This window comes from Arachis ipaensis, chromosome B1 (genome assembly GCF_059453495.1).
Source record: "Arachis ipaensis isolate K30076 ecotype BB chromosome B1, ASM5945349v1, whole genome shotgun sequence".
Taxonomy (NCBI): Eukaryota; Viridiplantae; Streptophyta; class Magnoliopsida; order Fabales; family Fabaceae; genus Arachis; species Arachis ipaensis.
In genome coordinates this window covers 10,735,811-10,879,989 of record NC_142436.1, presented here as the reverse complement: position 1 = coordinate 10,879,989, position 144,179 = coordinate 10,735,811, and the positions used below count along the sequence as shown (strand labels likewise).

The 144,179-nt window shown below is 35.5% G+C and overlaps 11 protein-coding genes and 1 non-coding gene across 12 annotated transcripts; 5 read left to right on the top strand and 7 right to left on the bottom strand.

Moving 5' to 3' along the window:
* The first annotated feature begins 13,298 nt into the window (after positions 1 to 13,298).
* Positions 13,299 to 19,851, top strand: LOC107624771 (aspartyl protease family protein At5g10770). Its single transcript, XM_016327229.2, has 3 exons — positions 13,299 to 13,671; positions 17,616 to 18,068; positions 18,642 to 19,851. Exons 1-3 carry the CDS (start codon positions 13,491 to 13,493, stop codon positions 19,466 to 19,468), a joined length of 1,461 nt encoding a protein of 486 aa, XP_016182715.1. The 5' UTR covers positions 13,299 to 13,490; the 3' UTR covers positions 19,469 to 19,851.
* Positions 19,852 to 37,357: 17,506 nt separating this feature from the next.
* Positions 37,358 to 37,465, bottom strand: LOC148575698 (small nucleolar RNA R71). Its single transcript, XR_015903568.1, has one exon. It is a non-coding gene; the product is annotated as a small nucleolar RNA R71 (small nucleolar RNA).
* Positions 37,466 to 54,248: 16,783 nt separating this feature from the next.
* LOC107645857 (uncharacterized) lies at positions 54,249 to 55,221 on the top strand. Its single transcript, XM_016349988.1, has 3 exons — positions 54,249 to 54,590; positions 54,709 to 54,780; positions 54,955 to 55,221. The coding sequence occupies exons 1-3, from the start codon at positions 54,249 to 54,251 to the stop codon at positions 55,219 to 55,221; spliced, it is 681 nt and encodes a 226-aa protein (XP_016205474.1).
* A 1,534-nt stretch (positions 55,222 to 56,755) lies between these two features.
* Positions 56,756 to 64,123, top strand: LOC107616459 (uncharacterized). The gene is made up of 4 exons (XM_016318418.3): positions 56,756 to 57,338; positions 58,870 to 59,313; positions 61,136 to 61,460; positions 63,644 to 64,123. The coding sequence occupies exons 1-4, from the start codon at positions 56,898 to 56,900 to the stop codon at positions 63,775 to 63,777; spliced, it is 1,344 nt and encodes a 447-aa protein (XP_016173904.1). The 5' UTR covers positions 56,756 to 56,897; the 3' UTR covers positions 63,778 to 64,123.
* A 2,554-nt stretch (positions 64,124 to 66,677) lies between these two features.
* LOC110265153 (uncharacterized) lies at positions 66,678 to 69,088 on the bottom strand. Its single transcript, XM_021107982.2, has 2 exons — positions 67,287 to 69,088; positions 66,678 to 66,990 (listed from the first exon to the last, which is right to left on the bottom strand). Exons 1-2 carry the CDS (start codon positions 69,086 to 69,088, stop codon positions 66,678 to 66,680), a joined length of 2,115 nt encoding a protein of 704 aa, XP_020963641.2.
* Positions 69,089 to 69,712: 624 nt separating this feature from the next.
* Positions 69,713 to 72,840, bottom strand: LOC148575697 (uncharacterized). Its single transcript, XM_088502503.1, has 3 exons — positions 72,796 to 72,840; positions 71,394 to 72,204; positions 69,713 to 71,262 (listed from the first exon to the last, which is right to left on the bottom strand). Exons 1-3 carry the CDS (start codon positions 72,838 to 72,840, stop codon positions 69,713 to 69,715), a joined length of 2,406 nt encoding a protein of 801 aa, XP_088358629.1.
* Positions 72,841 to 76,365: 3,525 nt separating this feature from the next.
* Positions 76,366 to 78,437, bottom strand: LOC107621122 (protein transport protein SEC13 homolog B). The gene is made up of 2 exons (XM_016323182.3): positions 78,169 to 78,437; positions 76,366 to 77,491 (listed from the first exon to the last, which is right to left on the bottom strand). The coding sequence occupies exon 2, from the start codon at positions 77,485 to 77,487 to the stop codon at positions 76,582 to 76,584; it is 906 nt and encodes a 301-aa protein (XP_016178668.1). The 5' UTR covers positions 77,488 to 77,491; positions 78,169 to 78,437; the 3' UTR covers positions 76,366 to 76,581.
* A 1,857-nt stretch (positions 78,438 to 80,294) lies between these two features.
* LOC148575696 (uncharacterized) lies at positions 80,295 to 80,642 on the bottom strand. Its single transcript, XM_088502502.1, has one exon. The coding sequence runs from the start codon at positions 80,640 to 80,642 to the stop codon at positions 80,295 to 80,297; it is 348 nt and encodes a 115-aa protein (XP_088358628.1).
* Positions 80,643 to 83,507: 2,865 nt separating this feature from the next.
* On the bottom strand, positions 83,508 to 86,865 carry LOC107645884 (uncharacterized). Its single transcript, XM_016350019.2, has 2 exons — positions 85,233 to 86,865; positions 83,508 to 84,604 (listed from the first exon to the last, which is right to left on the bottom strand). The coding sequence occupies exons 1-2, from the start codon at positions 86,197 to 86,199 to the stop codon at positions 83,679 to 83,681; spliced, it is 1,893 nt and encodes a 630-aa protein (XP_016205505.2). The 5' UTR covers positions 86,200 to 86,865; the 3' UTR covers positions 83,508 to 83,678.
* A 3,906-nt stretch (positions 86,866 to 90,771) lies between these two features.
* On the top strand, positions 90,772 to 97,153 carry LOC107621212 (EH domain-containing protein 1-like). The gene is made up of 16 exons (XM_088501000.1): positions 90,772 to 90,907; positions 91,084 to 91,163; positions 91,381 to 91,449; positions 92,017 to 92,074; positions 92,232 to 92,290; positions 92,384 to 92,426; positions 92,511 to 92,572; positions 93,324 to 93,437; positions 94,326 to 94,428; positions 94,578 to 94,627; positions 94,815 to 94,943; positions 95,040 to 95,291; positions 95,473 to 95,552; positions 95,640 to 95,766; positions 96,720 to 96,863; positions 96,968 to 97,153. Exons 1-16 carry the CDS (start codon positions 90,823 to 90,825, stop codon positions 97,151 to 97,153), a joined length of 1,641 nt encoding a protein of 546 aa, XP_088357126.1. The 5' UTR covers positions 90,772 to 90,822.
* A 10,886-nt stretch (positions 97,154 to 108,039) lies between these two features.
* On the top strand, positions 108,040 to 111,310 carry LOC107621305 (grpE protein homolog 2, mitochondrial). Its single transcript, XM_016323363.3, has 6 exons — positions 108,040 to 108,413; positions 108,975 to 109,158; positions 109,238 to 109,431; positions 109,507 to 109,674; positions 110,184 to 110,312; positions 111,032 to 111,310. The coding sequence occupies exons 1-6, from the start codon at positions 108,270 to 108,272 to the stop codon at positions 111,101 to 111,103; spliced, it is 891 nt and encodes a 296-aa protein (XP_016178849.1). The 5' UTR covers positions 108,040 to 108,269; the 3' UTR covers positions 111,104 to 111,310.
* Positions 111,311 to 112,183: 873 nt separating this feature from the next.
* LOC107621393 (uncharacterized) lies at positions 112,184 to 114,369 on the bottom strand. The gene is made up of 3 exons (XM_016323442.3): positions 113,859 to 114,369; positions 113,125 to 113,277; positions 112,184 to 112,574 (listed from the first exon to the last, which is right to left on the bottom strand). The coding sequence occupies exons 1-3, from the start codon at positions 114,174 to 114,176 to the stop codon at positions 112,509 to 112,511; spliced, it is 537 nt and encodes a 178-aa protein (XP_016178928.1). The 5' UTR covers positions 114,177 to 114,369; the 3' UTR covers positions 112,184 to 112,508.
* Between the last annotated feature and the right edge of the window lie 29,810 nt (positions 114,370 to 144,179).

The window sequence follows — 144,179 nt, the reverse complement described above, 5'->3', positions numbered from 1 at the left end:
GTAAAGTATCTGCCACAAAAACACATGAGCAAATTAGCACTACCATTCAAGCAAATCTAGGTATAACAAGTGATATGGCTTAACTTACCAAAAGAGCAAACATGCATCCATCAATAGTCCTTATGCCATCTTCCTTATATTTTCTTAAGCCTTCTTTAACACAGTCATAGATGTGTCTACCCCAAAAAAATCTCATTGGATTACGCACATCTATCACGCCCGGGATGAATGAAGTGGTAATATACTTGTTACTTGAAGCAAACAGAAAGGCCTTCATGACAAACATTATGAGGTAGCGTCAGAACTCCTCCTTTCTACTTCTGTTGTAACCGAGCATCTAATAACATGAGTCTTAACCTCTTTTTGGGTTCTGCCTTCAAAGGCCTCTATGAGGTGACGATGCTTCTTCGGATCTAATTTCGGGAAGCTATCACCTGTAACACGGAAACCACAGGGTTGAGAGAAGTATTACTACATCCAAAAAACACTTACTAGCAATAGTCTTACTAGGCATCGTAAAAAGAGAACATATATGCACTTTACATTAAATATATATTTTATGTATTACCATTTGCAAGGAGTCTCAATGCTTGACTTATCACTCGTGCATTCACCGGTATGTATCCGGTCTCAACTTCCAAATGCATTCACTCCTTGTTATATGACCGTGCTAGGGCGACAATCAAATCTTGGTTCATCGACCACTTAGGGATGTGCCTCAGGCATCCAAAATCCATTTTCTCAACTTCTTGGTATTTGATCGGATATTTATCTTTTAACTGCTCCATCATATCTGCAATTGCAGTTGGAGAGCAACGGGTATCAAGTGTTTTCTAAAAAATTGAGCCACTAGTTAGTATATGTTAAATTGTGTACCTCACTTGCAAACTTCGAAAACTTCTAAAGTGAGAAACAAACTACCTTTTTAGGACCCTCTGGTTTCTTCGGCCTTCCAACTTTCTTTTTGACATTGTTAACATTAGATTCATCAAGTCTGCCATCGAAAGCCTTACTAGCTGCTGATTTTCCTTTCTTTGTACTAGATGAAGTACATTTTTTAACTGGCATTATGATTCTACACTGCACATTGTTCATATCATAAGGTTAAACATAAAGTTTTCACCAAAAATACTTGTAGAATTGAGGTAACAACATAAACACATCCTGAATTGTAATAATCCACGCTAATTACTTGTAGAAGTTCTTATCTTTATTCTCACCCCCAACAAATAGATATATTTCTTTTAATTGCAGTGTAACCAGCTCATGCATCCCACTCAGCAAGCTAATTGACTATGAAAGCCATGTAACAAAAATAACACCTTTCGACCATTAACACACTACAAATATAACTTAATCATAATTTTCTTGCACCCGTCAGAGTTAATCCATTCTAAAAAGTAAAAAACTCAAAATTAAGAAAATTATTTACTATTGGGGGAAGAAAAGAAAGCTTTCATGTAATGTTGTAACACTTTAACACACAAATAAGAATATTAGTGCTCAAGTCTAATAATCGTTCAAGCCTACGCTAATTTCTGACCCAAATTGCCCAGTAATAGCTACATTGATGTAATCTAAAGCAGCAAGTATGAACTTACCCACAAATAGTGATTACTGCAAGCTAACCAACATGAAAAGCTCGGTTCAAAGATGTAAACACTTCTAAAATACAGAAATTGCACATGCAAAAATAAATTCACATTACAATATATATGTAAATCTTCTCAAGCCATTTTATTCGGATTTTAATTTAAAAAAAAATAAAAAAATCAGAATTTTATACAGAATAATACAAAAATTAGTGGTGTCAGAATAATCCAAACCTCAGCTAAGTCGTCGGCGTGGTTGACGTGGACAAACGGCGGCGAGGAAGATGAGCTTGGAAGGAGAGGAATGCAGCGTTGTGGATGATCGCCGTGATGGAGGAAGGGGTGGCACGGACGAATGGCGGCAGGGAATGACTTCTCGGGTTGTCAACGTGCGCCGCTGAGTTGCTGTTGTGAGTCTCTGGGTTTTGGATGTGGGGCGTCGACGATGAAGGCTGAAGAGGACTGTGGTGCAGACGAACGGCGGCAGGGGATGAATTCTCTGTGTCTTCAGAGTGCCGCTGAATTGCCGTTCTGAGTTTTTGAGTTTTGGATGTAGGGTTTTGTGACTTCTCTGCTTCTATTTTGAATGTGTTTAGTAAATAATTAAATGATTTAAAATTTTAAACAGAATTTTAAAAGTGATGTGTATTTAAATTATAATATATTAATATATTAAATATATTAAATTTGAAACAGAAATTTAAGATTTAAAATTTAAATTTTAGTTTGATTTAATTTGTATTTTAAATATGGATTTAATTTTTAAGACACTAAATCTATTTATAATTTTTAGATGTGTTTGTTTTATTATTTTTTTGAATTATTGTAAGAAAAGGCTGAATGTTGTACTATTTTTAAAGGATACCTAGTTGAATTGTACCACAAAATCATATCCATATAAATATAATGGGAGTGTGTAAGAAAATATATAATGGGTTTGTTTGTTGTTAAAAGGTACATGTTTATACAAGATTATTATTGAAATTTTTATAAAATAACTTCAATTAGTTATAAAACATTTTAAAAGATCAACTAATATTGTGGCGCAGAATGTTTTCTTCTCTTTTCATATATGTGTTGCTTTTCCTCTTCTTGGCATGTCAGGTAAATGCAATTCTCTCTCTCTTTATCCGTCTTACTGTTTTATCTTAGAGAATACCAGTATTGTTAGTTACAAAAAAATGAAGTGTGTAATTATATATAGACTATCACAAGTTAAATAAGATTATCATTAAGAATAAGTACCCTCTTTCAAGAATTGATTATTTTATAGAACAATAAAGAGAGATTAAGATATTTTTTAAAATTGATCTTACATCAGAGTACCGTTAGATCAGGATAAGGGATGAATATATATTTAAGATTACTATTAGAGATATTATGAGTACACTGTACTCTTTTTTAATAATTAAACCGTAAGATTACTGTTTCAAATTGTATCGATTTGAACAATCCGCAATTGAGATATTACCCGCGGAGAGTATCTCAACTTTAGATCAAGTTTAGAATGTTCTACTAAGCTAATTCAGTCAACAAAAGCTAGTAATAAAGGTTTCATAGATGAATTTAATTTGACGGTCAAATTCGTCGTTATCAGTACAATTTTTAGCTTAGGACACGCTCTTACCTCTCACGGTATATCTATTCTTTTCACTTATCTAGTCTAAATCCGTCTTATTATTTTATGATGAGGTGATTCTAAGATATTTATCGAATTTTTCATCACAGGATTTCCGAAAATAATTTTGTGGAGAATCGGGGTGTTACAGTTTTGCCCACATAACCATGCCTTAACCAAGCTAACAAAAAAGAACACACCCTTTGTTTGGATAGTAGAATGTAAAAAGAGTTTTCAAACTCTAAAGGAAAAGCTAACCACAACCCTAATGTTGACCCTTCCTGACCCTCATAGTTTCTTTGAGGTATACTATGATGCCTCTTTAAATAGTTTAGAATGTGTGTTAATGCAAAATAATAGAGCAGTTACCTATGTCTCCTATCAACTTAAACCACATGAGAAGAACTATTCTACCCATGATTTAGTATTAGTTGTTATTTTTGCTCTTAAAAATTAGAGGCATCACTTGTAAAGAGCACAATTTGAAATTTTCTCTGATCACAAAAGCCTTAAATATTTGTTTGACCAAAAAGATTTAAACATAAGACAGAGACGTTAGATAGAATTTTTGAAAAATTATGATTTTAACTTGAACTACTATCCAAGTAAGGCTAATGTGGTGGCAGATGTTTTAAGTTAAAATACCTTAAGTATCGCTCACATGATTATTAAAGAAGATCAATTACTTGAACAATCTCGTATTATGAACCAGGACTTTCAAACACCACCAGGAGAAATAATTTTAGGTGAAATTAGAATTACAAAAAATTTTAAATCCATTATAGCAAAGGCATAGCAAGAGATTATAAATTCTTGGACCTTATAAAAATTGTACAAGAAAAAAGGTTAATAGATTTTTCTCTAAACATCAAAGGATTATAAACTTTTTAGAATAGAGTTGTCTGCCTAACCATCACAATTTGTGAAAACAGATTTTGACTGAGGCATACAAAAAAAAATGTGACAGTCTACTCCGAAATATCCAAGTTAATCCAAGATCTAAAGTCTATATTTTAGTGGCTAGGGATGAAGAAGCATATAGTTAAGTTTGTATCCCAATGTCTCACCTGTCAAAACGTGAAGATTGAACATAAAAAATTTGTAGGAAGTCTACAACCTTTAAAAATATCCAAGTGGAAGTAGGAGAATATATCTATGGATTTTGTGATAGGATTATCCAAAATCTTGGAAAGTTTCGATTCCATGTGGGTAATTGTAGATAGATTAACCAAGTCAATCCATTTCTTACCGATTAAAATAAACTATACCTTGGATAAGTTAGCTCAACTATATATCTAAGAGATAATAAGGTTGTATGGTATTTCATCTACTATAATATTCGACCGAGTTTTTATATTCACTTTGAGATAGGTATTTTTTTAACAAGCTTTTGAAACCCGATTAAATCTAAGCATAGCTTACCATCCTCAAATAGATGGACAAACCAAGACAACCACACAAATCCTAGAGGATATATTACGAGCACGTGTCTTAGATAATAAGGGCGATTGAGTTAAGTATCTACTTCTGATTGAGTTTGCTTACAACAACAGTTAACAAGTCAGTATAGAGATGACTCCATATGAAGCTCTTTATGGGCGAAAATGTCAGTCACCCTTATGTTGGTTTGGTTCAGGAGAAACAAGTTTGATAGTTCTGGAGATAGTTCTTGAGACTACATAGCAAACAAAGAGAATTCAAGAAAGGATTCGAATTGCTCAAAGCCGGCAAAAGAGCCATGTTGACACCCGTAAAAAATCTTTGGAGTTTCAGGAAGGTGAACATCTGTTCCTTAAGGTCATCCCTACTACAAGTATAGGTAAGTCTATCAAAATAAAAAAATTGAGTTTTAGGTACATTAATCCTTTTCAAATTTTTAAAAAAGTTGGTCGAATAACCTATCAAATAAACCTTCTACCTCATTTGTCAAACCTCCACGATGTCTTTCATATGTCACAACTCAAAAATTACTATCCAAATCCAAATCATATTATAGAAATAGGACTTATACAGTTAAAGGAAGACTTTATTCTACTATTACAACTAACTTGAATCATTTGATAGAAGTATCAAAGAATTATGAGAAAAATCTATATCCTTGGTAAATGTGGTCGGGGAAAAGAAAATGCTGAAGAGTATACATGAGAGTTAGAATTAAAGACGCGGTGAGAATATCTCGATCTTTTTGTAAATACATAAAAATTTTGAGGACAAAATTTTTTTAAAGATCAATCCTCATAGAGAGAGGAGACAAGAAAATCATGCCGCAGTAACTTTTTATGCTTTGCACCTTACTATTTGATCACAAGAATGTCCTGAAACTTCTATCATTTCTTTCAGTACTTCATGTATGAACGCCTCACCTTGATAGTTGAATTACCCCTTAATTCTTGCTCAAACAACGTCACCTTCAACCTAAAGTTCTAAGCTAAACTTTGTGCTATGAACCTCTCGCATGTCAATTTCTAGCCTCTCCCTATAAATAGGCCTCTAAGTTCAACTTTCTGTGTACACAAACCTTCTCTACTAGTATACTTCACTCTCTAGTCTCATTTTATCCATCTTTTAGATCAAAAGCTCTCTTTAGAAACCTTAGAAAACCACCACCAAACCAACTTCATACACACTTAGCCATTTGGCAATCCTTCTCTACACTTCAACCTTCCACTTCTCATCACAACAACCACGAATATGGCATTCCCTCACTTTATACAACACCTTAGTTATTCATACAACTATTTTCTTGAGCACCAATAACCAACCATTTACATCCCACACCTCCATTGTTGATTTTGGGGCACACTTCAAATGACTCAAGCAACCACCACCACCTTCACTTTCTTCCATCTTCTTACCCCTATTGCTTTTTTTGTATTGTATCTTTTCTAGTTTGAGAATATATAAATAGTGACTCTAGTGGTATTCATTGAGTTGCCCAAAGCCAAAGTGTTTGAGACCATTGGCTCTGTCCTTGGTTACACTGATGAAGGGCCGCGGGTTTATATGACTGACAAATGGGATGCGCACGTTGGGGTCGCATACAAGCAAGTTCTTTATCAAATTTGTGAAAATTTGTCCGGACTAGACGGCATCGTTCCTACTCACAAGGCTCTTGGACCAACCAACTCACTACTGCACCGCATCATAACTCACATTCTTACCCCCACAGAGTGGCTCTCATAACAGGGTAACCGTATCTGATTGTCTCATAATATTTGCTCTCGTTACTTCATCTTCTATTTCATTTAGTTATCTCATGATTAGACATATGTGGGAGTTTGTAAAGAGTACAAAAAAGGCTAATTTACCTTATGAAATGTTTCTCACATGCATCTTTGAGTACTTTAAGGTAGATTTAACAAATGAGGATGTAGAAAATAAAGTCTCTATGATCAAAGGAGGCGGCGCTGTTAAAAAGGGAAAGAAATCTATGGCTTCGGATGATGATTTTGAAAGCCGGCCAGAATCCTCAAAGGCGACCGATTTCCTCAGAGACATTCTCACAGAATTCTCAAACATGTCCGATCTCATGGTTCAATTTCATAAGTCTGCACGCAAACTTGCATATGAAAATGAGTCGGCCTGGAAGAAATGCCAAGAAAGGGTCGGTCTAATGCTAGAAAGCCTGGATGATGAAGTGGGTAGTGAAGCAGGGGCCGAGGGATCTGACTTTAATCTCTCTGATGATAAAACTTATGTTTACTGTTTGATATTGGCACACTTAGGCTCAATTTGGTACTTTGTTTTGGCTTGTTTCTGTTGGAACAATAACTCTGTGATACTTTGTAGACATTTTTGGGTTATATTTTGCATATTATGTTTCCATGTTAAAATCTTCTTGCAAGTGCCCCTTTGATGACAAAAGGGAGAGAAAGTGCTGAAAATTAAAATGAAAAACAGGGGATGAACAGGGATTTGAAATGAAAAACAGGGGATGAACAGGGATGAAATTTTCCTTTGAAAATTCATGATCACCCTTGTTAAAAGAATACATGATTGATAATATTTGATGCATGTTGATAATATTTGATTTGTTTCACTGTGATTACTGCTGCTGGAAATGCATTTGGTTTATGATGTTTAGAAATGCATTTGTGTTGATGAATGCCTAGTTGTTGAGTTATCTTGATAAATATGCATGCCTCTATTGAAATAAGAATTTTCTGATTCATCTTGGTAAACATGCTGACTTGATAACTTATTCATCTTTTTGACAGTTCCTTTAAACTATGTAAAATATAACAGCTGCCATGTTTGATGTGATCATGTGTGTTTCAAAAATATTTTCCTTACCACAATAATATTGCTCTGATATCTTGACTGAAAAATATTTAAAAATCTTTTGAACATCATTTTTTTGTACTCAATTGATGTGTGTAAAGTTTGAGCAGAAAATCAATTTATGATAACAAATAAGTTTTGATTATCAATTCAAATCTGCTCATAAATCAAGCATTTAGCATCATGTAATGAATATGCTAAATAACATTGTTACTTGAAGCTTGATTAAAACTGTTACAGGTTAGTGCTTCCCTTGATTAGAATGGCATATATTAAGGGGGAGTCTTGTGACAATTTGAAAGGGGGAGAAAAACAAATCTTCAAAGGAAGTACTCTATACTCTAATTTTTAAATTTCTTTCCATTTCAATTTAAATAATGTTTGTCATCAAGGGGGAGATTGATGAGTTTGAAAAACTCTGTTTCTAATTTAGTGATGATCAAACATTATTAATGTGATTAATTGCAAGATTATTATTTTGATTTTGATTTTTATATGTTGATTTAAATATTTTTGCAATGCAGATTTTAGTGTTGGGCCGAAAAACATTAGCTAGCCCAATTCATATACTCAGCCTTGGAATTGAATTTATATGGCTGAATTAATGGTTATGTTAGTTGGGCCAGTATTGATGAATTAAGCCCAATTGATCTTATCATTAGCTTTGATATAAATAATCAAAGAAGTGTGGCTGAAATATTTTGAATGGGCCAGATTCAATTCACACTATCATTAGCCCAACTCAAAATCTTGGTTGGATACTCCAATGCTTGATCCGAAAATATTTCATCAGAAAAGCAAATGTTGATATTTGCCTATGCCTTCCAACGAATCTCAACTCTAACCATGTGATGTATTTTAAATTCATTCAATTATCATTTATTGCATAGGAACTATGAGAGAGAAATTGACAAATTAATTTGATGGTGATTAGCAATGCTACACACTACTCCACCTAAGGGAAGTAAAAGCAACTCACATTAATTATTTTACTCAAACTCACTTGATTGCTTTTCTTCATACCTCTTTCTCTCTCATCTCTTTCCTTCTCTTCGGTCCTTACACAGCAAACCATGGAGACTTTGAGCTATCAAAAAGAAGGAAAGGCAAGCTACAAGACCATCTCAATGATGGCAAGAAAACATAAAATTTGTAGTGGCTGAGATTCTTATCACTTGTAGTAAGATTCTGTGATAAGATCTTGGCTTCTTCATACCAAAAATAGTTGAAGGAAGATCTCGGCCATCAGAGGAGAAGATCTTGGAGGAGATGGCTTGTCACTACTTTTGAGTTCACTCATCACAGAAGGTAGCTAGGGTGGCTACGTGAGGAAGGAAGCAAAAGTGGAGCAGAAGAAGTCATCATCATCATGAAGTATCAAGGGCCAGAAATCCATCTTGGAGAGCAAGCCAAGGATGGAGCGCTCAGATTAATGAAGAGTGATGACCAAGGAAGGACTAGAGGTAATTGCATGGATTATCTCTTCTCTCTCTCTGGCCGAACCGGTTTTGTTACTTGGAGAAGAAGAAGTTGGCTAGGTTTTTGGTTTCAACCTTGGAGGCTTCTCCCTATAAGTAAGGGTGAACAGTCAGGGTTTGATTCAAGGAAAAAATGTGAGAGTGCAAGGCACAGAGTTCTCAGAGCTACCTGAGCTAACAGATTTCTCTTCTCCTTCAATGTATTATGTTTTGTAATTTTCTGTTTAATTTTGTCATGTCTTGAGTCTCATGGAAAAAGGCAAATAGTGAGGTTTGTATGAAAAAGCCATAGAGCAGAAAAAGACAAAGAGTGCAAAATTAAAAGAAAAAAAAGCCATAGATGTCCTTAGAGTTCCTTTGTTCATCTATGTTGTGTTTCATGATTCTGTGGGAATCTCCTTGTAAGTTGGGTTAGCACTTTACAGATTGTAATCAGGAAGATTATAGTGAAATTCCATCATTTTTGTGATGGAGACTGGATGTAGGCTGCACTGCACTTAACAACTGAACCAGGATATATCTGGGTGTAATTTTCTCTCTTCTCTACTCCATTTCTATTTCTACTGCACAAGAGCAAAAATAAAAAATATCTCGTATCAGGAGACGAGACAAAAAGAAAAGTCTCGTGGCTAGGGACGAGACAAAAGAAAAAGTCTCGTGGATAGTCACGAGATAAAAAGACAAGAATTTTCCAAAATTGGTTTCAAAGGTCAGCAAGTATTATCAAGCAAAAAGGGGGCTAAGATTCAACCCCCCTTCCCTTAGCCACTGATAACCATCAAGTTAAGTTTGTATCCCAATGTCTCACCTGTCAAAACGTGAAGATAGAATATAAAAATTTTGTAGGAAGTCTACAACCTTTAAAAATATCCAAGTGGAAGTAGGAGAATATATCTATGGATTTTGTGATAGGATTACCCAAAACCTTGGAAAGTTTCAATTCCATGTGGGTAATTGTAGATAGATTAACCAAGTCAATCCATTTCTTACCGATTAAAATAAACTATACCTTGGATAAGTTAGCTCAACTATATATCTAAGAGATAGTAAGGTTGCATGGTATTCCATCTGCTATAATATTCGGCCGAGTTTCTATATTTACTTCGAGATAGGTATCTTTTCAACAAGCTTTTGAAACCCAATTAAATCTAAGCACAGCTTACCATCCTCAAATAAATGGACAAACCAAGACAACCATACAAATTCTAGAGGATATATTACAAGCACGTGTCTTAGATAATAAGGGCGATTGGGTTAAGTATCTACTTCTGATTGAATTTGCTTACAACAACAGTTAACAAGCCAGTATAGAGATGACTCCATATAAAGTTTTTTATGGGCAAAAATGTCAGTCACCCTTATGTTGGTTTGGTTCAAGAGAAACAAGTTTGATAGTTCTGGAGATAGTTCTTGAGACTACATAGCAAACAAAGAGAATTCAAGAAAGGATTTGAATTACTCAAAGCCGGCAAAAGAGCCATGTTGACACCCGTAAGAAACCTTTGGAGAGTTTCAGGAAGGTGAACATGTGTTCCTTAAGGTCATCCCTACTACAAGCATAGGTAAGTCTATCAAAATAAAAAATAAAAAGAGTTTTAGGTACTTTAATCCTTTTCAAATTTTTAAAAGAGTTGGTCCAATAGCCTATCAAATAAACCTTCTACCTCATTTGTCAAACCTCCACGATCTTTCATATGTCACAACTAAAAAAATACTATCCAAATCCAAATCATATTATAGAAATAGGACTTGTACAGTTAAAGGAAGATTTTATTCTACTATTACAACTAACTCGAATCATTTTATAGAAGTGCCAAAGAATTACGAGAAAAATCTGTATCCTTAGTTAATATGGTCGGGGAAAAGAAAATGCAGAAGAGTATACATGAGAGTTAGAATCAAAGATGCGGTGAGAATATCTCAATCTTTTTGCAAATACATAAAAATTTCGAGGACAAATTTTTTTTAAGGATCAATCCTCATAGAGAGAGGAGACAAGAAAATTATGCTGCAGTAACTTTTTATGCTTTGCACCCTACTATTCGATCACAAGAATGTCCTGAAACTTCTACCATTTCTTTCAGTACTTCATGTATGAACGCCTCATCTTGATAGTTGAATTACCCCTCACTTCTTGCTCAAACAATGTCACCTTCAACTTAAAGTTCTAAGCTAAACTTTGTGCTATCAACCTCTCTTGCATGTCAATTTCTAGCCTCTCCCTATAAATAGGCCTCTAAGTTCAACTTTTTGTGTACACAAACCTTCTCTACTTCACTCGCTAGTCTCATTTTATCCATCTTTTAGATCAAAAGCTCTCTTTAGGAACCTTAGAAAATCACCACAAAACCAACTTCATACATACTTAGCCACTTGGCAATCCTTCTCTACACTTCAACCTTTCACTTCTCATCACAACAACCACGAATAGCATGCCCTCACTTTATACAACACCTTAGTTATCCATACAACTATTTTTTTTTAAGCATCAATGACCAACCATTTACATCCCACACCTCCATTGTTGATTTTAGGGCACACTTCAAATGACCCAAGCAACCACCACCACCTTCACTTTCTTCCATCTTCTTACCCTTATTGCTTGTTTTTGTATTGTATCTTTTCTAGCTTGAGATTATATAAATAGTGACTCTAGTGGTATTTATTGAGTTGCCCAAAGTCAAAGTGTTTGCAGTAGATCTCGCCACCGGAAACATGTACATAGCAGGAATACCTCACATTCGTTTTTACTATATGTCACTCCAATCCTTCCAAGAATCTTTGTTGAGTCCTCTTTTTAATCCCAATGCACCATATGACTTTCTTCTTACTAATCTACATACAAATTCACCTCCTCTCACCAACACCCACATCACATTATTCTTTCTTGACTCATGACTCATCTCACCAACTCTCCACACCAACTCACATATCATCCTTTGGATCAAACTCATACCTAGGACCACTTGGAGAGGCTCTTGTTCCATTTGTTCAAGGAGCTTTTCCAACAAGTTCTGGAGAGGACGCTTCAGAAGCCTCATTCGTACCACCCATTAGCACCAACCAAAAGCCTTCTTAAGATTTTTATGAATTCACTCTGGTTGTTTAAGTATTTTAAGTATTTTTAACTTTTGTTGTAATGTTTGCACCTAAGATCATTATTTTATGTATGTATGCTTTTATGAATTACAAGTTCACCTCTTTTTCTTATGTATTTTTCTTACGACGGACTTAATTATAAGGAGGTCAATATGATACCATTAACTGAGCTTAACATCCTACTTGGCTTAGAATTTTAAGTGCTTTGCAATCAGGGGCGTTACATAATTGGAACTCTAATTTCCTTCTTATCCCTAATTCTAAAGATTTCTATCATATTCCTTCTTATTTCTATCTAATTCTCTCTATCTTTTGATACAATATCATATGGTGCTTTCGTTGAATACCATGCCGGACCGGGTGATGGTTCATATTCAAGCCACATTCCTTGGCATGATGATCTTCCAATGTTCGATGATGAGAACAGCTATTGGTGGATCCTTTGTGCTTGGAAGCTGTAGAATGCTAGAAGAACCTCGAAGGCTCAATATTTTCGGGAGGTCTCCGGGGGATTGATTGGTCGCGATCTGACGTGGTTCCGGCTCTGACAACAACATAATTCGATGGCAAATTATCCAACCTTCGAGATAACATTCCTGCATCGTTGCCAACCAAATTTTCAACTAGTGTCACCAGAAATTGCTCAAACAACATTTTATATTTGAAAATTAATTTAAAAGAAACAATATCAGAATTCATATATCAACCACACAATAATTTAATAATAGTAAGGCATAAATTTAAAGCTTTAATTTGACATATTTTAACCACAATAGATTCAATACTTCCGGAAACAAATGATTATAATTAAGTTTCAATAATTACGAGATGATAAAATTACAAACAAATATAGTGATAGAAATACTGTACAAAGTACAAACTGAAAGAAATTGGCAATGGTTTAAATTTGTGATGACGAACAGAAAAGATCTAAAAATATATCACAATAAATGATAGAAAGAAAAATTACGAATTTCACTATCAGTATCACTGAACTCATGAACGACCGTCAGAAATAATACAATATTGTATCTTATTTGTTATTGACTTATTAATTATATTCTTAATAATGAATAATTCAGTTAAAAATATTCAACTAATAAGTACTCTCTTCCTTCATTAACTTTTTTTTGGTTGAATATCTTTCTTCATTATTAATTTAATGTTAGTTATACATAACAATCCAAAAAAAAAAGCTTCAATAATATTATACTATTGTTAGTTACATATAATGATGACGTGTAAGAATCGATAATGAATTGGATCCCCACCTATGGAAATGAATAGCCTATAAAAGCCAACGAACCAGACACATTATCGAAGTGTGCATTTTAGCTTGCTTCCTTAGAACACCAAAATTGGCACGCAGGCTTATTAGCTTACTATTATTATCCTTTCAGGAAAAAAAAAAAGGAAAAGGAAATGTCTTATTTATCCTTAGCTACTTCTTCTCTTCTATGTGTTCTCTTATTTTTCTTGTGCTCCTTGGAAAAGGGTTTCGCTCTCCAAAGAAGTAACAAGGACATTGATGATGATCATAGTCACCATGTTCGTCTCAGCTCTCTTTTGCCATCACCTACTTGCAGCTCCTCTTCTGTCAAAGGTCAACCCCAATAATTAATATTCTTCCATGTTTAATTATTATAAGCATATTGATTATCATCATATCATTATTGGAGTATTCCACTTTAACATACTTGCTGATATACATTCTTGCATACTTATGTATGTTTATATATCTATCTAGATAAAAATAACAGAAATGTTAGTTTTTTTTTTTACTTTTAATTTTTAGTTAATTTTTTAAAGAATTTATTATTATTTAATTAATTTAAATACCCACTTTTATGTATTAGTTATTCATAAAATAAATTAAAAAAATTATTTGTTTTTTATTTTTTTTTTCTTCTGTGAACGTGAAGACCGAATAAAAAATAATTTTTAAAAGATATCTAATTATACTATAACAATAATTCTGTGACGTGTTCTTTTTTCTTTTTTTAAAAAAAAAAAGGAAAAAGAAAAAAAAAAAGCTAGCCTCCCTCTAAACTCAGCATCACTTAATAAGGATGAGATACATGATGCAGAAATAAATAAATTAATGAGCCTAAAATAAATAGGTATTTTTTTTTATAGCAAAACAAAGAACATTATATATGTCACTTTATATATATTATTTTTAGTATTAAATAATTAAAAAGAAGTATAAGAAAATAAAAAATTATCTTTTATACTATAAAAAAACATACACTTAATAGTTGTTTTTAGCTTTAGTATTTGGGAACCCTTTTTTGTTAGATAAAAGGCCAGAAAAAGATGGGGGTTAGAGAAACGGGGTTCATATATATATAAGACACACTTTTTTCATAAAATAAAATACAATATTAATAATAAATTTTAAACTCTAAATTCTAGATATCACAAAATATTGCATGTCTATATTCAACTATTGAATTAATAATTTATACAAATATGTAAAATTATTGGAAATTTTTTAATTGTCTAAATAATTATTAACAAAACCGTTTGCCACAACAGAGAATCCTTTATGAAAATGGTTATCCGGAAATTCGGAAAAGATAGAGAGACGAAGGAGCAAATAAATCAATCAAGTTATTGTAGTGCTCTCTTTTATTTTATGGGTTCCCATCATCATTATCCCAATGAATATTCATATGGAGCCCACGATCACATGTGAAAAAAGGAAACAATCACTCATATATATTTCCTAATTTAATCACTTATTTATAATTTGTTTAAAAAATGGTATAAAATATTAAAATATAAGATCAATTAAGTATCCGAATTGCATTTTTTTTTTCCTCACCGAATAAATTAAACAAGTTGCATATATTTGCATATATCCTGCAACTAAACAAGATTAGAAAAAGAGGGGGAAAAGTCGTTTCTTAATAATTCACCACAATTATGATTCAATGATAATTTACACACTAAAAAGATTCACGTGTTATTATTTAACAATAATATTTAAAAAATAATAAAAATTAGTCCAAACAGTTCAAAAATATTTTATTTAATATTTATTAATTATTTTTAAAATAATTATATAATTTTAAATGTAATATATATATATATATATATATATATATACACACAATTATAAATGTTATTTAATTATGTTTTATCATATCATTTATAAAATGTTGACGGTATAATTGGTCTCACAAATTCTAAACATTATAATTAATGTATATAACTAATTCCTAACGTTATTAATGAGAATTAGACTTCATCATTATCTATTGCACGTAAATTGGATTAAATATTTTTTCTTTCCTTATAAATTTTTTAATTTAATTTATTAACATGGGTCAGCGACGACGGCTAGTATTTGGACTTATGACTGTGAGACTCTATTAACCTTTTGTTTTTTTTTATTTTATTTATTTTATTTTTTACCAATAATCAAAGAGCTTTGAAAATCATGACTGCATGTTCAACTAGTTGACGCGTTTTATTTTTGTATTTTTACGAAAAAATAATCTTCGAAGAAAACATTATTCATTCACGTTTGGCGTTTCGCCTAACCAATCCAAAATAAGCTAAAAAACAATTTTAAAAAAAAAGGTTAAAAAACAAGTGGCAAATATAGTATGATATTTCGAAGAGGACACTTTCGTACCCAAGCCAATCATTTCTTGTATGAAACTTTTTCTACATATATAAAGTCGAAGATAGACATACTCGTTCATACTTTCATTAGAAAAAAATATATATAGGACAAATTTTAGAGGAAAAGATCTTGAAATGAAAGGTGGAATATTATCAAGACAAGTTTGTCCAACATCAAAGAAAGAAGAAAACTAAAATGTTTGGTCACTATTTTTTTAGTATTTTTTATGAGCAACGTGTCGATTAAAACGTTGTTGGATATATATGTTCAACAAAAATGTCGTGTACACTACAAAATAAACACAACGCAATCTCATTGTTATTTTGTACATGTCTTGATAAGGATTTTTTTTTTTTATCATTTAAAGAAAATTAGGTGAAACTTTGCTATCTTAAATTATCATTCTATTTTTTTATTTATTTTACAATATATATTCCATTTATAATATCTATTTAGTATTATTATTATTTTTAATTTCTTCTAAATTTATCTGTGATAATAATGACATAATAATGTAATTTTAAGAAAAAGATAAATATAATATTAGTTATATTATTATTACTTGAAATTTGTTTTTTTGTACGAGGATAATTTTGTCTATTTACAAAAATATTTTTACTATTATCAATATTTTTTTTTCTTAATTCATATATATTTTAAATTTTGAGACGGATCTTACGGAGTATGAAATAGATGGAGTAAATAAATAAAAAATTAAATTTTTTTTAGTGTATTCATTAATCATTGAAATTGAAAGACCTCACTTCCCTACTATATGTGGGAGGCTGTGAGTGTGGTTTTATCAAAAAAATAATAATAATAAATTGAATATCCAGATAGCAAGTGACTGAAGTGAGGTTTATCCAAACGTCACATTATTATTGGGTAACATTAAATATAAAGAGAACTATGATTGGCTAATAAAGAGTTGTTTGGAAAGAAAGGGTTTATGCTACGATTAAAATCATGAGCAAGAATAAAACTAATATTAAATATCAAATACTTCTACTTTATTGAAATAATAAATCATGCAAAAAATTAAAAGAAATTACTATCATTAAACATTTGAATTATGAATTTCAATATACAAGTGATTCTCATTAAAAATAAAAAATATTACATGCACTACTTTTGTGTCTATGTCTCTACTTGTGTTTTTTTTTTTTTTTTTGACATTAAAAATAATTGATAAAAAATAAAAAAGATATTTATTTTATATATACTATTAAAAAAGTGTATACAATAAATCTTGCAATATTATTTCTTTGCCTAAGCAAGAATTATTATTATTATTATTATTATTATTATTATTATTATTATTATTATTATTATTATTATTATTATTATTATTATATGTTAGATAATTCCATCTAAATTATGAGTTAACCTTTTGTATGCCATTCTCAAATTAAAGAGGAAGAAAATATATACGACATTACAATGAAGTTCGTTTTATTATTCGTCTTAAAATAAATATTTAACCATAGATGATTGGAGTTAATTATGATATATTAATAACATAAAAAATTCTATACTGTTCTCTAATCCGATTTTTATATTTGCACAACTATTTAAATAATACTACTTGTTTAAGTATATAATCCCTTCTTTTCAAAATAAATGTCTCTTTTTAGTTTTATTTAATTTTTATCAAATTAACTATCATTGTCATATTTCAATAACTCATTAATTAATTTATACTTATTATAGGATTTAAGTATTTATTGAAAGAAAAATATTAATAGAGATCATAATTATTGAGAGAGAAAATATGTTGTAATTAATAAATTATGTTCTCCATTTTTCTTCAAATTTTTAGATTTTCAAATAAAAATTAATAATTTTCTTAATAACTATGTATAACTAATATTTTAGGTCTGATTTTGACAAAATTAATTGAATAAATAATCCAGGTTCTAACAAAATGAAGACAACATTGGATGTGGTACACAAACATGGGCCATGCTCCAAACTAAACAAAGCAAATAAGGGCCCAACATCACACAGTGACATTCTGAATGTAGACCAAGAAAGGGTCAAATACATTAACTCCAAGATATCCAAGAACATGTTGGGCAATGATGATGAACTTGGATTGAAGCAATTAGATTCTGCCACTTTACCTGCCAAATCTGGAAGCCTTATTGGGTCAGGAAACTACTTTGTTGTAGTGGGTCTTGGGACACCAAAAAAGGAATTGTCTCTTATATTTGACACTGGAAGTGATCTCACTTGGACTCAGTGTCAGCCTTGTGCTAAATCATGCTACAAGCAACAAGATGACATTTTTGATCCATCAAAGTCTTCAACATATTCCAATATTACATGCACTTCTTCACTTTGTACTCAGCTTTCTACAGCCACAGGTAAAAAATATTTTTACATTTTCTTTTTCTTAATCTTAACATAAATCATGCATGTTGTGGCTAAAATTTTTACGTATAGGGTAATTTTAGCATGAAACACGGGAATATTTGATCATTTTAGTATTTTACACTATTACGACAGTAATACAAAATGTCAATATTTTATAATAAAAATATTATTTTAATTATAAAAAGATAAAATGATAATGAGATTTTGTAAAAATTCACAACAAAGTATAATACATAGAGGAAGTATAAAGAATTAATGGAATATCTGTATAATATGTACAAATGAGGTTTAGAGATGTCCAATTCAGTATTAGAGATATAACCATTAGTGTTACTTTTTTTCTATCAGCTTAAGCTTTTGGGATGAGTAGTTTCATGATATGAAATGTTTATTATTCCTAGTATCCAGATGGTTATACTGGATAGTATGAGAAATGTTTATTTTTTAACTCATAGCCCATTATACACATTATACAAATATTCCATTCACTTCCTAATGAGATTCTAATACATATTTTAGGTCATCTTTTATTTTTAACATAATTTTGGTTTACTATAAATTAGGAAATGACCCAGGATGTGCTTCAACATCAAAGGCTTGTGTATATGGCATCCAGTACGGTGACTCATCCTTCTCTGTTGGCTTTTTCAGCCATGAGCGGCTGACGGTGACCGGCACCGACTACGTGGACGGCTTCCTTTTTGGTTGTGGCCAAAACAACCAAGGCCTCTTCGGCGGCTCGGCCGGCTTATTAGGCCTCGGCCGCCACCCTATTTCCTTTGTCCAACAAACCGCCGCAAAATATCACAAAATATTCTCCTATTGTCTTCCTTCCACCGCAAGCAATGTAGGTTACCTTGCCTTTGGTGCTTCTACAACTTCTAGTTATGTCAAATACACTCCCTTTTCGACCAACCCGGCCGGCGCTTCCTTTTACGGCCTAGACATCACCGGCATAAGTGTTGGGGGCACCAAGCTCCCTGTTTCCTCCTCCACATTCTCCACCGGCGGCACGATTATAGACTCCGGAACGGTGATCACCCGGCTTCCACCAACGGCCTATACCGCCTTAAGGTCAGCATTCCGACAAGGTATGGCGAGGTACCCCATGGCGAGCAGTCTGTCCATATTGGACACATGCTATGACTTGAGTGCGTATAAAACGGTAATTTTCCCAAAGATAATATTTGAATTCGCCGGTGGTGCCACGGTGGATCTCGCGGCGGGGACATTTTATGTTGCTAGTGTGAAACAAGTGTGCTTGGGTTTTGCACCCAATGGGGATGATAGTGATGTTACAATATTTGGAAATGTGCAACAAAAGACACTACAAGTAGTGTATGATGTTAATGGTGGCAAGGTAGGGTTTGGTGCTGGTGGATGCAAGTGATTTTACATCATATAGTTTAGCTACGGGCATTTAAGGGAGAAAGGAAAGGAATCCCAATTGCTCAAGGCATTTTTTATGATTGCTATTATTATAACAATTACGATAGGTAGAAATGAAAGGGGAAATAAAAAACAAAATAGGTAAAGTTTCAAGGTTTGGGGAAAAAATAATGAAAACATGTGTAGTGGTTGAAAAATATTAATGGGCAAATTAAAGTGTAACTGTAACATATGAATTGAAGTGGTTATCATGGCTCATGAATCATGATATATATATATGATTGTTTGCAACTGTAAGATAATTGAGTAAGCAAATGTGAAGCAAAATGTAAATTTCAGTAATGGATTGTTGAATAAATCGAATGCATATGAACTTCTAGCTTACTTTGATTTATCTAGTTTATTGTTCTAGTTTGAAGATCATATGTGTGCCTCTCCCAAAGGAAAAACATAATAACTTGTTAGATTAATAAAAAAGTACAAATAACAAAAAAAATTGAATGAAAATAATATTAATTCTAATATATTTTGATATGAAGATCAATAATAGCTAGCAAGTGGACGAATAAAATAATTTTTTAATCTTATTTTTAATTTCAAGAAAAATAGTTATCTCATAAAATAATACAACATTAAATATAATAAGTATATAGATTTTAAAAAGTACAATTAGCAAATAAAACATGTATGATTCTACTGAAGACCAGCCTACTCTGTTTTGGATTTGTTAACTTGTTCGCATGGTATCTAAAACACAGGGTATTGGCATCCATGGCTGCCACTGAATCCAAGAGCAGCCTTTCTTCAACTCCCAATTGAAACCCTTTTTCATAGCCATCCCTGATAAGACCAAACTACCAATAAACAATCCAAGTTCTTTGAAGCCACGATTGAGGCAGTAAAGGTGCTAATGGAGAAGAGAAATTAGATGTTAGATAAAGACAGTGAGAGAGATATATGTCGAATTTGAAGTGGGTGATAAGATGTTCTTAAAAATCTAGCCATACCAATTGAAATTCTTGGCTAAGTGAAGCAACTAGAAGCTTAGTGCTATATATTGGCAAGGTAGTTTATAAATTACTACTAACTGGAAGGGTCACAGGTACACCCTATCTTTCATGTTTCACTGATGGAGAAAAGTTTCAAATCAACCACAACATCCCAACCATTACCAACAAATTTGAGTATGGAGCATGAAAGCATCAAAGAAGTGAGGATGAATAATTCTCGACAAATTGAAGTTCTGGTGCAGTGGAAGGATCTCTCAAAATTTGAAGTCTTATGGGAAGCATCAGCTCAGATTCAGGAAGTGTTTCCCTCTTTAAGTATACATCAGCTACTAAGATGAGTTATTAATATAAAAATATTAAAATATAAATACACATTGAAAATCAGGTAAATAACGTATATATATATTTATACATAAATATATAATGACTAATTTTGATAACTGATTTTAATGTATAAATAACATTTTTATTATTACATATATTAAAACCATAGAAGCTTCTAATTTAGACCCTAAGAGAAAAAGAATTCTCAAACTACCTATTATTAGGTAAAGAAATAGAGTTAATGATAAAAAGAGAAGTGATAATGAAAATATTTTTTTAACTATCTACCTGACACAGGGGTTGAGGAGCCTGAATAGAGGAGATAGGATAAAAGTGTTCATAGATCAGATCATACTCATAAATTTGCGTTATTTATAGATCTGATCATACTCATAATTATTTATCTGTATCTGATTCATAATTTGTAGATATAATCTAATTCATAAGATGATCAGATCTGATCAGCAATAATCAAATCGAATTGTTAATATCATATCTATATTTACGAATCCAATTAAATAATAAACAAATAAATAATATATATTGTATTTATATTTTATTTTAATTAATAATTATTATTTATATATGTTGTATTATTTTAATTTTTTTATTTAACAAAAATTTTAATAATATTTTAAGAATAAACATATTTAAAAAAATAAAAAAAAATTTGTTAGACTAAAAAATAAAGTTTTGTTGACTTTTTTTATAGCAATAAGTTTTATTAATGTAATTTTTATTTTCCAAATATATACGATACCCAATGTATAACTCAAATCAGATGCAAGCATAAAAATTATAGATATTTAATCCAATATGATTCAATAAGTTTAATGCGGATATATAAAGCAAGATATGAAAAAAAAAAGGGTAAAAAACACAAATAAACCATGGGAGGAAAGTTGTTACATGAACAAGCCAAATTGAAGATTGATTCACGAATGAGCCAAAGCATACTTATATGTAATTCGAACCTATTTGGTTCGAACTACAAACACATAATTCGAACCTAATTGGTTCGAATTACTCATGATTAAGTGCCACCACAAATTCGAACCTAATTGGTTCGAATTACGAACAATTAGGTTATATAAGGAGTTCAAATCAAGCAAATTCGAACCACTTCTCATTTTTCATACCCCACCAAATCCCAGAGAAAACGACCCAGATTTGATCCGAGAAATAGTAGAACCGAAGACTCAGCTGATGGGGGACGATCCTGCAAGGCTGTACCGGTTGGACGGGGTTGCTCATATAGCCGGGGTCATCAACGACGAGGTTAGTACATAGAAAATTTTATGCACACAGTTTATTTGAGTTAGTGGTTTTGCATGTGGTTTTAGTGGCAGTTTATGTTAGTGGTATTGCAAATGGTTTATATTAGAGGTTTTGCATGCAGTTTAGTTGGTGATTTTTGGTAAGTGGTTTTTTGTAAGTGGTTTTATATGCGCTTCTGTTAATGGTTTATGTAAGTGGTTTATGTCAGGTGGTATTGTTAGTGGTTTATTGTAGTGGTATTGCAAATGGTTTATTTTAGTAGTTTTGCATGCGGTTTAGTTGGTGGTTTAGGGTAAGTGATTTTTTGTACGTGGTTTTATATGCGGTTGTGTTGATGGTTTATGTAAGTGGTTTATGTTAGTGGTTTTATATGCGGTTGTGTTGATGGTTTATGTAAGTGGTTTATGTAAGTGGTTTATTGTGTTAGTTTTTTTTTTTTGGTTACCAGTATTGTATGTGGTTCTAATAATGCGGTCCATTTAATGCGCAGCCACAGCGATGCATCAGGAGCATGCGGCGGCAACAAGGCATGCCACTCGATGAGCGTTATGTTCCCTACTTGCAGATGGCCGGGTTATACCATCTGGCTAGGCTGAACGATAGATGGTTCCGGTTAGATAAGCCCTTTGTCAGCGCCTTCGTCGAGCGGTGGCGTCCTGATGACGCACACCTTCCATATGCCCTTCGGAGAGTGCACGATCACGCTTCAGGACATGGCGTATCAGTTGGGGTTGGCAGTGGACGGGCGTTATGTCAGCGGTTACCTTACAGAGTTCCATTTGTATATCGAGGGTGGACGTCCAGCTTGGGTGTGGTTCGAGGAGTTGCTTGGAGTGATTCCTCCTCCGAGCCAGGTTTAGAAGTTCACAGTAAACTGCACCTGGTTCCAGGAGACTTTCGGAGAGTGCCCCGAGGGAGCCGATGAGGAGACTGTGCAGCGCTTTGCTCGTGCCTATATCATGATGTTGTTGGGCACTCAGCTGTTTGCCGACAAGTCCGGCAACCACATTCACATCAGATGGCTTCCTTACGTAGCTAGGCTTGAGGAGATGGGTTCCTACAGTTGGGGGTCTGCAGTATTGGCATGGTTGTACCGGTGCATGTGCCGAGTGGCAAACAGACATGTGGTGAAGTTAGCGGGCCCACTTCAGCTACTTCAGTCCTGGATCTTCTGGCGCTTTCTCAGGTTTAGGCCTGCTGGGTATGATACGTGCAGCTGGCCTTTGGCATCGAGGTACGCTACTCAGGCTTTTCTATTTCAAGTTAAAATAGCTGATGTTCATGTACGCTTGTATTGTATTACAAATCTGTCATACTTCTGATTAAACATAACACCCATGTGCGCTGCAGGTGGTCAGGTTACAGCCCTTCCTACAGCGAGAAGGGTCCTAGAGTGCAGAACACGAGACTGAAGATAGACATGTTACAGCCCAGGAATGTGAGTTTTGTTCCGGTTACTTTTATTTGAATAACTAGACATCAGATGTTTCTGTAGAGGGAGTTGGCATGACAACATAGCTATTTCTTTGTGCAGTTTATCTGGATGCCGTATAGCTCCCCCGAGGTACTTCAGGTTGTGTGATGAGCGGATATTTTATACGCTTTTTGGGGATAATTTCATATAGTTTTGAGTATGTTTTAGTTAGTTTTTAGTCTATTTCTATTAGTTTTTAGGAAAAATTCATATTTCTGGACTTTACTATGAGTTGTGTGTTTTTCTGTAATTTCAGGTATTTTTCTGGCTGAAATTGAAGGAGCTGAGCAAAAATCTGATTCAGGCTGAAAAAGGACTGCTGATGCTGTTGGATTCTGACCTCCCTGCACTCAAAGTGGATTTTCTGGAGCTACAGAACTCGAAATGGCATGCTTCTAATTGCGTTGGAAAGTAGACATCCAGGGCTTTCCAGTAATATATAATAGTCCATACTTTGCACAAGAATAGACGACGTAAACTGGCGTTCAACGCCAGTCCTCTGCCCAATTCTGGCGTCCAGCACCAGAAAAGGATCAAAAGCTGGAGTTGAACGCCCAAACTGGCATAAAAACTGGCGTTCAACTCCACAAATGGCCTCTGCACGTGAATTGCTTAAGTCTCAGCCCCAGCACACACCAAGTGGGCCCCAACACACACCAAGTGGGCCCCAGAAGTGGATCTTTGCATCATCCATCATAGTTTATCCAATTTTTGTAAACTTAGGCTACTAGTTTAGTATTTAAACAACTTTTAGAGACTTATTTTGTATCTCATGACATTTCAGATAAAAACTTTGTATTCTCTGACGGCATGAGTCTCTAAACCCCATTGTTGGGGGTGAGGAGCTCTGCTGTGTCTCGATGAATTAATGCAAGTATCTCTGTTTTCCATTCAAACACGCTTGTTCCTATCTAAGATGTTTATTCGCGCTTAACTGTGATGAAGGTGATGATCTGTGACATTCATCACCTTCCTCAAACCACGAACGTGTGATTGACAACCACCTCCGTTCTATATCCGATTGAATGAGCATCTCTTAGATTCTTTAATCAGAATCTCCGTGGTATAAGCTAGAACTGACGGCGGCATTCATGAGAATCCGGAAGGTCTAAACCTTGTCTGTGGTATTCCGAGTAGGATTCTAGGATTGAATGACTGTGACGAGCTTCAAACTCCTGAAGGCTGGGCGTTAGTGACAGACGCAAAAGGATAGTAAATCCTATTCCAACCGGATCGAGAACCAACCGGTGATTAGCCGTGCTGTGACAGAGCGCGTGAGCGTAGTTTTCACTGGAAGGATGGAAGGTAGCCATTGACAACGGTGATCCACCAGCACACAGCTTGCCATATGAGGACGTGCGTGCGTGAATCAGAAGACAGAGGAAAGCAGAGATTCAGAAGACAAAGCATCTCCAAAACTCCAACATATTCTCCATTACTGCACAACAAGTAACCTTTAATTTATGATCTCTTGGTTATTCGCAATTCAACTGATAAACAAAATTGACTTCCTGACTAAGATTTACAAGATAACCATAGATTGCTTCAAACCAACAATCTCCGTGGGATTCGACCCTTACTCACGTGAGGTATTACTTGGACGACCCAGTGCACTTGCTGGTTAGTGGTACGCGTTGTAAAAAGTGTGACTCACAATTCGTGCACCAAGTTTTTGGCGCCGTTGCCGGGGATTGTTCGTGTTTGGACAACTAACGGCTTATTTTGTTGCTTAGATTAGGAAAAATTTTCTCTTTTTGGTTTAGAGTCTTTTACTATTTATCCCTTGTTAAAACACTTTAAATTTATAGCTCAGTTAATTAGAACGTGGTGTTTATGTTCATGGTAATTGGCTATCATATTTTTTTAAAAACCTTTTTCAAAAATAATTTTTCTGTTAAATCCTGTGCCAAACTTTAAGTTTGGTATTTTCAAAAATAATCTTTCTTAAAATTTTCGAAAATTTTCATAACTCATTTGGCTAGAGCGTTAATCTGTGTTCTTGGTAATTGGGTTAGAGTCTTTTATATTCTTTTCAAAACCTTCTTTTTCATAAATAATATTTTTTCTATTAAATCTTGTGCCAAAATTTAAGTTTGGTGTTTTCTTGTTGATTTCTCTTTGGTTTTCGAAAATTTTGGTTTGGTTTTCTAAAAATTTTAAGTTGGTGTTCTTTCTTAATGTTCTTGTGTTCTTGTGAGTCTTCAAAGTGTTCTTGAGTTTTCCTTGTGTCTTGATCTTAAAATTTTTAAGTTTGGTGTTCCTTGGTGTTTTCCCTCCAAAATTTTCAAAAACAAGGAGCATTAGATCTAAAAATTTTAAATCTTGTACTATCTTATTGTTTTTCTCTCTCCTCACTAAATTCAAAAATATCTTTTCAAAATATCTCTTCTAACTTCCTAACTTCTTATCTTTTCAAAATTTGTTTCAACTAACCAACTAACTTTTTGTTTGGTTCTTAACTTTTTCAAAACTACCTAACTAACTCTCTCTCTCTAATTTTCGAAAATATCTTCCCTCTTTTTCAAAAATTTCTTTTTTTTTAACTAATTAATTTTTATTTCCTTTTACGAAAAAAAAAATTTTAATTTCAAAATTCAAATTCTTTTTAGTTATTTTATTTTATTTAAGTATTTACTTCTTATAAAATAAAATAAATAAAAAGATAAATCAGTCCAAGTTATATCCATATATCCATCATGGACATAAGTGGAAATGAACAGTCCAGGAGGACTCTGGGGTCATATTCTAACGCCTCTACTGCTTCATATGGGAGTAGCATATGCATACCCTCCATTGGAGTTAGTAGCTTTGAGTTGAATCCTCAGCTCATTATCATGGTGCAGCAAAGTTGCCAGTATTCCGGTCTTCCACAGGAAGAACCTACAGAGTTTCTGGCACAATTTTTACAAATTGCTGACACAGTACATGATAAGGAAATAGATCAGGATGTCTACATACTATTACTATTTCCATTTGCTGTAAAATATCAAGCTAAGAGGTGGTTAAATAACCAACCTAAGGCCAGCATAAGAACATGGAAACAGCTGACAGAAAAATTCCTGAATCAGTATTTTCCTCCAAAAAGGATGACACAGCTAAGGCTGGACATCCAAGGCTTTAAACAAGGAGATAATGAATCTCTTTATGATGCCTGGGAGAGATACAGAGAGATGCTACGAAAATGCCCCTCTGAAATGTTTTCAGAGTGGGTTCAGTTAGACATCTTCTACTATGGGCTTGCAGAAGGAGCTCAGATGTCTCTAGATTACTCAGCTGGTGGATCTATCCATATGAGAAAGACAATTGAAGAGGCTCAAGAGCTCATTGATACAGTTGCCAGGAATCAACATCTGTATCTAAGCAGCAACCCTTCCATGAATGAAGAGGTTAAAACAGTAACTGCTGAATTCAGTACTGTAAAACAAGCTGCTGAATTCAATCAGCAATTGGATTTTCTAACAAAGCAGCTAGGTGAATTCAAGGACAGGCTACAGGAGACAAGGATAGCTAATATACATATGGACGAACAGTTTAAGCAAACAAAGCAGCAGCTATCAAGGCAAATAGCAGAAGAATGCCAAGCAGTTCAATTAAGAAGTGGGAAAACATTAAATACCCCACCTCAAGGCATCAAAAATTCAAGAAATGAGCAACCCACCAAAGATTCACCTGAGGACAGTAAGAGCCCAGGGAAAAATAATTCTGGCACCAAAACGCCAGAAAATGGGTGGAAGGCTGGCGCTGAACGCCCAGACCATGCCCAAAACTGGCGTTCAGCGCCAGAAACAAGGCAGGATTGGCGTTCAACGCCAGAAATGGGCAAGAATCTGGCGTTGAACGCCCAAATGGGGCAGAATCCAGCGTTGAACGCCCAAAATGGGCACATTCCTGGCGTTCAGGCGCCAGGAACAGACAGTGAGCTGACGTTTAACGTCACTCCAGCTGCTGACTCTGGCACTCAATTGCCAGTGAGGGATCAGACACACACAAGTGCTGATAACAACCCCTCTAAAAAGGCTTCTTTAACCACTAAGGTTGAGGAATATAAAGCCAAGATACCTTATCCTCAAAAACTCCGGAAAGAGGAGCAGGATAAGCAATTTGCTCGCTTTGCAGATTATCTAAGGACTCTTGAAATAAAGATTCCATTTGCAGAGGCACTTGAGCAAATACCTTCTTATGCCAAGTTCATGAAAGAGATCTTGAGTCATAAAAAGGAGTGGAGAGAAACAGAAAGAGTTCTCCTCACTGAAGAATGCAGTGCAGTCATTCTGAAAAGCTTTCCTGAAAAGCTTAAAGACCCTGGGAGTTTTCTGATACCATGCATATTAGAAGGTGATTGCACCAAGACAGCTTTATGCGATCTTGGGGCAAGCATCAACCTGATACCTGCATCCACTATCAGGAAGCTTGGCTTAACTGAAGAAGTTAAACCAACCCGGATATGTCTCCAACTTGCTGATGGTTCCACTAAATACCCATCAGGCGTGATTGAGGACATGATTGTCAGAGTTGGGCCATTCGCCTTTCCCACTGACTTTGTTGTGCTGGAAATGGAGTAGCACAAGAGTGCTACTCTCATTCTAGGAAGACCCTTCCTAGCAACTGGACGATCCCTCATTGATGTCCAACAGGGGGAAATAACCCTGAGAGTCAATGATGATGAGTTTAAGTTGAACGCTGTCAAAGCCATGCAGCATCCAGACACATCAACAGACTGCATGAAAGTTGATCTCATTGACTCTTTGGTAGAAGAGATCAACATGGCTGAGAGTCTCGAATCAGAGTTGGAAGACATCTTTAAAGATGTTCAGCCTGATTTGGAGGATTCAGAGGACATGAAAGAGCCTCTGAACTTTCTTCTGAAAGAGGAAAAACCTCCTAAACCCGAGCTCAAGCCACTACCACCATCCTTGAAATACGCATTTCTGGGAGAAGGTGACACTTTTCCAGTGATCATAAGCTCTGCTTTAAATTCACAGGAAGAGGAAGCACTTATTCAAGTGCTAAGGACACACAAGACAGCTCTTGGGTGGTCCATAGGTGACCTTAAGGGCATAAGCCCAGCTAGATGCATGCACAAAATCCTATTGGAGGATAATGCCAAACCAGTGGTTCAACCACAGAGGCGGCTAAATCCAGCCATGAAGAAAGTAGTGCAGAAAGAGGTCACCAAATTACTAGAGGCTGGGATTATTTATCCCATTTCTGATAGCCCCTGGGTGAGCCCTGTTCAAGTCGTCCCAAAAAAGGGAGGCATGACAGTGATTCATAATGAAAAGAATGAACTGGTTCCTACAAGAACAGTTACAGGGTGGCGCATGTGTATTGACTACAGAAGGCTCAATACAGCCACCAGAAAGGATCATTTTCCTTTACCATTCATAGACCAGATGCTAGAGAGACTAGCAGGTCATGATTATTACTGCTTTTTGGATGGCTATTCAGGCTATAACCAGATTGCAGTAGATCCCCAGGATCAAGAGAAAACAGCATTCACATGTCCATCTGGAGTGTTTGCTTATAGAAGGATGCCATTTGGGCTATGTAATGCGCCTGCAACCTTCCAGAGATGCATGCTCTCTATTTTCTCTGACATGGTGGAAAAATTTCTGGAAGTCTTCATGGATGACTTCTCAGTATATGGAGACTCATTCAGCTCCTGTCTTGATCACCTGAAACTTGTTCTGAAAAGATGCCAAGAAACCAACCTAGTTTTAAACTGGGAAAAGTGTCACTTCATGGTGACTGAAGGAATTGTTCTTGGGCATAAAATCTCAAACAAGGGAATAGAGGTGGATCAAGCAAAAATAGAGGTAATTGAAAAATTACCACCACCTGTCAATGTTAAGGCAATCAGAAGCTTTCTGGGGCATGCAGGATTCTATAGGAGGTTTATAAAGGATTTTTCAAAAATCGCAAAACCTCTAAGAAATCTGCTAGCTGCTGACACGCCATTTGTGTTTGACACAGCATGCCTGCAGGCGTTTGAAACGCTGAAAGCTAAGCTGGTCACAGCACCAGTCATTTCTGCACCAGACTGGACATTGCCATTTGAGTTAATGTGTGATGCCAGTGATCATGCCATTGGTGCAGTATTGGGACAGAGGCATGACAAGCTTCTGCATGTCATTTATTATGCCAGTCGCGTTCTAAATGATGCCCAGAAAAATTACACAACCACAGAAAAAGAACTACTTGCAGTGGTTTACGCCATTGACAAGTTTAGATCATACTTAGTAGGATCAAAAGTGATTGTGTATACTGATCATGCTGCTCTTAAATATCTACTCACAAAGCAGGATTCAAAACCCAGGCTCATCAGATGGGTATTGCTTCTGCAAGAGTTTGATATAGAAATAAGAGACAGAAAAGGGACAGAGAACCAAGTGGCTGATCATCTGTCCCGGATAGAGCCAGTGGAAGGGACGTCCCTCCCCTTTCTTGAGATCTCTGAGACGTTCCCTGATGAGCATCTATTTGCCATTCAGGAAGCACCATGGTTTGCCGATATTGCAAACTATAAAGCTGCACGGTTCATACCCAAGGAGTACAATAGAATACAAAAGAAGAAATTAGTCACTGATGCAAAGTACTACTTGTGGGATGAACCCTATCTCTTTAAGAGATGTGCAGACGGAATTATCCGTAGGTGTGTCCCCAGAGAGGAAGCACAGAGAATCCTATGGCATTGCCACGGATCTCAATATGGAGGCCATTTCGGAGGTGAGCGAACAGCCACCAAGGTCCTCCAATGTGGCTTCTATTGGCCCACACTCTATAAAGATTCCTGAGAGTTTGTACGTAATTGTGACAGTTGCCAAAGAGCTGGTAATCTGCCTCATGGTTACGCCATGCCTCAACAAGGAATCTTGGAAATTGAGTTGTTTGACGTATGGGGAATTGACTTCATGGGACCTTTTCCACCATCATATTCAAACACTTATATTCTGGTGGCAGTTGACTATGTATCAAAATGGGTTGAGGCTATTGCCACACCCACCAATGATACTAAAACAGTGCTGAAGTTCCTCCAGAAACATATCTTTAGCAGGTTTGGTGTCCCTAGAGTGTTAATCAGTGATGGGGGCACTCACTTCTGCAATAAACAGCTTTACTCTGCCATGGTTCGGTATGGAATTCGCCACAAGGTGGCCACTCCATATCATCCACAAACCAATGGGCAAGCTGAAGTCTCTAACAGAGAATTAAAGAGAATCCTGGAACGGACAGTAAATACCCGTAGAAAGGATTGGGCACGAAGCTTGGATGATGCTCTGTGGGCTTACAGAACAGCATTCAAGACCCCTATAGGGACCTCTCCATACCAACTCGTGTATGGTAAGGCATGTCACCTGCCCGTGGAACTGGAACACAAGGCCTACTGGGCAACCAGATTCCTAAACTTTGATGCCAAACTAGCAGGAGAAAAACGATTGCTCCAGCTAAATGAGCTAGAGGAATTCAGATTCACAGCTTTCGAAAATGCCAAGCTTTATAAAGAAAAATAAAAAAAATGGCATGACAGAAAGCTGTCATCTAGAATCTTTGAACCAGGACAGAAGGTTCTGTTGTTTAACTCTAGACTCAGGCTATTCCCCGGGAAACTGAAATCCCGGTGGAGGGGACCATACGTGATTACAAGTGTATCACCATATGGTTATGTGGAGCTTCAAGATATTGATTCTGATAAGAAGTTCATTGTCAATGGACAGAGAATCAAGCATTATCTTGAGGGCAACATTGAGCAAGAATGCTCAAGGCTGAAGCTAGATTAAAAGCTCAGCAAGGTCCAGCTAAAGACAATAAAGAAGCGCTTGTTGGGAGGCAACCCAGCCATGGGGCAACAATCCTCTAAGCATTTTTGCCCTATTTTTATTTTTATTTGTTTATATAAAGTTCACTGACACTAAGGTAAAGAATCATTTGCATAAGTTTACAGGGTTACAGAAGGAATCTACACACAAAACAGAGATAGGGAGCTTACTGGCAAGAAAACGCCAGTGAAGGCCATTTTGGGCGTTCAGCGCCCAAAATGGGCATCCAGTGGGCGCTGAACGCCAGTAAGGATAGCTATCTGGCGTTCAACGCCAGAAAAGGGCAACAACTGGGCGTTGAACGCCCAGGAGAGCAGCATTTGGGCGTTGAACGCCCAAAACAGGCAGTGTTTGGGCGTTCAAACGCCAGGATGGTGGGGAGGAGCTCTCCTTCTACCCATCTCCTTCTTTTTCTTTTGCTTGAGGACAAGCAAAGCTCTAAGTTTGGTGTGCTTATCCGTGATCACTAAGATCATGGCCCCTAAAGGAAAACAACCCACTCCAAGAGGAGCAAGGGCGTGATTTAAAGGAACTGAAGCGCCAGAAATTCTCTCTTGAAGGACCAAGCACCTCACAGACTAGAGGAACATCCACTTCCCAAACCTCAAGGTTGTTGAGTTCTAATCTTAGCCTTAACTCTGTGATAACTGTTCTTATTTTAATTTTACCTTAGGAGTCATATAGTAGTAATTAGTATCTATTTTGATTTTATCTCTAATTAAGCTATAGTTTATTTTTCTCATCATCAGCAAACATGAATAAAGTAGTAGATCTTTTGAATAAGAAGCAATAAAATTTCGAGTTTTAATAAGAGAAATTCTAATTAGTTAAATGTGGTGGCAATGCTTTCTGTCTTCTGAATGAATGCTTGAACAGTGCATATATCTTTTGAATTTGTTGTTTAAGACTGTTAAATATGTTGGCTCTTGAAAGAATGATGAACATGAGACATGTTATTGAGAATCTGAAAATCATAAAAATGATTCTTGAAGCAAGAAAAAGCAGCAAAGAACAAAGCTTGCAGAAAAAAAAAAAGCAAGCAGAAAAAGCCAAAAGCTCTTAAAACCAAAAGGCAAGGGCAAATAAAAAGGATCCCAAGACTTTGAGCATCAGTGGATAGGAGGGCCTAAAGGACTAAAATCCTGGTCTAAGCGGCTAAACCAAGCTGTCCCTAACCATGTGCTTGTGGCGTGCAGGTGTCAAGTGAAAACTTGAGACTGAGCGGTTAAAGTCAAGGTCCAAAGCAAAAAGAAGAGTGTGCTTAAGAACTCTGGACACCTCTAATTGGGGACTTTAGCAAAGCTGAGTCACAATCTGAAAAGGTTCACCCAGTTATGTGTCTGTGGCATTCATGTATCCGGTAGTAATACTGGAAAACAAAGTGCTTAGGGCCACGGCCAAGACTCATAAAGAAGCTGTGTTCAAGAATCATCACACTAAACTAAGAGAATCAATAACACTATCTGAATTCTGAGTTCCTATAGATGCCAATCACTCTGAGCTTCAATGGATAAAGTGAGATGCCAAAACTGTTCAGAAGCAAAAAGCTACTAGTCCCGCTCATCTAATTAGGATATGAGCTTCAATCAAAAACTCTGAGATATTATTGCTTCTCAACCTATTAGTCTTCTATTTTATTTGTCTAGTTGCTTGAGGACAAGCAACAGTTTAAGTTTGGTGTTGTGATGAGCGGATATTTTATACGCTTTTTGGGGATAATTTCATATAGTTTTGAGTATGTTTTAGTTAGTTTTTAGTCTATTTCTATTAGTTTTTAGGAAAAATTCATATTTCTGGACTTTACTATGAGTTGTGTGTTTTTCTGTAATTTCAGGTATTTTTCTGGCTGAAATTGAAGGAGCTGAGCAAAAATCTGATTCAAGCTGAAAAAGGACTGCTGATGCTGTTGGATTCTGACCTCCCTGCACTCAAAGTGGATTTTCTGGAGCTACAGAACTCGTAATGGCATGCTTCCAATTGCGTTGGAAAGTAGACATCCAGGGCTTTCCAGCAATATATAATAGTCCATACTTTGCACAAGAATAAACGACGTAAACTGGCGTTCAACGCCAGTCCTCTGCCCAATTCTGGCGTCCAGCGCCAGAAAAGGATCAAAAGCTGGAGTTGAACGCCCAAACTGGCATAAAAACTGGCGTTCAACTCCACAAATGGCCTCTGCACGTGAATTGCTTAAGTCTCAGCCCCAGCACACACCAAGTGGGCCCCAGCACACACCAAGTGGGCCCCAGAAGTGGATCTCTGCATCATCCATCATAGTTTATCCAATTTTTGTAAACTTAGGCTACTAGTTTAGTATTTAAACAACTTTTAGAGACTTATTTTGTATCTCATGACATTTCAGATAAAAACTTTTTATTCTCTGACGGCATGAGTCTCTAAACCCCATTGTTGGGGGGTGAGGAGCTCTGCTGTGTCTCGATGAATTAATGCAAGTATCTCTGTTTTCCATTCAAACACGCTTGTTCCTATCTAAGATGTTTATTCGCGCTTAACTATGATGAAGGTGATGATCTGTGACATTCATCACCTTCCTCAAACCACGAACGTGTGATTGACAACCACCTCCGTTCTATATCCGATTGAATGAGCATCTCTTAGATTCTTTAATCAGAATCTCCATGGTATTCCGAGTAGGATTCTAGGATTGAATGACTGTGACGAGCTTCAAACTCCTGAAGGCTGGGCGTTAGTGACAGACGCAAAAGGATAGTAAATCCTATTCCAACCGGATCGAGAACCAACCGGTGATTAGCCGTGCTGTGACAGAGCGCATGAGCGTAGTTTTCACTGGAAGGATGGAAGGTAGCCATTGACAACGATGATCCACCAACACACAGCTTGCCATAGGAGGACGTGCGTGCGTGAATCAGAAGACAGAGGAAAGCAGAGATTCAGAAGACAAAGCATCTCCAAAACTCCAACATATTCTCCATTACTGCACAACAAGTAACCTTTAATTTATGATCTCTTGGTTATTCGCAATTCAACTGATAAACAAAATTGACTTCCTGACTAAGATTTACAAGATAACCATAGATTGCTTCAAACCAACAATCTCCGTGGGATTCGACCCTTACTCACGTGAGGTATTACTTGGACGACCCAGTGCACTTGCTGGTTAGTGGTACGCGTTGTGAAAAGTGTGACTCACAATTCGTGCACCAAGTTTTTGGCATCTTTTCAGAACAAGTGGCGTAAGCTAGAATGATGGCGGCATTCAAGAGAATCCGGAAAGTCTAAACCTTGTCTATGGTATTCCGAGTAGGATTCAATGATTGAATGACTGTGACGAGCTTCAAACTCGCGATTGCTGGGCGTTAGTGATAGACGCAAAAGGATAGTAAATCCTATTCCAGCATGATCGAGAACCGACAGATGAATAGCCGTGCCGTGACAGGGTGCGTGAGCATATTATTCACTGAGAGGATAAGATGAAGCCATTGGCAAGGGTGATGCCTCCAGACGATTAGCCGTGCCGTGACAGGGCATTGGATCATTTTCCCGTGAGATGACCGAAAGTAGCCGTTGACAGTGGTGATGTATCACATAAAGCCAGCCATGGAAAGGAGTAAGACTGATTGGATGAAGATAGCAGGAAAGCAGAGGTTCAGAGGAACGAAAAGCATCTCCATTCGCTTATCTGAAATTCCTACCAATGTTTACATAAGTATCTCTATCCCTATTTTATTATATAATATTCGAAAACACCATTATCACTTTATATCTGCCTGACTGAGATTTACAAGGTGACCATAGCTTGCTTCATACCAACAATCTCCGTGGGATTCGACCCTTACTCACGTAAGGTATTACTTGGACGACCCAGTGCACTTGCTGGTTAGTTGTATCGAAGTTGTGACAATCATGAATTAAGATCAGAGCACCAAGCTTTGGAGCCATTACCAGGATTTGTTCGAGCCTGGAGATCACAATTTCGTGCACCAAGTTTTTGGCGCCGTTGCCGGGGATTGTTCGAGTATGGACAACTGACGGTTCATCTTGTTGCTCAGATTAGGTAATTTTCTTTTTATTTTATTTTCAAAAATTTTTCAAAAATATTTCTAAAATTTTCTCATCTGTTTTCGAAAAAAAATAATAACAATATTTTCAAAAAAAAAAATATGTTTTCAAAAATAAATTATTCTATGGTTTCAGAATTTTTAAGAATGAATTCTAGCGTTTCATGAAGCATGTTGAAGCCTGGCTGGCTGTAAAGCCATGTCTCAATCCTTATACCCAAGAGAAGAGCTTCTTTATCTTTCTTAGCCAATTGGCTGTTGAATGTAAGGAATGTCAGGCGTGTCATGTCTGAGTTACATACTAAAGCTTGGCTGGCTATTGAGCCATGCCTGACCCTTTGATTGGAGCTTTAGAGCATAAGATTCCTGGAATTCATATTGAAAATTTTGGAATCCTTATTTTTCTTTTCCAAAATAGTTTTTCGAAAATATAAAATAAAAATCCAAAAAAAAATTAGAAAATCATAAAAATCAAAAATATTTTTGTGTTTCCTGTTTGAGTCTTGAGTCATGTTATAAGTTTGGTGTCAATTGCATATGCATCTTGCATTTTTTCGAAAATATCATGCATTAATAGTGTTCTTCATGATCTTCAAGTTGTTCTTGGTAAGTCTTCTTGTTTGATCTTGATGATTTTTTGTTTTGTGTCTTTTATTGTTTTTCATATGCATTCTTGAATTCTTAGTGTCTAAGCATTAAAGAATTCTAAGTTTGGTGTCTTGCATGTTTTCTTTGCATTAAAAATTTTTCAAAATTGTGTCTATGATGTTCATCTTGACATTCAAAGTGTTCTTGGTGTTCATCTTGACATTCATAGCATTCTTGCATGCATCACATGTTTTGATCTAAAAATTTCATGCATTGCATAATTTTCACGTTTTCATAAAAATTCAAAAAAAAATCAAAAAAATATCTTCTTATCTTATCTTTTTCAAAATTTGATTTCAAAATATCTTCTCTAACTTCCCAACTTCTTATCTTTTCAAATTTGTTTCAACTAACTAACTAACTTTTTGTTTGTTTCTTAACTTTTTCAAAACTACCTAACTAACTCTCTCTCTCTAATTTTCGAAAATATCTTCCCTCTTTTTCAAAAATTTCTTTTTTATTAACTAAATTATTTTTTATTTAAAAAAAATTTCGAAAAAAAATACTAACCTTTTTCAAAAACTATTTTCGAAAATCACTAACTCTTTTTCAAAAAAAAAAATTGTTTTCGAAAATTCACCTCCCCCTCTCATCTTCTTCTATTTGTTTATTGATATACTAACATCTTTCCTTCAACTCTCCAAAAATCCGAACCCCCTCTCTCTGAGTTCAGATTTTCTTCTTCTTTTCTTCTACTAATAATAAGGATCCTCTTTACTGTGACATAGAGGATTCCTCTTCTTTTCTTTTTCTCTCCTCTTTCTTATGATCAGTGACAGAGAAAAAGGCATTCTTGTTGAAGCTTATCCAGAACCTGAAAGGACTCTGAAGAGAAAATTAAGAGAAGCTAAATTACAACAATCCAGAGACAACTTGATTGAAAATTTCGAACAAATAAAGGAAATGGCAGCCGAACCCAACAACAATGCAAGGAGAATGCTTGGTGACTTTACTGCACCTAATTCCAATTTACATGGAAGAAGCATCTCCATTCCTGCCATTGGAGCAAACAACTTTGAGCTGAAACCTCAATTAGTTTCTCTGATGCAGCAGAACTGCAAGTTTCATGGACTTCCATCTGAAGATCCTTTTCAGTTCTTAACTGAATTCTTGCAGATATGTGATACTGTTAAGACTAATGGAGTAGATCCTGAAGTCTACAGGCTCATGCTTTTCCCTTTTGCTGTAAGAGACAGAGCTAGATTATGGTTGGATTCTCAACCCAAAGACAGCCTGAACTCTTGGGATAAGCTGGTCACGGCTTTCTTAGCCAAGTACTTTTCTCCTCAAAAGCTGAGCAAGCTTAGAGCTAATGTTCAAACCTTCAGACAGAAAGAAGGTGAATCCCTCTATGAAGCTTGGGAAAGATACAAACAGTTGACCAAAAAGTGTCCTTCTGACATGCTTTCAGAATGGACCATCCTGGATATATTCTATGATGGTTTATCTGAGCTATCAAAGATGTCACTGGACACTTCTGCAGGTGGATCCATTCACCTAAAGAAACCACCTGCAGAAGCTCAAGAACTCATTGACATGGTTGCTAATAACCAGTTCATGTACACTTCTGAAAGGAATCCTGTGAGTAATGGGACGCCTATGAAGAAGGGAGCTCTTGAAGTTGATACTCTGAATGCCATATTGGCTCAGAACAAAATATTGACTCAGCAAGTCAATATGATCTCTCAGAGTCTGCATGGAATGCAAGCTGCATCCAACAGTACTCAAGAGGCTTCTCCTGAAGAAGAAGCTTATGATCCTGAGAACCCTGCAATAGCAGAGGTGAACTACTTAGGTGAACCTTATGGAAACACCTATAACTCATCATGGAGAAATCATCCAAATTTCTCATGGAAGGATCAAAAGCCTCAACAAGGCTTTAATAATGGTGGAAGAAACAGGTTTAACAATAATAAACCTTTTCCATCATCCACTCAGCAACAGACAGAGAACTCTGAACAAAATACTTCTAATTTAGCAAATCTAGTCTCTGATCTATCCAAGGCCACTGTGAGTTTCATGAATGAAACAAGGTCTTCCATTAGAAATCTGGAAGCACAAGTGGGCCAGCTGAGTAAAAGGATCACTGAAATCCCTCCTAGTACTCTCCCAAGCAATACAGAAGAGAATCCAAAAGGAGAGTGCAAGGCCATTGACATAAGCGCCATGACCGAACCTGTGAGGAGAGGAGAGGACATGAATCCGAAGGAGGAAGACCCCCTGGGACGTCCAGTGGTCAATAAGGAGCTTCCCTCTGAGGAACCAAAGGAATCTGAGACTCATCTAGAGACCATAGAGATTCCATTGAACCTCCTTATGCCCTTCATGAGCTCTGATGAGTATTCCTCTTCTGAAGAGAATGAGGATGTTACTGAAGAGCAAACTGCCAAGTTTCTTGGTGCAATCATGAAGCTGAATGCCAAATTATTTGGCATTGATGCTTGGGAAGTTGAACCTCCCTTGTTCATCAATGAACTAAGTGATCTGGATCAACTGACATTGCCTCAGAAGAGACAGGATCCTGGAAAGTTCATAATACCTTGTACCATAGGCACCATGATCTTTAAGGCTCTGTGTGACCTTGGTTCAGGAATAAACCTCATGCCCCTCTCTGTAATAGAGAAACTAGGAATCTATGGGGTGCAAGCTGCTAAAATCTCACTAGAGATGGCAGACAGCTCAAGAAAACAGGCTTATGGACAAGTAGAAGATGTATTAGTAAAGGTTGAGGGCCTTTACATACCTACTGATTTCATAGTCCTGGATACTGGAAAGGAAGAGGATGAATCCATCATCCTAGGGAGACCTTTCCTGGCCACTGCAAGAGCTGTGATTGATGTTGACAGAGGTGAAATAGTCCTTCAATGGAATGAGGACTCCCTTGTGTTTAAAACTCAAGGATCTCCCTCTGCAACCATGAAGAGGAAGCATGAAAAGCTTCTCTCAAAGCAGAGTCAACCAGAGCCCCCACAGTCAAACTCTAAGTTTGGTGTTGGGAGGCCACAACCAAACTCTAAGTTTGGTGTTGAACTCCCATATCCAAACTCTAAGTTTGGTGTTGGAGAGTCTCAACAAAGCTCTGCACATCTGTGAGGCTCCATGAGAGCCCACTGTCAAGCTATTGACATTAAAGAAGCGCTTGTTGGGAGGCAACCCAATGTTTATCTAATTCTTATTTTTATTGTTTTTCATGTTTTCTTAGGTTCATGATCATGTGGAGTCACAAAATAAATATAAAAATTGAAAACGGAATCAAAAACAGCAGAAGAAAAATCACACCCTGGAGGAGTATCTGTCTGGCGTTCAAACGCCAGAACAGAGCATAGTTCTGGCGCTGAACGCCCAGAATGGGAGCATCCTGGCGCTGAACGCCCAGAACAAGCATGGTTCTGGCGTTCAACGCCAGAAATGGCAGCAAAGGGGCGTTGAACGCCCAAAATGGGCACCAACCTGGCGCTGAACGCCCAGAGTTGTGTGCAAGGGCATTTTACATGCCTAAATTGGTGCAGGGATGTAAATGCCTTGACACCTCAGGATCTGTGGACCCCACAGGATCATCTCAGGATCTGTGGACCCCACAGGATCCCCACCTACCTCATCATCTCTCTTTCCATTCATGATCATCCCTTCTTTTTTTCCATTTACCACTCACATCCATACAACCACTACCTTCAAAATTCAACATCTCTCTCTCCCACCCAATCCCACCCATATGGCCGAATACACACCTCCATCCATCTCCTCCATATCCTCTTCTTCTTCTTCTATTCTTTCTTCTTTTGCTCGAGGGCGAGCAACATTCTAAGTTTGGTGTGGTAAAAGCATAGCTTTTTTGTTTTTTCCATAACCATTGATGGCACCTAAGGCCAGAGAAACCTCTAGAAAGAGGAAAGGGAAGACAAAAGCTTCCATCAAGGGTCTATAGCTCAGTGGTAGAACATTTGACTGCAAATCAAGAGATCCCTGAGATACCTCAGGGGATACATTTTCTTCCACACAATTATTGGAAGCAACTAAGGGTGGAACATCAAGAGCACTCCATCATCCTTCATGAAATCAGAGAAGATCTAAAAGCAATGAAGGAGGAGCAGCCAAGGCAAGGAAGAGACATAGAAGAGCTCAAGGACATCACTAAGGTGGACTCATTCCTTGTTCTTACTTTCTCTGTTTTTCATTTTCTATGTTATGTGCTTATCTATGTTTGTGTCTTCATTACATGATCATTAGTAGTTAGTAACTCTGTCTTAAAGTTATGAATGTCCTATGAATCCATCACCTCTCTTAAAATAAAAACTGTTTTAATTCAAAAGAACAAGAAGTACATGAGTTTTGAATTTATCCTTGAACTTAGTTTAATTATATTGATGTGGTGATAATGCTTCTTGTTTTCTGAATGTATGCTTGAACAGTGCATATGTGTTTTGAAGTTGTTGTTTAAGAATGTTAAATATGTTGTCTCTTGAAAGAATGATGACTAGGAGACATGTTATTTGATAATCTGAAAAATCATAAAAATGATTCTTGAAGCAAGAAAAAGCAGCAAAGAGCAAAGCTTGCAGAAAAAAAAAAATAGGCGAAAAAAAAATAGAAAGAAAAAGCAAGCAGAAAAAGCCAAAAGCTCTTAAAACCAAGAGGCAAAAGCAAAAAGCCAATAACCCTTAAAACCAAAAGGCAAGGGCAAATAAAAAGGATCCCAAGGCTTTGAGCATCAGTGGATAGGAGGGCCTAAAGGAATAAAATCCTGGTCTAAGCGGCTAAACCAAGCTGTCCCTAACCATGTGCTTGTGGCGTGTAAGTGTCAAGTGAAAACTTGAGACTGAGCGGTTAAAGTCAAGGTCCAAATTCACATTACTGAGCAGTCCTTTTTCAACCTCTGAATCTGATTTCTGCTCAAGTCCCTCAATTTCAGCCAGAAAATACCTGAAATCACAGAAAAACACACAAACTCATAGTAAAGTCCAGAAATATGAATTTAACACAAAATCTATTAAAAACATCCCTAAAAGTAACTAGATCCTACTAAAAACATACTAAAAACAATGTCAAAAAGTGTCTTATTTTAATTTTACCTTAGGAGTCATATAGTAGTAATTAGTATCTATTTTGATTTTATCTCCAATTAAGCTATAGTTTATTTTTCTCATCATCAGCAAACATGAATAAAGTAGTAGATCTTTTGAATAAGAAGCAATAAAATTTCGAGTTTTAATAAGAGAAATTCTAATTAGTTAAATGTGGTGGCAATGCTTTCTGTCTTCTGAATGAATGCTTGAACAGTGCATATATCTTTTGAATTTGTTGTTTAAGACTGTTAAATATGTTGGCTCTTGAAAGAATGATGAACATGAGACATGTTATTGAGAATCTGAAAATCATAAAAATGATTCTTGAAGCAAGAAAAAGCAACAAAGAACAAAGCTTGCAGAAAAAAAAAAAAAGCAAGCAGAAAAAGCCAAAAGCTCTTAAAACCAAAAGGCAAGGGCAAATAAAAAGGATCCCAAGGCTTTGAGCATCAGTGGATAGGAGGGCCTAAAGGACTAAAATCCTGGTCTAAGCGGCTAAACCAAGCTGTCCCTAACCATGTGCTTGTGGCGTGCAGGTGTCAAGTGAAAACTTGAGACTGAGCGGTTAAAGTCAAGGTCCAAAGCAAAAAGAAGAGTGTGCTTAAGAACTCTGGACACCTCTAATTGGGGACTTTAGCAAAGCTGAGTCACAATCTGAAAAGGTTCACCCAGTTATGTGTCTGTGGCATTCATGTATCCGGTAGTAATACTGGAAAACAAAGTGCTTAGGGCCACGGCCAAGACTCATAAAGAAGCTGTGTTCAAGAATCATCACACTAAACTAAGAGAATCAATAACACTATCTGAATTCTGAGTTCCTATAGATGCCAATCACTCTGAGCTTCAATGGATAAAGTGAGATGCCAAAACTGTTCAGAAGCAAAAAGCTACTAGTCCCGCTCATCTAATTAGGATATGAGCTTCAATCAAAAACTCTGAGATATTATTGCTTCTCAACCTATTAGTCTTCTATTTTATTTGTCTAGTTGCTTGAGGACAAGCAACAGTTTAAGTTTGGTGTTGTGATGAGCGGATATTTTATACGCTTTTTGGGGATAATTTCATATAGTTTTGAGTATGTTTTAGTTAGTTTTTAGTCTATTTCTATTAGTTTTTAGGAAAAATTCATATTTCTGGACTTTACTATGAGTTGTGTGTTTTTCTGTAATTTCAGGTATTTTTCTGGCTGAAATTGAAGGAGCTGAGCAAAAATCTGATTCAGGCTGAAAAAGGACTGCTGATGCTGTTGGATTCTGACCTCCCTGCACTCAAAGTGGATTTTCTGGAGCTACAGAACTTGAAATGGCATGCTTCCAATTGCGTTGGAAAGTAGACATCCAGGGCTTTCCAGCAATATATAATAGTCCATACTTTGCACAAGAATAGACGACGTAAACTGGCGTTCAACGCCAGTCCTCTGCCCAATTCTGGCGTCCAGCGCCAGAAAAGGATCAAAAGCTGGAGTTGAACGCCCAAACTGGCATAAAAACTGGTGTTCAACTCCACAAATGGCCTCTGCACGTGAATTGCTTAAGTCTCAGCCCCAGCACACACCAAGTGGGCCCCAGAAGTGGATCTCTGCATCATCCATCATAGTTTATCCAATTTTTGTAAACTTAGGCTACTAGTTTAGTATTTAAACAACTTTTAGAGACTTATTTTGTATCTCATGACATTTCAGATAAAAACTTTGTATTCTCTGACGGCATGAGTCTCTAAACCCCATTATTGGGGGTGAGGAGCTCTGCTGTGTCTCGATGAATTAATGCAAGTATCTCTGTTTTCCATTCAAACACGCTTGTTCCTATCTAAGATGTTTATTCGCGCTTAACTATGATGAAGGTGATGATCTGTGACATTCATCACCTTCCTCAAACCACGAACGTGTGATTGACAACCACCTCCGTTCTATATCCGATTGAATGAGCATCTCTTAGATTCTTTAATCAGAATCTCCGTGGTATAAGCTAGAACTGACGGCGGCATTCATGAGAATCCGGAAGGTCTAAACCTTGTCTGTGGTATTCCGAGTAGGATTCTAGGATTGAATGACTGTGACGAGCTTCAAACTCCTGAAGGCTGGGCGTTAGTGACAGACGCAAAAGGATAGTAAATCCTATTCCAACCGGATCGAGAACCAACCGGTGATTAGCCGTGCTGTGACAGAGCGCGTGAGCGTAGTTTTCACTGGAAGGATGGAAGGTAGCCATTGACAACGGTGATCCACCAACACACAGCTTGCCATAGGAGGACGTGCGTGCGTGAATCAGAAGACAGAGGAAAGCAGAGATTCAGAAGACAGAGCATCTCCAAAACTCCAACATATTCTCCATTACTGCACAACAAGTAACCTTTAATTTATGATCTCTTGGTTATTCGCAATTCAACTGATAAACAAAATTGACTTCCTGACTAAGATTTACAAGATAACCATAGATTGCTTCAAACCAACAATCTCCGTGGGATTCGACCCTTACTCACGTGAGGTATTACTTGGACGACCCAGTGCACTTGCTGGTTAGTGGTACGCGTTGTGAAAAGTGTGACTCACAATTCGTGCACCATTGTGCATCTGGATGCGTTGGAGCCTCGACACATGGCGGTGTGGCGGTCTGTCACGTCGCTGATATACTTTGCCATGGTAGAGTGGCATCAGGTAGATAGGGTTCTACCGCAGTTCGGTGGTGTGCAGCCCCTCTCGCGTCCCGCCCTTAACATCGACTTTCTGATGTCGAAGGACGGGAGAGGCGGTGATCGTTGGTTCCCGTCCGCTTTACAGCATTGTCATATTCTTTGGGAGACCCGTGCAAACCATGTCCTCCGGTTCGATGTTGTTGCCGACCCTGGACCTTCGCACGCCTACCTAGACTGGTGGAGTCAGCATGAAAAGAGGTTCTTGTCACCCGAGTTTTATTTGGGGGATCCGAGGGGCGTTCCTATTCCTGTCGAGGCGTCACAGAGGGGTCCTGGGCGAGTTCCTGACATGGATCGAGTCGACGACGTCCCTGATAGGCGTCGGGTTGAGAGGAGAGCTCGTGTCAGGACACGACGGAGCCAGCGTGAGTGGAGGTGGCTAGAGCAGGCTATCGGGGAAGCTGATGAGGCAGGTAGGGGTGGTGGTCGAGGACGAGGGCGTGGAGGCAGACGGAGGGCACCCATTGCGGGCCACAATGATGGTGATCTTCGTGACGTGGACGGTGGGGGAAGGGGTGCAGTCGGGGTTGTTAGTCCCCATCATGGCAGCCTTGGTGGAGAGGGGTACGCCACTGGAGATCCCACTGCCCATGGTGAGGCTGGATTTGGGGAGGGGCCACTCGGAGATTACTTCGTTGGAGTTCCCCCTCACGACCACACACTTCAGGAGAGTATGCCATGGGTGAGTCCGAGCAGCACGTTTTCAGACTTCCTTGCTGGTGTTGGGTTTGTTGGGGATTTTGGTGGATCCCCCTTCTTAGATGAGATCAGTGCCATCATGCATGATGATGAGGCTGCCCGTGGGTGGAGTCAGACGACGGGGACACAGGCACCGTTACATGTCGATCTGAATGAGCCGCCCTCCGTGCCTCCTCCTGAGTATTTCGCTTTAGGTGGTACCCCAGCTTCGGCACATACTGCTAGGTCACATTCAGTTGTCGGGCCGTCCTCATCCCAACCGGTACATGTCCAGCCTAGGACGCCTGCACAGCCAGCCCCGCAGGACGAGGACGAGGACGACGAGATCGAGGATGAGGAGCCGCTTATCTGGAGAGGTCAGAGGACACGGGTTCCACGTCGTTGCTTCACGGGGTCGCACCTGTTTAGATTATTTCTGTGCCGAGTTGTATGTTACCTATCTTCGTCTATGTATTTTGTTATCAGTGTTACTTCGTATCCACCTTTAGATGTATGTGTGTGTTACTCTGAAAATATCTGTACTTTGCGTTTTGATGTTATTTAATTTCCGCATCAAGTCTTAATTAATTTAATTTGTAGACTAATTTATTCCCATGTGTGTTCAACAGACATTTCGTTTAAAACTCCTTAAACGAAACATATTCATCAATTACGATCCCATGCACATAACATATTCAGGTCTGTTCCTTAGTAATTCGAACCATCTTGGTTCGATTTACAATTAGTGGAATTCGAACCAATTAGGTTCGAATTATGTGTTTGTAGTTCGAACCAAATAGGTTCGATTTATATGCAAATGTAGTTCGAACCAAATAGGTTCGAATTACATATAAGTATGCTTTGCCTCATTCGTGAATCAATCTTCAATTTGGCTTATTCATGTAACAACTATCCTCCCATGGTTTATTTGTGTTTTTTACCCAAAAAAATAGATGAATTAGAATTGTAGAAGGAACCACTCTTCCCTTCCTTCGACTCCTGAAAATGAATTTCACATTTTGCTTAGCTCACTCTTCTCTAACCTTTCTCTCACCTCTCCTATTACGTTTTATTCTATGAAACCTAACTAACTGCCATGACACTCATTCATGCCTAAAATTAATTCGTTTGCACGTGTCCCTAAAAAGGAGTATTCATGATGAATTCGGGAGTAGGTTTTTGACCATGTCCAACTTAAATTATTCGTAATGCTACACAACAATCGAACTCTAGAGTGTAAATTAAGGAGTATCAGAATAAAATTACAGAATTGAAGATAGTAGCAACAGAATTAAAGGCAGAAGCAGCAAAAGAAAAGGCAAAGAGATAGACCATAGAAAATCTGTTGAGATACATAATCTAATAGTATGAGATTACAAAATTGAAGACAGTAGCAGCAGAACTAAAGACGAAGGCAGTAGAAAAAAAAAGGCAAGGAGACAGACCATGAAGAATCTATTGAGATACATAATCCAACAACAGAAAAATACTTTGCCACTTAATATTACTACAAAATTGAAATCTTTAGAAAACGCACCGAAATAGATAGAGATTTTTTAACAATTTAATGTTTTTTTTTTTTTGCTTTATAAGTAGTGCACTTCGAAGACAAATTGCTATTAACCATTTATATTTTTGCAATTATATATATAATTTGGATGATTCTAGCATTGTTTTTTACTTGAATTATGTTTTTATTAGGAAGTAAATCGGTTAAATTAATATCTAACTTCTCGAATAAAAAGATAAAAAAATGGTGATAGTAACTTGAAATAAAAATTTATATAAATGGGAGAAATAAAAAATGAAAAATAAGAAATTTAGTGGTGGTTATTATTAACCGCTGCAAAAATAATTAGCTTTACGAACGATATAGCAGCGGCGGTTAGTTAACAGTCGCGACATGGGCATCAATCGGGTTCCGAAGCTAGCAACGGCCATTAACTGCCGCAAAATACTGTTTAACGGTAATTATACCAGCGGTTGCACAAAACCACCACTAAGGATTTAGCCGCGCTCTATCTTAAAGCATTCTATCAACTGTTGCTATACGTTTGGTGGCGATCAGAAAGCCACCGCTATTTGAAAAATCAACTGCCGCTATATGCCAGATTTGTTGTAGTGTATCTTGGGGTCGCCAATTCCCTCGTATGGTTTTAGTATTGTTGGCAATGTGAAATTCTTCGTGAAGGTTGTGGTAGGCTTAGAGAATGGGGTTGAATCTATGCCTTCCTTTTAAGTTGCTGTTATTACCCTTTTAAAATGAACTTTCAATTCAGGTTCTGTTTGAACTCAGCAGCGGAAATTTATGAGACAATTTATTTTTGTCTCATGAATATCAGAAAACAGAACTCAGCAGAGAAGAGAAAAGCTAACACCAGCATGTATCATGGTTCGGTTGCCTTGTGCTATGCAACCTACATCCAGTCTCCTCCACAACTATGGAAGAATTTCACTATAGTTAACTGTATTACATACACCAATTTCACAGGATTGACCCAATCCTTTCACACTCAAGTTCTAACCTAACTTGACATTGGCTATGCTAATACCTAACTATTCACTCTTAGTGCTAACCCAACTAAGAAAGGGATACCTCACAGGTACAAGATACAAGACACAGACATACCTAAAGAAATCTGAAATAACTCTAGGCTTTTCTCTCAAGTGTATCACTCAGCCTTTTTCCACTCATGGCTTTTTCTTAAGCTTTCTCACAATGCCTTTTCTCACAAGAAATTACAGAAAGATAAACATAGAAAAGTACATCACAATCTGTAAAACATGAAGAAGATTGACTTCATCAGCAGCCTCTTTGCTATGTGCAAAACCAGATTCGCAAACCTCAGCTTGAGTTCTTCAGTATTGGCCGAATACTTCTTTGAAAGAAAGCATTATCCAAGTAGAAGAACTTCTTTTCAGAACACAGCTCACACAACTCTGGTTTTCTCTCCTTACCTTCTGAATGAACATCAAGCTTCTTTTATCTCCTTGCATGTTGCTTGGTTCTTCTTTCAAGGTCAACACCTTGAGCCTTGAGCTTCACCAACCCACATATTCACTTTTTCACATTAAACCTTAGAGTAGAAACTTTGCTTCTGACTCCTTCATCTTGGCCGAAAGCCACAAAGCAGTAACCATAGAAATCTTCTCATGGTCAACTTGATCTTAGCCATTGAGAAACTACTTGGTCCCCAAGTATCACTTGTGACCGTAGATGTGAAGCAGAATAGGGCAGAGACCAACTTTCCCTTGAATGCCATTTTCGGATAGAGCAGAGAGTTGGGAAGGAGAGAAGAAGATCTGATGCATGCAAGATGAGATGGATTACCTTTAACTTAAGCTTGATTTGGTTTGGATTTTCTGTTTTAGCTTCTGTGTTTCAAGCTTAAACTTTCTCTTTCTTGCTTCTTTGGTTACTAGCTTAGGGAAGAAGCTTTTTCTCTCTTTCTCTTTCTTACTTTTCTGAAGTTTTGATTTGACTTGATTAGAGAGGAGAGGAACGTTGCTTCTGGTAAGGCAAGATGGAGGGAATTGAAAAACAATTCGGGCTTGGATCGAGTTCTTCTCAAGTTCAGCCCGTTGGTGCCTTGTCTTGTTTCTTGGAAGACTTTTTGCTTGAGATGGATGACTTGGGCTTGTCTTTATTTTCACTTACCATTCAGCCCATTGGCATATATCTTTTGTTTGATGTTGGGCTGCTGCAACACTTGTTTTTAGCCTGCATCACTTATCAAAAATAATCAAAACTAATTGGGTGATTAGCCCACTAATCAAATGTTTGTCATCATCAATTTTATTAATTAATTTCTTAACTCAACACTTCGACATTTGAAAACTCATTATCTCTGCCGAGAAAGGGTCCGTCCTTTTTTTTGTAGACTTTGGTGGGATGATCTCCAGGGCCGTGTTTGTCTCAGAATGGTGTTTGCTTTCAGGACTCTCCTTGTCGGCTTTCTTTTTCTCTCCATCTTCTTTACTCCCACTTACATTGCTGGCTAAAAGGTCAGTTATCTTTTTCACTTCCGCTTGGCGGTGTTCATAGCCACCAACCCAGCATGAGTCGGAGTTGGAGGAGGTGGTGGCACGACATCTTCTTCAGCCATGATTGTCTTCCTACAAAAGAAAGATAAGTGGTAATCGTGGGGTTATAAGTAGTATTTGGCCCCAAGGTTGGCGTCAAATGTTCGATTCAGGAATCCTGCTCTCCGAAGTATAACTTGTTGGCACCGAAAAGTGCTTCCTTATTCTTCCACCTGGGAGATGCTGTGGATTACTTAGAAGTCTAATCTGCGTGTAGAACTTGCAAAAAGAACTCCGATGCTCAAATCAATATCAATTTTCAGAATATCTTAATTAAAGCTATTTAATTTTGGTAGTCTGTGTAATTCTCATTTGTCTTCGATAGCTCTGATCATCTCCTATTTATTATTGCCAAGTGTTAACCGACCTGTAGATACTTTGGCCGAGATTCGCACAGGAACTATTGAGGTGTCAGACAGTTACTTCATGAGATTAGGTTTAAATATTTCGTAAATCGATTTTGAGGTATAACGTATATCCGAGTTATTAAGGTACGGATCAGATTTTAACTTAAATTTTCTAATTTTTAGGCTTATTGTATTTGTAATTTAAATGCAGTATAAGAATGTAGAAACATTAAATCTGAGGATGTGTTTGTTTCAATTATTTAGCTGAATTTTAATAAAAAAAAAAAAATACTGAATAAAAACTTGTTTCATTCATTACGTAATTGTATTGATAAAAAAAAAATAAAATTGAAATATAGTTACATAACATTATATCCTTCCTTTCATAATCTACCAACATGACGCAAAAACAAAACTATACATGTGGTCTAACTCGAGGTGAGTTATCAAGTCCCAACATAAAATTTAATGCATTATTATTAGTAGTATAAAAATATTTTATATAAATATTTAATTATATATTATCATATATTAGCACAATATTTTTATTTTTTACATTTACCTTTTAAAATCACGATAAAAAAAATACTTTCATTAGCTAGATGATAAACAATGTATTAAAATTATGAGTGATGCCCCTAAACAAATTGGTCTAATAAAATAAATTAATAAATTAGTGTCTGATCTTTTAGAATTTTAAATAAATTAATTTTTAATAAAATAAAATGACAAATGAATCTCTAACATTTTTTGAAAAATGACAAACTAATCTTTAATAATTTAATATTTTTTCTAAAAAAATAATATAATTAAGGGATTAGATTAAATTGGTTGAAAATTTAAAAGATAAAAGACTAATTTATTTATCCATTTATTTTATTGAACACTAATTTATCTAATATTTTAAAAGATTAAGAACTATTAAGATATTGAACTAATTTAAAGTATCACTCTAAAAGTAAGTTCATCTAATATTTATATAATTAGCTTTGTTGGAGTAGTAGATTATTGTCAAGATGAATTGAACTTCTACGTACCTATTTCCTAAGTAAGAATTATAAGTTAATTAAAGACAGGATTGAATCTAAAGCATATGATATCATGATGTAGTAATAATAAATCCTGCTAGCAGACAATAATAATCTGTGTTTTTGGTCAGCACAACCACTTTGGAACCAGCTGTGTTGACCACCGCAAAACGATTCTTACGTGGCACCATTGCTACTTAATCATTTGTATTAATAAATAATAATCATTGAAGGAATGGCTCCAAAAGAAGCAAATCTTGCAAATGAGGTTAAGCCAAGTTTCGGTTCACTGGATTTTATTTTTATTTATTGCTTTGTGACTTCATGGTTTCCATAAACAAACAAGGAGAAAGGAATCAATCTGCAAACGCCAGGGGATTTCTGTGTTGTCATTATTATTCTTATTAGGTTTGAATCAACCTTAAAATATTTGGTTCTAAAAATTGAAAAGTTTCGGTTTTAACTACCAAAAAAACTAAAAAACAGAAATATATATATATTATAATACTAAAACCAATAAAAAATATAAAATAAAAATTTATTTGCTTATTATTATTATTTTAGTTTAATTTTTTACAGTATTCTCTAACCTAATAATAGACTAAAAATTAATTTGTTGCGAATTAAAATTTTACTTAAAAATTTGCTATTAAATAATAAATTATTATATGTATAAAATAAAATTTAAACTGACATTTATTTAAATAAATTAAGAGAATCTAGGTTGTAAAGAAAGAAGAGTACGAAAAAAAAAAAAAAAAAGACTCAGAAACAACGTATTATGTTTGAACAATTATTTAATTAATGTAACATTTATATTTATATTTTCTTTGGTTTAATATTTTTTGAAGTTTATATTTTGTTTGTGGTTGATTTTTATGATATTGTCAAAAGGATTAAATTTAATCCCTTGAAGACTTAGACTTTGCACTCTTTGAAAGAATCGAGATTTTCGCTTCTAGAAAAAACTTGTTTTAACAAATTAGTAATCTAATTCAGTAGATAAATTCAAATTGATTTTGGTTATCATTGTTATCATATATAATAACTTAGAATTTTGCTAACATAGTTACATGTAATATTTTTGTATTAAAGTGGTTGGGTGCCTTGCCTTGCATTGGTTCCCCTCTGATCTATCCGACCCATGTGAACAGTGCCGTCGCCAGCTGGTTCTGGTGTGGTTTTTCTCTAAACACAATTTGTGGTATCGCGGTGATTGAGGCAAATAATAATAATGCAATGCTTCATACAAATCCATGAATCCATCACACCATTGGTGGGCAAGTTGGTGAGTGAGTTTGACATATTTTAAAAATAAAAGAAGGAAAAAAAAAAGAAAAAGGAATCGTTGAAGATGATTTTATAGAAAAATATTCAGTAAGAGTAAGTATTTATGCTTTTTTGTCAAAAAATAAATACTTTGGGAACTTTTGTTATATTGAAATAAATTTTCTTCTATAAGTAAGAAAAGAAAATAAAAATAGGATGTTGATGTTGAAAAGACATTAATGAAGTGCATGCTTCTTAATTCTTATGGTGAAAATAAATTTTAGGCAAAAAGTGTTTTCGACGAAAGAAGGAAGGTACATATATTTAGTCTTGGTTTCGATGGGTTTATTTGATTGAAATTTTTTTTATCAAAAATAAATTATTTTTATTAAAAAAATAAAAATAAAAATATTTTTAATATTTATAATTATTTTTAAAAATTTATTTAAATATAAAATAATTTTTGTCAATTCAATTTTTTTTTAAAAAAATAAAAAATATAATATTATTTTCCAAAGCCGAGCTAAATCTATTATTAAAGCTGAATGACATTTAGTCACCAAAAAAAAAAAAAGCTGAATGACATTTGAAGAAACTAGATGCCAAATTGGATGTGTCAGGGATGGAAGTCGTTAGGTGAAGTTATTGAACAAGGTTTGGATAAACACCTTGAAGACACGTAGCACAACTAACGAATGAAATGTTGGTTATCACTCATGCCAAAAGAAAAGCAAGGACTCCAATAAGTACTTAGGACAGTTATATTTGAAATTTAATTTCTATTGGGACATATAATTATAATTTTTTTGAAATTTAATTATTTTATTGATATTTATAGTTTCATTCATTTGTAATTAAATTTTTATATTTTTTTTAATTAAATTTTTATAAAGGAATTTTTTTATTCAAACTGATGATGAGACTCTGAGTCTCTTATTAATCACTACTTGTTACAATTATATTATTCACATAGGTCATTAGATGATGAAGTTCTGAGTCTCTTATTCATCACTACTTGTTATAATTATATCATCTATATAAGTCATTAGATAAGTTATGTTGCGGGTTTATGTCAGGTGTCTGTCTGCTTCTTCGGAAATTTTAATGAGGTACTACATATCGAAAAGCGTAAAGGAGCTAGTAGTGTACCGGTATCAGCGGAAGAGTTTAAAAATTGGGTACAGAATATGCAGTTGGTGGATCTGCCTCTGAATGATAGAAAGTTCATGTGGTTCAGGGGACGATCTTGCAGTTGGATTGATAGGGTTTTGGTCAATATAGAGTGGGTTGAGGAATTTCTGGATGTTCGACTAAAAGGTGGGCCTAGAGGGCTGTCAGACCACTGTCCGTTGATTGTGGAGGATAAGAGAGTTGGTGATAGGCCATGTCCGTTCAGAAGTCTAGATTCCTGGTTTACGCATGAGGGTTTCCTGGGTATGGTTAAGAATGAGTGGAGAAATTTGGGAAAGGCTCAGTTCACTAGTAAGTTAAAGGCTTTAACGGGTCCTCTACGTCTATGGCACAAGAACAATTTTGGGGGCATGGATAAGAGGTTGAAGACGATTGAGGAGGAGATTACGAAACTGGATAGTATGGTGAGTGATGGGTACAATTTGAACTTCATCAAACGATGCTGGGAGGATATTGGCCAGGAGTTCACTGCAGTAGTGATGGATTTCATCCAAAGTGCTAAGTTACCAAATGATGCAAATGTCACGTGGGTGATGCTAGCTCCGAAGTTTGTGGGTGCTAAAGAGATTAAGGACTTCAGACCTATTAGCATGGTGGGGTGTATGTACAAGGTGATTTCCAAGGTCTTAGTGCGGCGAATGAGAACAGTAATGCCGGATTTGGTAGGAGAGACACAGAGTGCTTTTGTTAAGGGTAGGAAGATACATGACGGCGCCCTCATTACTTGTGAGATAGTTTAATAGATCAAGACGAGAAGAAAGCAGGCGGCAATCATAAAACTAGACTTTCAGAAAGCCTATGATAGAGTGAGATGGAGCTTTGTGGATCTGGTACTTCAGAAGATGGGGTTCGGGCAGAGGTGAAAAAATTGGGTGAAAGAGTGTGTCAGTACGGCCTCTATGTCTATACTGGTGAATGGTTCACCTTCCAAGGCTTTTAAAATGGAGAGGGGTTTAAGACAAGGGGATCCACTTTCTCCTTTGTTGTTTGTGCTCGTGGTTGATGTATTACATAGAATGTTGGGGGAAGCTGTTAGGAATGGGCGCATAGCTCCATTGCTGGTCGGTATTGAATTGTCCCATCTACAGTTCGCAGATGATACTATCTTGTTTTGCCCTTCGGAGACAGAAACAATTGTGAATTATAAGAGGCTGCTGCGCTGTTTTGAGTTGATGTCTGGTTTGAGCATCAATTTTGATAAGTCGAACTTGATCCCAGTTAATTGTGATCAGGAGTGGGTAGAGCATGTCTGTGGTATTCTGGGGTGTAATCAAGCGGCGCTACCGATTCGATACCTCGGTATTTCATTGGGAGCAAACCCTCGATTAGTGAAAACTTGGAAGCCGATCATAGACAAAGTGGAAGAGAAGCTCAGCCTGTGGAAAGCAAAGGTATTAAACAAAGCAGGTAAACTAGTTCTTATTAAATCAGTCTTGAATAGCGTGCCGGTTTATTACCTCAGTCTGTACAAGATGCCAAAGGCGGTTGCTAACAAGCTCATTGCACTTCAGAGAAGCTTTTTGTGGTGTAAGGACGATGGTACTCATGGTATACCCCTAGTGAAGTGGGAGGTGGTCCAGGCCCCAAAAAAAGTTGGAGGATTGGGGGTGGGAGATGCAGTAATCAGGAACACAGCGCTGTTGTTCAAATGGTGGTGGCGTTTCTCAAAGGAGGATTGCCCATTGTGGAAGAAGGTAGTGTGTTCCTGTAATAATTTAACCCCTAATGCTATGCTATCTACTCAGACTCTCCCAGTGAAAGGGGCCCATGGAAAGACATATGTTAGTTAAATATAGCAGAACAACAGGTGAAAGAAAAACTTATTAGTGGTCTGGCGATGGAAGTAGGGAATGGAAGACGGACGCGGTTTCGGGAAGATAATTGGGTGCAAGGTGGTCCTCTTAAAGCAAGTTTTCCAAGGCTCTTCTCTATTTCAAACCAACAAGGATCAGTGATAAGGGACTGTGGGTTTTGGGATGGAGTAGAGTGGATTTGGAACTTCTCATGGAGGAGAGAGTTGTTCCAATGGGAGATGGAGTTAATTCATCAGCTTCATGAGAGGTTAAGGCCAGTGGCACTATCAACAAGGATCAGTGATAGGGGACTGTGGGTTTTGGGATGGAGTAGAGTGGATTTGGAACTTCTCATGGAGGAGAGAGTTGTTCCAATGGGAGATGGAGTTAATTCATCAGCTTCATGAGAGGTTAAGGCCAGTGGCACTATCAGCTGGCAGAGAGGATAATATTGTGTGGAAATTTGATAATAAAGAAATTTTTTCTACTAACTCTTTTCTGCAGGTGTTGCAAGCGGAGACTCTCTCGGAAGAGATTACGAGCTACAATTTCACTAGATCAATTTGGGGAGGAGTGGTACCTTCGATGATTGAGCTTTTTGGCTGATTCGTTCTAATTGGCAGGGTAAACACTAAAAAAAGGTTGAGTAGACTAGGCGTGCTTCATCAAAATGATACTTTATGCTCCCTGTGTAAAAAGAAATTGGAATATGTGCACCATTTGTTCCTTGGGTGTGAGTTTACGTGGCAGATATGGGGCGCTTGGCTCAGACACTTTGATAGACCGTGGGCGGTCCCAGGAACCATGAAAGGACTTTTTGAGAGTTGGCTTGGCATACAGAACAGAAAGAAGGAGGAGCGGCTGTTATTAGTTAGTTTCTTTGCAGTGATTTGGAATATCTTGATGGAGAGAAATGATAGAATCTTCAATAACAGAGAAGCAGGTGTTGAGCACATTCAAGAAAGGACGTTTTTGAGCTATAAAGAGTGGTCTGGTATTGATCCTTTTGGTTGTTGATAGCTCTGTCGGAGATGACCGATGTTCATCTTTATATATTTTATTTTACTTTATTTCTGTTATATTACTTTCTTGCTCCACTCCAATGTATTGAGCTTTCTTTGTTTCAAAAAAAATAAAAAAGTCACAGATTTATATGTTAATTTCACAGATTTAAAATATTATGTAATTCAATAATATTATTGTCTGAGATAAATTTTTACCAGTAATTAAGACGAAAAAAAAAAAAAGAGAGCCATCATCACTGTCAGAAAAAATTCAATAATAACATCATTTTAGATTAGTATTATGCAAACAATTCACCGATAAAAATAGTGTTAGAAATAAAAATCCACTGATAAATCATTACCAGTAATATTTATACAATTAGCGCTTATTTACAGATAAATTCAACGATAATAAAATTATGGTCGGATTTTTTTTTACGTTTTCACTGATAATTTCGACAATTTTCAACGTCTTTTATATAGGGTAAAAATTTATTCAAAAAAAATATTTTTTTTTTTACATTTATAAAATTGAAACCCACCACCATTGATTATAAAACTTAATATCTTATCACCTTAACTAAATCTATATTTATCAATATGAATAGAATATACTACAAAAAGTATTACCAAAAGATCAAAACACAAAAAATAACATAAAAAAATTAAAAAACATAACTAAATATTATACTTTTATATTCCCATAAAAGATTTTTAAAATTAAATTTTGATGTAACTTTTTATAAGTTTAATTAAAAAATATATATTTCTCTTTATTAAAATTTAATAATTTTATGTATTTTGTTTCATAATTGTTTGACTTTTGTGAATGGTAAAAAATCTTATAAAAAGATAAAAAAAAAATTGAAATTGAATTTTACTATAACTTTTTGTATTCTCCTTTTACATAATTATCAAAATATTTTTATAATTTTAAATAAAATATACAAGTCATTTGTTAAATACAAAATTGTTTATCACTTATTAAAATATATTATTTTTGTTATTTTGTGAAGTTTTAAATATGTTTAGTTAGAGACATTTTTGTCTGTTTGATCTTTTAGAAATAATTTTACAAGCACCTAAAGTCCTAAAATCTTTTAGAGGCATTTTTATAGTTATTTACTCATATTATAATAAAATAATATTACATGACTAATAAATATTATTATTTTTTGGTTAATAATAATTTATAATTATATTAATAAATATTTTATATATAAAAATATATAATTTACACGTATATTTATTAAAAATTTGACAGACGTAAATTAATACATACTGTTTGTACTTAAATTTTTTTAAAATTTATACATATAAATTAATAAAATTTATTTATTAAAAATAATTTAATATTTATACCGACTAAATAATGACAAAAAAAATACTTAAAATGACTGATTCTAATAAGAATTTCTCCTATACAATATTGATTATTTTCAAATTATAACACATAAATTTAGAAAAAGAAAATAAAATTAATAGACACGCTAATGAGTAATCACAACTGACAAGTATATATAAGTTCCAGACAGGAAAGGCCGAAAATAAGTTCCAGGAGTTAGATTGCCATCCTAATAAATCGGAAATTAAACCCATTCTCGATCCAAATTAAACAAAACCATCTCTTCTAACTTCTAAATTCTAGTTAATCTTCCTCCACCACTATCGATCACCTCCCCGGTGGCCATGGCGGATAGCACCACCACCATCACCGATGCCGATAATTCTTCTTCCAACAAGGAACCCCTCCTGGACCGGAGGAAACAATACAACCGCTGCGTCTCCAACGTGAACGACGAGTTCCGCACGTTCCGCTCCTACCTCCGGTGGATGTGCATGGACCAGTCGAACAACTTCACGGCGGCGCTGTCGTGGCTGGTGTTCCTCCTCTTCACGGTGGCCGTACCCGCCGCGTCACACTTCCTGCTGTCCTGCCCTTCCTGTGACTCCCACCACTCCCGCTCTTACGACAGCGTCGTGCAGGTCTCACTGAGCGGCATGGCGGCGGTTTCGTTCCTCTGCCTCACCGGGTTCGTTAAACAGTACGGACTCAGAAGGTTCCTTTTCTTTGATAAGCTCCGCGATGAGAGCGAAACCGTTAGGAATAACTACATGTTCGAACTTAATGTATGTTTCTCTCCCTCTCTCTTTTCCATTATTGCATTTTTTTTTAAAGAAAGAGCTCAGCACAATAAGACAGAGCATTTTGGATCCGTTTCAAATTGATCTGTCATTCATTCATTCACTTTCTTTCTCTAATTAGCGTGTTTATGTTTGTTTAGACATATTAATCCAATTAGAAGATAGTCGCAGTTAAGACTCTTCTACTCTGAGAGCACCTAAGAATAACTTCTCTAACGCATGAGTGCTATTTTTAACATTTCTTAGCGTGAGATTCTTGCTAATTTTGCGCTGTAATGTTGCTAAAGTCAGAGAACCATCTAGAAAGGCAGAACCCCATTTATAGTTAGTAGTAATGCAATTTCGTAAATCTTTTTTTGTATTTTTAATTGTCAATAATATTGGTAAAGGTTTAACTTAGACGGAGACATGATGAAGTGAAGAAAACTATAGCTTTAGTTTAATTTAACTTAAGTTCCAAAGAATATTAGCTAGATTACTACTGTATTACAAAAGGAAACAGCTGGAAATTTCTAAAGCGATTGAAAAAGATTGAGATAGCTCACAGTAGAAACCTTAATCCGTAATTATATGTATCTTGTTTTGACTTTGTAGTAGTATTTTTCAATCATTTGTTTTTGTAGAATGTGTCATATTTGTCAACTTTTTGGTTGTTATAAATTTATAATGAGTAAGAGCACGCTTTAAAGACTCACTTTGTCATTTAAGTATTAGATGATGAAACCTCCGGGAAAAATAAACAACACAAAGGAAAACACCTATGGAAGCTATAAAATAGGTGAAAAATGTTGAATTTAAAAAATATATATTTAATGCATATTTTAAAAATATTTAGATTTTTCTTTGTTTCTTCATAAATAATAATTTATAAATATATTTTAAATATAAATGAATAAATGAACAATTATGAACATTTTTGAAGGACGTATTATTACATACAGTCCTTTTTTCATTTTTCCATGTCCGTTATCCAAGTTTTAGTCATCATGATTAGCTCAGAGAATAAAAATATGAATGATAAGGATACTCTAAAATTAATTATCAAAAGTGTAAAATACATATAGAATATAAATATATATTAAAAATAAATTAAATTATTTATATTTATATGTAAATATATTAACAATTAATTTTAATAATTAATTTTAATGTATAAATAGTATTTTTTTTTAAAATATTGATCACCGCATTTACCGGAGAAGACACAGATGCCTCATCATTATGAAGAATTCAAGATCACACTACGCTAGAACAATCCATAGTGGTTCTTACTGTTCATTTATTCAAACTAGAAACATGCTATGAAAAACTAAGCATATGCTCTCTAATAATTTAAATAAACATTCTGACGAATTACGGACATATTCTCTAGCACTAATTATAAAAACACTAATTAGATGTGTGTGTATGATAGGAGAATTAGGAGAAATTTTAAGTGAGTAATATTTTTCTTATTTTTACCTCATATTTAAATTAAAATTAACTAATTTTCTTAAATTTGTGTTAACAAACACAGAGGTCACTGAAGATCATATCGGTATTTGTTGTGCCGTGCTTCGCTGCGGAGAGTGCATACAAGATATGGTGGTACGCATCAGCATCGTCACAGATACCCTTCTTTGGTTACATCACTGGTACAGTGGGGTGCATATTAGAACTCTGCTCCTGGCTGTACCGAACCACCGTAATATTTCTCGTGTGCATTCTGTTCCGTCTGATCTGCTACCTCCAGATCCTACGGCTGAAGGACTTTGCCACGGTGTTCCACGTGGACTCGGACGTGGCTACTGTGCTCTCGGAGCACTTGAGGATCAGGAGGCACCTGCGAATCATCAGCCACAGGTACCGCGCGTTCATTATACTCGCTATCGTATTGGTCACTGGAAGCCAGTTCATGTGTCTTCTTGTCACTACCAAAGCCAGAAATCAAGTCAATATCTACAAAGCCGGTGAGCTTGCGGTATGTATGCACTTTTGTTTGTTACCCCTTTTCTTACTCTTTCTGTTTTATTTATTTATGAATAAATTAATTTTTAAGCTCGAAAACAAGAATTTAATTTTTGATAAATAGTTTTATATCTGCGTCTAATTATGTAATAATTATTAAAAATCACTATCTTATAAGTTGATTCATCTAAAAAAATAAATTTAAATAAACACGTACGTAAAATGTTTAATGCTATTAGTGAATTAAAATTAAATTTTAAAAACAATTTACAAGTTACAAATTTAGAATGATAGATAAATAATTACATGCAATTATTTTTATCTAAAAGTGATAGTTAAAAATTATTAAATAATTTAATATATTTAACTAAATTATTATATAACAATTTTTAACTATAAAAAATTTCTCCCATCAGCAAATAGAAAAAAAAGCAAATTAGTTGTGAATTTGATTCTCGTCTCTTTTATACCAAAATATGCACCTAGGAATATCTTTTGGTAAAATCGTAAAATTACCACCAAAAAATATTTTAGTGTAGACGAAAATGTCTTTAATTTTTATTATCGATAAAAATATTTTTAAATTAGTTTTAAATATGATAAAAATGTCCTCTGAATTTTCATTACCTAAGACATTTTAGTTTACATGAGTATATTTTTATCACATTTTTAATTAATTTAAAAATATTTTTATCGATAATAAAATAATTCGAATGTATTTTTAATGGTTTATCAATAAAATTATATTGAAAAGAATGTTAAACTAATGGATAGTGGTTGAACAAATTTGATTATTTGTACATCTCACAGCTAACGTAAACTTCAACCGTGGGTTATATCTATAGGAGAAAATTTCTATAGTTTCAATTTAATATTGTTGATTAGGTAATCAAAGTTATTTCCAAACTTTTACGGTATGCCTTCTGTTTAATGAGTGTAAGACAAATTAAAAAAAGCAGAATTCTTTAAATTAAATAACCACCAAAGATGAATATAGTTTGGTTTCTTCCTCTACTTTCTAATCTTCCTCGTCCAGACGTCCATCATTCTCTTTCAATTTTATCTTAATTCTTATTATCATTTTTTAAACAAGATTTGGTTTACTATCTTAATTAAATTATTTAATGGTGAAAACTTAAGTGCAGTCGACTTCACGTGAAGTTGATACTTGAGAGCCGTTAAATGATTTTATTGATTTGGCTAAATTTTCATCTAACAACTCTCACGTATCAACATCACGTAAAGTCGACTTCACCTTAATTTTCACCTTATTTGATGAATAATTTTAAGGATGCGCACTTGTGGACCCCGATTATTAGCTGTACATACTACATAGTAGTATATTACATACACATTGATTTCATTTGAATTATAAATTATTCTATATATAAGAATAAGTGTTCGTGGTCGAGATCATAGTAATTTTATTTAAATGAAGACGTGGTCGTTATTTTGTGCAATTGTGTTGCCTCCATGTTCCTTTTATTCGTCGTGCTAGATCTTGTTCTTCATGATTGTCCATTACAAAACTGGGAAAAATAACAAATGATGACAACACTAAAATAAACAGGGGTAAAATATTTTATGATATTTTCTTTTTGGGTGTAGATTTATTATTTTTCGTAAGTATAGTTTAAAACGATAATAAATAATAAATTATGTTGAAATACATAAACTTAAAGTAATCTACATTAACCAATGATATGTGATATTAAATTTGATATTCTTTAATTTGTAATATTTGTATGAATTTCTCTCGCAATCAATATGATACATGATAAAACATATGATAAATTAGTATTACATTTATTTTTTATTTTATTTTAATGGCGCAGTTGTGTTCCGTTACACTTCTTGCTGCATTGTGCATATTGTTACGTAGTGCAACAAAGATCACACACAGAGCACAGGCGATCACAGGGCTGGCTGCCAAGTGGCACGTTTGTGCGACGTTGGATTCGTTCGACGGAGCAGGCGCCGGTGATGGACTAGTGGCAGCGGCTGAGAGTTCCACAGAGAGAATTTTCCCTCACGTTGGTACGGATGGAGATTCATCAGATACTGATGATGGTGGTGACGAAGAAGATGACATTAATTCTACCAAGTTAATTCCGTCTTATGCTTACAGCACTATTTCATATCAAAAGAGACAAGCTCTTGGTATGTTCTCTTAATCTCTTTGCTATATATTGCACTGCCCCTTTTTACAGTACATTGAATTTTATACTACTCCTAACAATATGTAATTAATGTTTAAATTCGAAAAAAAAAATTGCATGCTTACTTTTTTTTTTTAATAAAATATACATTTTTTATAATTTTTAAAATTTTTTTAATTTATTTTAAATCTTTTGTGGTAACTATCATTAATTTTGTCTATTTTTTAAGAAAAAATAAATTATTTTTTTATAAAATACCTTTTAACAAAAATTTAATTTTTTGCAATTATTTTTTTACTAAAATATTCTTTAACAGATTATTTTTTTAGTGACTAAATTATATTTTTACCAAAATATCCTTTAAAATATTTTTTAATAATTAAATTATTTTTTATTAAGATACCCTTTAATAATTTTAGTTATTAAATTATAATTTTACCAAAACTTTTTTTAACAATAATTTTTTTTTGTGTATTTTACTGTTAGTCTCATAAGATCAATGCATATTATTAAACATAGTTTTACAAGTTTGGCTTAATATTTTTTTATATTTTTCTATTAATCTCATAGGAAAGAATTTTTTTATTTAATGTTAAAATAATATGCATTGATATCACAATTTTAATCACTAAAAAAATAATATTGAAGGGTATCTTAGTAAAAAAATAATTTAATCATTACAAAATATTTTAAAAGATATTTTGGTAAAAATACAATTTAAATACTAGAAAAATAATTTGTTAAAAGATATTTTGGTTCACAAAATTTAATCACAAAAAATAAAATTTTTTCTAAAGGACATTTTTATAAAAAATAATTTACTTTTCTCAAAAAATGGGTAAAGTTGATATTAATTAATACAAAAATTTTAAAATGAGTTAAAGAAGAAATTTTTTTTAATTTATAAGAGAAAAAAGTATATATTTTAAAAATAGAGAGGATGAGAGTATCATTTTAGCATCTAATCAGAAGGTGAGTGAAATTTTTTCTTAAATAATTTATTTAATTTGTCCTAGTAATTTTTTTTATTACTCCTTGTAAAATTAAAAGCTTTTCATTTTGGTTTCTACTATTAGATTTTTTTTTGTTAAATATTGATATGAGATGTTATTTACATTAATATTTAACATATTACATAAATATTTAAACTACAATCATATTAAGTGTATATTAAAATTAGTCACTAAAATCAGTTATCAGTATAAAACAGATATTAGAATATAAAATATATAGTAAAAATAAATTTAACTACACATATATTTATACACATATATTTACTAATAATAGGAATTAAAATAAAAACTTTTAAAATTAATATGGACTAAAATAAACAAAAAAAAAAGAAATAATTATAGGATCCAATCTTAAAAAATATATATTTTATAAGAATTCAAAACTTATTTAACAAAAACAATAATAATAATATATTTTGTCAAAAAAAAAATCTTGGAGAAATGAAAAATGTAAAAGTCGTGGTATCAGATTCATGATGTGTAAGTATTTTGTTGATTCGCCTTTTATACTTTGAACGTTTAACAAGTTAATAATCTTTGAGTGCATTTAATTTATTTATTTATCACATGCACAACCAAGGTAGACGGCAGTAAAATATAAGCATAAAAAAGATTATGATCTAATATCTATCATAATGTATGATTTCTTTATTGAACTTGACTAATCATCAATTATCAATTCAGATCCAACATAAGTTTATCCTTTAAAGAACAGCTCATCGTCCTTTCCCTTATTCTTCAAGCTTGGACCAATTTTTTTATTAGAACACAGATCTGATCAATGATTAAGCTGTATATATTCTTTATTATGTACCCAACAAATTCTCATATATATAATGTCTCTAAAATCATTTATTGTTTCTTTTTAATAAGCATTATATTTGTCATCATGACTGCTCATGAATAATAATAATAATAATAATAATAATAATAATAATAAGTAGGAAAAGTATAGATAGACAATAAAAATACTAAACAATGTGAATAATGGGTATATTGGATGTTCAATTCACTAAGTATGCAAATCGTTATCCTAATATTAAGATTTAGGTAGATGATTTGGGGGTGTAGTGTGTTTTTACTTTATTGAGCCAATTTTAGAGCCTATTATTTATATTATTCATAAAAGTCATTGTCTAAATAATAATAATAATGTTGGTTATTTTTGCAGTGAATTATTTTGAGAACAATGGAGCAGGGATTACGATGTTCGGAGTGATGTTAGATAGGGGCACGCTTAACACCATATTCGGTATTGAGATGTCGCTGGTTCTTTGGTTGCTTGGCAAAACCATTTTTCTCTAACTCACTTTAATTGCTAAATAAAATAATAAGAATGAATTGTTCGAATGAGTTGTTTATATAGCATTTTTCTGAACGAAAGAAACCAATTTGGTTTATTTATAGTTCATGAATAACCTACTTTCTTTGCTCTGCTTCTCCTCTCGCTGGCGGCTACAGGCTCCTCACGGCTTAAATTGGAAGAGATTATTTCAATAGGTTTCAAATTTTGATGTGAAGTCTTTTTTTTTTATTAGTAATTTTATTTAAATGTTTTCTTTCATGTTTTCCGAGTATTATTCTCTCTATCCACGACTTCTTGTAATTATATGTTCCTCTATTAAATTTTTATTTCGTGAGCTTTACCACATTTTAATGCTACTTTGAGTTGCGTTGCATTGTTTTCTAGTCTCGCAAAGAATTTTTTTTTAAAATAAATAAATAAAAGAACAAACTCTGTAGAATGGTTGCTAACTTGCTATTTTGGTGAGGCAATTTGAAAGAAGGAAAACCAAAAGGAGGTTTACAAATAAACATGGATATCGAGAGCTAAAAATTACCAATGGAAGCAACCTCATTCTTGTGACTCTATTGGCTTCACGATGCACAAGAAACACTGGAACTTAGCAACTTAACAAGATCAAAGCACGAGATGCTTGAGAATCAAGCTCAATAATAACATTGTGATAAGAAAACTTACTATTTGATTACTAAAGGCCTAAATGCAAGAACTCCAATTATACATTTTTCTAACTCAACCTGTTCGACCAGGACTTACAATGTGATCTGCAGCAGGTCAGGTTGAGCTACATGTTTAGGCCTAACTTAACTCGACCTACTCGAACCTTTTATATGTTATAGTATGTAGTTAAAAATTAGTATATATGTATAATGAAATGAATGGTGGATGAAACCCACATCTCCTCCCTCTAATAATTTCATCAAAGCACTTAACACCAACCACTTTAATTGATACTAATAACACTTTTTTTTATTTCATAAATATACTTGAGATAAATAATACATAGATTTTATTAGAAATTTGTTGCTTTTAATATAGACTTAATTTTGTATTTTCTATTTTATTAGTATATTTATGTAATATAAAATAATTGAAGTGTTTGATTGAAAAAAAAAAAAAGAAAAAGATTTTGTTACGGTAGAATCGGGTAAAAATTTTATGATGTGGATAGTGTTAGAATTAATAGATTCTCAAACTACAAATAGAATATAGTTGAATTTTAAAAATATTTTAGACTTGTAGATAGAATTAGAATGGAAACTAAATCTTACAGTATCTTATTCATTGTCAGACCCTAGGTGGGTGGTTTCTTTTTTTTTTTTTTTTGGTAACTTAGGTGGGTGGTTTCTAATACCCTCCACTTCATTCTTCAAGCCCATCTCTTTTTTTTACCTAACTTTTTAAGACTCCACCTCACAAACTCACCCTTAACCACAAACACCAGGAGGCTTTGACAACTTTACCCATTAACTATAGCAAAAAGTTTTCCTTTCTTAACAGCATCCAGCTACGGAGGAAACAATTGTGCTGACTAGGCTTTTATTTTATAATCTTTTTAGATAAAAGAAGACCTACATCAATCAAAAGAACTCAGAACTATTGCAAATGTCAAGCCACAAATGTTGATAAGTGATCACAACAGTTGCCAAAAACAACATCAAGTTCCATCGCAGTTGAAGATTGTTGAATATCAGATTAGAGATACAGGTTTTATATAAGTTATTCTGTTTTGATATAGTTTCCATCTTTAGATATCTGATTCTGTTGTATCTCCTAGTATTAAGGGATCTGATTCTGTTGTATCTCCTAGTATTAATGGATTTTATTTCTATACCTATGTATATATATATTGACGCTGAGAGATGATTCTCTTAAGAAATTCATCCAAAACACAATCTTTGTCTCACTCCATTCGTGTATTTTAAGTTGGTATCAGAGCTTGGTACTTGAGAAACTCATCATAATCATTGCGAGAGACAAATATCCCATGTGGTTGTGCGGCGGAGTGAACATCAGATGGCTCATTAGTTTGGACAACATTAGCTACCTTGGTAGGACGACCATGGAGAGCATAACATTTATCCTGAGTATGACCAATCCTATGGCAATAGGTACAACTAAGGCGAGTACGATTACCACGACCATTACCACGACCCCCACGGCCGCCGCGAGTGGGCACTTGAAAGGACACTTGAGAAGAAGATTGGGATGCCAATGCAATTTGGTCGAAAGTATGGGTCTCAAGAGAGGGGCCGGATTGCAAGAGTCGTGCAAATACGTCTTGAAGGGAAGGAACGGGTGAGGTGCCCAATATTTGTTGCCGAAGAGATTCAAGTTCAGCTGGCAACCCAAGTAACGTAAGTACCAAAAACAGCTTTCCCTGTTGAGCATGATGGTCATCAGCATTAGACACATAGGGAATGAGAGTCGAAAACTCTTCCTTGACAGCTTCCACAGCCCCAACATAAGATTCCATATCAGTTCCTTAAAGTTGTAAACTACACAGCTTCTTAGCAACATGGCAAAGTCTTGCAATGTCATTAGTATATAAAGCTTTAGCACGATCCCACACCTTCTTACAAGTTTTATAAGCCCGAAACATAGTCAGCTTTGGTGGATCAATGGTCTGCCACATAAGGTTACATAGCTGGGCATCAATCTTCTTCCAAGTGGTTTTGTCAGCGGCGCGAACATCATCAACAGATTTAGTAAGGTGGTCTTCATAGCCTTGGCCCATGAACTAAAGTTCCATAGAATCAGCCCAAGAAAGGTAATTTTTGGCACCCATCAATTTTTCAGAGGTCATTGTAGCGGTTTCAGAAACGACAGATGTTAGAACAGCCGATTTGCCACCATTGGAGTTGGTGTCGGGGATTACCTCAGAAGACATGATGGCAGACACTCAGAAACGGCTGGAAAACACCTGCAGAAGGGAAGCGAGGGCCGGAAAAAGCCTGGGATGCGGAGCGTGACGTTCACGCGCGTCCGGAGCGGAGGCGCGTGAGGACCACGCGCAGGAGAAGGGGCGGCGCGTGTCGGCGCATGCGGCGGTTGACGGCGGTGAAATTTGGGGGACAGGACGAACTTGGCTTTCCGGTTCTGATTCTGGGGTTGCTTCGGAGTGGGTCTGATGTTTAACAAGGTTTTGGCCGGAAAACAGTTTCTGACGAAGAGACACAACTGATAGTGTCAGCTGGTGGGAAAAGGGAACACGGCTGAAAGATTGCAGCCGGAAAAGAAGAAAAAACAAATAGAAACCAAGCTTCAAAGTAGGCATCTACTCCCATTGCTTCGGTGGCCCACTCTGGTAATTCTGTTGCTTGTATCTCTCATTCCTCTTCTCTTGGACCATGGGTCCTTGACTCAGGTGCTTCTGATCACATTTCTGGTACTTCTTCTGTCCTCTCTAAACTTGAACACCCTGCATTTCTTCCTTCTATCACTTTGGTTGATGGTTCTAAAATTGGTGCTAAGGGAATAGCTTCTTCTGTTCGTCTGAGGACCAAGTCACCTTCCGTGAACGTCCTCGGCAGTACCCTCTTGTTGTGTTTTCTTTCGATTATTTGTTTTACTGCTCTGTCTAATGGCTGCTAGCTCCCTGGTTTCCTCGGCCAGATCAAGTTCGGCATTCCTTGCCTGCAAGTTGTGTTGTTCGTCGTATAGCTCGGTTCTCAGGGTGGGGATTCCGACTTCAATGGGGATTAGTGCTTCGGACCCATAGACTAGTTTGAAAGGTGTTTCGCCCGTAGTTGTCTGTATTGTTGTGTTGTATCCCCACAATATTTCTGGGATCAGTTCCGCCCATTCTCCTTTTGCATCATTTAGTTTTTTCTTTATTGCCTGCAATATTACTCGGTTAGCAGCCTTGGCCTGCCCATTGGTTTGTGGGTGCTCGACCGAGCTAAAATGATGCTTGATGTAAAAATTTTTTAGAAATGAGCCGAGTTTATTATCTGTAAACTGCCTACCATTATCAGATATGATCTCCCTAGGTATTCCAAATCGGCATATAATGTTTTTCCATATAAATGATCGTACCTTTTCGGCTGTTATCCGTGCTAATGGTTGCGCCTCTATCCATTTTGAGAAATAATCGATTGCTACTAAAAGAAAGTTGACCTGGCCCGGCGCTATTGGGAATGGACCGAGGATATCGAGCCCCCATCTGTGGAATGGCCAGCTTACCTCCATGCTATGTAGTAGCTCGGCTGGCTTTGAGGAAATGGCTGCATGTTTCTGACAGTTGTCACATGTTTTGACTTTTGTTATGCAATCCCTTTTTATGGTTGGCCAGTAATACCCGGTTCGGACGATCTTAGCTGCCAATGCTCGTCCCCCGATGTGGTTTCCACAGACTCCCTCGTGGACTTCGTCCATTACTTCTTTTGCTTCGTCTTTGCTTAAGCATTTTAGCAGGGGTTGTGAGAGCCCTCGTCTATATAGTTTTCCTTCTATGCTTGTGTAAAGGCTGGCCTTTCGTCTGAAGTGCTGGGGTTTGAGCTCGTCTCTTGGTATAGCGCCTGTATTAATGTATTCAAGGAAAAGAGTCCTCCAATCATGGAGGCGGTTAATGTTCGTCACATGTAATAAATCAGTGCTCGGCTTTTTTAGTGAGAGTTGTGTTAGTGTGGATGTTTGTGTGTCTGCCCTAGTGGCTGCGAGCTTGGATAGTACATCCGCTCTCACATTTTTTTCTCTATAAACATGCAGTATGCTAAATGCATCGAATTTTGAAATAAGATCCTTCGCTATGAGCCAGTATTGCTCTAGCAAGGGATCTTTTACCTGAAATTCTCCTCGGATTTGTTGGACCACGAGGAGGGAGTCGCAATGTGTTGTCAAGCTTCGTACTTGGAGGCTCAAGGCGAGTTTGAGTCCTGCAATGAGGACTTCATATTCGGCTTGGTTGTTGCTTGCTGGGAAGTGGAACTGGAGTGCTTGTTCCGCTATTACTTTGTCTCCCTCCTTGAGGATTACCCCTGCTCCACTTCCTTCTCGGCTTGATGCTCCGTCAACATGTAGTTCCCAAGACTTGTCGTGTTCATTAGTCGTTAGTTCTGAGATGAAGTCGGCCAGCACTTGTGCCTTGAGTGCCGACCTAGGTTGGAACTGGATGTCGAACTCTGAAAGTTTAATGGACCATTTGGTGAGGCGTCCGGCCAGTTCTGGCTTCGTCAGTATCTGTCTTAGTGGTTGGTTTGTCCTCACTATGATTGTGTGGCTTTGGAAGTAGTGTCTAAGTCTCCTTGCTGTGATTATTAGTGCTAGTGCGAGTTGTTCTATCTTCGGATATCGTTGCTCTGTTGGTTGCATGACTCTGCTGACGAAGTACACTGGCTGTTGTGTTTTACCTGTCTCGCGTACAAGGGCCGAGCTTATAGAATAATTTGAAACAGACAAGTATAAATATAATGGTTTACCGTTTTCTGGTCTTTGCAGCACGGGTGGTGTTGATAGGATCACTTTAAGCTCGGAGAAAGCTTTCTCGCCTTCTTCTGTTCAGTGAAACTTTTTGTTCTTCGATATTGTTTGGAAAAGGTGATATGCTCGATTTGATGTCGCGGGTAAAAATCGAGATAACGCCGCTATCCTTCCTGCCAATTGTTGCACTTCTTTTATTGTTTTAGGGCTCGTCATATTGAGTACTGCCGAACACTTTTCAGGGTTTGCCTCGATTCCTCGTGAGGTAAGCATGAATCCGAGAAACTTTCCTCCCTTTACCCCAAAAGCACACTTTTCTGGGTTTAGTCTCATATTATAAGCTCGGATTTGTTCGAATATTTCGCCGAGGTCTTCACAATGTGATTTTTCTTTTCTGGTCTTGGCGACCATGTCATCTACGTAGATTTCCATGTTGCGTCCTATTTGGTGATGGAAGACTTTGTCCATTAAGCGTTGATAGGTTGCACCTGCATTCTTTAAGCCAAATGGCATTACTCAGTAACAAAAGTTTCCATGCTCGGTTATAAATGCTGTTTTGCTTTGGTCTTCAGGATGCATGAGTATCTGATTATACCCAGAGTATGCATCCATGAAGCTTAAGCTTTCGAAACCTGATGCGTTGTCGACAAGCTTGTCAATGCATGGTAAAGGGTAGGCATCTTTAGGGCATGCTTTATTTAAATCTGTAAAATCGACGCACATGCGCCATTTACCTGAGCTTTTTCTTACCATTACCACATTTGAGAGCCACGTGGTGAAACGGATCTCCCTGATGAAATTGGCTTGTAAGAGTTTACTGGTTTCTTCTAGGGCTGCTTTTGATTTCTCTGCTCCTAGGTTTCTTTTCCTCTGAGCTATAGGTTGGCTTGATAGGTTGGTGGCGAGTTTGTGACAGATGACGTCTGGATTTATTCCTGGCATGTCCGATGGAGTCCAAGCGAACAGGTCAGAGTTGGCTTGTAGTAACTTGATGAGATCTGCCCTGTCTTGCCCTTGCAGTGCTTGACCAATGTATGTTACTTGTTCTGACTTTGACGTCAGTTGGATTTTCTGAAGTTCGTCTGTTGGTTGGGGTCTTTCCTGCGCGTCTCCCCGGGGGTCAAGCTCGGCTAGGGATAGGACTTCCTCTCTAGTTTGTACTGCTTTGACCTCGTGTTGCTTCTGTCTCGTGTCCGACCTTTTTAGGCTAGAGTTGTAGCATTGCCGAGCTTGTTGTCGGTCTGAGTGGATCGTTGCTATCCTGCCGTTCTGTGCCTGAAACTTAACATATAGATGAAAAGTTGATATCACTGCTCTGAACATGTTCAGAGCAGGTCTTCCGAGAATAATATTATAGGGACTAATGCAGTCAACTATCAGGTATTGTATATCAAGGGTTCGGGATAACGGATTTTCACCTATTGTCGTTTTTAGCCATACATACCCCTTTATCGGTACCCTTTCTCCGGAGAACCCCACTAGTTCTCCAGATGAGGGTTGTATTATTTTTTCAGATAAGTTCATTTTTAAGAAGGTAGAATAAAAGAGAACGTCTGTGCTGCTACCTGGGTCTAAAAGGACTTTTCTTACCAATAGATCGCCTGTCTGGATGGAGATAACCACTGGATCGTCTAGGTGTGGGGCGGTCGAGCATATGTCTGTTTTGTTGAAAGTGATTTCTAGATCTGGTGTCTCCTGATTGTTTAGTGGTGCTGTTCCTTCGATGGCCAGCATAGCTCGGTAACTGCGTTTCCTTGCCGATATTGTTTCGCCGTCTCCGGCGAATCCTCCGGATATGCAGTTTATGACTGCTTTGGGTTGGTTACCATTTGACCATTTGTTAGTTTCTTTGTTGACTGAGGTCGGTTGTCGTTCTTCCTTGTCTCTATCATCCTCTTTATGTTTCCTTCCTTCAATGTACTTGTCTAGTAGGCCTTGTCGAGCAAGTCTCTCCAAGAGGTCTTTGGCTATTATGCATTCGTCGGTCGTGTGTCCGTATTTCTGGTGGAAAGCACAGTGTTTGCTTTTGTCTACGAACCTCTGGTCTTGATAGCTACCTGCTCTTGCTGGAGGTTTTATGAATTTGGCATTGAGTATTTCTTTGATTATCTTTTCTCTTCTCGTGTTGAATCTGGTGTAATTGTCGAATTTCGGAGTAAGTTTGAATTGCTTGCCTAGGTCTTTGTTGTGAGGCGACCTTGGTGTTCGGTCCTCTTCTCTCTGGGTCTTCTTTCCGTTTTGTTGGCCTCCCGCAGTTCTTCAATTTCCATTTGTCCGGCCGCCCTCTCCCTGAACTCCTCCAATGTCCGCGGTTTGGTGATCGCGATTGTTTCCCTAAACTTTCCAGGTCGGAGGCCGGCCTTAAGTGCGTGTAAGTGGACAGCGGGGTCCAGGTCAGGTATCTCCATTGTCGCCTCTGCGAATCTGGTCAGATAGTCCTTCAAACTCTCCTGAGGACCTTGGCGAATTGTGCCAAGATAATCCGATTCGTGGACGTATATTCGTGCCGCAGCAAAATAGTCAATGAAAGACTTTGACAATTCTTCGAAAGAGGAAATCGAACCTGCAGGTAATTTCGAAAACCAAAGTAAAGCGGCTCCGTCAAGGTAAGTCGGGAAAGCTCTACAAAGTACAGGTTCATTGTTAGGGCCGTTAAAAAACATCATAGACTGAAATTTCTTAATGTGAGCCCGGGGGTCACCAATCCCCTTATAGGGCTCAAGTGAGGAGGGTAGTGTGAAGTGTTTTGGCATTTGGAAATTTGTGATTTCCTCAGAGAAGGGATTATCCAACGTCAGTCTCTCCTTCGGGGGGTTGGCGATTAATAGGTCAGCCACACCCTGGGATGAGCTTTTGGGATTGCCTTCATCCCGTTTGTTGGCGCTATTTTGTGCCGACAGCTCGGCCAGTCTCTTGACCTCTGCTTGAAGTTCGGCCATCTGGGCCATAAGTTCGGCCTGCGTGAGCTGGTGGACTCCGTTGTCGGCCATGTCTGGATATCGTGTGATCTGAAAAAGAAAATTCAAATGGTAGAAATATAAAGGAAAAAGGTGGGGTCAGTTTTATCGGGCCCCACGGTGGGCGCCAAATGTTCCGTCCGAACGATCCGAGGTGTGTGCTTGCCCTTGAGAACTATTCAGCCTGGGCGGACTTATACGTCGGCCAGGGTTGTCGTAGTAAATGATCCTTGGATACCTCTGAAACACGGCGGCGGGAGCACCTGCAAAAAGCACTCCGACGCTCAAGTAAGAATATGAGTTTTTTTAGAGAAAGAAAGTATAATGAATAAGAGTAAAAAACTGTGACCTCTCGATGGGTTATGTTCTCTGTGTTTTATAGGCGAGTGAGGTGGAGTGGCTCCGATATTTATGATCGGAGTGGTTATTAGCATCTTTCTGTTGTGAGGAGTTACCGCCTATCTTGTTTAGTGGATTCTGTTGTTATAGATCATGGTTTGGAAGATAAGGCTGACTCAGTCAGAAGCTACTGTTGCCGAGATTTTAGGTCGGTTTTGGTACTGAGTGGTACACGTCACCTTTGAAATCTGTTCTTTACATGCCCAATTGTCCTTTCAATTTGATTTCTATTAACCAACTTACTTGTTCTCTCAATTGTTCTGTTACCTTTTTTGCTGACTCTGTCATTGTGCAGGATCGAGGGATGGGACAGACGATTGGTACAGGATGTGAGTCTCAAGGACTGTATCGACTTGCCTTACCCACTACTACTGTGTCTTCTGTTGCTGCTGTTGAGTCTTCGGACGTGGTCCATTGTCGCCTGGGACATCCCAGCCTCTCGAAGTTACAAGCTATGGTCCCAAGTTTATCTCGTCTTACTACCTTAGAGTGCCAAACTTGTCATTTAGGTAAACATGTTCGTAGTTCTTTTTCAAGTCGTGTCAATACACGAGCTGCGTCTCCTTTTTCTGTTATTCATTCTGATGTATGGGGACCTAGTCGGGTTACTTCTCATTCTGGTTTTCGTTATTTTGTCACCTTTATTGATGACTTTTCTCGTTGCACTTGGTTATATTTAATGAAGGACAGATCTGAATTATTTGTACATTTCAAGTCTTTCTGTTCTGAAATTCAAAACCAATTCAAAACTTCAATTAAAATTTTACAAAGTGATAATGCTCGTGAGTATTTTTTAGCACCCTTTTCATCTTACTTGTCCTCCCAAGGTATTCTACATCAGTCTTCTTGTCCTCATACCCCTCAACAGAATGGTGTGGCTGAGCGTAAACATCGTCACTTGATTGAAACTGCTCGCACTCTTCTTCTCCATACTCATGTTCCCCTTAAGTTTTGGGGTGAGGCTGTTCTGACTGCATGTTATTTAATTAATCGTATGCCTTCTTCTGTTTTGCAAAATCAAGTTCCTCATTCCATTTTATTTCCTCATGAGCACATTTTTTCTCTTCCACTACGAGTCTTTGGTTGTACTTGTTTCATCCATGATCTTACCCCAGGCAAAGACAAGTTAACTGCTCGCTCTATCAAATGTGTTTTCTTAGGGTACACTTGATTTCAAAAGGGTTATCGTTGTTATTCTCCAGCTCTTAATCGTTTCTTCGTGTCTGCCGATGTCACTTTTCTTGAGAATACCCTTTTTTTCTCTGCACCCGACATCACTTCACCTTCCATTACGGAGGTGCTTCCTGTTCCTTACTTAGATGGGCCTCCTATTCCCACAAAGCCTCTCCAGGTTTATCATCGCCACCCACGGCCTGCAGTCCAAGATAACTCATCTCCTGAACCTGTGGCTGAACCGTCCTTGGATTCTTCTTCGGGAATTAGCAGTAGTCCTCCTATTGCTCTCAGACAAGGTACTCGTTCCACCCGTAATCCTAATCCTATTTATAAATTTCTTAGTTTCCATCGTTTATCATCTTCGCACTATGCTTTTACCTCCTCTTTGTCTTCTGTTTCTATACCCAAAACAACAGCAGAAGCTCTTTCACATCCAGGGTGGCGCTAGGCTATGATTGAGGAGATGTCTGCCTTACATTCTACTGGTACTTGGGATCTTGTTCCATTGCCACCGGACAAATCTACTGTGGGTTGTCGTTGGATCTATACTATTAAGGTCGGCTCAGACGGAACCATTGATCGATTAAAAGCCCGCCTTGTGGCTAAGGGCTACACTCAAATATTTGGTTTGGACTATGGTGATACCTTCTCTCCTGTTGCGAAGATGGCCTCTGTTCGTCATTTTCTTTCTATGGCTGCCATTCGCCATTGGCCACTTCATCAACTTGATATTAAAAATGCTTTCTTACATGGTGATCTCAAGGAGGAAGTATACATGGAGCAACCTCCCGGGTTTGTTGCTCAGGGAGAGTCTTCCGGCTTAGTATGTCATTTACGCCGATCTTTATATGGCTTGAAACAATCCACTCGAGCTTGGTTTGGTCGCTTTAGTGCTGTTGTTTCTAAATTTGGCATGATTCAGAGTGAAGCAGATCATTCAGTTTTCTCCCGTCATTCTTCCTCCATGACCTCCAAATATCTGGTTGTTTATGTGGATGATATTGTCATTATTGGAGATGATCATGAGGGAATCACTCAGTTAAAACAGCACTTGTTTGATCACTTTCATACTAAGGATATGGGGAAGTTAAAATATTTTCTAGGAATTGAAGTGGCACAATCTAATGCTGGGATCTGTATTTCACAGAGAAAATATGCTTTGGATATTCTTGAAGAAACTGAAATGTTGGATTCTAGACCTGTAGATACACCAATGGATCCCAACACAAAACTTAGTCCAGATCAAGGAGAACCTCTTGCAAATCCTGGTAGATATCGCAGATTAATTGGCCGATTGAATTATTTGACAGTCACTCGGCCAGATATTTCATTTGCCACAAGTATCCTAAGTCAGTTTCTTGACTCCCCATGCGATAGTCATTGGGACGCAGCTGTTAGAGTCCTTAGATATATCAAAGGTGCTCCAGGAAAAGGTTTGTTGTATGAAGATAAAGGACATAACCAGATTGTTGGGTATACTGATGCAGATTGGGCAGGATCTCCATCTGATAGACGTTCTACATCTGGTTATTGTGTTTTTATTGGTGGAAACTTGATATCTTGGAAGAGTAAGAAGCAAAATGTTGTAGCAAGATCTAGTGCGGAAGCTGAATATAGAGCTATGGCACTTGTCACATGTGAACTTATATGGTTGAAGCAATTAGTTAAGGAACTTAAGTTTTGTGAGCCGAGTAAGATGGAACTGGTGTGCGATAATCAAGCTGCCTTACATATTGCTTCCAACCCTGTGTTTCATGAACGGACCAAGCACATAGAGATTGATTGCCATTTCATAAGGGAGAAGTTGCAAAGTGGGGAAATAGTAACAGCCTTTGTCAACTCCAACGATCAACTTGCAGATATTTTCACCAAAACTCTCCGGGGTCCTCAGATACAATACATATGTAACAAGCTTGGTGCATATGATTTATATGCTCCAGCTTGAGGGGGAGTGTTGAATATCAGATTAGAAATACAAGCTTTATATAATTTATTCTGTTTTGATATAGTTTCCATCTTTAGATATCTGATTCTGTTGTATCTCCTAGTATTAAGGGATCTGATTCTGTTGTATCTTCTAATATTAAGGGATTTTATTTCTGTACCTATGTATATATATATTGACGCTGAGAGATGATTCTCTCAAGAAATTCATCCAAAACACAATCTTTGTCTCACTCCATTCGTGTATTTCAAGTAAGATGAATGTCAATCTACATCTTTGTCAAGGGGCAATTGTGATCACGTCACCTTTCATTCTCATTCAAAACACGATATTTCAAGTTTCTCACTCCAATATGATACTTGAAAATAGTTTAGTTACATGTTACCTCCTAATCAAGTAAGCGGATCAAGATTACAAAATGGATCAATGTAATGAACAACAAAGAAGCTCCATCTGATGCAGTACAAGGGAAAAAAATCTTGCCATTAAGAATCACAGGAATCCTTGAGGAACAAACATAAATTTCGTTGGCAAGCATGACAGATATGTGAGGACCAATACATTTATGCCACTGCTAACTTTATGAATTGCAAATAAAACATAGCACATGTAGTAATGCTTACAAATGCACGTCTAAAATTTAACACAACAGTCATAATTTACACAACTGCCAGGACAAATATCCAAAATTCTTATGAAATGTCTCATTATATACCTGAATCATATCCTTCTAACTCAAAAGGAGAAAAGCTCACACTAATCAACTTCATTCTTGCAAGCACAAATTATCAATGGAATTCAAGGAAGGGATTATCAAGCACAATTACTTAACTGTATAATATGCAAAGGAACAAGATGTCAATTATATTCCAAAATGAAAAAGTCTCCAAAATTCTAAATTGATAATTTTAAGGCTCTACCGTTGTCACCTGTTGCCATTCCCCATCTACTGCTTCTTTCCATAATGTCACATTGTTATTACCATCAGCCACAGCCAAAATATTTCCAGTCAACGACCATGAAACCCTCCAAACCGGTGTCTTAAAATCGGACAAGATCTTGCCTTCCCACTGATCTCCCTCCTTGCCCACAGTCCACATAATCACTTTTCCATCCTGGGATGCACTCGCAATAGTAGATTTAGGAAGTCCCAAATTAGGTGCCCAAGCAACATCTCGAACCCAATCTGTATGCATCTGAAGAGCCGGGAAGCAGTCCATCTTCCAAAGTCCGTTGTTGAGCTTCCATACCTTCACAGTATTATCACAACCACCAGAACACAGCTTCTGTACAGGATCAAGCAACCCGGCACCAACAAGTGCACCTGGTGCCGTTGACGGTGCCCATGACACAGAAGTTACACCAACTGGATGGGCTTGGTCAATCCTCGAGGTGTCCCATCCACCATCTGCTCTTGCTGTAAAAACAGATATATTACCATCAGATGAACCACAAGCTAAACAGAGACCCAACTCATGAGGTGCCCATGCGACCGAATTTACCGATGACTTGTGGTCATCGAAGACATGAGCTTGAGTCCATTCATTTGGGTTACCCTCCTTCCAAATAATGACACGCCCATCATAGGAACATGAAGCAAGTAAAGAGCCAAATTTTGGGTGGGCCCATACCACCTGCCAAACAGGACCCTGGTGACCGGCCAAAGTTGCTAAATGCTGAGAGGCCGAGTTGCTAACCCCAATTATCTTAATTGTGTGATCAGATGAGGCTGTAGCGAGCCTCTTACCGTAGTAATCCATTGCAACATCATGGACTGTGTCTTGATGACCCGTTTCAACCTTCTGGGCAGGCATGTTTCTGGTATCAAGACACAAAAAAAAAGTTGAGTAAACAATTTGCCCATGAAAATAAACTAAAACTAAATTCTATTTAACTTGCCACCCCGCAATGTGCCTGTTTGATTTCGATGTTGTTCCTATCTTTTTATTTTTGTCATCAACAATATTAAGCACACTACAGCGTACAAGCCAACATACATCAAACAAACCATACATATAAGATTCAACACAATGTACATAAATATTATGTACAAGTTTATCGAAGCAACTATTCATGCTTCAAATATCAATTTACTTTGCATCACTAACCCCTCAACAAAAACATAATAGCTAATTACCCCAACCCACAAAAAAAGAACAGAACAGAATAACTGTTATGACAGCAATCAACACAATGCAACAAGGGTTTAGATTTGGCATAAAATTGAAACAAGAAGTGAGAGAGAATTTCGTGTCAGGGCTTATTGAAAAGTGGATCACAGAATCGCAGGCAATTAGCAAACGTAGACAAATCGAACAAAGTGGGGGCGGCATTACAAAAACGAGCAAGAAAAACATCAAACCAAATCCCAGAAAAAAAAAAAGAGGGATCTTCGATACAATGCAAAGAAAACATAAAACGGAGACGAAATCTGAAGATCTAGGTTCGAATTTCAACCGATCTACTATTCCCTAAACAAAAGAGAGAAAAGGTACCTGTTAAGTAGAACAGAGGGAGAAGGAGGCGGTGGCTGTGGCCGGAGCAGCCGTTGAGGGCGGCGTGAATTTCAATTAACGAGAAGCGTGAGATGAAACGAGATCCAATTTGAGAAATGAGAAGATGAAACGGGTGGATTTTAGCCCGGGCCTGTCCAATTGAGGTTAATAAAACGCCTGGTACAGTCTGACACACTCTAATCTGGGTTTTCAGTTTTATCATGGAATTGTGTTTGATCCCTAAAAGATTTAAGTTTTGAAAAAGGCACCACATAGTATTTTCAAAGGTGCCCCTAGGATTTAATAAATTGTTGGACTCTACCTCACACATAATGCGGCCCGAGTTGTTTTAAGCTGAATACGTATTCTTTATCATGAGGGCCGGCCCAATTCGTGGTTTCATAAGAATGTTTCTTAAACTTTTTTTTTAAATTCATGATCATACAAAAAACAAAAAGGAACCCATGAATAAGGAAAAATGAAAAAAAAAAAAAAACAAGTGAAAAATAAAAAATAAAAATATTTAATAAATGATAATCTTTATGAAAATTTCATCGATAAGAAAAAAAGAGAAAATAAGAAAGGAAAATCTTTAATAATATGTAAAATAAAAAAGAGAAAATGATCATTCATAGTTCATATCATTGATTAAACAAAAAAAAAAGTCCGTAAAAAAAAATTTTAGTATGCCAACATCTTAAAAGAGTTGTAGTTATGCATTTAGTCTGAAATGCTTGTGGCAGCCATGGAAACATAGACAAGCAAACCTACACTTTGAATCATAAACATTTTGAAGACTTTCAACACATCTGTATTCTTTAAGATCGAGTGTTGATGGTAAATACATTTTGTTTGTGTTCTGCATTTTTTGTTATTTTGGAAGAATGAAGAATGAAGTACTCGTTTAATGTTTTTGTTGTATATGATTTTCTAGTTGAGGTATGTTCTATTGGAGATCAATTAGAACAAGTCAGTAATATGCTATGCAACAATAACACCAATAAATACTCCACCAAATCATAACATTCGTTATAATATTTTCTTCTTTTTTTTTTATATATTATTTTATAATGTTTTTGTTAACCTCCTCAAAAGTGCTTTTTAAACCCAATCTTAAAATCCAACTCATTTAACTTATCAGGAAACTCCAACTCTAATATTACTTATTATCCAACTTAGGAAATTAACAAACACAAATCACTAAATTAGCCCAAAAAATGTTTGCAAGCCCAATAGAATGGCCCAACTTACAACAATAACATATTTATACATTAGATATGCAAAATATGTATATCACGTATCGATCCTAAAAGCAACATCGAAAAATATAATTACTAAAAGATCAGATAAACCTGTTTAAAGGTCAGAATTACCACAGCAATGTTGCACATGGTTAGTCACCAACACACCTGTCGATTGTTTGGACTGACACAAACACAGACCGTACGAAACATTCCATTAGACCATCTCCAGCAGGAACTCATTCCAATTCCTATTTATGGCACACTTGTCATAAAAAGTAACTTTACATAAGCTTTTGCGTCATAAACAGTAAATAGGAACTCAAAGCATCTCTCTTCTCCATTAGGAGAAACTAACTTTAGTCCATGTTGTGATCCAACTTAATTAATTAATTAAAATACTTGAAATTAATGTAATTTAAATTTATAAATTTAAAAATAATTTACTATTAAAAGATATTAATATTAAATAAATTCATATATAACAATAATACGCAATATATAATTCGGGATTACACTAATTTATAAAATTACTTAATACAAAGAAAAATATAATTAAGCTTTATAGTTGACGACAAGCATTGTGAAATTGCCATATGTGTTCAATCAAGTCCACTTTCAATTGTCTATGCTGCTGCGTATTTTAAAGTTGGGCATTTCTTTGGAGAATTGATGGTATGGTGCAAAATCTTCTTCTTCCAACTGAGGTTGTGATGAGCCATTTTCGACATCATCATACTCTAAGCCTTGAGCAAAATTTTTTGTATAAGTGTCTCTTTCATCCTCAACAATCATATTATGCAATATAATACAAGCTCTCATTATGTTGGCAAGCTTCTTCTTTTTCCAAAAACGAGCTGGACCACGTATAATTGCAAAGCGTGCTTACAACACTCCTAATGCTCGCTCCACATCTTTTCTTTGCCCTTCTTGGTATTGTGCAAATAACTTGCATTTCTCCCATTGTGGCTTTGAGATTGATTTGACAAATGTGGCCCATCCAGGATAAATACCATCTGCTAAATAGTATCCCATAGTATAATTATTACCATTAATAGTATAATTTACCTCCGGAGCACGGTCATTTAGAATATCATCGAACATTAGAGAACGATCTAACACGTTGATATCGTTATTTGAACCAGAAACTCCAAAGAACACATGCCATATCCAAAGGTCTGAAGATGCTACAACCTCAAATACTATGGTTGCAACCCCACGATAACCACTCATGTACATACATTTCCACGCCTTTGGACAATTTTTTCATTGCCAATGCATGCAGTCAATGCTACCCAACATGCCAGGGAAGCCACGTTCCAATGCCTCTCAAAAGTGAAATTTTTACCATAATTTGTGAAATAAAGTTTGTAGGCCAACTCCTTTATATCATTAGCGTTTGAACCACTCCTTATGTTTCGACTAGCTTGATCGTAGCAATTAGCAAATTGTGCAACAGCCTTGTTGATCTTATACCATCGTTTCTTACATGCAACTACCCACCTTGTCATGTCGGAGCAAAATTCTATACAGTAGCTATGAATTCGACTCAAAAATGTTTCTCCCTTTTGATCAGTACCAACTATAAGGTCAGTTGAAACATTTAACCATGCACTGATTAACATCTCATCCTCTTCCCAATGCTAGTGTTGAATACTATCTTGCCTCCGATCTTCAATATCATCATCATTGAGGTCGATAGCATCTAATCCACGAGGGGTTGGCAAAATCTGAATATTGCGAATTTGGACTAGATTGTATAGAAGTATGAGAGGATGAGTTAGAAGAGCCACCAACACCAGATGAGTTATGTCTTGATGCACTGAATTGAGTTGGAAACGGCAAAGAAGTTGGAATAACATTTCCGATAGAAGGGTTAAATATGGATGAAAATGGAAAATGTGGTGTTTGTGAATTTTGATTTTGCGGTTGGAATATAGGAAATTGATTATTATAAGGAGCTTGAAAATTGAAATTAGAAAAATTTTGTGGATTTGGATTCTGAAATGTATTCGGTAATGTGAAGTTTTGGTTTGGGACTTAAGAGTTTGAGGTTTGAGATTGTTGGGTATTTGGTGTAAATATAATACCCACAACTAATTGGCCCTAGGATCACTCTCTCATATAAATGACACTATCATATTTTCCATCTCTCAAACTCACTGACATAAAACAAAGGAGAGAATTTTTACATTTCAAAACATACACATTTCATTATGGAACACACAAAATATATAAGACATATGTGCCTTTATATAGGCAATGCTTCCTACTAAAATAATAATTTATGAATCACAAATCAATTTTGTAATGACCACTATTTTATGAGTTGGCTTCATGAATCTTCTTTCAACTTGCATTCATGTAGTTTCCATAATCTTCTAATTTCAATTTAATTTGATTTTGAATTTCTTCAATGATGTAGAATGTTGTAGTTGTGCTATTCTCTTGAATGTTCTTCAAAGATCTTCAAGCTTCCAATATGTTAGCTTCTAGCAATATCTAGCCAATTGATGATTATTGTATTCAACTCAAACTTTGCTTCTTCAATTCTTTAACCATGCTTCATGAAAATTCTAATCCATGCAAGTTGATAGATAGCACAAGAAGTTTGTAGAATCTTGGTGATGAACCATGAACTTGTAACCACTTTGAATTCAAATTGAATTTTGCTTTTGACTTTTCTAAACTTTTGTTACTTGCATACCTCTTGATTTAATTTTCTAACATTGCCTCCCTTAAATCAAGCTTGTAGAATTAATCATTCCAAGCATCCTTTTCAACTTATAAAATAACTCTGTCTTCAGTGGTTTTGTAAAGATATCAGCAACTTGTTCTTCAATTGGACAGTACTCGATCACAACTTCTTTTTCATTTACTAACTCTCTGATTTTGTGAACCCGAATATCAATATGCTTCGATCTTCCATGGAATACTGGATTTTTGCAAAGTGCAATAGCTGACTTGTTATCACAAAATATTGTTGTTGGAGTAATTTGTTTCTCGTTCAACTCCTCAAGAATTCTTCTTAGCCAAACTGCTTGTGTTGCACAATTTGCTGCTGCTATATATTCTGCTTCTGCTGTAGATAGTGCTACTACTGGTTGTTTCTTTGACGACCATGAAATTGCACCAGAACCAAGATGAAATACAAACCCTGAAGTACTTTTTCTTGTTTCTATATTTCCGGCCCAATCACTATCAGTGTAGCCAACAAGGTTTACTTCATTAGTATTCTCATAATAAATTTCATCATTTAAAGTACCTTTGATATATCGCAGAATTCTCTTTGCCGCTTGCAAATGGTTGGTATAAGGCTCCTCCATAAATCTGCTAAGCAAACCAACTCCAAACACAATATCTGGTCTAGTCGCAGTCAAGTACCTTAGACTTCCAATCAAGCTTTTGTAGTATGTGGGATTTACTGCTCTTCCCTTATCTTCTCTCAACAATTTGAACTTCTCTTTGACTGGAGTAGAAACTGGTTTTGAGTGCTCTATCTGAAATTTCTTCAAAATATCATTTGCACGAGAAATGAAAATTCCACCATCTTTTTGAACTACTTCAATGCCAAGAAAGTAAGACATCAAGCCTATATCCGTCATTTCAAAGTGCATTATCATAGCCTCCCTGAATTCTGTAATTATCTTCAAATTGTTCACAGTAAAGATCAAATCATCAACATAAAGACACACGATCAAGATATCTCCATTTTCAACAAATTTGATATAAAGAGTATGCTCAAATGGACATCTTCTGAAACCATTCTCAATGAAATAAGAATCAATCTTCTTGTACCATACTCTTGGTGCTTGCTTTAACCCGTACAAAGCTTTCTTCAATTTATAAACTTTATCTTCTTTTCCAAGAACTTCATATCCTGCAGGTTGCTCAACATACACTTCTTCTTCTAAAGTGCCATTTAAAAATGCAGACTTAACATCCATTTGATGTATCTTCCACTTATTTTGAGACGAGAGTGAAATAATCATACGAATAGTGTCTAATCTAGCAACAGGAGCAAATACTTCAAAGTAGTCGATACCTGATTTTTATTTGTATCCATTTGCAACTAATCTTGCTTTGAAACAATCAACTTCACCATTGGGTTTGTACTTAGTCTTGTAAACCCACTTTACTCCAATCAGCTTCTTATCTGTTGGTAAATCTGTCAGCTCCCATGTGTCATTCTTCTCAATAGCATGAATCTTCTCATCCATTGTTTTCTTCCAATTGTTATCTTTAGAGGCTTCTTCAAAATTTAACGGCTCACAATCTGAAAAATAGAGCAAAATTTATGATTTCTTCATCGGACGGATCGTTGTCATTGCCAACTTCATAATCTGCTAATCTAGTAGGTAGTCTCCGCTCTCTTTGCGATCTTCTAGATGATTCTGGTTGTTCAGATGTGTCAGGTTGCCTTTCTTCTACTTCATCACATGCATTTGGAATTATAGTTAGTTGCTTTTCTGTCTTTTTGTTCCAGTCCCACATGTCTTTCTCGTCAAACGTCACGTCTCTGCTGATGATCACTTTCTTTGATTCTGGATTATACAGCTTGTATGCTTTTGAGTCTGTGCTATAACCAATAAATATACACTTCTCGCCTTTGTCATCTAACTTCTTCCTTAATTGATCTGGTACATGGGCATAAGCGGTACACCCAAAGACTCTGAAATGATGAATGGAAGGCCGCTTTCCACTCCAAGCTTCCTCTGGAGTTTTATCATGAACACTCTTTGTTGGACACCTGTTTAAAATATGAACTGCTGTTGCAACTGCTTCTGCCCAAAATTCTTTAGGCATTTGTTTTGACTTGAGCATGCATCTGACCATATCCATGATGGTTCTATTCTTTCTTTCAGCAACTCCATTTTTTTGAGGAGTATATCTAGTTGTTAGTTGGTGTTGAATTCCGTGTTGCTTAAAGTATTCTGAACACGCAAGATATTCTGTTCCTCTGTCTGTTCTGAAAATTTTGATTTTACAGCCACTTTGTTTTTCGACAAACACCTTGAATGTCTTAAAGACATCACATGCTTCTGATTTCTGCTTCAGAAAATATACCCATGTATATCTACTAAAATCATCAATAAAAGTGATAAAGTACCTACTACCACCATTACTTGGAACTTCTACAGAACAGATATCTGAATGCACAATTTCAAGTAATATTCTGGCTCTCCATGACTTTCCTGTAGGGAATGGATCTCTATGCTTCTTTCCCAATTGACAAATCTCACAAACACAATTAGGAATATGAATCCGTAGTAGACCAGAAACAAGTCCTTTTCTTGACAAGTAGTTTAGGCCAGAAAAATGAAAGTACCCAAACCGCATATGCCACAACCAGTTATCATCAAGTATCACAGAACTCATGCAAGAGGGATTAACATGTTGAATTTTTAACGAAAACATTCTATTTGAAGTCATCTTTGCTTTATCAATGAACCTTCCATTGTTGTCAAATACAGTACAATATCCACGATAAGTTATCATCTTATATCCCTTCTCAGATAATTGCCCCATACTCAGTAAATTGTAATCAAGTTTAGGAGCATAGAAAACATCAGAAATATAACTTAGAGAACCATCTTTCAATCTAATTGGTATGTCCATCTTTCAATCTAATTGGTATGTGCCCTTTTCCTTCAATAGGGATCTTCGTACTATTACCAAATTTCAATAATAGTTTAACTGAATCATCTAGAGAAGAAAATAGCTCCTTTCTACCAGACATATGATTACTGCAAACATTATCCAAGTACCATATATTTTCATCTTCAGCATATGAATTACTTGTAAAAAATAAAGTCTGAGTACCCGAATTATCATCAGTATTTTGATGCTGATTTTCTGCAACGTGTGCTTGATTGTTATCCACCATTTTGAATCTGCAATCTGCTGCTTTGTGTCCATACTTTCCACAATAAAAGCAGTTAAAATTGGTTCTTTCTTGATGAAAATTTCCTCGACCTCTTACTTGGTTGACAGGCCTGAAATTCATTCTACCTCTTCCTTGATTAGGTGGTGTAAAGTTATTGTAACTTCCTTGGTTGTAATTGCCACGACCTCTACCTCTGAAACTTCCTCTGCCTCTACTTTGAGAATTAAAACCACGACCTCGTCCTTCTTGTGTACGACTTGATTCTGCAACGTTGTTGAAATTCACTCGGCTTTTCAGGGCTTCTTCGGTTGATTTTTCTGACTTCTCCAGTATTCTACTGATGTGACTTTCCATGATTTCTTGCAATTCTACAATCGTCATAGTATCCATATCGTGGGACTCTAGTATCGTAGTCACCATATGGTCATACTTCATCGGCATGGTGCGAAGAATTTTCTCCACCACTTTGCTATCGGGCATATCTTCTCCATAGACTCTCGTCTTATTGACAAGGTCTGTAACACGAGTAAAATATTGCTCAACGGTTTCTGAGCTAGACATCTCATACCTTTCATATTCTCTTCTCAAAGACTGTAGCTTTGCTTTCTGAGCTTTATCTACGCCTTTATATGACAGTTTCAACGTGTTCCATGCTTCTTTTGCACTTTTAGCATTTGCTATTTTGCCAAACACCGTATAATCTACTCCTTGATGAATTTGAGATAGCGCCAATTGATCTCTCCTTTGTTGGGCAGCATCTGCTCCTTCTTGCAAACCCGGTTCAATGAAATTCCACAGGTTCTGGGCCTTCAAATGGGTAGACATCAAAGTCTCCCAATAACTATAATCGAGTTTTCCATCTAACTTGGGACCGGACCACACAATATTGAAAGTGTTTGCCATACTCACTCTATGAATAAACAACTATGTGAGAACTCTCTCACACCTCACAAATTCTAATCTCAAACACCAGGCGCTGGATTAACCAGCTCTGATACCAAATGTAAATATAATACCCACAACTAATTGGCCCTAGGATCACTCTCTCATATAAATGACACTATCATATTTTCTATCTCTCAAACTCACTAACACTCATAAAATAAACAAAGGAGAGAATTTTTACATTTCAAAACATACACTTTTCATTATGGAACACACAAAATATATAAGACATATGTACCTTTATATAGGCAATGCTTCCTACTAAAATAATAATTTATGAATCACAAATCAATTTTGTAATGACCACCATTTTATGAGTTGGCTTCATGAATCTTCTTTCAACTTGTATTCATGTAGTTTCCATAATATTCTAATTTCAATTTAATTTGATTTTGAATTTCTTCAATGTTGTAGAATGTTGTAGTTGTGCTATTCTCTTTAATGTTCTTCAAAGATCTTCAAGCTTCCAATATGTTAGCTTCTAGCAATATCTAGCCAATTGATGATTATTGTTCAACTCAAACTTTGCTTCTTCAATTCTTTAACCATGCTTCATGAAAATTCTAATCCATGCAAGTTGATAGATAGCACAAGAAGTTTGTAGAATCTTGGTGATGAACCATGAACTTGTAACCACTTTGAATTTAAATTGAATTTTGCCTTTGACTTTTCTAAACTTTTGTTACTTGCATACCTCTTGATTTAATTTTTTAACATTTGGAATTTGAGAAAAAGTTTTGTAAGTAATTGAAGAAAGAGTTGAGTTGGTTTGGATCCATTTTTCCAAACAAAAAAGAATATTAGCAGAACTTTGATTTCGTAAACTTGGAAGAAGATGAAGAAGAGTAGTAGAAAGTGTGAGAATAGAAGTGTATCTAAGTGGTATATATAGAGTAACAAAATATTAATTTATTAATAATAACGGTAACATAGTAACGGCTAATTTTGCAACGGCTAATTTTGTAATGGTTAACTGAATATAATAATATAAATCATTAATTAAATAAAAATTTAATCATTAATTAATTATTTATTATAATTATTAATAAATTAAATATAATTTAATTATTTATATATAATTATATAAAATAATTAAATCATATTTAATTTATTAATAATTATAATAATTAATTATATATGTAAAGTATAATATATATATAACGTTAATATATTAACGGTAAGCTCACATATGTATTATGTATATAAAGTATTAATTTTATTAATAAAATATTATTTCTTTGAAAGAAAGGGAGTCCCTCTATCTATTGCTTTAAAACTCGTGAAAGAACTCACTTTTGGTTTACTTCAATGGTAGGTCCTCGTCTTTTACTGACACACAGTAGTTGAAGCTCTAAATTCTTCTACCATTAGAATTGCTCTTAGCCTCAATTGGACAGGCGCGGGCTAAAACCCACCAAAAAACAGAAAGAAAGAAAATGTGCGAAACTTTTGTCATTTCCATATTATTTTTTATTTTTTAAATTTGTTGGGCTCTTTCTCTTTTTGTAATAGTTAGGCTTTATCTTTTCAATAATAATGAACTATTTTTGGCTGCTGCGTTTTACAACGTTTTTAATTTGAAGAGCCTGCGTGAGAGCGAGAAGAAACATTTGTAGATAGAATTTAATTTTGATGCACTGAGTACTGATTTACACTGTCGTACAATCATAACTGTTCTTTTGAATGGCCATTCACTCGATAAATATAAAAGTATAAGAACCAATATAGTTGTTTATGCGTGAATCGGCGTATGAATTTGTGAATACAATTACTTAGCCTATTTTCACTCCATAGTTGTCTCTCACCTAGAAAGAAAATTTCTTTCAACTGGAGACTATGGTAGAACTTTAGGTATATTATCATAGCCAAATCTAAGAAAAGCACAAACAAAGAATACAGTTCACAATTTTAGAATTATACCATTACCTTTATATATAGCTAGTAACCTTCTAACCAATAACACAGTAAACCATCTAATCAACAATTCTATCTTTCTCTCAGTATGGACAAAACAACTCATAAACCACACAAACAATGTAATGCAACCTAAGTACCAAGATTTTTTACCATTACCTAAACACCAACCACTAAGATTGTTACCTCTTCATAGGAAGCAGAACCAAGCATGACTAATTTTGGAATTGAGCCAATTGAAAGAAAAACAATCCGCATTTAAAGCAAACAAAAATCTAGGTTACAATTCGAAATATCTTAAGCTCGTTGAAAAAATCATTGCGCACAAAGAGATTAAGTTCAAAGTTTGTAACAACGCTGTAATGGAAATCTGGGAAAATTCACTAGCGGTTGTAATTAAGGACTAAAATTTGCAGATTTTTTTTTTATCAAAATTTCTTGTAAGGACTCTCAACTACTATCCAGATGCACATAGAGAAACACTTTAGGATCCTGCACTTTAGGATCCTGGACCTCAGTTAACTCATTTGACTTTGTCCTCTAAACCTAGAATAATAATGCATTGCAAATTTTATTTTCTAATGTGCACATAATAGATTTGGAGCATGAATATACAGTAAATATGTGGTGTTAATATTTTAATTTCTTTAAATACCAGTAATTCAAGTACTTCTAACCGCAACCTGTTTAATATTGTTTATTTTTATTCTTGTTCTTGACCTAATTTAGGAACTTACAATTCATTAACCACTAAGAAAGATGGAACTAGAGTGTTTCGATAGCTAAAATTGTTGACCTAAATTTTATGTCTTACCTAGATCCTCTTCATCAAAGAACAAAGGAATAAATTAACTGTTATTAACTGCTAATAAAGTTAACCAAAAGATATTTACTCAATAATCAATAACATTACACAGATTAATTTCTATTTAATGAATTGGATTACAAATAGGATAAAAAAATTCTATCATTCTCCCTGTTTGGTTCAACATTTGTGACTTCTAAGATTGTCAACGATATATCGGCCTCTAAATACTTATCATATTCAAACAGTTAAGACAAATTATTACATTAATCATAACGATAGGTTTTTATTAACTATCATTATATGCTTATTAGATATAATTAAACCTAATTAAATCTTTAATGGCTACGTATTTAATGTTGATATGTTTACTTTGATTATACTATTTCTATTATTTTTAACTATAAATACAATGACTAAATTACTGATTGTCACAGTATATTCTCAAAATTCAACGGTCTAAAATTGAATATTTTATACACAAAGATAAAATTCTTCATCCAAATATCTCATGACATAGCTTGAAAATAAGCAACATTCAGTTTTCATGATAAAATTAACAATAGGAATTGTGTATCATTTCTCCAAAATATTGTTCCATCGATTGGCGAACATAAAGATGTTCTTAATATTTGCTTTCTAGAATCAACATATTCTACCAAATTTGAATCTAAGTATCCATCAATTTGCAAATTGTCGATTCTTGAAAGTATTATATTTTTGTCTTAAGACTTTTTTTGAAGCTCTTCAACAAAAATACATATATTATTTTGATATCTTCTTAACATATCAACAATAAAAATCATGTAATATAAAAAATATTTTACATCTTTGACCATTATTAGGTATTTAAAAAAAGTGGAAAACCACACCTTAAAAGTTAGCTGTTAAAAGAGAAGAACTACTCTCCTTATATACAACATCAAGCATTCCATATTACTCGATGTGGGACTTTGAGCACCCATATAATACCCAAATCCCTAACAGATTCTAAGTAGAACTTATCACTTTTACCGCAATACCGGATGAACAACTTTGCATTATAAATTTCTCAACAACTTTGCATTGTAAATTTCTCAAACATATTATTAATATTAGACTTTTTGAGACATATCTTTATAATTATCTCGATAAATCTTTATTCCAATAACATAAAATAAAATGTTGTATCACCTATATTTTTTATATCAAAATGCCTAAAATAAATTATTTCACCTCATTTAACAACCACATATTATTTATTGCAAGTAAACTATCATATACATATAAAATGAGAAATATAATTTTATTCTCAAGATAATATATATATTAATAAAATATATTTTCAATGAATACCTGATATAAAGTGGCCCCAAACAGATTATGCATATGTTTTAGTAAATTATTAAATACAATAACCACCCATTTGGAATTCGTTTTTTTTTTTTTTTTTTTTTTTGTGAATAAAATGAACTCATGGGAAAAATTATGAGTGAGTGAATTGGATTGAAGTTCAATTTAGGCAAGGACTTTTGTTTTACATTATGATGATAATGAGTCATCACATATATACTAATTCTGACTATGCCTTCTTTTCACCAATGACCAATTTTAAGAAAACACCACTAATTTCTTATTTTATCTTTTTTGCTGGCACATTCAGATGATATTGTTAGTGAGAATTCAAATTAACTCATGCGCTATATCCGAAATCAATATAAATGATAAAAGCATCAATTTTCAATAATCTTTTCTAACAAGAACACAATGCCAAAATAATGGAATCCAGGATCCTTGTCTGGTGACAAAACCTCTCAAACCTTCATTCCTTGCATTTAGTCTTCACCAAAAAATATTAAAAATTAAATATTTAAATTCACATCATGGATCTTGCCATTGTCCCATTTGATTCATTCCCCAAAGATCAACAAATGCTTTACCAAGAGTGGTTCAACTATGCAGATTCAGGTTTCATTCTTTGAATTATAATTTTATATATCCTTTTATGTTATTTCTATTTCATTAATTGAAAATATTTGGAGGGTTTGGTATTAACCCTTAATTTTGTTAATAAGTACTTGTTTTTTTCAATTCCAAATGCTCTTGAACAATTAATTAAACACATAAATGGTATCATTTTTCAGATGGTGATGGCCGCTTTACAGGGAGTGATGCCACCAAATTTTTTGCCATGTCTAACTTGTCACGACAAGATCTTAGGCAGGTTTGTATTTTATTTATTTCAATTTTATAAGAATAATGTCGTTGTAGATTGTTAATTTCAATCATAATAATGGTTAGCTAGGAGGATTTTTCATTTCTTGGAAGTGTCTCGTAGAACAAACATTATAATATGTTTATCTTGAATTTCCAATAATACTTTGATTGAAATATTATTCATTATCATTTCTGAATTCTTTTTTTTTCTGGTGCAAAATTAGGTTTGGGCTATTGCAGATACCAAGAGACAAGGATATCTGGATTTCCAAGAATTTGTTATTGCTATGCAGGTAATTAAACACATAGGTTGCGTTTGTTTATGAGAACAGGACAGGACAAGACACTGAGAATAGGACAAGACAAGACATTGATGGACAGAAACACAAAATTTTGTGTTCTTGTATTCTGTTTGGTGATAAACTAGAATAAATTATGAAAATCTAATTTATTCTCATTTTTTTTCATTCAAAAAATTTGAGATGAAAAATATAATAATAAAAAAATATAATTATGAAAAATTAATAAAAATAATGAAAAAAAGAATGAAAAATAAGTTGTGTCCCTTGTTAGTGTCTCCGTGTCCTTCCTGTCAGGATGGATACAAAATACACTAATTCAGTGTCATGGATACAAAATACACTAATTCAGTGTCTCTGGACATACTGTCTCTGTCTATGTCTCCTCTGTCAAACATGATTTTGTGTCTCAGTATCCATGTCTCAGTGTCCTATCTCTGTAAACAAACGCAGCCATAGACACACACAAATACAAAAGAAAAAGTTAAATTTTCCATTTTAAAGATTAATTAATGCTAATAAATTTTTAGGTCTAACTTAGTTATTTTAATTTGATTGTAGCTAATGTCAGCAGCCCAATCTGGGGAACCAATTACACATGACTTGATCTCTAGTGATTGTAAGTTTAGTCGTTTATTATTGTTGATTAAATAACTTTAAATCTCCAACAATTAAATATTTTGCAATGCACATTTTGTTCATGTTATCTACTTGAGTTAATTTTGAGGATATACTTGATATATTGTTAATTAAGAGAAGCTTAACTTTTGTTTTAGGTCATTATTTGAAAAACCTAAAACCTCCCAAAATGGAAGGTTTAGATAAATTGCTAGCAGTAAGTATTTACTTTTCAATCTTTATTTAATCATGTCAAGCTATTATGTTTATTTGGTAGCAAAAGTATCAACACTTGGGTTTTGTTGTGTAGAAAAAAAGGAATAAACACAAAGAAAATGATACAATTAGTAATGGTATGTAATATACTTCTCATGTTGTTGGAACTTTTTTTTTTTTTTTAAAGAAAGGTTTTCACTAATTGGTAGTAATTAATGCAGTTCCTCCCTCTCCCTCTCCATCAATATCAAGTAAATGGTTTGCATCAAAGTCGTCACAAAAGGTAGATATATCTTGTTATTCTTGTATATTAGTTTAAGGTGTGCATTATTATCCTCATCTATTAATTAAGAGGTAAAATAATGTATATATATATATATATGTATGTATGTTCTACATTTTAAATTATGACTAATTATAACCTAAATAATTTTCTTGCAAAATTAGTTTAGAGGTATTTTTATGTGATGAGTTCCTATGATTTTTGAAAAAAAAAATGGAAAATGCAAAGAACAATTCTCTAAGGTTCTTTCAAATTGAACTCATCACCCCATTCTTGACTTAAGAAATACCCCAAATAACCTTCAGGAATTTAGGTACAATATTATTATGATTTAATTATTTTATTGATCATTATAATTTTATTAAATTTACAATTATGTTTCTATACCTTTTTTCTTTTAATTGGGCCTTTACATTGCTTTTAATTTTATAATTAGATCTTTTTTAGTATAAAAAATATTAAAGTTAACTGAATAATTTTTTCGTAAATTAAAGGTATTCATAATTAAAAACCTAATTAGATCTTTGACCACATGTATTTTGAGAGAAATATTCTGTTAATTTTAACGTTTTTAACATGAAAATGACCTAATTATAAAATTAAAAGTATTGTAAAAACTCAATTAATATATATATATATATATATAAAAGGACCTGATTGAAAATTTGTTATTAATTTTTAGTTAAATAGCCAAATGTATTCCTATTGCTTCACTTCTTATAGAAATTAGACTAAGTGTTTGTGATTTTAGATACCTGCTTCCGCCGTGACATCAATTATCGATGGTTTGAAGAAACTGTATATACAAAAGTTGAGGCCTTTAGAAGCCACTTACCGCTTTAATGATTTTGTTTCTCCTTTATTGGTTAGTACTGCACCTTTTTTGTTTATAGAATTCGTGTTATTTCTTTAATCCATCGTGTTATTCATGTATTAAGAGTTTTATTAACCAATTCTCTGACTCTAATATATTGTTAATAAATTATAGTGTACAGCAAATCTGATTTTCGACGAATTTAAGGTCAAATACTTTGATTTGCAATAAATTTTTAATCGCTAGAAGTCTTTAAAAATTATTTTGTTAAATAAATTAATTAATTGTTTTTAATTAAATTTTTAATATACATATTAAATAAATAAATTCTGATAAATTTTGTTATAAGATAATTAAGTCCTAAAAAAATATTATTATAAGACAAATTATTTTATCTTTCAAAATACTGAATAGACCAATTATTTTATTGGAAGCAAATTTTAAGATTTTTAAAGAATAATTTTTTATTAGAAAATAAAATATCTTATATAAAATTTTTAAGAGATCAATTTGAATGTTTAATCTAAACTCTATAATGAAAGCTTTTGAAGATGTGAATGCATTGAATGTATATTGATAACTTAAATTTCAGATCTTATTAAAAAATATTTTAAGAGCATTAACGATACTATAAAAAAAATATAAAATTTTAATAAGATAAAGTAGGGTTTTATTTGATTTGAAAAAAAGGTTTTTTATTTTTACTTTTATTTTTAGTATTTTCTATTTTTAAAATTTTATAAAAAAAATAGTAAATATAATAAAAATAATAAAATCTCAATTTTTATTTTTATTTTTATTTTTTCTTTGATAAAATCTTAAAAAGAAAAAATATTGAAAATATAAATCAAACAAAGTCTAAACTAAATCCTTCAAATAAAAATATAGAGAAAGATACCTAGCTAATTGTTACTCCAATAATACTTGTATATACTGCAGACAAATAGTGACTTTGATGCCAAACCTATGGTTCTACTTTTGGGTCAATACTCAACTGGCAAAACAACATTTATCAAACATATGCTAAATACTAATTATCCAGGCAAGTAGTTCTCTACTCTCAATATATATATGCGCTAACATTTATCATAATGGCAAGTCTCCCTCTACTCACTTAGAAATCGGAAGTTCGAGTGTCATTCCTAACTTTGGAAAAAAAAAATGCTAATATTTTCACATGCATTTTTGTAGGAGCTCACATTGGACCAGAACCTACAACAGATAGGTTTGTTGTTGTTATGGTATGTACTTACCTCTTATATTAATATCTACTATTACTGAGATTTTTTATTTTCTAAGTTGTAAGGTTATTAAAGGTAGTTGAAATTTGGTGACAAAACCTAATTCATTTTTTTAAATAAAAAATTAAAATTTTCATATTTTCAAAAAATAATATATATTTAAATATTAATAGAATAAATTGTTCAGGCTGGACCAGATGAAAGAAGCATTCCTGGGAATACAATTGCTGTTCAAGCAGACATGCCATTTAGTGGTCTATCAAGTTTTGGTTCAGCTTTTTTGTCAAAATTTGAGTGCTCTCAAATGCCTCATCCTGTAAGTATAATAATTAATAATAATGAGATTATTTAATTTCTTGGTACAATTTGAAAGCAACTAATTAATTATTATTATTTTGATTATGCAATAAAGCTACTAGAAGAAATTACATTTGTAGATAGCCCTGGAGTTCTATCCGGAGAAAAACAAAGAACACAAAGAGCATATGATTTTACTGGAGTAACATCATGGTTTGCTGCTAAATGTGATTTAATACTGCTTCTATTTGATCCTCATAAGCTTGATGTTAGTGATGAATTCAAGCGTGTCATATCATCCCTACGTGGTCATGATGACAAGACTCGAGTCGTTCTAAATAAGGCACACCAAGTTGATACTCAACAAGTAAATTAAAACAACTTCTTTTATTTAATATTCATTAATTGTTACAGTAATTAATAAATATTAAATAAAACAAATTCTAACTGATTTTAGCTAAAAAATTTTTGCTATCAACCCACCATTTTTGATATGGATATAACTCAAATCTAACGTGTATATTTGCATTACCATGTATGTGTTGTAGTTAATGAGGATTTATGGAGCATTAATGTGGTCACTTGGGAAGGTTCTAAATACTCCGGAGGTTATGCGTGTCTATATTGGGTACCATCATGTCTTCCATCTTATCCATTTGTATCTTTATTCGTATTGAAAATATTTGGTAATAAAAAAATTAATTTATTTTTGTAGCTCCTTCAATGACAAGCCAATAGATTATGCAGACAATGGTCCTCTTGGTGGTGAACTCTTTGAGAAGGAACAAGATGACCTTCTTTTAGATCTAAAAGATATACCAAGAAAAGCTTGTGATAGAAAAGTGAGTTTTTTTTATATTTTGCCTAAAATTTAATTTTTGAGAGAAGTATAAAAGGTAGCGTTTGTTTTGAGTTATTAAGACAGAGACTGGGAGACTGAGACTCAGTATCATGTTTGTTTATATTCCTAAAATTTCAGTATTTCAGTACTTCCAAAAAATAGAGACACAGGAGACTACAATTTTTAGAGATGGAGACTGAAACTTTAATAACATTTTATACTTAAAATACCCTTATTTCAATCAATTAATTCTAATTTTACCTTTTGTGCAAATTAAATTAGAGTTTTATTCTCGTTTTAGTTTCTGTCTCCCACTTTGTACCAAACAGAATACTGAGATTTATTTCAATCTCTGTCTCTCAGTTTCAGTCTTTCCGTCTCTATCTCTCCACCAGACGCTACCAAAAGGAATTAATTTCAATATATATATATATGTTTAAATTAAATGGTGAACTATAATATGAACTAGTTTATAATTCATCCTATTAATTTGAGAGTGCTTTTACGCAAGGTTTTAAAAATTAAATTTGTTATTGTACCGGTAAATTAGAAATTCAAACACTTATAAATTTAACCTGAGATAAAATAAATATAATAAAATATATATTTTTAAAAATAGTTCTTTTAATTTAAATTTTGTGAATAAGTTTTTTTTCATTGTCAATCTATTTTTTTTTTCCTTATCAAACTGGATTGGCCAAGTGGTCAATTTTCAAATTACTCGATTAAACCGGCCGATTAGTCTTTTTCTCAAACCTAGCTTTTAGGAAATTGTTTTCACAAGTTTTGTAGGTCAATCATTACAAAATTAATGTTGCCAATTTTGTAGTTTAATTCTATGTACATATTTCATACTTGACAATCTAGTTAATCATTAATTTAAATATGTATTGTTTATTGAATATATTTGCCTGCATAGTAATTAGGTAAAATTTGTGCATGTTATGTATGTAGATCAACGAATTCGTGAAACGTGCTCGAGCTGCTAAGATACATGCTTACATTATTAGTCATCTTAAAAAGCAAATGCCTTCAATAATGGGCAAAACTAAAGCACAAGAAAAACTCATTGCAAATTTGGAAGGAGAATTCGCCAAGGTAATATTATAAAATTCTTGTAAAAGTTGTTACTTATGTGTTGGTGGTAATATTATAATGTTTGAAGATCTAAAATGTGTGGTAAAATTTGAAAATTGAAATAGGTACAAAGGGAGTTCCATTTACCACCTGGTGACTTTCCAAATGTTGAGGAATTTAGAGAGAAACTGCGTGGCTACAACATCGACAAGTTTGAGAGATTGAGACCAAAATTGATAGACGCTGTGGATGACATGCTAGGTTATGATATTCCTAACCTCTTGAAGACTTTTAGAAACCCCTATGGTTAAGTTTCATGGCAATTTTGGCATTGTAGTATGTTTTTATAAGCACACAAGTGCATGAGTCATATGATCTTTTTTGTGAATCATCCTAGTGTGTTGTATTAATAATTAATGATATGGCATTGTTTTATGGTTAAGTCTTCGGTGGCCAATGTTGCATTATACCAATATTGAGAGGTCAATGAGTAAATAAGCGATGTTCAATTAACGCCTAATTTAAGGTTAATCATATTTGTTTAACAGCGACGCTTATGTCGGTTAAAAACAATTGTTTCAACTCCCAGCCACAAAGTGAAGAGATGTTGAGAAAACAAAGAGTTGAAGAAGTTGAATTAGACAAACTCCTAATTAAAGATGGAAGAGATTTGGTGGTAGCAAAGGTCTAGGACGAATTGGCTAAAAAACGGAGACAAAAATTTAAATTTCTTCCATCCAAAAAGGTCACAAAGGAAGAAGAGAAATTGGGTGGACTCTATTCTAGACGAATTGGGTATCAAATATGAGGAGTTGAGGAGAAAGATCAAATTGAGTTTGTAATGATGAGGAGCTTCTTCGAAAAACTATTTACATCGAAAGAAACTTTGGAGGTTCAAGAAGCAATTGAGGTTGTAATTGCTAACAAGTAACTTAGAAAGAAAGGAATCAGTAACCTAATTGGATTATTTCTTGGTGACAAAAATTAGGCTTATACGATTTAAGTTTAGGATTTGATGTTAATCAAAAAGCTATCTCACTGTGTTGAACCAAAATTCCATCTTGATCATCCAGACAATGCAAGTCAATACAAGGTAACTCCGAAGTCGCATCATTCGAATTAGGAGGATTGGCAGGCGAATTATTACTAACAAGATGCATTGTTATCAGCAACTGCTTCTTGACTAATCACAAATTTCAAATTCGAAATACTGATCAGTGACAGTACCATAACAATACAGCAGCATAACAACAATAGCAACTTAACAAGTCGCTAATCACAAATTCCAAATTCAAAACACTGATCAGTGATCACAGAATCACAGTGCCATAACAACAACAGCAGCTTAACAAGTCACTAATCACAAATTCCACTAAGCAGCATAACAAGTAACACTGATCAAAACACTGATCAGTAACAGACGACAGCATAACAAGTAACAACAACAGCAGCATAACAAATTCCAAATTCAAAACACTGAGCAGCATAACAAGTAACAATAACAGCAGCATTACAAAAGACGATGGAAATCACAAATCACAAATTCAACTACAAACCAGTAAATCAATAGAAATCAGTAAATCACAGTTACACTAACCTTCCACTGACAGCAGGAAGACGACGGCGAGACGACGAAGACACGACGGCCAGACGACGGCGACACCACGGGGCACCAGCTGGAGGCCTCGAGCAGCGATTTCACCTGGGAATGGACGACGTGCCGAGCTAGAAGGGGGAGAAGCCGCGGAGAAGGAGAAGGAAGAGGCCGCGGAGACTCCGACACAGACGGACGGCGACGGTGGTTCCGTCCAGGAAGCTGGATTTTTGGGTTGGGAAGGAGCTGGGGCTTGCTGTGCTGTGTGTGTCTTTCGAAGGAGGGGATGTTTGGGGTGGGGGTAACTCGCGTGGGGTGGGTGGGGTTTTGTTTGTGTTTTTTTTTTTGTTTTTTTTTTACAAAATTAAAACGGCGTCGTTTTATATGAATCGGTCCGTTTTTGGTCCGATCCAACCGGCCGATTTAGAGCCCGTTTGGGAACGCACAAAAGTTACTTTTTTTTTTTTACTTTTGAATTATGAAAAGTTACGATAAGCGTGTTTGGCACTATTTTTAAAAAGAGCTTTTAACTTCCGAAAAGTTAACTTATAGCTTTTGGAAGAAGTAAAAATAGATGACTTTCTCCTTTTTGATAAGTCATTTTATCACTTCCGTGAAAAAAAATTGATTTCAAAACAAAAAATTTACTTTCGTTCTTGATTCTATGGAAAAATGTTTCCTGTTTCTGCTGGAAATACTGGCCATCCACCACCATTTTCACGCAAGGTTCCATCTTCTAGAAGCACCAGCCTTCCACCATCATCCTCACGCAATGTTCCATCTACTGGAAGTGTTGGTCTTCCACCACCATTTTCATGTAATGATTCATCTGCTGGAAGTATTGACCCTTCACCACAATCTTCTGTTCCATCTGAACCAGCATATATTTCTTCCAGGTATTTTTTTTTATCATTTTATCATTCTATTTTTATTATTAAATTTGTATTGAATATTTTGTATGCTATGAAATCTCAGTTTTAATTTTATTTTTTTATATGTGATTTTAATTTTATTTTTTTTATATGTGATTTTATTTTTATACAACTTACTATTATTTTTATAATTAGTTTTATAATTTTCTTTTTTTTATGTTCTTCCCCAACAAATTCATGAAAGTGGCAAGTCCGGAAGAAAATTTAAAGCTGATTGGAATGAATTATTGGTGCTTGTATGGCTTTACACAATTTTATTCCACGGAATGACACAAGCGATGAACAATTTGAAGAATTCTATGAAAATTTTGATCTTATGGGTGAAGGTGAAGGTGAAGTAGAAGAACCAGTTTCTAATGATATTATGTGGGAAGAACCGAATGCTGAAAGTACTAGAAAAATGGAACTAATTAGAGAACAAATAAAGAATCAATTGCCTGATCGATTGTAATTTTAGTGATTTGATTATGTAAAATTAACCTTCAATAATGGAAAGTATTTGTTATTATCGTTATTTTAATATCCATTCTCTTATGTTAAAAAAATTGTATTTTTTGAGTTATTTATCCAAACGCTACAACTTAAAAATAAGTACTTCTATAGTTAAAAATCCAAACACAAAATAACTTATTTATAAGCTACTATTAATAAAAGTCCTTATACTTTAAGCTCCTTTTCCAAAAGAACTTATTTAAGTTATTTACCCAAACTGGGTCTTAGTGTTTCACTGTTTCTTCAGTGGATCAAGCAAAAGTGCACTAAGATGGAGCGAGTTGTGTAACCAATCCAATCATTATTCAGTGGTCTTATCAACACCAAACATGTATTAACATTTTAGAAAAATTTCAAGTGTACTGAGAATATGAGTGTTCTAGTTATTTTAACAGTTGATTTTAATAAATATATATTTGTTGATCGAAAGAATATTTTCGATAAAGGTAAGTTGATTCGGAGAAAGGCGGAGACAGTTTTCAAAAAGATACATGCGTAAGCGTGGGATTGGAGGTAATCGACGCGGATTCGATTACGTTTGATTTATTAAGTCGAATAGGCCTAATCGAATAGGATATTCGAGATAGGTAATCGAACAAGACATTCGAATAAGTAGATCGAACAATTATGGAAGTGGAGAAGTTAAAGGTCCTCATCACGTGAGGAAATCATGGAAAACGTTTATAGCAATACGGCGAAAACGGTTACCAAGAAAAATGCATTCAAGGATGTGATCTTATAATTAACTGTAATTAAATTGTCAGTTACCTAAAGTAGATTATAAATACTAGGAAGTTTTAGGGAATAGAGGTTGAAACTTTGAACTCAGAAAAAACACTCAAGCACACTCATATCCCAGAGAATTCCTGAGTCTGCAATCGAGTTAACTTTTCTGTAGGATTTCTTCCATGTTTTCATTCTTTTAATTTATCCTTTTATAAACTTTACATTTCAAGTAAATTTATCTTTTGAGTATTCTTTATCTTCTTTGTTTAATTTACTATTTTCTGCATCTTTTAATTTTCATGTCAAAGTCCTTTAACCCAGTCGAAGGCATTCTACTGCTTTCTTTTAATTTCGATGCAAATCTTTCTATTTTCAGCATATTTTCTCTTTGAAATCTTTATCTTCTTGTTTTTTTTATTGATTTACAAATTTTATTTTGTTTTATTCCCAATACCCGTCTAATCGAAGACACTTTGATGCACTTTTAGAAAACTGGTACCTACAAAGAGGAGTAGGTTTTGCTCCTAGACCACTAGATATCGAACCACCATCGATTTGCTAAAAATCGACAAATAATGTGGCAGAGTACAAAACTTTGATTTTGGGTCTCAAAATATTAATTGGTAAAGGAGCTTTGAAAATTCAAATATTAGGGGATTCTCAGTTGGTTTTAAAGCAGTTATCGAAGGAGTTTAAGTGCAATAATGAGATGTTACATAAATACTTAATAACTACTTGGGAGTTGTTAACTTCTTTCGAAACGTTTCTTTGGTTCACATCCCCAGAATTCATAATGAAATTGCTAATGAGTTGGCCCAAATTGCTTCGAGATATAGAATCGGTCCGGAAACTCTTAAAAAATTGGCTAGTGTTCATCAAATTTTAGTGTTTGCAAATGAAAGAGAGGTTTTGTGCATAGATGAATGAGAAAGTACTGATTGGAGAAAGCCTATTGCTCAGTATTTAAGGGATTCCAGTATTTCAGTCGATAGAAAGATAAAATTGCAAGCAATAAATTTTGTCTTAATGACTGGTGAGTTGTATAAGAAAGGGCTTGATGGGAGTTTATCGATATATTTAAGCCTAGATGATCAGAACATTGCTTTGGGTGAAGTCCATAATGGGATATGTGGTGCCCATCAGGTAGGGAAAAAGATGAAATGGGTGTTATATCACAATCATGTGTATTGACCATCTATGATAAAAGATTGTATCGATTATGCGAAGGCATGTCAAGAATGTCAAAAGCATGGTTCGATACAACAGATCCTGGCGTCTGAATTGCATTCGATAATAAAACCATGGCCGTTTGAGGTTGGGCTTTAGATTTGATTGGGATGATTCACCCTCCTTCATCAAAACAACACAAGTTTATCTTAGTAGCAATTGATTATTTCACAAAATGGGTTGAAGCAGTTCCCCTAATGGAACTTAGTCAAGGTGAAATAATAGACTGTATCGAGGAACATATTATTCATCGATTTGGAATTTCTCAAACATTAAGTACTGATCAAGGAACTATGTTTACTGGTCAGCGAATTAGAAATTTTGCAGCCTCAAGGAATATCAATATGGTTACCTCAACTCCTTATTATGCACAGGCTAATGGGCAAGTAGAGGCAGCAAATAAGATTCTGATAAGTTTGATTAAAAAGCATATCGGTAATAAGCCTCGAACATGGCATGAGACTTTAAGCCAGGTATTATGGGCTTATCGAAATTTGCCGAGAGGGTCAACGGGTACTTCACCCTATAAATTAGTTTATGGCCATGATGCGGTTGTTGCCATTAGAAATTAATTTAAATACTTTGAGAGTGTCAAAGCAAAGTAGTTTGCTAGTTGATGATTACTGGAATGCGATGTTTGATGAACTGAATGAATTAGATTCAGAGCGGATATTGGTACTTGAAAATATAATTCGACAAAAAGAAAGTATTATTCGAAGTTATAATCGTCGAATCAAAGAAAAATCTTTTAGTATAGGCAAGTTGGTTTTGAAAGTTATTTTGCCAATGGAAAAGAAATCGAAATTTCTTGGCAAATGGTCTCATGCTTGGGAAGGCCCGTATCAAATGATAGGGACATATTCTAGAAATGCTTATCAAATCAAAGATATCGAGTTAGAAAAAACAAGTAACTCGATCAATGGAAAATACTTGAAGCAATATTACTGTTGGCTAAATTAAAGTTAAACATGCATGAGTTCGGAAAATATGAAAACCATTACAAAAAGTAGAATCTAAAGTAGAGAGATTCAAGGTGCCAAAAGTCTTGCCAAATCTAAACGTAGCTTTGCCCTTTTGTTGTCCAAAGATGAAAGTGCCTCGACCTGTTTGAACTTGTCGAATTGGACTATATCAAGTTGTTTCTCATATTCTTCTTGCTTAGTCTCAATCGAAACAATTTCTTGAATAAGATTTTGTTGTTCCTGTTGGGCAATAGTCAGAAGCTTTGCTATATCAGCTCGTCTTTGGCGTACTTTGGCAAGCTTTTCATTGATTCGGGCTAATTCTGCTTCAAGTTTTACATCTTCCTTGTCGTAGAAAGCTTGAATAGAAATAGCATGAGAGATTCTTAAATCAAATTCCTCACGGGAAGCTTTGATTGGTTGGAGAATTTTAGTACAATTCTCCACTTCAATTTTGATTTTAGCTTATTCGTTTTCAATCTCTTGAAGCCTATTTTGGGAAGCTATGCTGTCAGTGGCAAGTTGTTTGAATTGTTGGATTATGGCGAAATGTGGGGTAGAAGCTGGGAGTCCGAAAGAAGAATCTAGAAGATCAGTTAAAAGATGGTTGAGAAGTGCATCATTGATCCAAGCAGCAGGAGGATGATCTAGGAGTTTAAGAGGAGAACGAAGTTGTTCTCGAGTATCAGCACTCAAATCGATCGAAGGTCTTGATGCAGGTGGTCTCGGAAGTGTTGGTATTGGTATAGGTACTTCATCCTCCTGGATGGCTTGGTTTAAGACAAAGATCAGGCTGGCCAAAATAGCACTTGGGGGTGTAGTGGAAGTGCCAGAGTTTCCGGATCTCTGTCCAAGGGGAGTCTGAAATTCAATTTGTTGAAGAGGACTGGAGAAACCTTGAGGAGTTTCTAAGACCCTGAATCGAGGAGAGTCTGAATTACTAGTCTCAGCAACTCTGGAGACAGAATCAGAGTCAGGGGCCACTCGGACTTCAACAGAAAGTGCAGCCTGATTGTTTGGTGAGTTTGACTCAAGTATCTGAGTCTCTATTGGAGAATGCTGTGAGGGATCTTTTGTCAGATCAACCACTTGTGTTACATGGGGACGTGGAAAAACGGTCTGAAGTGGCTGAGTAGACCGTGTGGCTTGGATTGAATCATGGGACGTGGAGTGTCCTTGATCATGATGCTGTTGCAGGATTGGTTGATTAGATGCCAAAAGAGATGAAATTGAGTGAGCAGCAGTGGCAGACTGATATGAAAGGTACACAATTATAAGTTATGATTTATTCTAACTAGAAGGAGATGTATGGAATTGAGAGTGTTACCTGGATGAATCTTGGCTTTCTAATTAATTGAAGACCGGGATCCGAATCAGCTGTATCTTCTGAGTGAGAGGAGACAGCAGGAATGTCTTTTGTGGTTTGCACACTTCCATTAGAGCTTTCACTTGATGGTGGTAGCCGCAATTGATAAAACTCAAAGTTAAAAGGTTATTAAGTAAATGCAATTTTCAGAATGTTTTGAATTAAAGTATGTAGATATGAATAAAGGTGGTTACCCTTCTAGAAGTCTTAGTTGGAGTCCTTCAAATTTTGTGTGGCGATTGTCGAGTAATGTCAGCTTTTCTCTTGTGAGTTCTTTTTGGGAAACTTTCCGCAGTAGGGGCTGTTCGAATAACAGTTTGTTGACTTTCTTCTAAGGTACGAGTATACCTTGAATAGTAAGCAGCCCACCATTCGAAGCAAGATTTGGTAATGTAAGAACTACGGTCATAAACCAAGAAGTTGAAACCTTCCCTGCGTTGCTGGTTCTTTAAGAGGCAAGTGTTGAAATCTTCTTGAGAAGTCAAAGTGAGATGGAAGAATGGGTTACCATTTCGAGGTAGTGGCGTTGGGATTGCTTGAGAAAATTCCAGTTGTCTGGCTATTAAATGAGAAGCATACAGGGTTACTTTGAATCTTTCCTTTTTGTGTTGGGGCAGCCCTGTAGGAATTATTTGGACAGCTAACAAGTTTGCCTAATTCTGATTTGCAAGCTCATTCTCTTCGTTATTGTTGGGGAAGAGTAGTCGGTCGAGCCAGGAAGGACCACGATTTCGGCGCAGGAAAGGAGAGAAATTGAGGTTGTCATTGTCAAAGTCTTTGCAAGACTAAAAGAGAGAGAAAAAATTAGCCAGAATTGGTCTTCGTCCGATTGTGTGTTCGGGAAATTGGGCTTATAGTCAGCCAATCGGAAGCCTTCGATGTGTTGTTTGTCAGCACTGCCGCTTCCAGGTTTTATCATAAACTTTTCAAAAATGGCATTGAGCCACAATTGGAGAAGCCATAGAGGGCCACCTGTACTGATTATACTGTTGTCCTGGAGATAATGAACAAATTGACTAAGTTCTTTAAAAATATGCCCTAAAAGAAGCTTGGCCAAATTAAGAACTTTCCCTTCGTGAAGCAGAGCAGCTAAGGAAAGAAAGAGTTTTGACATTTGAACGCTCCGAGAACAGAAAAGGATTGCGTTCAACCAATAAACAAGAAGGCTACATGCTCATCATCTGTAACCTCAGTGCCTTCTTCACCCATGTTTTGGGCAATGAAATCACTATAAAAATTGGTTAGGGTAACACTGTATTGGCGCTCAGGTTGCATGTCAGGAGTACAGTCGAAAAAACTTATCGGAAGCCCCGTGATAGCGGCTATGTCTAAAAGAGACATTCCGATCATTCCACAAGGGAGATGGAAATTGTTGGTTGTCCTGTTCCTGAAACAGGTCACAGTGTCAATCATCCAAGGAAGTGTTGCAGGTGAGAAATGGAAAAGTCTTAGTAGTTCTTGTATTCCTAAAGCCCCCAGTCAGCATTTTTTGTGGGTTCAAGACGTTGGTACCAGGCTGTGAAGTCGAATCCTCGAGGATTAATCTTTAGATTATTCCTGAAGGGTTTCTGGTTAATGAAATAGGAGATGTTGAAAGCCTGGTTGATCAACAGATCTTCCCCCTCAGCACTAGGAAAGAAAAGAAATCTCTTGTTCGCCTTTTCTAGGGATTCGACTGGCCCTAGGAAACAATGAGTATCTGCACCCACTATAAAAAGGATCAAGATTGCAGTATCCTTAATTTGAAGTTGAGGATCGTCAATGACTTCATCATTGACTTGATTTAGAATATGAAGGGTTGGTGGAGCTGGTGGCGCTACTGCAGGGCCTTTACCCTTGTCTTGGGCAGCAGCATGAGAAGAAGAGCCGGCCATTGTTGAATAGAGAAAAAGGAAACAAGAGATTGAAGATTCTGTAAGGAAGTTTTAATGTAAGGAGGATTCAGAGAACAATGAGTTCAGAAAGATTTGAACAAGGGTGAGATTGATGAATTTAAAGTGTTACTGTAGCCGTTACTGTAGAAGGAATGCGAATAGAGGTAACTTCGCAAGGAAGATGAAGTGGTAGAGAGAAAGCGCAAGTTTCGGGAGACGTGTCGAGTGGGTCAGTATTAATGGGAGTTAAAAATGATAATTATTACTGATTTACGAGTTTGAAATTTAAGTTTGGATTAAGTGTTTCATCTTCTGATAGTCCTATTGAATACAAACGCATTAATCTAAGGGGGCAATTTGTTGATCGAAAGAATATTTTCGATAAAGGTAAGTTGATTCGGAGAAAGGCGGAGACAGTTTTCGAAAAGATGCATGCGTAAGCATGTGATTGGAGGTAATCGACGCGGATTCGATTACGTTTGATTTATTAAATCAAATAGGCCTAATTGAATAGGATATTCGAGATAGGTAATCGAACAAGACATTCGAATGAGTGGATCGAACAATTATGGAAGTGGAGAAGTTAAAGGCCCCTATCACGCGAGGAAATCTTGGGAAACGTTTATAGCAATACAGCGGGAACGGTTACCAAGGAGAATGCATTCAAGGCTGTGATCTTGTAATTAACTGTAATTAAATTGTCAATTACCTAAAGTAGATTATAAATACTAGGAAGTCTTAGGGAATATATCCCAGGAAATTCCTGAGTCTGCAATCGAGTTAACTTTTCTATAGGGTTCTTTCCATGTTTTCATTCTTTTAATTTATCCTTTTGTAAACTTTACATTTCAAGTAAATTTATCTTTTGAGTATTATTTATCTTCTTTATTTAATTTACTCTTTTCTGCATCTTTTAATTTTCATGTCAAAGTCCTTTGACCTAGTCGAAGGCATTCTACTGCTTTCTTTTAATTTCAATGCAAATCTTTCTATTTTCAGCACATTTTCTCTTTGAAATCTTTATCTTCTTGTTTTTTTATTGATTTACACATTTTATTTTGTTTTATTCCCAATACTCGTCTAATCGAAGACACTTTGATGCACTTTTAGAAAATTGGTACCTACAAAGAGGAGTAGGTTTCGCTCCTAGACTACTAGATATCGAACCACCATCGATTTGCTAAAAATCGACAAAACAATATTATATATATTTTTTATAATTTAGATCAACAGTTAAAATAATTGGAATACTGGTATTTTCGATACACTTAAAACTCTTTCTAACATTTTAATATGCATGTAAGTATAATCAGATATAATCTCTTTAATTAGATATTATTATATCAATAGAAATATTTGAATTAATTATTTATTGTCTAAAAAATTATATAAATCTAAATACAAATATCTAATTAAATTTATTATTAAACATTTTACTTCAAAAAGAAAAAAAATGGAAGTTTAAGATTTATTTGCACTTAATAAGTTTAAATGTTATTTTGGTAAAATTATTAATGGAACATTTTTTTGTAAAACTCATCGATTCATTATATCTCGGATGCTGAAGAGGCATTTAAATTTTTTTTATTTCGAACACACTGACTCGAATCAAAAAATACGTGTAGTGTATCTGAGATATGCTTATATTCATATTACGGATGCACTCGAGATATAATTTGTAGACACCCTATCACAGCATAAAATCGATGCATTCGTATGTGGTCATTTTAGAGAATGACCTTCAGTACTCGAATGTGACTCAGAATGTATTTTAATAAATTTTTCAACGTTTATTTATTTTGAAAAAATACTATATTTATTTAATTTAAATAAAAAATTTTATTTTACATTAGTATTGGGTAACTTACAAATTCCAATCTTATAAGTTATAATTACATATTTTTTTCTTAATATTTTTTTTGGTGACTATTTTCTCCTTAGTATTAAGTCTATCTTAGAATTTTCTGAAGAACTTAATTTTTTTTTTAAATCTATAAATCCAGTGCAAAGTTGTTATTTGTGTTGTTAATTGAGAATAAAATAAAATAAAACAAATGCTGGAACACTTGTCTAGTTTTCTTTCTTCCCAAGCAAAATTTCCATTCATTTTTCTTTCCCTTACTTTTCCCTCATAAAACATTCATCGTTACTTCTCCGTCTGCAAACCCAAACCCTCTCATTCCAATTCCTTCAATTACCCATTTTCCCTCCAGTTCACCACTTCTGTTCCTCTTCTTCTTCTTACTCTTCAGCGATGTCGCTATACAGGGTCTTCTCTCGTTCTTCAAGGTCCTTGTGTCGAAGCTCTACGCTTCTCTATGCTTCCGCAAAGCCCCAATCCATGCCCACAACGCTCTCCAATCACTTTCATTCCCTCGTGCATCAATCGCCAAACAAGGTAAATTAATCAGAATCGGTTGAAGAATGTGATTTTTTCTGTGCGTTTTTTGTATTTGTGTTGTAGGGTTTTGCTAGGGTTTTAGAACTTACTAGAATTTTGATGGGTTTTCGCATTGTTTTTAATCTGAGATTTTTTTATTTCTTTTTGTATTATCTATTGATGTAACGTATTTGTGAATCTTCAATTTTATCTTGCAACAAGTTGGCTATTAATCAATCTCTTCTAGCTGGGCTTTTTCTGTTCTAAACTTTTTAATCTTCTTAAAGGTTAACCAGAGCTCTTTGGAACAATTTAACTTGTTTTTCCATTATAAAAATATTGTTTGTTAGTTGTTTTGCAAATGTTTTGAGAAGTCATGTTGTACCTGATGATTATGGAAGAAATAGTGATTGATTAGAACTCTGTAATCTGCTAGTTATGTACATCTCTTAACTATTTTTTCACTGTTCTTGTGTACTATCTAATGTTGTCCCTTAAAATTCTCTATTGAGTAAAATTTGTTTTAGTCACGAATTGTAAAATTCTGATTACTTCCGTACGTGCTTACTTATATTCCAGCTGATTCCAATTCAATCCAATTTATTGAACCTACCAATAAATTCATTTTCAAATCCAAGATTTGATTTTTCTTCATCGGCTTACCCTGAACCTGCAAGTGATGACCCTGCAAAGACAACTGAAGAAGCTAATGTAACTGATCACAGTAATCAAGCGAAATCTATGGATCAGACCAAAGAATCAGGTACTTCAGTATCAAATTTAATTGATCTACTAAAAGAACAAGAATGGAGATTTTAAATACCCTGCATTTTCTGATTCAGATATAGGGAGTGAATGTGACCTATCAAGGGATGATTTAATAAAGCTTGCAGCTGAGAAAGAAGGACTTTTGAAGGTAAAGCAAAAAGAGATTGAGAAAATGCAGGATAAAGTTCTCCGTACTTATGCCGAGATGGAGAATGTCATGGATAGGACTAGACGTGAAGCAGAGAATTCGAAAAAATTTGCTATACAGGTGTCAGATCTGACCTTTTCTCCTACGGTTGTTTATTCCTCAACTCTGTGCTGACTATTTTCAAATGTGGTGTAGAATTTTGCGAAGAGTTTACTAGATGTTGCTGATAACTTGGGAAGAGCTTCCTCTGTTGTAAAGGAGAGTTTTTCAAAGATTGAAGCACCAAATGACTCTGTTGAAGCTGCACAACTTCTGAAAACACTTCTTGAGGGTGTTGAAATGACTGAAAAACAGCTTGTAGAGGTAGACTGCTTAGCATGATTCTATGGCTGTTTAGTTGCAACGTCAAAGCTGTTGAATTATCCAATGTATTATTTAAATGGTTATGTAAATTTACATTCTTACTTCATTCTGCATTGCTCCACATTTATATGGTTTGCAATTACAGGAAATATGTAGGATGTTTTAGCTCAGGTTTTAGGGCGCATTAAAGAAAACAGAGTAGAGACAAATGAAGAAAACTAAGGGACCACAAAAAAGGTTTAATTGCACCATGCATCAAGAAGATAGGAATTTTTTGCTGTACCAATTTTACAATATGATCCTTCTATTTTATAAAAAGCATTTCCAATTACTTGCCTTACAAGAATTACAAGTAGTCCCTTAATGTCATAAATATTGACCAAGTAAAAAATATAAGCCTAAGGTCTTATTATTATGCAGTTATGTGCTCAGACTTTGTGCTACCATATGACAGAACTTCTGGCTAGTGCTTAAACATATTCTTTAAGTTTAACAATATATTTTTGCAGGTATTCAAGAAGTTTGGTGTAGAAAAATTTGATCCCACAAATGAGGCATTCAATCCTCACAGGCATAATGCCATCTTCCAGATGCCTGATGCTTCCAAGCCCCCAGGCACTGTTGGAGTTGTTCTGAAGGTACTTTTCAGTATTTTCTGTTGCAGAATCGTGATTTGATTTTCGTTTCCCCCTTGATTTGACCTTCAAAATTGTTGATGTGTTCTATTTGGTACATGCTCTTTGAGCCCAAATTCGCATTATTAAAAGTTTAGCTGATGTATGTGTCTTACATAGTAAACTTCTCATATATAAGTTTGATCATACTCATCTCATTTTATGGGCGCATTTGGATAAGCTTTTAAAATTGTACCTTTGAGGCAAAAAGAAATACTTCTAAGTTACTTGAAAATTGGTTCAAATATTATTGTACTGTTATAACATAACTGTTAATCAGCTTCTCAAAAACGAAAAAGGAACCCAGGGGAAGGTGATTATTTGTGTATTTTTTTTTAAAATAGCTTTTTTTTTTTTTCAATTGTACTTTCTTGAAGTCTGGTCTGCACAACTTGTTTGGATTAACTTCTAAAAGAAATGCCGAGGTTTGACTGTTTGAGTGGTATGCATGAGATATGAGATTCAAATTTTGTTATTGTCAATGTAACAAAAAAGGGTAAACCATATAAAGAAATGCAAAGATGACTGACTGTCAAGGCATTTTCTTTCTTAATTCTTTTTCTGTAGCAATTTTTTGTTTGAATAAATATGCTCCTATTTTTTGAAAAGCAATAATAATATGAGATTGGAAAGTCACAGTTTCGCTAATGAAATTATTTTCTTGTTATTTTTGCCCTTTGCAGGCAGGTTATATGCTTCATGAGCGAGTTCTTCGTCCGGCAGAAGTTGGTGTTACCCAACAAGCAGAGGATTAACAAGCAGTTTAGTGATTTGGCATATAAGAAAAGAGAATGCCTGAATAGTGAGTTTTTTATTTTTTGGTGTGGACAACGTCCACTAATCTTTTGAATTATACCATACAATATTAATCACTCACAACATACTATTCTTTTTCTCCTACGTTCGGAGTTTTATTTATAATTTTTTTATAATAAGATTCCATACTAAGGTTTCGATTCCCAGGGATTTTGGTTGGTTTGTTCTGTGCTATTCTTTACATAGGAACTCAGTCCAGGAAAATATTTTGAAGTGGGACCTCTCACCTCTACATTGATTGCCTGAAAATTATTCAGTTGTAGTCCATGTAAGAATTTTTTATTTCTTATTTATATCTTTGGAAGATCAAACCGTCTACATGGATATTATGGAAAGTTACGGATACGGTTTCGGTAAAGTCGAAATTTAGAAATTATGCAGCCGTGTTCATGCTTATTTTTGTGTTTTACAATCAGCTTCAAATTAATTGTTACGTTAACTCCTTTGGTATTATTGGAGATCAATTGCGTTAAACGAACACCTTTTATAATAGATATTATTTCAATATTAGTATTTTTAATAATTAATACATATTTTTTATTTTGTTAATTAAAAAAATTTAAATATATAATTAATGACAATCATAATTTTATTAATATATCTGTACACCTCTATAAATAGGAGTTCTTACATTCTTCTTGTCCTTAGTAAATACATCAAATTCTAAGTTATTAGTAAAGTGGCTGGTGAGATTAATTTACCAAGTGAACAAGCATCGAAAATAAAAAATAAGTTTTGAGAGCTTAAATCAATTACATTCTACCTAAATAAAATTGCGGCTCCTCCGTTTAAAAATATATAAGATAGGTCAGTCTAGCTTATTCAAAAGTTTAAATGATTGAAGACTTGGGCAAAGTTAACAAACTACTGGCTTTTTTTTTTTTCTTCTCTACTAGGATTTGATCCCAAGAAATAGGTTAAGAATGTAAAGATTTTTCTGACTCGGATACCTATCATATTAACCAATACCACATTAGTATCTACTATTGCACATAATAATGCATAATTGGAGCTAGATATTTAAAGCAACCTAAGATTTTATATCTACATAAACCAAGACTCACACCACGTATGATGTATCCATGTATGATGCATTTAGCAATATATCTATCAACCTAAGCTTATCTACACTAGTTCCTGATTTTTATACTACTACTAGCACTAGTTAAACAATACTAACTCCGCACACGAGATTCTAACTAACTGCAATCATGTCAAGATAGGATGGTACATCACATGGTCATATATTTAGCTAGATGGTATTTCTTTAAGTAATACTTAAATAGGGTTTTTCTCTCAGTTCATGGTCCACCCACCACTGGGTATGTTTTCTCCAATTGGACATCACTGTGTTTTGCTGTTGATGCCAGGGTAGCTCAAACCGAGATCCAACTCACCAATGTTAGAATCCTGCAACAAAAATTAGTTACGTAATTAAAGTAAGGGGTTTGTGTAAAAAAATCAGTTTGTTTGACAATCATTTCTTGGATGAGACTTAATTGACCACAAAGATTTTGGTACCTTCTGAATGGATGATAAGATAACAGTCCATAAATAGCACTTACAGTAACAGTAACGTTTAGCGCATGAACACACAAAAGATCAACCCTCTGCTTTGGCGGTGTATTATTTTATAGATTGATTTGTCCACAAATCTTAAATGGAAAAACTACACTACCACTCTACCAGAGAGTTGATCCACATTAATAGGTTGAATAAAGGATAAATTACATTAACATCCCTAAAGTGAAATTTCACATGATAACACTTGACTTCTAAGATGTGCACTAAGTTTAGGTGACATTACACTTGACACCTTTGTATTTTGTAAGATGTTACACAGATAAAAGGATGTCTAATTTAGCCTAGGATTTATATTCAAATCACAAGAAATGTCTTTCATTCTTTTTCATATACTGTTATATAGAAAGCAGATCAATAAAATAGCCAGTTACGTTACCTTGCTCTCCTCTGACATTTCATTCATATTCAGCATTCCGTGGATCTCATGATTCACATTTCTCTGATCTTCGGGCAATTGGTCACGATCAGCTATGAGTTCATCTTCAACCTTTTCAATAACAGCCTTCTTCTGTTCTTCAAGCACAGCAATCTACATAATCACATTGACCACGCTTCACTCATAATTATGATCAACATTCTAATGAAACAATGGGTTTTAACCGACAAGTTAGTGCACAAACAGGTTTTTCTATTGTCAATTTATGTTTTATTCAAGCTTCATAAGCTCATGATCCTGTATCTACAGTTACCAAAAAAACAAAACTGCCAACACAAGAAACCCAAACAACCATGGAAGCAAAAAATAAATAAATAAATAAATAAGAAAGGGTCATGATTCATGAAAAGAAACTCTATTTCAACAACCCACATTAAAAAACTATATGTGCAATCGTCACACGGCCCCTGTGATGGGGTGTGAAATCACACGGATCTTGTGCAACCTGAATTTCGAGGTGGGACTGAACCCTAATCCTAAACCCTAAACCCCAAATTCCAATTCTGGCAAACATGCAAACACTAGAACAATGGGAAAAATTATATATTAAAAAAGTGTTACACAAAAGGCCAAAATCCCTCAAAGTGCACATTAAAAAAAGTTTAGGACTTTCAATCAAAAGCCAAGAAATCCAATTTTAAAAGAAGAAGAAAAAAAATACAGCATGAACTTACAGGAGTATAGCGGAACTTCCTTCGCGGTGGCTCGTCAGAGACATCGCGTGGGTCGCCGTCGTCTTCGGCAGCAGAGGAGGCAGTGATGGGTGTCCAACGGCGGAGAAGGAGGCGAGAGGAAGCGCTGTTGACGTTGTTGTTGGTGGTAGTGTTGGTTGTGGTGGAGTGAGAGTGAGTGTTAGTGGTATTGGTGGTGTGTAAAGAGGAAGAAGAGACGTGGACCCACTTCTTCTTCCACTTCCTGACGGGGCCGCTGAACACGGTGGGTGCGCCGTAGCGGGAGGAGGCTCGGCCCAGCCTTGAACCCACCGCTTCCATTTTCGGAGGGTTTCGGTTTGCTGCGTTTCGCGATACTGATAAGTGAGAACAAAAAGTCAAACACTCAAATGATCACTATTCGTTTTTTTAGGTGGAATACCCATCTCGCCCCTGGAGAATTTTTTTTAAAAGACAACAAAAAAAACCCTCTCTTTTTGGTTTTGGATCTTTAATTATGTGAGTGAGACTGATTAGTTCTTTCTTCCTCAGTTAATGATTAATTAACGAAGTATGCCTATGTTACACGTCAACTGGATGATCTGTACGTTAAGTTCAAATTAAAATTGATAAACGTTTTTGTTGGGATCTCATTATTTTTTAGGATAATTTTTTCTATTTTTTATTATTTTTTTTATGAATTTAGATTTTATAAAGTGATTGAGTTGATAAATGAATAAAATGAAAGTTTATTATTATTATTATATTAGAATAAATTAATTTTAATAACCCATATCATCTATAGTGAATCACAAAAAATATCATAATGCGAAAGCGTACGTTTACTCATAAAAATCAGAAATTGACAAAAGAATTTGAATTTTGTGGTTCTTTCGATCTTCCTCAACCAAAACCTTCTGTATTCCTAAACGGCTGAATTGCAACTCTTTTAATGGGGAAAAAGCAATAAAGACTACTTTGGTATATTGTGGACTAAAACCCGCATTATTTATATTTGAACATGGCACCCATTAAACCCTAAAACCCATATAAAATAGTATCTAAAGTCCAAAAGATAATATATCTAAAATTCAAAAAATAATTATCTAAAGAACAAAAGATAATATTCGGTTTTATTCTCATTTAATTTCAAATCAAAAGTAATAATGACTTATTCAATTTAGCATTTAATACAATAAATGAGATCACCATTATATAAGTCATTTAATTTGAAATAGCATAATTTGTGATTATAATTAATATATATGTATTACCCACGTATAAATTAAAAAATTAAAATAATTTTTTAATATATTAATTTTATAATTTTCATAAAACATACATTTTCAATGTCTTAATTTCTCAAGTCTAATTCACTGTCTCTGTCAAGTCACGGGAATAATGATTGGGCAAGACATTTTTATTCCAAGAGGCAAACCAATCACTGCGACAATTATGAAGAGAATAGGGAGAAAACGTCCTCAGGAGCAAGCTCAGGAAGAAGAACCAGAATGACAACCTCTTCCTCCTCCTACACTAGAGTTTTAAGTATGAACTAGTCAACTTCAAATTCAAGAGGTTGACCGTCGAGACTGAGGAAGAGGAAAGTAGTAGTAGTGATGATGAGTAAGTAATTTGGGTAAGATAAATAATGACTCTGGTAAGAGTTGTGTGTGGTGGTTAGTCCTTTTCTCTTTCGTTTCTTTTATTTTATCTTTGTTTTCATCATTTTCTTTTCTTTTTCTTTCGTTTGCATTATGTGTCAGTTTTTTTATTTTGCTTTATTTTTCTTTCAAGAGCTTACTACTTATTCTCCAAAGCACTCCATTGATAATAAAAAAGAGTTGCTTTTAATGGAGAAAATTGAATTAATAAAAAGTTCCATTGAAAAGTGGTGGTCAATAGCAGCATGATTATATTTCATGGAGTTAGAGTATTTGAATAATCTCAAGGGAAATAGAGGGGAGTCTTTCCAGCATAATTTTCATTTTTTGTTTTTATTTTTTTTTATGAGTAACTAATTCATTTTTGTTGCGAGTTAGGAACTCTGTTTACTTTTTCATAGATTATTGATTTAAGTGTTTTATTTTATTTTAAATTTATGCATTAATCTATTTTTAAGATTAAATTTTTGTTCTTCATTCTTTAAAGGTTAGAAATATTGAAAAATATTCTAATTCTGTTATTACTTTAGAAAATTTAATATCAGAATTAACTTGAAAACTCTTTCTCGTGACTTTTTAACTTGACTGGGGATAGTATTTTAAAAAGTGTGCGATATTTTCTTTCTTATGAATTTCAACCGTTTAGAACTAGTTTGGATATGTTACATATAATTTGAACTAGAACTACCTTTGAATATTGTGTGAAATCAAACCAGAATTGTGCTACACCTCTTTTCTTAATTGGTTGACTAAGGAATTGACAATTAGAATAATTAAAGAGAAATTGAATTGTCAAGAAATTGGAATTCAATTATATATGATTTGTCATGAAAAGATCTTTGCATGCATCAAAATAGATATACATAAGGATTAATCTTTCTGAAAAATAAACATCTTTAAAACTCTTAACATTCTCAATCACTGCATTCTCCAATCAAATATACGTTCATCACTGCCTCTACAAGCATCTAGCATTCAAGATTCATTCGAAGTTCAGAACCATTCAAAGTTTCAAGCAAGATACAGTTCCAACCCTCAATAATCTAGGTTTAATTGATTTAATTAACAATTTAATCAGATTTCTGCTTGCTCAATCCCTTAATCCTTGTGAAAACGATATTCATTCACCGTGATATTACTTGATACGATTTGGTGCACTTGTCAATATCTGAGAGCATAATTTTCTACTCATCAAGTTTTTGGCGTCGTTGTCTGGGATTAATTGAGATTGACAACATACGTTCGATTAAATCACTAACTTAGATCTTGTTGTATTTTATTTTATTTTGTTTTATTTTGTTTTACTTTTTTATTCTGTTTTAATTCTTCTTTTTCTTCTTTATTCTTCTCCTTTATTCTGCACGGTACGTTTGATTTCATTTTTGTTTTTTCCAACGGAGTGATGGAAAGAGACACTACGAATACAATCCTAACACTCAATAACTTCAGTTACAACAAGTCTCCTTACTCACAACACAAATAGAACAAATGCAAGGTTTACAAGTTCCTACGTGTGACTTATGTGGAGGAGCACACAAGAATGAAAGGTGTGAGCTACTCTAGTCCACCGCTGAACAAGACAACTACATGGGATATTTTTCAAAGTCAGGGAATGACCCATATTTTTCTGAACGGAGGAATTATCCTAATGTTGATTGGGCGAGTCAAGGGCAAAGATAATTCAACGTTTCATACCAACAGCAAGAACACCAGATACAACCCCAAAATTCTCTTAAGCTTGCTGTAGAGAAACTATCTCAATCCACTACTAAATTTGTTCAATAAACCCAAGACTTCATGTAAGAGACAAAAACAAACTTTAAAATCCAAAAAATTTTCATAAAAAATCTAGAAGTAAAAATAAAGCAAATTACCAAGGAATTGACAGGGAAGCAAAAAAATTCCTTCCTAAATAAGACAATCCCAAATCCTATGAAGGAATTAGAGGTAATCAATGTAAGGGGTCTATACCCTGGTGAATCAGAGAAATGTATGAAGGTTGACCTAATTGATCTATTAGTTCAAGAGGTTATTGAAGAAGAATCTCACATTAATTTTATGGAGGTTCCTCAACATCCACTCAAGGAAAGCAAAAGAAGAGTTGATAGAAATGAACCCATCTAAAGAAAAATCTAAGCCTCACTTACCCAAGCTAAGGAGCCAATAGCATTGAGAAGAAAAAAGAAGTTGAATCCCCTAAATTAGGCTAACGTTCTTACTTCCAACTCTCAAATATGCATTCATTGAAACTGTTGGGGTTTATCCAGTAATTATAAATGCATCTTTGAGCAAGTTAGAAGAGGAAGGATTACTTAAGGTGCTGAGAGATCACAAGACTGCTATTGGGTGGACCATCAGTGACCTAGAGGAAATAAGCCATATTATGTGCATACAAAAAATTTTACTGGAGGAGAATTCTAAACCTGTAATGCAAGTACAAAGAAGGCTTAATCCAACAATAAAGGAAGTTGTTCACAAGGAAGTAATGAAGCTATGGGATGTAGAAATCATCTATCCCATCTCTGACGGTCCTTGGGTGAACTCAGTACAAGTCGTGCCCAAGAAAGGAGGGATCACAGTGGTCCCCAATGAGAAAAATAAACGGATTTCTACAAGAACTATCACTGGTTGGAAGATGTGTATTAACTACCAAAGACTCAACTCGGCAACTAGGAAGGATCACTTTCCTTTACCATTCATTGATCAAATTCTTGAGAGGTTAGCAAGGCATGCTTCCTACTGCTTCTTGGATAGATACTTAGGGTACAACCGTATTGCAGTTGACCCTGTGAATCAAGAAAAGATAGCTTTCACATGCCCCTATGGTATTTTTGCCTACCGTCGAATGCCTTTTGGGTTGTGTAATGCACCCACCACTTTTCAAAGGTGCATGCTTTCCATTTTTTCTGATATGGTAGAAAAGTTCATCGAGGTATTTATGCATGATTTTTCTGTGTTTGGTGACATTTTTTATACATGCCTAAACCTAGCTTTAGTTCTAAGAAGGTGCCAAGAAACAAACTTTGTTTTGAATTGGAAAAAAAATATCATTTTATGATAACTGAGGACATTGTTCTTGGGTATCAAATCTCAACTAAAGGCATATAGATCATCAAGTTAAGGTAGAGGTAATTGAGAAATTACCATCTTCTGTGAATGTGAAAGCAATTAGGAATTTCTTAGGACATGTAGGATTCTATAGAAAGGTTTATAAAAAATTTTTCAAAATTGCAAAACCATTGAGTAATCTGTTAGCTACAGATACTCAATTTGTTTTTGACAAAGATGCCTGCATGTTTTTGAAACTCTTAAAGCCAAACTTGTTTCTGTACTAATAATTGCTCCACCTTACTGGTCTTTATCTTTTAAGTTAATGTGTGTGCTAGTGACTTTGTCATAGGCACGGTCCTAGGTCAGGGAAAAGATAAGTGATTGCATGTCATTTACTATGCAAGTCGTGTCTTAAATGATGCACAAAAGAATTATAAAACAACTGAAAAATAACTTTTAGCTGTGGTATTTTCTTTTGATAAATTTAGATCATATTTAATTAGATCAAAAGTAATAGTCTACCCTGACCATTCTGCTCTTAAGTATCTCTTAGCTAAACAGGATGCCAAACCAACGTTAGTAAGGTGGGTGCTACTGCTCCAAAAATTTGACATTGAGATTCGAGATAGGAAAGGGTCAGAGAATCCAATAACAGACCATTTATCTAGGATTGAAGTCGTAGTAAAACAAGCACCTCTTCTACCAGTTAATGAAGAATTCTCAGATGAACAAATCCTTGCAATACAAGTGATGCCATGGTTTGCTAACATAGCTAACTACAAAGTTGGAAAAAATCATCCCGAAGGAACCCAACTGGAACCAAAGGAGAAAATTGATCCATGATGCCCGCTATTTTATATGGGACGATCCTTACCTATTCAAGTGATGTTCTGATGGTATAATATGAAAATGTATCCCTGAAGAAGAAGTACAAGATGTTTTGTGATATTGTCATGGTTTAAATTACGGTGGACACTTTAGTGGAGAGAGGACTGCAGCCAAGGTTCTTCAAAGTGGACTCTACTAGCCAACACTTTTTAGGGATGCCCGAGCTTTTGTCGAGAGGTGTGATCAATGCCAGAAGACCGAAAACTTGTCCAAAAGACTGAAAACTTCTCCAGAAGACACGAAATGGCACAAAACTTCATTCCAGAAGTGGATTTATTTGATGTTTAGGGAATAGATTTCATGGGACCCTTTCTATCCTCATACTCAAACATTTGTATAATAGTAGCTATTGATTACGTGTTTAAGTGGATGGAAGTCATGCCGTCACCTCACAATGATGCTAAGGTGATCGTTAATTTCTTGAAAAAGAACATCTTCAGCAGATTTGGGATGCCAAGGACATTAATTAGTGATGGAAGGAGTCACTTTTGCAATAAGCAACTTGAAATTCTTCTTCAGAAGTATGAAGTAAGGCACAAGGTTGCAACTCCCTACCATCCGTAAACCAGTAGACAAGTTGAGGTATCCAACAGAGAATTAGAAAGGATTCTTGAAAAGACGGTGAATGCTTCAAGGAAGGATTGGGCAAAGAAAATTGATGATGCTCTCTGGGCCTACAGAATCCCCTTTAAAATTTCAATTGGAATGTCACCTTATCAGCTTGTTATATCTCACCTACCCGTTGAGCTAGAATACCGAGCATACGAGCAATCAAGTTCCTCAATTTTGATGTTAAGAATGTGGGTGAACAAAGATTGCTACAACTCAATAAACTCGACAAATTTAGGAGCAAAGCATACAAGAATACTCAGCTATATAAGGAGAAAACAAAAAAGATGGTATGACAAGAGGATAATCCCAAAGGAGTTTAAACCAGGGCAAAAAATTTTACTATTTAACTTAAGGTTGAAGTTATTTCGTGGAAAACTCAAGACAAGATGGTTGGACCCTTCCCAGTTAGCAAAATATCTCCTTATGGACACATTGACGTGATAAAAAGAGACATCGAAAGAAAATTCACCGTCGATGGGCAGCGATTGAAGCACTATCTCAAAGAAGAAATAGACCGATAAAAATTGATTCAACTACTATCTTAAGAGAGTGTTGTGAGTCAAGCTAGTGACATTAAAAGAGCGCTTATTGGGAGACAACCCAATCAATATAATTTTCTTTAAGTACATTTTTCTTTTTTTTAATTAATTTCATATCGAAGAACTAGCACCACTTGGCATGCAACGGCGCCAAAAACTTGATGAGCGAAAAACTATGCTCTCAGATAAGTGCACCAAATTGCATCAAGTAATATCATGGTAAGCGAATATCGTTCCCATGAGGATTAACAGATTGAGTAAGCAAAAATCAGATTGAATCGTTAATTAAATCAATTAAACCTGAATTATTGAGGGTTGGAACCGTGTCTTACTTAAAACTTTGAATGGTTCTGGACTTTGAATGAATCTTGAATACTGGATGCTTGTAGAGGCAGTGATAAACGTATATTTGATTGAGAGAACGCAGTGACTGAGAATGTTAAGGACTTCAGAGATGTTTATTTTCCAAAATGATTAATCCTTATGTATATCTATTTTGATGCATGTAAAGATCTTTTCACGACAAATCATATATAATTGAATTCCAATTCATTGGCAATTCAATTTCTCTTTAATTATTCTAATCGTCAATTCCTTGGTCAATCAATTAAAAAAAGAGTTTTAGCATAATTCTGATTTGATTTCACACAATATTCAAAGGTAGTTCTAGTTTAAATTATATGTCAGATATCCAAACTAGTCCTAAACGGTTGAAATTCATAAGAAAGAAAAAGTCGCACACTTTTTAAAATACTATCCCTAGTCAAGTTAAAAAGTCATGAGAAAGTTTTCAAGATAATTTCGATATTAAATTTTTTAAAGTAATAACAGAATTCAAAATAGAATTAGAATATTTTTCAATACTTCTAACCTTTAAAGAATGAAGAATAAAAATTCAATTTTAAAAATAGATCAATACATAACTTCAAAATAAAATAAAATATTTAGATCAATAATCTATGAAAAATAAACAAAGTTTCTAATCCTAAAAAGAAGAATTAGTTACTCACGGAGAAAGATGAAAACAAAAAATAAAACTATGCTGGAAAGACTCTCTTATATTTTTTTAGGGCAAAAAACTAGAATAAGCCAAGGCAAGTTGAGAACTACGTAAATAAGCCAAATTGAAATTCATTTCAGTAATGAGCCAGGAGCTATATATATGTAATTCGAACCAGCTCGGTTCGAGTTAGATTCCTTAGTAAATCGAACCAGGCAAGTTCGAATTAGGTTGATGAAAAGTTGGTTGTAATTCGAACCAGCAAGGTTCGAACTCTATCTCCACGTAAATCGAACTAGCTTAGTTCGAATTATAGGTAAGTAAAGTCTTCAAGTAATTCGAACCACCTTGGTTCGAATTACACTTATGCTGGGTTCTTAATAATTCAAACCACCCTGGTTTGAATTACTAGTGATTCGGCTATATAAGGAGTTCGAATCAGCCTCATTCGAACCATTCTCACCTTCCCCTACCCCACCAAATCTCAGAGAAAATGACCCAGGTTCTCTCCGACGAAGACCTGAACGAAATACTCTGCTGATGGGGGACGATCCAGCACGGTTATATCGCTTGGACGGAGTGGCCCATATAGCTGGGGTCATCAACGAGGAGGTTAGTACGGAAATAACTTTGTTCTACCGGTACATGTGACTTAGTGGTTTTGCATGCGGGTTAGATGGTGGTTTAGTTGGTGGTTTATGTTAGTGGTTTATGTTAATGGTTTTCGTTAATGGTTTATGTTAGTGGTTTATGTTAGTGGTTTATGTTGGTGGTTTATCTTAGTGGTTTATGTAAGTGGTTTACGTTAACGGTTTATGTTAGTGGTTTATGTTAGTGGTTTATGTTAGCGGTTTAGTTGTGGTTGTTTTATGTTAGATCTTTCATGTCAGTGGTTTATGCTGGTTTCTTATGTTAGTTGTTTATGCAAGTGGTTCTCGTTCTTGGATTTTTAAGCGGTCATATTTAGTACGATTTTTTGGTTTATGAATTATCGTGTTGATTATGTTTGTCACTGGTAAATAAGTTGGTTCTAATAATGCGGTTCATTTCTTCCGCAGCCTCAGCGATGCATCAGGAGCATGCGGCGGCAGCAAGGCATGCTCCTCGATGACAGATACGTTCCGTACCTGCAGATGGCCGCTCTATACCATCTTGCAAGGCTGAACGATAGATGGTTCCGGTTGGACGAGGCCCTTGTCAGTGCGTTCGTCGAGCGATGGCGTCCGGAGACGCACACGTTTCATATGCCGTTCGGAGAGTGCACGATCACACTCCAGGACGTGGCATACCAGCTGGGTTTGCCAGTGGACGGGCGTTACGTCAGCGGCTGCCTATCGGAGTTCCAGATATACATCCAGGGTGGCCGTCCAGCCTGGGTGTGGTTCGAGGAGTTACTTGGAGTGGTACCTCCTCCTAGCCAGGTTCAGAAGTACGCGGTCAACTGCAGCTGGTTTCAGGAGACTTTTGGTGAGTGCCCGGAGGGAGCTGATGAGGAGACTGTGCGTCGATATGCCCGTGCGTACATCATGATGTTGTTGGGCACGCAGCTGTTTGCGGACAAGTCCAGCAACCGCATTCACATCAGATGGCTTCCATTTGTAGCTAGGCTGGAGGAGATGGGGACCTACAGCTGGGGTTCTGCAGCACTGGCATGGTTGTACCGGTGCATGTGCCGAGTGGCGAACAGAAATGTTATCAAGCTAGCGGGCCCACTTCAGCTACTTCAGTCATGGATTTTCTGGCGATTTTCTCGGTTTAGGCCTGCAGGGTTTGAGACGTTCAGCTGGCCATTGGCCTCGAGGTACTGTACTAAGCCTTGTCTATTTCAATTTACTATACATAACTACGTGTTCATTTATAATGTATTGGATACCCTAAGCACACATTTAAGTAGCGGTAAGACATGTGTATGATGCAGGTGGTCAGGTTACAACCCTTCCAGTAGCGAGAAGGGTTCTAGAGTTCAGATGTGGAGGCTCTGGATAGACCGGTTGCAGGATAGAGAGGTCAGTATGTTACTTAATAAGTTTCTTTATTTAACCACACTTTACGAGTTGGGTTCATGAGTTGCCCTAACACTGTATAGTTCTTGGTGCAGTTTATCTGGATGCCGTACAGCAGCCCCGACGTACTTCAGGTTGTGCATCCAGAGGTTTTGGAGCCTCGGCATATGGCGCTGTGGCGGTCTGTTACGTCGCTTATCTACTTTGCCGTCATAGAGTGGCATCAGATAGATAGGGTTCTTCCGCAGTTTGGAGGGGTGCAGCCCCGTCCACATCCTGCCCTGAACATCGACTTTCTGATGTCGAAGGACGGCAGAGGCGGCGAAAACCCAAAGTGTGCTGCTGTGGCATTTAGGAGCACCTTTATGCTGACGGATGCATCGGCCCTAACCATTGGCATAATGAACGCCGATATCACATGATAATCCAAACTCCGGTGGTCACTAGAGATGGAGGTGGCAAGGCAAGTGTGAGGTCCATTGTACCGTTTGACCTCCCAAATTCCCTTGCGCTGCCGGAGACTCAGTCGAATCAACCATGTGCACCCATTCCCAAACTCAGAACACTTGCCCACGTAACGGCGATGATCAGACTCCACAACCTTGTACTGTACCCCTCACCGGATGCTGTAAGTCTTCACACTTAACAGGGCCTCATCTTTATCCTGAAATTGCTGACCAACCTAGAACTCTGTCAGACCAGCAGTCCCTTCCGCATCTCTAGCCCCGAATCCAACAGAGTGACCAGATACCCCCTCCTGCCTCATGGCATCCAAGTCCAAAGAGAAAAAATGTGGTGGATACTGCTGTGTGCCAGAGCTAGAACCACCTACCGCCAATGCAGGCTCACTCGCTCCAATATCATCGCCGCTATCATCATCAATCATATCCGGCTCGACGTCATCCTCCTCTCCTTCCCCCAAAAATCCATCTCCAACGCCAAGCGGTGCAACGCCCGGTAAAGCGTTTGGCGCAATGTCAAATGATCCTACCTCGTCCCCTCCGCTGCCATTCAGATCAGCAGCAAAGGACGGGGATGTAAACCCCGGTTAAATTAGTAAATAATTAGTCAATAAATTAGTTTTTAATAAGGAGGATTAGAAATGTGAATATTATATCAAATTAGGATAGAGCTCATCGAAACGAAAATTTTGACACTAATTTTGAGAAAATCGGTCCAAGATTGGACCGAATGGACCGAACCGGTTGAACCGGATCCAAATCGGACCATCGGTCCAACCGAACCGACCTATTAAATGAACCCACGCATTGCATCTCCCTCATTTCAGCAACGTGACGCTGAAAGCTTGCGTCCAGGGAGGAGAAGAAAAAGGGGTCCGAACCCTCGTTCCAAGTTCAAGGCGCCGTAACTTCCCGATCCGAGCTCCGATCGCCGTACCGTTTGCGACCACGCGTCCACCGCGTCGAGCTTTACATTTCTACCGGAACAATTTTATAAGTAAGCCCTTAAATATTCTCAGCCACTCTTTTCCCCCAATTTTCGAGTTTTGAGAAGGGGTATTGAATTTCTTTGATTTTTGATGTTTTAGGATCCAATTAGCTTGAGAAAAACATTCACTATTGCTTATGTGAAGCTTGGGTAAGGTGAGGATACGATAATTCTATTTTATTTTCATTGAATTTGAGCTTTGAGTATTAAATTGGATATATATGTGTTATGAATGTGTATTAGGTTGTGAATAAATAATTGGAGCTTGAAATTGTGAATACTGGAACTTGGAGAAAGCGGATTAGTTGAGTTTTGAGGGGCTGTCTTGGTTTTGAATAAATAGCTTTGGTCGTTACGTGGAAATCGGCCAAGGTATGGTTTAGGTTTCTTGCATTTAATATATAATGTTCTGTGAAAACTTAGGCTAGATGACCATAGGATAAGTTGGAATGCAGGTGTATGTTTAATATTTAGTAATTTGTCGATGAATATAATTGGTTGAAGTTTATTGGATAATTAGTTTTTAATTTTGGATGGTGAATGTTGTTATGTTAATTTGGAGGGAATTATGGTTGAATGTTATTGTTGATTAACTAATGATTTGGTGAATTATTGATTTGAGGTATAACTATTGTGGAGGTTGTTGTGATAATGAGGTATTTTGTGTTAAAAGCTCAGGAATTGTGAACTATGATCCTTAGTTGAATTTTGGGTTGTTGGATTTGAATATAGTATGAGTTTAATTGTTTATCTGAGGTAGATTTATCGTGGTGGTTGTTATGATGATGAGGAAGGGTATGTTGAATTGAAAAGAAAGCAGGTTTGGACCCGAAAAGGGTGGCAAAGTCCGAGTTTTAGAGGAGATGCTGCCGAAATTCTATAAAAATTAGAGATTTAGTTTATATGATTATTTATAAAGATTTAAGATTCAAAGGTTATATGGTTTGATTTTGAGTTATTAAGAAAATGAGCATGTTTTAAGTTTGATTCATTTGGAAAAGAATGAATTATGTTTTGAATTAGAACTATTGATGGACGGAATGAGAGATGTGATAATGAAGGATAATGATTGAATATGATTGACGTATAATGATGAATGAGATGCGATTGAGAATGATGTGGATGTTGATGAATTTTAATTGAATTATTTATATGGCTTATGAATTTGAATAATCTGAGATACGAGATTCCCTGGATTAAGTGCCGTGGCTTGCCACCACGTGTACCAGGTTGAAAATTCGATACTCTGTTGACCCTACGACGTAAGTGTGACCGGGCACTATATAAATTCCCGGGAATGTTACCCCCATTGAGCAATATTGATTATTTGAGAAAAATCTATGCATAGACTCTTGGGGATGCACGTCGGGGGACAGTCTAAGGACAATTCAGACTTGTCGGGTTGGCTGGATAACCGACAGATGAGCCTCATCAGCCATAGGATAGGCATGCATCATCTACATATTACTTGAATTACTTGCTTGTGCTTTAATTGGGTGTGCCTATATGTACTTGCCATGTTAAATGTGTATTTGTTACCTGCAGTATTTGTAACCTTCTTGTGCTTACCTTTATCTGTCTATTTGTCTGTGAAAATGCATGATGGAGTTGGAGGTATGGAGGAATGGCAGTATGGGACCTAGATTTAAGATTAAGTTAAGTTAGGTTTAAATATTCTTAGAAACCACCTTTTATGGCTTCTGTTTAATACTTTAAACTCTATAATCTGAGTGTCGGCGTTCTAGGATTGCCTCTGGCATTCCCAGGACCTTATATATTATGTGTGTGGCACCTTTACCATACTGAGAACCTCCGGTTCTCATTCCATACTATGTCGTTGTTTTTCAGATGCAGGTCGAGAGGCATCTCGTTAGGCGTCTGGACTCTTGAAGCGGAGTGGTTACTGGGTTATTTTATTATGCTATGATGTATATATATGTACTTAGCTTTCTCTCCACATAACTTATTCTTTTTGATCCTCCTAGAGGTGTATGGAGAGGTAGGATTTATTTTATGTACATTTGGGTTTTGGATATGTATATATATGTATATATGTGTGTATATTCTCCGGCCAGTCTTGACTTCGCAGGCTGAGTCAGGAGCTCGTTATTGTATCTTTGACTCTCTGTTCCTGTTTTGGGTTACTTTACACTTGACAGCGGTAGCTTTCTTAGCACGCAAGTTAACTCGTTTTTCGAGCGTTGCGCTTTTATTTCACGATTTCTATTTCCTCTTTTCTTCAAGGCTCCTAGCATATTATAATTCTTCTGCTATTATATGTACTCATTTTATTTTAGAGGTCGTAATACCTCACCACCTTTGTTTTACGACTTAAGCGTAAAGCTTAGTGTGGTAGGGTGTTACATTATGGTATCAGAGCAGTTCGTTCCTATAGAGCCTGAAAGACGGACTGATTGTACTTCTGTGCATTCTCTGTATATGTGTTTATGTGCTATTAGGATATCTGATTGATATATATGGCATAAACGTTTGTGAGCATGCATTTGGAACTTAAAAGCATTAGACCTGCGATATTGAGACTGATCAACTTAATATCACTTGTTTGATGTGTATAAGGACCAGATGTCGACTCGCAGACGCGGTCGCGGGCGAGGTAGAGGTAGGATAGGCATCGTTACTCCTAGCCCGGTAGGGAATGATCCAGTAGACTTTATGGCTACTCTGGGAAATATGGCTATAGCTATGCAGGCAATAGCCGAGGCACTGGATAATAAGATAAATCAGGGTAATTACGGGAATAATAATGATGAGGATGGTCCTATGACACTTGCTTTATTTCTGAAAGTTCACCCTCCGACTTTCAGGAGAACCTCAAATCCCACTAACGCAGATAATTGGATTCAAGCTATGGAACGGTTGTTGCAGGCCCAACAGGTTCCTGAGAAGTAATTGGTTGAATTTGGAACTTATCAACTGCAAGGTAAGGCTCAGTATTGGTGACAGGGGACACGATGTATCCTGCAGGCAGATGACGCTGTGATAGTCGGGAGATTGGTTATTTAAGAGCCATGTTTTGCTTGATTATTCTGAGAAGTCAGTACAGTTTATGTTAGAAAGGTCAGAAGCGCCGGTTGTGGTGAATAGTTACTATTTGAATTTTATGATAGTAAACTGTTCTGGAACTGAATGTCAGGGTATTATGTTATTAACTGCAAGAATATCAGGTGATGATCAGAGTTTAGAGCAGATTTCGGTTGTATGTGAATTTCCAGATGTGTTTCCGGATTATATTAATGAATTTCCCCCTAACCGAGAGGTTGAATTTGCAATTGAGTTGGTACCTGGATCCGGTCCAATTTCAATTACTCCTTATAGGATGTCGCCTTTAGAAATGGCTGAACTGAAGGCTCAGCTGGAAGATCTGTTGGGTAAGCATTTTATCCGACCAAGTGTTTCTCCGTGGGGAGCGCCAGTATTACTGGTAAAGAAGAAGGATGGGAGTATGCGGCTGTGTGTCGATTATCGGCAATTGAATAAGATCACTGTGAAGAATAAATATCTGTTGCCTAGAATCGATGATCTAATGGATCAGTTACAGGGTGCCGGTGTGTTTTCTAAGATTGACCTGCGATCAGGGTATCATTAGATAAGGGTTAGAGACGAGGATATTCCGAAAACTGCTTTCAGGACACGTTACGGTCATTATGAGTATACAATGATGCCTTTCGGGTTAACTAATGCCCCGACAGTATTTATGGATTATATGAACAGGATTTTTCGGCTGTATTTGGACCAGTCTGTTATTGTCTTCATTGATGATATTCTTGTTTATTCTAAGACTGAAGAGGAGCATGTTAATCACTTACGAACTGTATTACAAATTTTGAGAAATAGGAAGTTATACACTAAGTTATCTAAATGCGAGTTTTGGAAGAGTGAGGTAAAGTTTTTCAGTCACGTGGTGAGTAAGCAGGGAATAGCCATGGATCCTGCTAAGGTAGAAGTAGTGATGAAATGGGAGTGATTAACTTCAGTAATAGAGATTAGAAGTTTCCTAAGTTTGGCGGGATAGTATCGAAGATTCATTAAGGGACTTTCATAGCTCGCCTTACCTTTAACTAAGTTGACTAGGAAGGATACGCTTTTTATTTGGACCCAGAGTGTGAAGAGAGTTTTTAAGCATTAAAGCACAGATTGACTACTGCACTCGTGTTAGTATTGTCTGAACCAAGTGAGCCGTTTGAAGTGTACTGTGATGCATCGCTGAAGGGCTTGGGGTGCGTTCTGATGCAGCACCAGAATGTTGTAGCACACGCCTCACGGCAATTAAAGCCGTATGAGATGAACTATTCGACACATGATTTAAAACTTGCTGCTATTGTGTTTGCTTTAAAGATATGGAGGCACTACCTCTATGGTGTTAAGTTTCATATTTTCTCAGACCATAAGAGTTTGAAGAATCTTTTTGAGCAGAAAGAGTTGAATATGTGGCAGAGGAGGTGGATGGAGCTTCTGAAAGATTATGATTTTGAATTGAATTATCATCTAGGAAAAGCGAACGTTGTGGCGGAGGCTTTGAGTCAGAAGTCTTTATATGCAACTTGGATGATGCTACGGGAAGAAGAATTACTAAGGGCATTTCAAGGTTTGAATTTGGGAGTTAGAGAAGAATCTGGAATTCTGTGTTTGAGTCAATTGCAGATCTCAAGTGATTTTAAATCAGAACTTCTGAAGGCTCATCGAGACAGTGAAGCGTTACATAAGGTATTACCAGCAGTCAAACAGGAGAAACAGTGGAGAGTGTTAGAAGGACAGGAAGGTTTGTGGAAGTTCAAGAACCAGATTGTTGTGCCAGATATTAAAGAATGATGTGGCATTGCATGTATCTAAATGTTTAACATGTCAGAAGGTTAAGATTGAGCATCAGAGACCATCAGGGACCCTTCAGCCTTTGGAGATTCCACAATGGAGGAATTGGCTCGAATGTATATCAAAGAGATTGTCAAATTGCATGGTGTGCCTTCTACTATCAAATCTGACAAAGATCCTCGCTTTACATCAAAATTCTGGGGAGCTTTTCAACGTGCATTTGGGACTCAGTTAAGCTTGAGTACTGCGTATCACCCTCAGACAAATGGTCAATCAGAGAGAACTATTCAGACCTTGGAAGATATGCTAAGAGCTTGTGTATTGGACCAGTCGGCGAGCTGGGATCGGTATATGCCATTAATAGAATTTGCTTATAATAATAGCTATCATGCGAGCATCGGAATGGCTCCATATGAGGCTCTGTATGGCAGAAAATGTCAGTCTCCACTATGTTGGTATGAAACTGGAGAAAGGAGTTTATTAGGGCCTGAGATGATAGCTGAAAATGACTGAACAGATAAAGAAGATTCGTAGTCGAATGCTTATAGCCCAAAGCCGCCAGAAGAGCTATGCTGATCAGAGGCAAAAGCCTTTGGAATTCGAAGAAGGAGAACATGTCTTTCTGAAAGTTACACCAACCACTGGCGTGGGAAGAGCTATTAAGACCAAGAAACTGAATCCCCGTTATATTGGACCGTTTGAGATTCTGAAGAGAATTGGACCAGTGGCTTATAGAATTGCCTTACCGCCATATCTTTCGAATTTGCACGATGTGTTCCATGTGTCACAGCTTCGGAACTATACTCCTGACGCAAGTCATGTTCTAGAACCAGAACCAATCCGAGTGAGAGAAGATCTAACACTTCCAGTAATTCCGATGAGGATTGATGACACCAGTGTTAAACGATTACGAGGAAAGGAAGTATCATTAGTAAAAGTAGTTTGGAGTCGAGCTGGTATCGAGGAACATACCAGGGAACTCGAATCAGATATACGAAAGGATTACCCACATCTCTTTTCAGATAACTACTGACTACATCTGAATTTTGAGGGCAAAATTCTTTATTAGGTGGGTAGGATGTAAACCCCGGTTAAATTAGTAAATAATTAGTCAATAAATTAGTTTTTAATAAGGAGGATTAGAAATGTGAATATTATATCAAATTAGGATAGAGCTCATCGAAACGAAAATTTTGACACTAATTTTGAGAAAATCGGTCCAAGATTGGACCGAATGGACCGAACCGGTTGAACCGGATCCAAATCGGACCATCGGTCCAACCGAACCGACCTATTAAATGAACCCACGCATTGCATCTCCCTCATTTCAGCAACGTGACGCTGAAAGCTTGCATCCAGGGAGGAGAAGAAAAAGGGGTCCGAACCCTCGTTCCAAGTTCAAGGCGCCGTAACTTCCCGATCCGAGCTCCGATCGCCGTACCGTTTGCGACCACGCGTCCACCGCGTCGAGCTTTACATTTCTACCGGAACAATTTTATAAGTAAGCCCTTAAATATTCTCAGCCACTCTTTTCCCCCAATTTTCGAGTTTTGAGAAGGGGTATTGAATTTCTTTGATTTTTGATGTTTTAGGATCCAATTAGCTTGAGAAAAACATTCACTATTGCTTATGTGAAGCTTGGGTAAGGTGAGGATACGATAATTCTATTTTATTTTCATTGAATTTGAGCTTTGAGTATTAAATTGGATATATATGTGTTATGAATGTGTATTAGGTTGTGAATAAATAATTGGAGCTTGAAATTGTGAATACTGGAACTTGGAGAAAGCGGATTAGTTGAGTTTTGAGGGGCTGTCTTGGTTTTGAATAAATAGCTTTGGTCGTTACGTGGAAATCGGCCAAGGTATGGTTTAGGTTTCTTGCATTTAATATATAATGTTCTGTGAAAACTTAGGCTAGATGACCATAGGATAAGTTGGAATGCAGGTGTATGTTTAATATTTAGTAATTTGTCGATGAATATAATTGGTTGAAGTTTATTGGATAATTAGTTTTTAATTTTGGATGGTGAATGTTGTTATGTTAATTTGGAGGGAATTATGGTTGAATGTTATTGTTGATTAACTAATGATTTGGTGAATTATTGATTTGAGGTATAACTATTGTGGAGGTTGTTGTGATAATGAGGTATTTTGTGTTAAAAGCTCAGGAATTGTGAACTATGATCCTTAGTTGAATTTTGGGTTGTTGGATTTGAATATAGTATGAGTTTAATTGTTTATCTGAGGTAGATTTATCGTGGTGGTTGTTATGATGATGAGGAAGGGTATGTTGAATTGAAAAGAAAGCAGGTTTGGACCCGAAAAGGGTGGCAAAGTCCGAGTTTTAGAGGAGATGCTGCCGAAATTCTATAAAAATTAGAGATTTAGTTTATATGATTATTTATAAAGATTTAAGATTCAAAGGTTATATGGTTTGATTTTGAGTTATTAAGAAAATGAGCATGTTTTAAGTTTGATTCATTTGGAAAAGAATGAATTATGTTTTGAATTAGAACTATTGATGGACGGAATGAGAGATGTGATAATGAAGGATAATGATTGAATATGATTGACGTATAATGATGAATGAGATGCGATTGAGAATGATGTGGATGTTGATGAATTTTAATTGAATTATTTATATGGCTTATGAATTTGAATAATCTGAGATACGAGATTCCCTGGATTAAGTGCCGTGGCTTGCCACCACGTGTACCAGGTTGAAAATTCGATACTCTGTTGACCCTACGACGTAAGTGTGACCGGGCACTATATAAATTCCCGGGAATGTTACCCCCATTGAGCAATATTGATTATTTGAGAAAAATCTATGCATAGACTCTTGGGGATGCACGTCGGGGGACAGTCTAAGGACAATTCAGACTTGTCGGGTTGGCTGGATAACCGACAGATGAGCCTCATCAGCCATAGGATAGGCATGCATCATCTACATATTACTTGAATTACTTGCTTGTGCTTTAATTGGGTGTGCCTATATGTACTTGCCATGTTAAATGTGTATTTGTTACCTGCAGTATTTGTAACCTTCTTGTGCTTGCCTTTATCTGTCTATTTGTCTGTGAAAATGCATGATGGAGTTGGAGGTATGGAGGAATGGCAGTATGGGACCTAGATTTAAGATTAAGTTAAGTTAGGTTTAAATATTCTTAGAAACCACCTTTTATGGCTCTGTTTAATACTTTAAACTCTATAATCTGAGTGTCGGCGTTCTAGGATTGCCTCTGGCATTCCCAGGACCTTATATATTATGTGTGTGGCACCTTTACCATACTGAGAACCTCCGGTTCTCATTCCATACTATGTCGTTGTTTTTCAGATGCAGGTCGAGAGGCATCTCGTTAGGCGTCTGGACTCTTGAAGCGGAGTGGTTACTGGGTTATTTTATTATGCTATGATGTATATATATGTACTTAGCTTTCTCTCCACATAACTTATTCTTTTTGATCCTCCTAGAGGTGTATGGAGAGGTAGGATTTATTTTATGTACATTTGGGTTTTGGATATGTATATATATGTATATATGTGTGTATATTCTCCGGCCAGTCTTGACTTCGCAGGCTGAGTCAGGAGCTCGTTATTGTATCTTTGACTCTCTGTTCCTGTTTTGGGTTACTTTACACTTGACAGCGGTAGCTTTCTTAGCACGCAAGTTAACTCGTTTTTCGAGCGTTGCGCTTTTATTTCACGATTTCTATTTCCTCTTTTCTTCAAGGCTCCTAGCATATTATAATTCTTCTGCTATTATATGTACTCATTTTATTTTAGAGGTCGTAATACCTCACCACCTTTGTTTTACGACTTAAGCGTAAAGCTTAGTGTGGTAGGGTGTTACATTATGGTATCAGAGCAGTTCGTTCCTATAGAGCCTGAAAGACGGACTGATTGTACTTCTGTGCATTCTCTGTATATGTGTTTATGTGCTATTAGGATATCTGATTGATATATATGGCATAAACGTTTGTGAGCATGCATTTGGAACTTAAAAGCATTAGACCTGCGATATTGAGACTGATCAACTTAATATCACTTGTTTGATGTGTATAAGGACCAGATGTCGACTCGCAGACGCGGTCGCGGGCGAGGTAGAGGTAGGATAGGCATCGTTACTCCTAGCCCGGTAGGGAATGATCCAGTAGACTTTATGGCTACTCTGGGAAATATGGCTATAGCTATGCAGGCAATAGCCGAGGCACTGGATAATAAGATAAATCAGGGTAATTACGGGAATAATAATGATGAGGATGGTCCTATGACACTTGCTTTATTTCTGAAAGTTCACCCTCCGACTTTCAGGAGAACCTCAAATCCCACTAACGCAGATAATTGGATTCAAGCTATGGAACGGTTGTTGCAGGCCCAACAGGTTCCTGAGAAGTAATTGGTTGAATTTGGAACTTATCAACTGCAAGGTAAGGCTCAGTATTGGTGACAGGGGACACGATGTATCCTGCAGGCAGATGACGCTGTGATAGTCGGGAGATTGGTTATTTAAGAGCCATGTTTTGCTTGATTATTCTGAGAAGTCAGTACAGTTTATGTTAGAAAGGTCAGAAGCGCCGGTTGTGGTGAATAGTTACTATTTGAATTTTATGATAGTAAACTGTTCTGGAACTGAATGTCAGGGTATTATGTTATTAACTGCAAGAATATCAGGTGATGATCAGAGTTTAGAGCAGATTTCGGTTGTATGTGAATTTCCAGATGTGTTTCCGGATTATATTAATGAATTTCCCCCTAACCGAGAGGTTGAATTTGCAATTGAGTTGGTACCTGGATCCGGTCCAATTTCAATTACTCCTTATAGGATGTCGCCTTTAGAAATGGCTGAACTGAAGGCTCAGCTGGAAGATCTGTTGGGTAAGCATTTTATCCGACCAAGTGTTTCTCCGTGGGGAGCGCCAGTATTACTGGTAAAGAAGAAGGATGGGAGTATGCGGCTGTGTGTCGATTATCGGCAATTGAATAAGATCACTGTGAAGAATAAATATCTGTTGCCTAGAATCGATGATCTAATGGATCAGTTACAGGGTGCCGGTGTGTTTTCTAAGATTGACCTGCGATCAGGGTATCATTAGATAAGGGTTAGAGACGAGGATATTCCGAAAACTGCTTTCAGGACACGTTACGGTCATTATGAGTATACAATGATGCCTTTCGGGTTAACTAATGCCCCGACAGTATTTATGGATTATATGAACAGGATTTTTCGGCTGTATTTGGACCAGTCTGTTATTGTCTTCATTGATGATATTCTTGTTTATTCTAAGACTGAAGAGGAGCATGTTAATCACTTACGAACTGTATTACAAATTTTGAGAAATAGGAAGTTATACACTAAGTTATCTAAATGCGAGTTTTGGAAGAGTGAGGTAAAGTTTTTCAGTCACGTGGTGAGTAAGCAGGGAATAGCCATGGATCCTGCTAAGGTAGAAGTAGTGATGAAATGGGAGTGATTAACTTCAGTAATAGAGATTAGAAGTTTCCTAAGTTTGGCGGGATAGTATCGAAGATTCATTAAGGGACTTTCATAGCTCGCCTTACCTTTAACTAAGTTGACTAGGAAGGATACGCTTTTTATTTGGACCCAGAGTGTGAAGAGAGTTTTTAAGCATTAAAGCACAGATTGACTACTGCACTCGTGTTAGTATTGTCTGAACCAAGTGAGCCGTTTGAAGTGTACTGTGATGCATCGCTGAAGGGCTTGGGGTGCGTTCTGATGCAGCACCAGAATGTTGTAGCACACGCCTCACGGCAATTAAAGCCGTATGAGATGAACTATTCGACACATGATTTAAAACTTGCTGCTATTGTGTTTGCTTTAAAGATATGGAGGCACTACCTCTATGGTGTTAAGTTTCATATTTTCTCAGACCATAAGAGTTTGAAGAATCTTTTTGAGCAGAAAGAGTTGAATATGTGGCAGAGGAGGTGGATGGAGCTTCTGAAAGATTATGATTTTGAATTGAATTATCATCTAGGAAAAGCGAACGTTGTGGCGGAGGCTTTGAGTCAGAAGTCTTTATATGCAACTTGGATGATGCTACGGGAAGAAGAATTACTAAGGGCATTTCAAGGTTTGAATTTGGGAGTTAGAGAAGAATCTGGAATTCTGTGTTTGAGTCAATTGCAGATCTCAAGTGATTTTAAATCAGAACTTCTGAAGGCTCATCGAGACAGTGAAGCGTTACATAAGGTATTACCAGCAGTCAAACAGGAGAAACAGTGGAGAGTGTTAGAAGGACAGGAAGGTTTGTGGAAGTTCAAGAACCAGATTGTTGTGCCAGATATTAAAGAATGATGTGGCATTGCATGTATCTAAATGTTTAACATGTCAGAAGGTTAAGATTGAGCATCAGAGACCATCAGGGACCCTTCAGCCTTTGGAGATTCCACAATGGAGGAATTGGCTCGAATGTATATCAAAGAGATTGTCAAATTGCATGGTGTGCCTTCTACTATCAAATCTGACAAAGATCCTCGCTTTACATCAAAATTCTGGGGAGCTTTTCAACGTGCATTTGGGACTCAGTTAAGCTTGAGTACTGCGTATCACCCTCAGACAAATGGTCAATCAGAGAGAACTATTCAGACCTTGGAAGATATGCTAAGAGCTTGTGTATTGGACCAGTCGGCGAGCTGGGATCGGTATATGCCATTAATAGAATTTGCTTATAATAATAGCTATCATGCGAGCATCGGAATGGCTCCATATGAGGCTCTGTATGGCAGAAAATGTCAGTCTCCACTATGTTGGTATGAAACTGGAGAAAGGAGTTTATTAGGGCCTGAGATGATAGCTGAAAATGACTGAACAGATAAAGAAGATTCGTAGTCGAATGCTTATAGCCCAAAGCCGCCAGAAGAGCTATGCTGATCAGAGGCAAAAGCCTTTGGAATTCGAAGAAGGAGAACATGTCTTTCTGAAAGTTACACCAACCACTGGCGTGGGAAGAGCTATTAAGACCAAGAAACTGAATCCCCGTTATATTGGACCGTTTGAGATTCTGAAGAGAATTGGACCAGTGGCTTATAGAATTGCCTTACCGCCATATCTTTCGAATTTGCACGATGTGTTCCATGTGTCACAGCTTCGGAACTATACTCCTGACGCAAGTCATGTTCTAGAACCAGAACCAATCCGAGTGAGAGAAGATCTAACACTTCCAGTAATTCCGATGAGGATTGATGACACCAGTGTTAAACGATTACGAGGAAAGGAAGTATCATTAGTAAAAGTAGTTTGGAGTCGAGCTGGTATCGAGGAACATACCAGGGAACTCGAATCAGATATACGAAAGGATTACCCACATCTCTTTTCAGATAACTACTGACTACATCTGAATTTTGAGGGCAAAATTCTTTATTAGGTGGGTAGGATGTAAACCCCGGTTAAATTAGTAAATAATTAGTCAATAAATTAGTTTTTAATAAGGAGGATTAGAAATGTGAATATTATATCAAATTAGGATAGAGCTCATCGAAACGAAAATTTTGACACTAATTTTGAGAAAATCGGTCCAAGATTGGACCGAATGGACCGAACCGGTTGAACCGGATCCAAATCGGACCATCGGTCCAACCGAACCGACCTATTAAATGAACCCACGCATTGCATCTCCCTCATTTCAGCAACGTGACGCTGAAAGCTTGCATCCAGGGAGGAGAAGAAAAAGGGGTCCGAACCCTCGTTCCAAGTTCAAGGCGCCGTAACTTCCCGATCCGAGCTCCGATCGCCGTACCGTTTGCGACCACGCATCCACCGCGTCGAGCTTTACATTTCTACCGGAACAATTTTATAAGTAAGCCCTTAAATATTCTCAGCCACTCTTTTCCCCCAATTTTCGAGTTTTGAGAAGGGGTATTGAATTTCTTTGATTTTTGATGTTTTAGGATCCAATTAGCTTGAGAAAAACATTCACTATTGCTTATGTGAAGCTTGGGTAAGGTGAGGATACGATAATTCTATTTTATTTTCATTGAATTTGAGCTTTGAGTATTAAATTGGATATATATGTGTTATGAATGTGTATTAGGTTGTGAATAAATAATTGGAGCTTGAAATTGTGAATACTGGAACTTGGAGAAAGCGGATTAGTTGAGTTTTGAGGGGCTGTCTTGGTTTTGAATAAATAGCTTTGGTCGTTACGTGGAAATCGGCCAAGGTATGGTTTAGGTTTCTTGCATTTAATATATAATGTTCTGTGAAAACTTAGGCTAGATGACCATAGGATAAGTTGGAATGCAGGTGTATGTTTAATATTTAGTAATTTGTCGATGAATATAATTGGTTGAAGTTTATTGGATAATTAGTTTTTAATTTTGGATGGTGAATGTTGTTATGTTAATTTGGAGGGAATTATGGTTGAATGTTATTGTTGATTAACTAATGATTTGGTGAATTATTGATTTGAGGTATAACTATTGTGGAGGTTGTTGTGATAATGAGGTATTTTGTGTTAAAAGCTCAGGAATTGTGAACTATGATCCTTAGTTGAATTTTGGGTTGTTGGATTTGAATATAGTATGAGTTTAATTGTTTATCTGAGGTAGATTTATCGTGGTGGTTGTTATGATGATGAGGAAGGGTATGTTGAATTGAAAAGAAAGCAGGTTTGGACCCGAAAAGGGTGGCAAAGTCCGAGTTTTAGAGGAGATGCTGCCGAAATTCTATAAAAATTAGAGATTTAGTTTATATGATTATTTATAAAGATTTAAGATTCAAAGGTTATATGGTTTGATTTTGAGTTATTAAGAAAATGAGCATGTTTTAAGTTTGATTCATTTGGAAAAGAATGAATTATGTTTTGAATTAGAACTATTGATGGACGGAATGAGAGATGTGATAATGAAGGATAATGATTGAATATGATTGACGTATAATGATGAATGAGATGCGATTGAGAATGATGTGGATGTTGATGAATTTTAATTGAATTATTTATATGGCTTATGAATTTGAATAATCTGAGATACGAGATTCCCTGGATTAAGTGCCGTGGCTTGCCACCACGTGTACCAGGTTGAAAATTCGATACTCTGTTGACCCTACGACGTAAGTGTGACCGGGCACTATATAAATTCCCGGGAATGTTACCCCCATTGAGCAATATTGATTATTTGAGAAAAATCTATGCATAGACTCTTGGGGATGCACGTCGGGGGACAGTCTAAGGACAATTCAGACTTGTCGGGTTGGCTGGATAACCGACAGATGAGCCTCATCAGCCATAGGATAGGCATGCATCATCTACATATTACTTGAATTACTTGCTTGTGCTTTAATTGGGTGTGCCTATATGTACTTGCCATGTTAAATGTGTATTTGTTACCTGCAGTATTTGTAACCTTCTTGTGCTTGCCTTTATCTGTCTATTTGTCTGTGAAAATGCATGATGGAGTTGGAGGTATGGAGGAATGGCAGTATGGGACCTAGATTTAAGATTAAGTTAAGTTAGGTTTAAATATTCTTAGAAACCACCTTTTATGGCTTCTGTTTAATACTTTAAACTCTATAATCTGAGTGTCGGCGTTCTAGGATTGCCTCTGGCATTCCCAGGACCTTATATATTATGTGTGTGGCACCTTTACCATACTGAGAACCTCCGGTTCTCATTCCATACTATGTCGTTGTTTTTCAGATGCAGGTCGAGAGGCATCTCGTTAGGCGTCTGGACTCTTGAAGCGGAGTGGTTACTGGGTTATTTTATTATGCTATGATGTATATATATGTACTTAGCTTTCTCTCCACATAACTTATTCTTTTTGATCCTCCTAGAGGTGTATGGAGAGGTAGGATTTATTTTATGTACATTTGGGTTTTGGATATGTATATATATGTATATATGTGTGTATATTCTCCGGCCAGTCTTGACTTCGCAGGCTGAGTCAGGAGCTCGTTATTGTATCTTTGACTCTCTGTTCCTGTTTTGGGTTACTTTACACTTGACATCGGTAGCTTTCTTAGCACGCAAGTTAACTCGTTTTTCGAGCGTTGCGCTTTTATTTCACGATTTCTATTTCCTCTTTTCTTCAAGGCTCCTAGCATATTATAATTCTTCTGCTATTATATGTACTCATTTTATTTTAGAGGTCGTAATACCTCACCACCTTTGTTTTACGACTTAAGCGTAAAGCTTAGTGTGGTAGGGTGTTACAGGGGACGCGACGGGTTGGACCGCTGGCTCGTACACAGGGACGGAGGAAGAAGCAACGGCAGGCCGGGAACTAGAACCGGCTGCCGTGGCTAAAGTGGTGGTATTCCGGTTCGAACCCCCTGAGCTGGATACCACATCAACAAGCTTTGCCAACAATTCTGGTGTCCTGACCTCCGGAAACTGCCGCCGACAAAGAAACATCACTTGCAAGTCCTCATCACTACCAATCGTGAAACAATCATACTTCACGGTATCCTGGAGGACCGTGATTGGAATGCGATAGAAAAACTTCTTAACCCGCTTCGCACCTTCCAGACCGAGTTTCATCAGCACAGATCTAACAAGGTCATCATAGCTCGTCCTAGGACTAACGACAATACAGAGAGGATCCTTATCTGTGAACTTCACACCGGAACGAGTTTTTCTCTTAATGGATCCTCTGTGGTGAACCAAAACAACAAAACTCTCCTCACTAGCCATCTTACTCCCTCTAATGAGACCACTCACGTTTAGAAACATATATATAGGCTTCTGTCTCTAGGGCTGGAAGTGAGTCAAGCCAGCTCATGAGCCAGCTCGAGCTCGGCTCGTTAATAGCTCGATAAGCTAAGCTCGTGAGCTGGTGAGCCAAGCTTGAGCCTGGAATTGAGCTCATAAATTAAATGAGCCGAGCTTGAGCTTGGATAAGCTCAGCTCATTAGCTCGTGAGCTGGCTCGATTATATATATATATATATATATATATATATATATATATATATATATATATATATATATATATATATATATAATTAATACACATATCCTATATGCATCTAGTCTATACTTTTAATATTATATATATACATATGAAATAGTAATATATAATTATATATATTAATGATATTAATTATTTAAAATTTTATATTTATCTATTACATATAATTTTGATGTAGGACATAAATAAAAAATTTATATTTATTGATAGATAAATAATATATAAAATTGTTCTTTTCAAATATTTTTTAAAATATATAAGTTATAATTTATTGATATAAAATTATAGATTATGTATTTATGTTTCTATTATTTGAGCCAGCTCGTGAGCTTGAGCCAGCTCGTGAGCTTTTGGTGAGCCGAGCTTGAGCTTAAGAAATAGGCTCGATTGTTAATGAGTCGAGCCATGAGCCAAGCTCAATTTTGGTGAGTCGAGCTTGAGCTTGGTCTAGCTCGGCTCAGCTCGGCTCACTTCCAGCCCTATCTGTCTCCCACTAATTCGAACCGACCTGGTTCGAATTATGGTTGGTTTAATTCGAACCATCCTGGTTCGAATTACTTTGTCAGCTTTCTCTCTCTATAATTCGAACCACCGTGGTTCGAATTATATGCACTTGAAGTTCGAACCATCTTGGTTCGATTTATTAACAACAGTCAACATGTAATTCGAACTGCACTGGTTCGAATTACTAACAAATGCAGTTCGAACCATGTTGGTTCGAATTATATTAATATACGTTCTGGCGCATTACTGAAACCATTTCCGGTTTGGCTTATATACGTAAATTTTAGATGGCATTGGCTTATAATGATTTTTTGTCTTTTTTTTTTATGTGAACTACGTTCACTTATTTATATCCTACTTCTATCTTAAATTCAAATTCAAAACTAAATCTTATCTTATCTTTTAGAAAGAATAAGATAACTAATAAAAATAATTCAAATTCTACTTAAAACCAAATCAAATCAAATCCAATCTTAAGTGACTAACTCCTCACTTTACTATTTTACCGACTTTTCACTTCAAAGAATCTTGATCCTTTCATTCATACACATGGACTAAATTTATTATGTAAGAAGCGACAAATATTAGTGATTTTTGTTTTTTTACTTATATATATATATATAAAACAATGTCATTGCTAATTATTGTTATCAGTCTTATCTATTTATTATTAGTTATTCTAAAATATTGAACTTTAAATCTTTGAAGATATATCTATATGGTTAGTTGATGTAAATATCTTCATTTGTTGCATCTATTTTAGATAAAATAGTGTCAACTTTTTCATTATCTATTAGAAAATAGAATATACATTTTTTCCAATAATAATAAGTTTTTGTAAATTATAATAATTAATTTAAATTAAATACACTTAAGACTTAACATAATTCTACTAATATAATGTCGTAACAATTTTTTTACGAAGCAGTTAAAAGATTAAAAAATCTATATTCTTTATTCAATTTTTGTAAGTAAAAAAATTAAAAATTATCAATATTTTTTAGTTCTTATACCATAAAATTAGTTAATATATATAAAAAAATATTTTAAATGATCCTAACAATTATTCTAAAAAAACAAAGCTTCTAATAAAAAATTGTTAATTCTAATTAATATTTAATGGACAAATCAACAATTTAATATATCATATAAGTATGTTCTGTTAGCTCAAAAAAATTGACAAAAAGATTAATTAATCTTACGAAAGTAAAAATTAAAGGCCAATTTTTTTTTCTTTTTACTAAAAGTCTCATTTGTCTTTTAAAATAATTATCAGAAATCATTTAGGAATTGTTGTTTAAAAAAAGAAAAATGCTTATTTATTTCTATTCTAACAAATACCTAATTATTCTTTTTTTTTTCTCTACCTAAATGTTGGTGGAAATTATTTTACCGCCCTTTGTTTAGGTGCTTTTAGCCTGTGTTGATGTAGTTTTTTAAAAATATTTTTTATTATATCTAGAAATTTTCAAACTAAATAAAATAAAATTATTATTTATCGTTATAAGTTTTTAAAAATGTTTATATTTTTCTATTACTTGTCTGATGTTGTGGCAATGAGATAATAAAATTGTTGTTGTCTATTTTTGTTTCAAAAATTATATCTCGCTATTAGTGACAGTAAAATATATTTTCAGATTAAATATATTTAAAAAATAAAATTAATATAATTTATTACGATTTAAATAATAATAATTATTTTATTTTTTAATTTAATTGACTTTTATTCAAAATATTGTAGTTTTAAATAATAGTAGTTAGTAGAGGTTAGACGTGAAAAATGATATTTAAAGAAATTTTTTTATTTTTATTAAATTTATGTATTTAAAAATTTTACTTAACAAACATATTATGTATACATAAAAAATAACATAAATATTTATATAAATAACTAACTAATAGTTGAATTTTTATATACAACTAATAAATTTAGTTGTTCTAACAATAATACCATATGCAGAAATTTTAAACATCAACCTTAACATTTATCAAGAATACTCTTCATTAGTATCAATATAATATAGTTGAATAAATATTTTTTTAAAATATTAAATAACTATCAAAATTTATTATGTTTAGTTATCAGTTAACTATTAATATTTAAAAATATAAAATAAAATATGTTATTAGATTATTAAATTAAATAAATTAAACTATAAAAATTAAATTAAAAATTAAGTAATAATAAAAAATAATAAATTCTAATAATTTTAGCCTTTTTTTTTTCTCTCTATATAACCATTTGGAATTTCTAGACAGAAAAACTAACTATTCGCAACAAAAGGCAGCAATTTATTTTCACTAACATCTAGGACTCTAGGTCATGTCATATTTAGGGATAGTTTTAATAAGTATATTGTTGTGGGTTAAGTATCTACTACAATTTGAAATTTTGTTAAATAGTATATGATAATAATATTTATTTATTTTTATTAAATTATTAAATTTGATTTTACAATAATGTTTTATTCAATTTTAGATACTTAACAGTTAATTTAAGAATTTTATATTAGATGTTTATCAGAATAATTAATTCTCAAATTTAAATGAGATTAGTATTTTTTCTTAAAACTCAACTCGAAAAAATATTATTTATCTTCTTTTAAAATTAACTTTAGTTTTTTCGTAGCAACGGCATTAATTGAAAGAATTTTTCTAACTATGAATATCAATAAGAGTCGACTTCTAATTGTATTAAGAAGTAAATGTCTAAATAATTATTTAATGATATATATAAAAAGAGAAAAATTTCAATTATACTGTCAAAAAAATACTTTATGTTTTGAAAATATAAAATTTAAAGCAATAGAATTCTAAATTATATATTATTATTTAAATTGTTATTTTAGTATTTTAATTTATAAATTATCAA

Excerpts from the sequence above, each read along its gene's own strand:
- LOC107621305 (XM_016323363.3), top strand. The coding sequence starts at position 108,270 with ATGTCGCTATACAGGGTCTTCTCTCGTTCTTCAAGGTCCTTGTGTCGA. Across the intron at positions 109,159-109,237 it reads GGATCAGACCAAAGAATCAG|ATATAGGGAGTGAATGTGAC; the intron begins GTACTTCAGTAT and ends TTTCTGATTCAG. Across the intron at positions 110,313-111,031 it reads CTGTTGGAGTTGTTCTGAAG|GCAGGTTATATGCTTCATGA; the intron begins GTACTTTTCAGT and ends TGCCCTTTGCAG.
- LOC107621212 (XM_088501000.1), top strand. The coding sequence starts at position 90,823 with ATGGATCTTGCCATTGTCCCATTTGATTCATTCCCCAAAGATCAACAA. Across the intron at positions 90,908-91,083 it reads GTTCAACTATGCAGATTCAG|ATGGTGATGGCCGCTTTACA; the intron begins GTTTCATTCTTT and ends ATCATTTTTCAG. Across the intron at positions 96,864-96,967 it reads TGGAAGGAGAATTCGCCAAG|GTACAAAGGGAGTTCCATTT; the intron begins GTAATATTATAA and ends AAATTGAAATAG.
- LOC107616459 (XM_016318418.3), top strand. The coding sequence starts at position 56,898 with ATGGCGGATAGCACCACCACCATCACCGATGCCGATAATTCTTCTTCC. Across the intron at positions 57,339-58,869 it reads ACTACATGTTCGAACTTAAT|AGGTCACTGAAGATCATATC; the intron begins GTATGTTTCTCT and ends TAACAAACACAG. Across the intron at positions 59,314-61,135 it reads ACAAAGCCGGTGAGCTTGCG|TTGTGTTCCGTTACACTTCT; the intron begins GTATGTATGCAC and ends TTAATGGCGCAG.
- LOC107624771 (XM_016327229.2), top strand. The coding sequence starts at position 13,491 with ATGTCTTATTTATCCTTAGCTACTTCTTCTCTTCTATGTGTTCTCTTA. Across the intron at positions 13,672-17,615 it reads CAGCTCCTCTTCTGTCAAAG|GTTCTAACAAAATGAAGACA; the intron begins GTCAACCCCAAT and ends TAAATAATCCAG. Across the intron at positions 18,069-18,641 it reads TCAGCTTTCTACAGCCACAG|GAAATGACCCAGGATGTGCT; the intron begins GTAAAAAATATT and ends ACTATAAATTAG.
- LOC148575697 (XM_088502503.1), bottom strand. The coding sequence starts at position 72,840 with ATGACAGAGTCAGCAAAAAAGGTAACAGAACAATTGAGAGAACAA. Across the intron at positions 72,205-72,795 it reads CAGAACAATTGAGAGAACAA|ATCACACGATATCCAGACAT; the intron begins GTAAGTTGGTTA and ends TTTCTTTTTCAG. Across the intron at positions 71,263-71,393 it reads GAAGAGGACCGAACACCAAG|CAAGAGCAGGTAGCTATCAA; the intron begins GTCGCCTCACAA and ends TAAAACCTCCAG.
- LOC107621393 (XM_016323442.3), bottom strand. The coding sequence starts at position 114,176 with ATGGAAGCGGTGGGTTCAAGGCTGGGCCGAGCCTCCTCCCGCTACGGC. Across the intron at positions 113,278-113,858 it reads GGAAGTTCCGCTATACTCCT|ATTGCTGTGCTTGAAGAACA; the intron begins GTAAGTTCATGC and ends GTGATTATGTAG. Across the intron at positions 112,575-113,124 it reads AAATGTCAGAGGAGAGCAAG|GATTCTAACATTGGTGAGTT; the intron begins GTAACGTAACTG and ends TTTTTGTTGCAG.
- LOC107621122 (XM_016323182.3), bottom strand. The coding sequence starts at position 77,487 with ATGCCTGCCCAGAAGGTTGAAACGGGTCATCAAGACACAGTCCATGAT.
- LOC107645884 (XM_016350019.2), bottom strand. The coding sequence starts at position 86,199 with ATGGCAAACACTTTCAATATTGTGTGGTCCGGTCCCAAGTTAGATGGA. Across the intron at positions 84,605-85,232 it reads AAATACTGATGATAATTCGG|GAAAGTCATGGAGAGCCAGA; the intron begins GTACTCAGACTT and ends CATTCCCTACAG.
- LOC148575696 (XM_088502502.1), bottom strand. The coding sequence starts at position 80,642 with ATGAGTGGTTATCGTGGGGTTGCAACCATAGTATTTGAGGTTGTAGCA.
- LOC110265153 (XM_021107982.2), bottom strand. The coding sequence starts at position 69,088 with ATGCAACCAACAGAGCAACGATATCCGAAGATAGAACAACTCGCACTA. Across the intron at positions 66,991-67,286 it reads GCCGAGGACGTTCACGGAAG|CCGTGTTCCCTTTTCCCACC; the intron begins GTGACTTGGTCC and ends GCAATCTTTCAG.
- LOC107645857 (XM_016349988.1), top strand. The coding sequence starts at position 54,249 with ATGGAAGTAGGGAATGGAAGACGGACGCGGTTTCGGGAAGATAATTGG. Across the intron at positions 54,591-54,708 it reads TTGTTCCAATGGGAGATGGA|GTGTTGCAAGCGGAGACTCT; the intron begins GTTAATTCATCA and ends TCTTTTCTGCAG. Across the intron at positions 54,781-54,954 it reads GATCAATTTGGGGAGGAGTG|ATATGGGGCGCTTGGCTCAG; the intron begins GTACCTTCGATG and ends TTTACGTGGCAG.